We start from the raw sequence: 144,179 nt of genomic DNA on the forward strand, positions 1-144,179 counted from the left end.
CTGATGCAAAATTCAATGCACGCACGGAAGACCCGCCTCTATGGTACCATGGCCTTCACTCCTTGAATCCATAGCCCTTCTTGCTGTCGTGTTATTCACCGAAGTGGAGCTTCCAGTAGCTCCCGATCATACCTCCATATGATCTAGTCCCTCATGGGACTATGTCGTGTGTATCGCATTGCCACGAACTGTTCCACCACGATCCGCTGCACTATGTCGCCTCCTGGTGACATCTTCATTGCATTCTGATCCTTATGGAATAAACTCGAATTGTGAACCCTCCATGTGTGGCCTCTGCTAATACATCGCAGGGTCTCTTCCACCTTCGATTTTATTCGCTCCTTTGGCAATCGACCTTCATCCACCCACTCTTGGGTCACACCTAGATGAAGCACCACTCTAGAATAGTCCGTCGCCTAGTAGCTCCCGAAGTCCACCGACTTCACTGTAATTTGTGCACCATTGTCTGGATCCTGGGCCTCTGCCCCTACCAGCACAATCTCCGCTGTGCACCGCTTCCTTCATGACAACTTGAATGGCAACACTGTGGCATATTCTTCAAGAGTACCTGCCTCTACGTCCTCTTGCCCCGTGCTAAGGCCTTCTGAACCCAACTTCGCCTCTGCAAATTGAGTCGTCTTAGTTCCTCTATCAAATGCTCCTCCGAGATAAAGTGCATGTGCCCAAAAGCTCCCTTCATCTTTGGCACCATTCAAGATGAGTCTTCTTTGATAGAATGAATGACCCATGGAACAACATGATTCTACTCTTGCCTCTACAAGAGTTCATGTCCTTGATCTCTGTCTAAGGAAAGCACTGTGCCTCCGCTCTATGTTCCAACTTCTATACTGGCTCTCTTCATGCAGCTTGGGTACTTCGCCAAGTTACACCCAAGTTGCTCCGCTCCTCATTTTTGCATTGAGTCGATGGTGGCCCTCGTGCCCACTATTCCACGGGTCAGCCTTCCCTTGAGTCCGATCTCCATATCGACTCCAAATGTGCCTTCATTTAAGTTGCTTTGGGTCACTCCCCCACTTGATCTCGCAATGCATCCACCAATGCATTCTCTCAAGCGAGATCATGCGATGACTCCTCGTCGCTTGCTCAGTCCATTGAGCTTCGTGGAGTCATTGTTTGTTGAGGTACTCATCCTCAACATGTGAGGTTCGTCTCACATGATTCTCCCTCTGGAGAGCCGGGCCTTATCCCTCCTGGATAACTGTCCCATTGGAGCAACATCTCTCTTCGTTTCGGAGACCACCATCCCCTTGGACTACTCCGATCTGCTGAACAAACTGTACATTGTTCTGCCTCCTGCAAACGCACTTACTAGATTGCGACTCCATGTCAATATAGCCCCCACTACACCACTTAAGGCCTAGCAACATGCTAAACTCGTTACACACTCCAGCCTCCTATGGACGCATCCTTCACATGTCGAAGAGAAAGTTCCAATGCTCCATGGCGCCAAGTTTCGGTCGCCTTGGGATAGCCGCGAACATTCCATCGTCCGCATACAAGCCCATGCATGAGTACCGAATTCTTTGAGTTAGCAATTCCCCTCACCTTTGTGAGATTTGCACAACTCTTTCAATCACTGAGTAACTCATTCCACCTTGTATGGTCTCATTCTTTACCAAGTGCCTCGCTTGCCTTGAGCACCATCAAGTATAGTTGTCAACGTTGAGCCGTAGCTCAAACTCAGCCATCCCAACCTTTGTGCGCTCCACATTCTTCCAAGCTTGTTTGTTCTCGTGGTGCCTCTTATGCGAAGGGTTGGCCATTCCTCTGAATGCCAATGTCAGATGCTCGCTCCTCCGAGCAACTCTTTTTCCCTACATCTCCATGCCCATTTTCCCCCAAACGGTCACGCGTGTACTAACTGCCCTCAACGCAGCCCCGCTAGGTCCCCCACGTTTGCATGCTAAGTATTTTTATGAGTGCTTGTCCCGCTCTGATACCATCTGTCACGGACTTAGTTGGTTTTGCCTAAGTCGTGCGACACCCTTGCGTGTCCGTCCGCAAAGGTCAGCCTCCCCGAAGCCTCACATTGTCCCTTAGGACTAACAAAAGAGAGAATGGGTTAGAGAGAACACCTCAATCGGGATCCACAAGCAAACATCTCTGAAAAATACTTCATAGACAATGCAAATTACAAATAGACTTTACAAGCTCTGAACAATTGCACAACAAAGGGTAAAATGGTCCATTACAGACCGAGAATCTCTCGCACGTGTCCACATGACACAACGTTTATTTACAAGCCTAAAGAGGCCACCAACCCAACTAAAATGAGACTATTAAGCCTTTGGCCACCCCTCTACATACTGTACAAGGCATGAACATGCCAAAAGACACGGACATACATAAGCATTACATCAAACATCTTGTTTAGAAGTTTTTCCGTAACAGTGTGGTGTAGGAGTGTATATCATGCACGTATATATTATGATGATGTACAGTATAGGAGTGTACATTTACGTTATGATATGGGATGTAGAAGTTCATAAATGTACCATGTTTCCTAAACATGTATTTAAGTATTTTAATTTATTTCGATGTAAAATTTGTTAAATCTCGGATTTTGATGATAAAGTCACTTGTAATTTGTTTGATCTAATCTATATATTGAGAAAAGTGTGCAGGATTAACTACGATAGTAGTAAGACATAAAGCAGGTGTTGTGCCGGAGTCAATATCGAGATCTCATTGGGAGTTTGAGAGTTCGACGTGGACGTTCGTCGGAAGTTTTGCGGGAACCAATCGAGAAGTCCAAGAGCTTGCCAAAGAAGCTTGTCGGAACTCGCCAAGAAGATCGTTGTAAAGTCTAGGAACTTGTCGGGAGTCCGCTAGAATATTGTTGAGAGTTCGTTGGATGTTCATCGGAAGTACGCCGGAAGCTCACCGAAAGAGCAATTGACGTACCGGAACAAGAAGCATTGTAAATTGTCTTAATTATCATAGTTAGAGTATAAATTAAGTTAGGATTGAGAGATAATCCCACTAACTTAATTATAGGCCAATTGGGCCCTTAATAGGACTGAATTGGGCAGAATTGAGCGCCCAATTCAGCCCCTGAAAACATGGCCAATGGTGGCACCTCTTGGAAGGCAGTGCCCCTAGTTTTTTGGGCGGTGGTACCATCGGTAGCAATGCTACCAACAGTGGTACCACCCCTGTTCGGTGGTGGTACCGCCTAGTGACATATCAGCGGTGGTAGTATCGCCCAAAAACGACAGTGGTACCGCCAGTACCCCAGATTCCAGGGATATGACACTTTTTGGCTCTAAGTTTGAAGCCATTGGGGCCTATAAAAATTCTATCATTTTCTGCATAAAAAGACACAAAAGCATTGAGATAATCTTGAGTTGTTGGGGTGTAAAAGTGTTGTAAACAAGTGCTAGAGTCCCCCTCCTCCCTTTCTAAATTTTAAGATCATTCAAGAGAGGTATGAAACTTGTAAGGGTTCTCTCCTAAACCCGTGAAAAGGAGAAAGCACTGTAAAAGAGGTGGTTAGACTTCACTTATTGAAAGAAGGCCTTTAGTAGATGTCGGAGACCTCATCGGAGGAGGAATCCGAAAGTGGATGTAAGTCGCATTACATTACTGCAAATCTCCTTAATTCTCTCTTTCATTTTTATGAAAGCTTTCAAGTTCATAATTTCTCCAAAATGGATTGAATCGAAACCATTTTTATCCGAATCAATTTTAATCAAAACATAAATATTTTGAAATCATGAAAGTTTTCCGCTGCATTAATTCACCCCCACTCTTAGTGTCGTCCTTGATCATAATAATTGGTATCAGAGCAAGGTTCACTCTCATTTGGTTATAAACCCAAGAGAGATGACATTTTCCAACAACCTAGAGGGCCATTCAATTACACGTCCGCCCATGTTTAATAGGATAGATTACATATATTGGAAGACTAGAATGAGGATCTTCCTAATTTCAATGGATTTCGAATTATGGAATATTGTAGAAAATGACTTTCAAAAGTCTTCTCTTCCAATGAATGATTGGAATGATTTGGAGAAGAAAATTTTTACTTTAAACGCAAAGGCTATGAATGCCTTCTTTTATGCATTAGATAAAAATGAGTTTAATCGAGTATCAATTTGTGAAATGACTTTTGACATTTGACACACTCGAAGTGACTCATGAAGGAACTAGCAGAGTGAATGAGTCAAAAATTAATCTTTTAGTGCATTCTTATGAGTTGTTTCGAATGAAATCGAGTAAGACCATTGGAGACATATACATCCGATTTACGGATGTCGTTAATGGTCTAAAAGGACTTGGTAAGAGTTTCTCGGATTTTGAACTTGTTAATAAGATTTTAAGATCCCTTCCAAAAAGTTGGGGTCCTAAAGTAACAATCATTCAAGAGGCCAAAGATATAAATAATTTTCTTCTTGAAGAACTAATTGGGTCACTAATGACCTATAAAATGACCTATAAAGCTCATGAAGAGCTTGAGGACACCCTTCCAAAGAACAAGAAGGATATGACATTAAAAACTCAAGAAGATCACTTGAAAGAAAACTCAAGTGATGAGGACCTTGATGAAGGACTTAGCACTTTTAACAAGGAAATTCAAAAAATACATTAAAAGGAACAAATTTAAAAATGACACTAAAAATAAATTTGAACCCAAGAAAAATCAAGTAATTTGCTACGAATGCAAAAAGCCGAGACACTTCAAGAGTGAATGTCCTCAAGCAAAGAGGAGGCAACCAAAGAAGAAGGCTCTCAAAGCTACATGAGACGACTCAAGTACTTTCGAAGAAGAGGAGCCAACCGATACCGAGCAAGTTGCTCACTATGAACTAATGGCTATTGGAGATGAGGTAACAAGTTCATTAGAAGCAAATTTAGCTTTCGATGAGCTTTCAAGTACTTTTCATGAATTGTTTGATGAATGTAGAATCTTAAGTAAAAAGTACAACTCTTTGAAAAAAGAACATGCTTCTCATATTAGCAACTTTGATAGAGTAAAGATTGAGCATGAAAATAGCTTAGCATCCTATACAAAATGTGATGAACTAGAATTAATTAAAAAAGAAAACTTGCTACTTAAGAAAACCTTAGAAAAGTTTGAGGTTGGTAGTAAATCCTTGAACATGGTCCTTACCAACTAGGGTCACATTCGTAGAAAAGACGAAATTGGATTTGTGAGTAGCTCTCACCATAATCCAACCACCTTTGTTAAAGGCCCTACTTTGCATATTTCACCCCGAAAGAAATGTAACTTTTGTTGCAAATTTAGATATGTAGCTTATCATTATCTATTTAAAGAATGTAGTCCATATAAATTGATTTGGGTTCTTAAAAGAACCTCAAATGACTCAATGCAACATGATAAGCAATATAGATCGATTTTTGAGGCACCCAAGGTCAAATGGGTACCTAAAAATTATTCTTTTTTGTAGAAAAATATACCATCATAAACTAGAAACAAGAGATAGTACCTTGATAGTGGATGCTCAAGACATATGATCGAAGATTCATCTCAATTCTCTAAGCTCACTGGCATAGATGAAGGATATATCATCTTCAGAGACAACAACAAGAGTAAAATCATTGGCAAAGGAACCATTGGTAACAAATCTAACTTCTTTATTGAAGATATATTATTAGTTGATGGCTTAAAGCATAACCACTTAAGCATTAGTCAATTGTGTGATAAAGGATCTATTGTTAAATTTGAATCTAATGCTTGTATTATTGAGAAACCACATAAAAACACATCTACGATTGCGCTAAAATAAAATAATGTATACACCATTGACATTAATGATCTTTGCAATGAAATATGCTTTTCGATTTTGAATGACGATGCTTGGCTTTGGCATAGGAGATTAGGTCATACTAACATGAAACTAATCACCTAAATTTCATCTAAAGAACTTGTAAGAGGAATTTCTCATATCAAGTTCGTCAAAGATAATGTGTGTGATGCTTGTCAACTAGGAAAATAAATAAAAGGTAGCTTCAAACCTAAAAACCAAATAAGCACCTTTGCAATTGATCCATATGGACTTGTTCGGACCAATTGTTACATCATGGATGATTATAGTAGATACACATGGACTTATTTTTTGGCACACAAAAGTGAATGCTTTAGGTATTTCTCTAAGTTTTATAAACTTGTTCAAAATGAAAAGGGTTTTATGATTTCGTCAATTCGAAATGATCATAGTGGTAAATTTCAAAATCATGATTTTCAAGAATTTTATGAATCTAATGGATACAACCACAACTTCTCTACTCCAAGAAATCCTCAATAAATTGGAATAGTAAAAAGAAAGAATATAAACTTACAAGAAATGGTAAGAACCATGTTAAATGAACATAGCCTACCCAAATATTTTTGGGTTGAAACCATAAACACAGCATGCTATGTTATGAATAGAGTTCTAGTATGACCCTTACTCACCAAAACTCTTTATGAGTTGTAGAACAACAAAAAACCCAATGTTTTATATTTTAAAGTTTTTGGGTATAAGTGTTAGGATCGGAGCGACACTAAGAGGGATGGGGGGGGGGGGGTGAATTAGTGCAGCAGATTAAAACTCATAAGTTTGAAAACGATTTTGTAAATGTGTAGAGATTTCAATTCGACAATGAATGACTTGGTGAAAGTAGCTCGAGTAAAGTGAGAAGATAAACACCGAAAGCTTTTTGCTATGTAAATAATGGTTTAAGAAAGGTAAATACTCACACATTCAAGGAACACACCAATTTAAAGTGGTTCGGTCAAAATGACCTACATCCACTTGAGAAGCCTTCTTCAATGAGGCTCCCAACTTCCACTAGCAAATCACTTTGAAAGGGAAGGACAAATACCCCTCTTACAATCTTTTACAAGTGGTTCACACTCTTACAAATTTTCAATGAGAAAGATGGTGGTGAACACTCAAGCAATTTAAAACAAGACTTGCTAAAGACTTTGCTAAGGCTTTATCTCAATCTCTAACTTCTCAAAGGTTATATTCTCTACTGAGAATTGAGGGGTATTTATAGACCCCAAGAAGATTCAAATTTAAGCTCCAAATTTGAATTCTCTTGGGTTCCTAAAGCTGGCGGTGCCACCACCTGTCAATATCATATTGACTGTTAACTAGCGGTGGCACCGCCCAACCTTTCGGTTGCTGGGCGGTGCCACTGCCCAGTCCGACGGTACCACCGCCCGATTATCGAGCCCAGTTAGCCCCTATCCAGGATATAGGATTATCCTTTAATCCTAACCATAATTACATGCAAACTACGCAACTGAAAACATAGTCCTAAGCAAGTTTTTAACCGGCAAACGTTGAGTCTCCTTCCGGTGAGCTTTCCAGTGATCTTCCGATAGACTTCCGATACACCCTCGGATTTCTTCCGGTGGACTCCTAGTAGGCTCCCAATCTTGTGGTGAGTTCAATGAGTAGCTAAGCCTTCTCGGTGATCTCCGCGAACCTCCGATGATCTCTTCGGCGGACTTCCGAAAACTCCGACAAGTCCCCGATTTCTTCTCAATTGGTTCCGGCAGCATCTCCGACGAATCTTTGGACTCTCGAACACCCATCGAACTTGACTCCGGTAGACTTGCTTTATGTCTTCAAGCTATCGTAGTTTAATCCTGCATATGTAAAACAAAAGTTCGATATAGACAATTACTCCTAAGCAATTAATCAAGTTGTTCGACATGTCATTGGTCCCTCGACGCTTTGTCTGATTCTTCGGCGCATCATCCTCCTTTGCAGCTTATTGCCCAATCGGCTAGTTGACTTCGCAACTCCGATATCCTTGGCGCAATACTCGCTCTTATTAGCCCGATGCCTGAATCCATGGCCAGAAGCCTTTTGTCGATACGTCGACCGATCCACCGGCCTGACGTCTAATATTCTGACATGTTCCTCCGGCACAACATGATTTTCCTGCTTGAATTGTCTTATCCTGAATGAAGCATCCTACGTCACTCAAAACACAAATTAAATCATAAATACATATCAAGTGGTTTCATCATTAAAATATGAGATTCAACAATCTCCCCCTTTTTTATAATGACAACCACTTGATGACAGAGTTAACCTTAACTTCCGGAGTTTAAACAAACTCCCCCTATTAATATGCCATATTGATAGAACCTTGATTTCAAGCCAAATTCAAGTCATTGCAAATATTCATCATGAATATTTGTAATACGTCATCATGCATAATATGATCTACTTCTCCCCCTTTGTCATCAACAAAAAGGAGAAGTGTCACTATCTATGTGTTTGAGATATAAAGTTCAATATATTGCATGAAAAAATATAGTGTTAAATTTTATCATCATGTAATCGAGTAATTAAAGATGTGCAAGTTTAGCATGTTTGCTTTTCTTAAGATAGCAACTGTTTGCTTCTCTTTAGACTACAAGCTAGCAATTTTTATGATATGCAAGTTTTGCTACATGCAAGCTAGCAAAAAATTTCGAAAATAAATGCAAGATAGCTTTCTTGTGTAAGCTCAAGATTCTTGCTTCCTATTGCAATGTGCAAGTTGCAAGTTTTTGAAATATCCAAGTTCAACACATTGCATAATTAATATAATCTCTTAGTTTTATCAACATTCAATTTTGCTATTATCATCGATATGCAAGGTAGTATGATAGCAATTATTACAACATACAAGTTAGCAAATTTTATAACACTTTTAGAACATGCAAGCTAGTAGTTTTGAAATGTTCAAGAAAGCATCCCTTGCTTCTTGAAATATGCAAGTTTGCTAGATGTGCAAGTTAACATGTTTTGCTTTTTGAGATAGGCAAGATTCCACATTTGATATGCAAATTTATAGTATGCGAGTTATCAACTTTTACACATAAAAAGTTAGCAAAAAGATGTGCAAGATGGACTATTTTGCCTCTTTTCAAAATATGTAACTCGGCACATTTTGCTTCTTTGAGATTTGCAAGATATCACTTTTGCTTCAGATTACAGGATAGCATTTCTTGCTTTTGAGTTGAGCAAACTAATAAGTTTTGCCCCTTTTGCGATATGTACATTTGTAATGTTTGCTTCTTTTGTCTTGTGCAAGCTAGCTATCTCTCCCTTTGTCATTATCAAAAAGAAGGAAAGATCATTTACATCAATTTCTAAATTATGACAAAGGTAAGTATCAATCTTATTTGTGCATCATTATGTTTTCAAATTAAAATATACACAACTTCAAAACTTTACATTTGTATCATTACTTCATGTATTATACAAATAAATTAATCACTATGGGCATATCATACATGATACATCATTTTGGTAATAAACCATAGCATTTATCAATATTTTGATTATGATACCAAACATTCATCATTTAGAGCATTCATGATACATATTACATGCATATATCATCACAATAAAAAGCAATTGCATGCATAATTTTAAATCATAAATGTTTCAAATCATGATGGTATTAATTTATCAAATTGCATCCTACCATGCATGATCAAAACTTCTCCCCATTTGTATTTCATGCATAATTTCATTGCATCACATTAGGAGTATCAAGAGAAATTAATTGGGTGATGAGATAAATATTTTATGAATACATGGAATTGTATAAAAAATCATATCATAAATGTTTCATACATTCATATCATCACATGAAAGAATATAAACAAAAATTAGTGATGAGACATTATTTCATGAATGCAATAAAATTCTATAGCATATCATGGTTTATTAGAACTAGTTTTCTTTTTGGTGAATAGAAAATAATAGTAGGAGAGCAAGATCTCAATTCATGTATATCAAATATTCAATCATCAAAATCATGATTCATTTATAAAATGCTCCTCTTTAAATATTCAAAGAGAGATCTTAGGAGATCAAATAATAAGAGATTTTTAAATAAAATTTTAAGTCAAGAATTGAAAAAAAAGATATTCTCTTTAGTAAATCACAAAAGGAAATGTAAGAGAAAAAGATTTTAATTCATACATAAGAACTCTTATGATTCATATTAAAAATTTTCTCAAAATGTAAGAGAATAAAGAGTAAGGAATATTGATTCGTAAAGGATTTCATGTTATAAATTTCAAGAGATCAGGATCATAATTTCGATAAAAATTTATTCAAATTTAAATCATCAAAATCATTTTCAAAATCCAAGATATTAACAAAGATGATACAAATAGATTAATCAAAATGAATAAGATAGAGCAAAATAATTTTCAAGAAGAATGTTTTCCTCTTTTTGGTTGTTTCAAAACATATAATTTTATTTCATTTATGCCAAATAAAAACATGTATCATGTTTAAAACCGAAAGTGTAAGATTTATTACAACAAAGATCAATAAGATACTTTCATTATGGTAAAAATCAATAATCCGTAAATCGCAAGATTCATCATGCATAATTTCAAAATTTATTAAGCATGATCATTATGCATGACACTAAAACATGGTTTCAAAATATTTAATATTTTCATTACACAATTTCATCATTATGCATCATCATATTTTCAAATTCGAACATGCACAATTTCAAAACTATATCTTTCATTTTTCATGCATGATACAAATAACTAAATCAACATTATGAGCATATTATATATGATATTTAAGCATTCATGATACATTATTTTGGCAACATGATCATAGCTTTTCAAATGATGGTATCTAAATGTCAAAGTTCATTACATCCTATCATGCATGATCATTAACTTTTCATTTGTATTTCATACATTATTCAAAATATCAAGAGAATTTTGGTGATGAAATATACATTTCATGAATGTAAAAAATTTTACATAATAAAATTCAAGTCATAAATTATCAAGATGTCGAGTAGCATAGGTTAATTTGAATAAATCATTTTTAGTGAATACTAAGAAGAATCACATCATGAAAGAATTTTGATTCATGGAAAAATTTTATGTATCGAGAAATCAAGATGATAATTTATAAAAAATATTACAAGTTATATTCAAGAGAAAAATTATCATTCTTTTTCAACTCATTCAATTTGTCAAATCAATATCATAATTTTGATATAACTCATTTCAAATTCAAATCATCAAATCAAAATCATTTTCAAGAGATTCATATAAATCAATAAGATAGAGAAAAATAATTTTCAAGAACAATGCTTTTCTCTTTCTAGTTATTTAAATTCATGTCATTTATTTCATTTATGCTAGATAAATATGTGTATTAACATTTAGGATCAAAAAATGAATTTTGTCATAAAAACCATCAAGATCAATAAACCACAAAAATTATTATGTATAACTTTACAATCTCATGCATAAAATCATTAAATCATAGTATCAAAATTTCAATATTTTCATTCCATCATTTTGCATTGGTTTCATTGAACATAATTTTGAATGATTCTTATAGATAACTAAAACTTCTTTAGTTTTAATTTATGTGATTGACTTTATATTAGCATGCTCAAATTTTGTTCTTAAGTCAAGACCATACGTCATGTTTGACTACCAAAGACAAGGTTCAGAAAACAAGATCATCAAGCCTTCCATTCAAAAGCCATGCATCATTATTAAGCATGATATTAAACTTCTCAATATTTTCATTAAGACATCAAGCATGGTTTCTATCAAAATCGCAAATCATCAAAATACACATTCTTACTTCTCAAGCACATACATAAGATTTATATTTAACATTTTATTACTTTTTTATTTTTAAATATTAAATTATTAAACATACAATTTTCAAGAAAATTAATCCTAAACTAAATTAAAAATAACTCATGAAAAGTATTATGTAATTTCGAAATAAGTTAGGGGGATTTTGATTACCTCATTATGGAAAGCGGTTAAGGCATAGTTTGCCACCTCGCCTTTCTTGATTTTCTCATTGTCTTCGGAGGAGCTTGATTCATCCCATTTTGTATTCTTCTTCTTGCGTTCAAAGCAAGTAGTTCCGTTCTTTGTGCTTTTTAATTTTTGTTTCATTTAAAGTTTAAGTTCACCATCACTTGAGCTTATGCTCGAGTAGTCTTTATGTGTTCTATGTCTCAAATCCTTCATGTCCTTTGGAAGGTTGTTCTCAAGTTCTTTTTTTGTTACATTGTTAATTTCATAGGTCATTAAAGACCCAATAAGTTCTTCAAAAGGAAATGTTTTAAGATCTTTGGCCTCTTGAATGGCCGTAACTTTTGGATCCCAACCCTTTGGAAGGGATCTTAGAATTTTAGTTACTAATTCAAAGTTAGAAAAATCTTTACCAAGAGCTTTAAGTCGATTATTAACATCCGTGAAACGAGTGTATATATCTCCGATGGACTCACTTGGTTTCATCCGGAAAAGTTCGTAAGAATGAACAAGAATATTGATTTTGGACTCTTTCACTCAACTAGTGCCTTCATGAGTGACTTCAAGAGTTCTCCAAATATCAAAAGCCGAATCACAAATCAAAACACGATTAAATTTATTTTTATCAAGTGCACAATACAAGACATTCATAGCCTTTACATTTAAAGCAAAACCTTTCTTCTCCGATTCATCCCATTCGCTTATCGGAAGAGAAGATTTTTAAAATCCATTTTTGATAATATTCCAAAGCTCGAGATTCAACGAAAGTAAGAAAACTCTCAATCGAGTTTTATAATAAGTATAGTCCGTCCCATTGAAATAGAGAGGACAAATGAGAGAGTGACCCTCTTGAAAGCTGTAAAGAGCTATTTCTATTTGGGTGTTAAACCAACGTAGAAAACCATAGCTCTGATACCATTTGTTAGGATCGGAGCGGCACTAAGAGGGGGGGGGTGAATTAGTGCAACGGATTAAAACTCATAAGTTTGTAAATGATTTCATAAATGCATAGAGATTTCAATTTAACAATGAATGACTTGGTGAAAGTAGCTCGAGGAAAGTGAGAAGATAAAAACCGAAAGCTTTCTGCTATGTAAATAACAATTTAAGAAAGGTAAACACTCACACATTCAAGGAACACACCAATTTAAAGTGGTTCAGTCAAAATGACCTACATCCACTTGCGAAGCCTTCTTCGATGAGGCTCCCAACTTCCACTAGCAAATCACTTTGAAGGGGAAGGACAAATACCCCTCTTACAACCTTTTACAAGTGGTTCATGTTGAATCTCATGTTTTGATGATGAAACCACTTGATATGTGTTTATGTTTTAATCTGCGTTTTGAGTGACGCGGGATGCTTCGATTAGGATGAGACAATTAAAGCAGGAAAAATCATATTGTGCTAGAGGAACATGTCAGAAGATTGGACGTCGGGCCGATGGATCGGTCGACGTATCGACAGAAGGCTTCGGGCTGTGGACTTGGGCATCAGGCCAAGAAGAGCGGGTATTGCACCAAGGATATCGGAGTTGTGGAGTCAACTGGCTGATTGGGTAATAGGCCACAGGAGAGGATGATGCGTCGAAGAATCGGACGAAGCGTTGAGAGACCAATGACATGCCAGATAACTTAGTTAATTGCTTAGGATTAATTATCTCGATCGAAGTTTTATTTTAAGTGTGTAGGATTAACTACGATGAAAGAAAGACATGCAGCAGGAGTTGCGCTAGAGTCAAGACTATGATCACGTTGGGAGTTCGAGAGCTCGATGGAAGTCTGGACGGTCGTCAGAGGTTCTGCGGGAACAAATCCGAGAAGTCCAGGAGCTTGCCAAAAGAAGCTCGTCGGAACTCGCCTGGTGGATCATCGTAAGTCCAGGAGTTTGCCGGAAGTTCATCGGAGCATTGCTGGAAGTTCGTCAGATGTTCGCCGGAAGTTCGTCGGAAGCTCGCCGGAAGTTCGCCGGAAGCACGTCGGAAGAAGCGATTGATGCACTGGAGCAAGCTATAGTAAATGTCTTAAAAATTATCGTAGTTAGCATGTAAATTAAGTTAGGAATGGGAGGTGATCCCATTAACTTAATTTGGGGGCAATTGGGCCCTTGACAGACCCAAATTGGGCCGAATGGATCAACCCATTCAAACCAGAATTCCTACTAGGCAGTGACACCGCCCAGGAGAGGGTCTCCCAGGAAAGCTGGGCTGTGCAACCACCCCAGGCAGGCAGTGGCACCGCTTGGGCTCATTCTCCGAGCGAGACTAGGCGGTGCAACCGCCCTTGTCAAGTAGTGGCACCACTCAGAGGCTCAGTCTCCGAGCTTTGCCAAGCGGTGCAACCACCACTGACAAGTGGTGGCACCGCCCAAAGGCTCAATCTTCGAGCTCTACCAGGCGGTGCAACCGCCAGACCCCAGAATTTCGGGAGATGATAGTTTTGAGCTCGGAATTCAAACTGGTTTAGAGCCTATAAATACCCCTCCCATCCCTGGATAAAACATACAAGCACAGAGAGATTAAAAGAGAGAAAACGCTGCTGCAATCTCTAGAATTTCCCTCCTCTAGCTTAAGTATTAGAATTATGTTTAAGAGAGGAGAGTGAGTGCTTGTAAGGGTTGTCTCCTAAACTTGGTAAAAGGAGAAGAGGGGTGTAAGAAGGAGATTGATCTTCACCTAGTAAAGGAAGATCGTTAGTGGATGCCGATGGCCTCGATGGAAGAGGAATTAGAGGAGTGGATGTAGGTCACGATTGACCGAACCACTATAAACTCTCGTCTTCTCTGGTTTGTATTTACTTTGAGCATCTTATCTTTACTGCAAACCTCCTCAGTAGCTTACTGCCTTTTGCTCATTTACAAATGTGTTTCTTAGTTAAGTATTTTCTGAATCGGCGTTAAGACGAAAATCAGTTTTATCGTACGAACATCATATTTTAGTTTGCGCTTATATTCTAATTTCTATCTTAACTGCAAACTGCCTTCCTTACTTTACTTCAAATATGTTTCCGTAAGTTTTCAAAGTTATTATCTGCACAAAATGACTTTTATGTCGGAATTGAATTTCAACGTACGAACGCAGTTTTAATTGTCGAAAGTTTTCCGCTGCACTAATTCACAATCCCCCCCCCCCTCTTAGTGCTCTTGATCCTAACAATTGGTATCAGAGCCCAGTATTTCTCATTTTGGATTTACACCCGAGAGAAATGGCTCTTCATGGCTTTCAAGAGGGTTTTTCGGTTGTTCGTCCACCGTTATTTAACGGATTGAACTACACTTATTGGAAAACTTGAATGAGAGTTTTCTTGATTTCTATGAATTTGGATATATGGAATATTGTTGAAAACGGTTGTCAACTTCTCTCTAAACCAATGAACGAATGGTCGGATTTGGAGAAGAAGTATTTTTCTCTAAACGCAAAGGCTATGAATGCCTTATTTTGTGCTTTGGACAAAAATGAGTTCAATCGGATTTCTACATGCGAAACAACATTTGATATTTGACAAACACTTGAAATCACGCACGAGGGAACTAGTAGAGTCAAAGACTCAAAAGTTAACATTTTATTGCATGATTTTGAGCTTTTTCGAATGCAACCAAGCGAGACTATAGGCGACATGTACACCCATTTCACGGATGTCGTCAATAATCTAAGAGCTCTTGGCAAATATTTTTCAGATTTTAAACTCGTAAACAAGATTTTGCGTTCTCTTTCTAAGAAGTGGAATTCAAAAGTAACTGCAATATAAGAAGCTAAAAACCTAAACAACTTACCACTTGAAAAACTAATTGGTTCGTTGATGACATATGAAATGGTGCACAATGCACATGATAAACAAAACAACCTTTCAAAGAATAGGAAGGATTTGGAATCCCGGACAAATGAATACCACTTGAGCGATGACTCAAGTGATGAGGACAATGATGAACTTAAACTTCGAACACTAAATCTTAATAAGTTTATTAAACAAAAATCTAAAATAAACAATAAACTTGAACGAAGGAAGAGGCTTAAGAAGAGGAAGGCAACCAAGGATGAATTAAGAACTTCCAAAGGTGAAACGACGAATTGGGCTTTGACAGGCTTCGACTACAAGGTAAGTAACTCAACTTTCTTGAATTATTTTGAAATTACTTGAAGTCCTTCATGAGTGCTTAATTTAGATAGTAGGAATAGGAAATAAATAAATTATTTTTCAAAAATTATATCATGGTTTTCTTTTTAGCATCTTTGAAAAATTAAAATTTTGATCATGAAAAGTATATTACTAAGGTTTCATGCATGTTATGTTTGGAAATATTGAATGATGTATTTAACATTAGGGATGATAATATGATATGTGATAATGCTTAGGATTAATCCATGCATGTGTATCTTGATGATTTTATATCATGCATGAGTTTTTGAAGTAAATGTTGATTTGAAACTCTCATTTTAGATTAATATATTTTTGGTCTAATCATTTCTATGACGAATTAAGATGACATTCTCATGACATATTAAGATGACATAGTACATGTACATCTATGTAAGAATTTCTTGATAGTCTTTTGATGATAGATGTGATATCATGATGTGTTTGGTCTTGATGGCTTCATGACGAAACTTATGTTTCGATTTTAAATGATGATACATGTTTTCACAAAAGACTTGAATACCCTCACATGAAATCAATTGTATGAAATGTAAATAATTTTCTATCCTATTGAGATTAATGAATTTATTTTACCAATCTTGTGAATCTCATGAAAATAAACATGATGAATATTTTGAAAATAAATGAGTGTATCATGCATTTGGTCTTAATGATTTCTCTTTAAAATATTTTTTGAAATTATACTTGATGATGAATATCAAGATATTAATAGAATGTTATCATGGAATCATGCTTGATGATTTGATTTTTACCTTTCCGTCTTAAATGTTGACACTTGTTTTATTGAAGGTAAAGGCATGCTTATAAGAAGCAAATCACATGAATAGAAATTTATAAAAATGAAATGTGATCCTCTATCTTATCGTATTTTCAATAAATCTATGCTTGTCATATATGAATTTATTGAATGTGACTTTGAGGATGATTTCAGATTTTACAAATGCTTGATTCATACTTATGACATGAGACACATTTTAAATATGAATCATGTTCATTGCTTCAATCATGTTACATCTCCTTAATTCATTTTGTTCTCCTACATTTATTTACCAAAGAGGAGAATCTTTCGAATGAATGAAATGATAGAAATGAATCACTTATTGATATATCTTTTTGAAATATCTTTTTAATGTGATGTTGATATTTTGAGATGCCTATTGGAATTCATGACATGAGATAATTGAATCCTTGACTTACTCTTTATATGGCTTGAAAATGGATGTTTAAAATCTTGCTTAATGAGTTATTTTATAAGATTTTGCCTTTACGTCTTGAACTTTCATGCTTATCTTGATTTGGAATATAAAGACTAAGGCATGCTTAGATGAAAAAGAAACACTTAAAAAATACTTTTCCCATCTGATTGAGATTAATGATTTCATGATATTATGTGAATCTCGAAATTGATTTTGATGACTTGATTATGAGTTTCAAGTTAACGATGTGATTTGAATGAGTTTTATCTAAATCATAATCTTGATCTTGCAAAATTGGAATCACAAATAATATCTTTTGGTATTCATGACTTGAATTTGATTGAAACATTGCATGCTTAAATTAATCATTCTCCTATGTTTCAAAAATTCTTTAAATGCCTTATGTGATGACTGAGAATTAATTTGTTTTATGATGAATCACGAATCATGACTTGATCTATGATATTGATATATTTTAATCATGATCCTTGGTTGTACAATTCATTTGCTCTATTAAAAGGATTTGTCAAATGAATCATGTCCTTCTTGAATTTTCTTGATATCATGACATGATTTTGTAATATGGCCTGTATAATGATTAAAAATTTTTGGCCATTGATTTCTCCCTTCTTTTCGGTAATGACATAGGGGGAGAAAGATTGCTAGCTCAAGGCAAATGCTGGTTAGCTTGTACTCTTTCCTTCTTTTCGACAAAAACAAAGGGGAGAAAGCTTTTGCTAGTTAGAACTGTTAGTTTGGCAAGTCCCATAGTCCCATATCGGGAAAATCAAACTTGTTGTCTCATATTGGAACTATAAATAAGGGCTTGGGCTTTGAAGTCAGATGCACCACAGGCACCACAAGAAAAACCTAAGTATTTGCTTTGGTTTAAGTCCATACTCAGTTAAATAGTTTGGACTTATAGTTTGGTTTTTCTTGTTTAGTATTTTTAGGTGTTTTATAGCCTAGAAATATCTTCCTAAGGCATTTGTAATTGTCCCTCTTTTGTAGTAGTAATTTGTGTTGAATCTCGGATTTTGATGATGAAACTAATTGATTGTGTTTAGATGTTTAACTGCATTTTGAGTGATGCAGGTCTACTCGATCAGGATTAGACAGTTAACGCAAGAGGAATTGACGTTGCGCCGGAGGAGATCACGTTAGGATATTGGATGGCAGAAGGCTTCGGACGTCGGGCATCGGGCCAAGAGCGGAATTGCACCAAGGATATCGGGGTTGCGGAGGTCAACCACCGATTGGGCAACAAGCCGCAAGAGAGGACGATGCGTTGAAGAATCGGACGAAGCGCCAACCAATGACATGCCGGGCAACGTAATGTCGATTCGCGTTGTAATAACTGTCTAGATCGGAGTAGAGTTTTGACTTGCTGTGCAGGATTAACTACGATAACGATGAAGACATAAAGCAAAACAAAGTGCGGAGTCAAGCACGAAGGATTCGTTGGGAGTTCAAGAGTTCGACGGAAGTCCGAAGGTTCGTCGGGAATGCTGCCGGAACTAGCCGAGAATGAGTAGGGAGCTTGCCGAAGGGATTTTCGGAAGCTCGCCGGAAGGTTCGTTGGAAGTTCGCGGAGCTCGCCGAGAAAGATCGGAGCTTGCCGAAGAAGCTCGTTGGAACTCGCCAAGATCAAATCGTGAAGTCTAGGAGCTTGCCGGGAGTCCGCAGAATGGTTTCCGAGAGTTTATCGGAAGACCGTCGGAAGTTCGTCGGAAGCTCGCCGGAAGAAGTCTTGACTTACGAACTTTGTAATAGCTTAGAAAATGTCTTTAAATTCGTAGTTAGTATGTTAATTAGGGTTAGGATTAGGTATTAATCCTATAACCTAAGTAGGGGCCAATTGGGCCCGAGTTCGGATTAGTTTGGGCCAAGATTGAAGCCAAACTAAGTAGGCTGAAAACACTGTAGACGGGCTGAAAACACTATAGGCGGTGGCACCGCCTGGGCTGGGCGGTGGCACCGCCCAGTGCCCGAGAGCTGGGCGGTAGCACCACTTGGGCTGGGCGGTGGCACCGCCCAGCACTGTCAACGTTTGACAGTTGCAGGCGGTGGCACCGCCACTGACAGGCAGTGGCACCGCCAGCATCGGGAACATAAGAGAATTCAAATTTTTGGAGCCCAAATTTGAATCCTCTTAAGGCTTATAAATACCTCTCTATTCTCAGCTGAGAATACAACCTTTGGAGAAGTTAGAAGTTGAGAAAAGCTTTAGGAAAAGTCTTGTTTTCAATAGCTTGAGTGTTCACCTCCTTTCTTTTCTTTGAAATCTTTGTAAAAGGGTGAACCACTTGTAAGAGGTTGTAAGAGGGGTGTAAGAAGGAGGTTGATCTTCGCCTAGTAAAGGAAGATCATTAGTGGATGCCGGTGGCCTCGACGGAAGAGGAATCGGAGGAGTGGATGTAGGTCACGATTGACCGAACCACTATAAACTACCGTCTTCTCTGGTTTGCATTTATCTTATTGTCATTTATATTACTGCAAACCATCTTCACTTTGATGCTCTACTTCTTTGTCTCATTCGTACATATGCCTTCAAGTTAAAAACGCAATCGAAACGGTTTCAAACGAAACGTTGCTTTTATCGTACGAAGTTTCCGTAAGTGTTTAAATCGTCGAAAGTTTATCATACTTTACCATTGCACTAATTCACCCCCCCCCCCTCTTAGTGCCACTCCGGTCCTAACAATTGGTATCAGAGCCACGTTTTTCTACTTTGGTTTAACACCCAAATAGAAATGGCTCTTTATGGCTTTCAAGAGGGCTTATCGGTTGTTTGTCCACCGTTGTTTAACGGATCGGACTACACTTGTTGGAAAACTCGAATGAGAGTTTTCTTACTTTCTTTGGATTTAAATTTATGGCACATGGTCGAAAATGGATATGAAATGTCTTCTCTCCCAATGAACCATTGGAATGATTTGGAGAAGAAGATGTTTTCTTTAAACGCAAAGGCTATGAATGCCTTATTTTGCGCTTTAGACAAAAATGAGTTCAATCGGATTTCTACGTGCGAAACGGCTTTTGATATTTGGCGAACACTTGAAATCACACACGAGGGAACTAGTAGAGTCAAAGACTCGAAAGTTAACATTTTAATGCATGATTTCGAGCTTTTTCAAATGAAGCCGAGCGAAACCATTGGTGACATGTACACCCGTTTTACGGATGTCGTCAATGGTTTACAAACTCTTGGCAAATGTTTCTCGAATTTTGAACTTGTTAGTAAAGTTTTACGATCACTTTCTAAAGTTTGGGAATCAAAAGTTACGGCAATACAAGAAACAAAAGATTTAAATATTTTTCCACTTGAAGAACTTATCGGCTCATTGGTGACATATGAAATGGTGCGCAATGCACATGATGAACACGATGAACACTTGAACCACCTTCCAAAGAACAGGAAGGATTTGGAACTTCGGACAAATGAATACCACTTGAACGATGACTCAAGTGATGAGGACAATGATGAACTTGAACTTCGAACACTAACTCTTAATAAGTTCATTAAACAAAAATCTAAAATAAACAATGAACTTGAACGGAGGAAGAGGCCAAAGAAAAGGAAGGCACCCGTGGAGAAAATCAAGAAAGGCGAGGTGGCAAACTATGCCTCAACTACTCTCAACAAAGAGGTAATCGAAATCCCCCTAATTTATTTCGAAATTACATAATACTTTCATGAGTCATTTTTAATTTAGTTTAGGATTAATTTTCTTGAAAATTGCATGTGTTATGTTAATGCAAGAAAATGTTAGATATAAATCTAATGCTTATACACCTAGTAAGATTAATCTTATGTATGTGCTTGAGAAGTAAGAATGTATATTTTGACGATTTTCATATTGATTTTCAATGACGATGCATGGCTTTTGAATGAAAGGCTTGATGTTTTTTTTAACCTTATCTTTGGTTTTCAAACATGATGTATGATTTTGACATATGAACAAAATTTGTGCATGCTAAGATAAAGTCAATCGTATAAATTAAAACTAAAGAAGTTTTAGTTATCTATAAGAATCATTCAAAATTATGTTCAATAAAACCAATTCAAATGATGGAATGAAAATATTAAATGTTTTGATACCATTTTATGCATGAGATTTTAAAAGTTATACATAATGATCTTAATGGTTTTTATGAAGAAACTTATTTTTCGATCCTAAATGATTGATGATATATATATATATATATATTTTGGCATAAAAAGGACAAAGGCATGCTTATATGAAACAACTAAATAGATAAAAGTATTTTTCTTGAAAATTCTTGATTTGATGAATTGAATTTGAATGAGCTTTATCTTGATTTTTTTGAGATTTATAACTTGAGATTTACTCTATAAAAATCGAGATATTTTATCCTCAATATTTTTTTTTCCATCTACTATCCAAATGAATTATGATTTATATCATTCCTATATTTCTTCTTGTCGTGTACTAAAGAGAAAATTTTCCTAAATGAATCATGATTTTTCGGAACCATAATTCTTTTTATGATTCATAATGAATTGAGAAATTTTATATGCTTGAGATAATATCTTGTTCTCCTACAATATTGAATGAATTTTATCTATATCATGATCTCTTAAGATTTTCCTTTGATTATTTAAGAGGAGATTTTTCAAAAGAAAACATGTCTTTTGGTATTATCTTTTCATAATATGATTTTTATACAATTCCTTGTATTCATGAAATGTTTATCTAATCACCCAATTATTTTCTTCTTGATATTCCTTATGTGGTGATATGAAACTATGCATGAAATACTCTTGATATTATTTTGATGCATACAAATGAAAAGTTATGATCATGCATGGTAGGATGCAATTTGACAAATTAATACCATCATGAGTTGAAATATTTATGATTTGGAATGATATATGCAATACTTAAGCTTTTTGTTTTGATGATGTATGTGATGTATTGCATATGATGTGAATCATAAGATTTTATATGCATGAATTGAGATTTTGTTCTCCTATGATTCTTTTCGCTATTAACTAACAAGAAACTTGTTCTTGTAAACCATGATACGCTACTTGATATCTTGATAATTTATAACTTGAGTTTTCCTTTTGAATCAAGATTGTTTCATATCATGTTTTCTATTTACAATTGAAGAAATTTGTCAAAAATGATATATGTCTTTTGACAATCAATTTTATCTTTGTTATTTACCCTTGTCATGATTTGAAGATTATATAGTAAAGGGAAATGAATTACATGATTGTATTGTTTTTCCCTTCTTTTTGACAATGACAAAGGGGGAGATAGCTAGCTTGCACAAGTCAAGGAGATGCAAAACTTGATTGCTAGCTTGTCTATCTTAAGAAGCAAAGATTGCTAACTTGCCTATTTCAAGAAGAAAAAGTTGTCTTCTTGAATATTACTATCTTGCCTATCTCGAAAGAAGCAAAAAATGCAAAATTTAGAAAACTTGCAATATAATTGCTCTTGCTATACTTTGTATCAAAAATAGGTTGATATCCTTAAAAGCATCGCATTAAAGTTTTTTAGTATTGCAATGTATCACATGTATCGCAAATTGAAAATTTTGAGACTATTATCATATAATGTTGATGTCTTTCATGACATGAATTCTTTGCATTTTTGTCTTGTATGTAACATGTGATGATTGAAATATTGATTGATGTAAATTCATAATTTATGCAAAAGTCTAAATCATTGGTTCCTCTCCTTCTTTTCGGCAATGACATAGGGGGAGAAAGATTGCTAGCTCAAGGCAAATGTTGGCTAGCTTGTACTCTTCCCTTCTTTTCGACAAAAATAAAGGGGAGAAAGCTTTGCTAGTTAGAACATGTAAAGAAAAGCAAAGTACAATCTTGCACAAGAAGCAAGTGTTGAATTGTCATGATTAAACTTAAGAATCTTGTTATGCTTTTGTGCTTATATGTTGTGATGAAAATCTAGCTTCATGTTACAAAAACTTGCATATCTTTTAAAATAGCTAGAGCAACTTCTCCTTTTTGTTGATGACATAGGGGGAGAAGTATATTGATGACTTCATGCATTGAATTGAATATTTTATATATTTGCATGATGGTTTAAATATTTTTTCATAACATATGATGAATGTTACTTGGATTTGGGATAATCCAAGTGTTCTATCAATGGCATATTGATAGGGGGAGTTTGGTTAAACTCCGGAGAGTTAAGGTTAACTCCGTTAGTCATCAATTAGTTGTCATCATCAAAAAGGGGGAGATTGTTGAATCTCGGATTTTGATGATGAAACTAATTAATTGTGTTTAGATGTTTAACTGCATTTTGAGTAATGCAGGTCTACTCGATCAGGATTAGACAGTTAACGCAAGAGGAATTGACGTTGCGCCGGAGGAGATCACGTTAGGATATTGGATGGCAGAAGGCTTCGGACGTCGGGCATCGGGCCAAGAGCGGAATTGCACCAAGGATATCGGGGTTGCGGAGGTCAACCACCGATTGGGCAACAAGCCGCAAGAGAGGACGATGCGTTGAAGAATCGGACGAAGCGCCAACCAATGACATGCCGGGCAACGTAATGTCGATTCGCGTTGTAATAACTGTCTAGATCGGAGTAGAGTTTTGGCTTGCTGTGCAGGATTAACTACGATAACGATGAAGACATAAAGCAAAACAAAGTGCAGAGTCAAGCACGAAGGATTCGTTGGGAGTTCAAGAGTTCGACGGAAGTCCGAAGGTTCGTCGGGAATGCTGCCGGAACTAGCCGAGAATGAGTAGGGAGCTTGCCGAAGGGATTTTCGGAAGCTCGCCGGAAGGTTCGTTGGAAGTTCGCGGAGCTCGCCGAGAAAGATCGGAGCTTGCCGAAGAAGCTCGTTGGAACTCGCCAAGATCAAATCGTGAAGTCTAGGAGCTTGCCGGGAGTCCGCAGAATGGTTTCCGAGAGTTTATCGGAAGACCGTCGGAAGTTCGTCGGAAGCTCGCCGGAAGAAGTCTTGACTTACGAACTTTGTAATAGCTTAGAAAATGTCTTTAAATTCGTAGTTAGTATGTTAATTAGGGTTAGGATTAGGTATTAATCCTATAACCTAAGTAGGGGCCAATTGAGCCCAAGTTCGGATTAGTTTGGGCCAAGATTGAAGCCAAACTAAGTAGGCTGAAAACACTGTAGACGGGCTGAAAACACTATAGGCGGTGGCACCGCCTGGGCTGGGCGGTGGCACCGCCCAGTGCCCGAGAGCTGGGCGGTAGCACCGCTTGGGCTGGGCGGTGGCACCGCCCAGCACTGAACGTTTGACAGTTGCAGGCGGTGGCACCGCCACTGACAGGCGGTGGCACCGCCAGCATCGGGAACATAAGAGAATTCAAATTTTTGGAGCCCAAATTTGAATCCTCTTGAGGCTTATAAATACCTCTCTATTCTCAGCTGAGAATACAACCTTTGGAGAAGTTAGAAGTTGAGAAAAGCTTTAGGAAAAGTCTTGTTTTCAATAGCTTGAGTGTTCACCTCCTTTCTTTTCTTTGAAATCTTTGTAAAAGGGTGAACCACTTGTAAGAGGTTGTAAGAGGGGTGTAAGAAGGAGGTTGATCTTCGCCTAGTAAAGGAAGATCATTAGTGGATGCCGGTGGCCTCGACGGAAGAGGAATCGGAGGAGTGGATGTAGGTCACGATTGACCGAACCACTATAAACTACCGTCTTCTCTGGTTTGCATTTATCTTATTGTCATTTATATTACTGCAAACCATCTTCACTTTGATGCTCTACTTCTTTGTCTCATTCTTACATATGCCTTCAAGTTAAAAACGCAATCGAAACGGTTTCAAACGAAACGTTGCTTTTATCGTACGAAGTTTCCGTAAGTGTTTAAATCGTCGAAAGTTTATCATACTTTACCATTGCACTAATTCACCCCCCCCTCTTAGTGCCACTCCGGTCCTAACAACTTGCTCCTCTTTCGTCCGTGGATGTAGGTCAAAGTCAATTGACCGAACCACGTATATCTGGTGTTCTTGTCTCGCTTTTATTCTTTCCGTTTTATTGTCTTGTTGGGTTGCCAAAATTACCTTATGGTAAATTTTCTGGGGCTAGCTCTAACAAACTTGTATCAGAGCCTGGTTCTGGGATCTTTTGGCAATGATGACAATAACAAAGATTGTTGTCGAGAAATTCGACAGAAATGTCAACTTCGGCTTGTGGCAACTCAAATGGAGGCCATTCTGGTTCAAGACGGAGTTGATTTGGTACTACAAGGAGCCGAGAGCATTCCATATGATATGTCAAAAGAAGAGCTTGCGGGTATGGATAAGAAGGCCCGTTTAAGCATCATTCTAAATCTCTCTAACGAGGTTTTACGGGAGGTAGCTACGGAGACTACGGTTGAGAGCATGTGGGATAAGTTTAAAGCCTTGTACATGAAGAGGACAGTGGAGAATCGTCTCTACTAGAAGTAGAGTCTATATATGCTTCGGATGACTGAAGGTATATCTATACTCTCATATCTTGATAAGTTTGATTCTTTGGTTATGGATTTGGAGAATATAAATGCAAAAATTGATGATGAGGATAAGGCTTTATTATTCTTGTGTTCTCTTCCCAATCTTTTAAGCATTTCCATGATACTTTGATTTATGGAAAATAAATAGTTTTGTATCAAGAAATTAAATCTGCACTGAAATCTAAGAAGCAGATAGACAGGAATATCACTGGGGAAAGTAGAGAGAATCAGGTTAAGGGTCTGGTTGTTAGGGGGAGAATGGATAAAAGAGAATTTGACAGTAGTAGATCTAAATCTATATCTAAATCCAGATATAGAAATTTGGAATGCAGATATTGTCATAAAATGGGGCACATTAAATCTGATTGCTTTAAATTGAAAAATAAATTAAAGAAAAAGGAAAAATTTGTTGAGAAAACTATTGAATCCACTGAAGTTAGTGTAGCAACTGATGAGAATGTTGAAAATATTTTCTCTGCTATTGATGACAAGACGAGGTCTAAAAATGAATGGATTTTAGATTCAGGTTGTTCTTATCGCATGTGTCCCAATAGGGATTTGTTTTCCACATATGAATCTTGTAATGGTGGAATTATTTTGATAGACAATAATGCCGCATATGATGTTGTTGGTAGAGGTATAATCCGAATTAAAATGAATGATGGTATTGTGAGGACGCTCACTAATGTTAGACATGTTCCTGATTTAAAAAAGAATCTCATCTCTTTAGGCACCCTAGAGGCCCTTGGGTGTAAATACACAGCTGAAGGTGGAGTTATGAAAGTTTCTAGAAGTGCCCTTATTGTTATGAAAACTTGTAGGTCTGGTAGCTTATATATTCTGCAGGGAACTACTGTCATAGGTTCGGTTGCAGTTTCGTCATCATCATTGTCTGATTATGACATCACCAAATTATGACATATGCGTTTGGGTCATATGAGCGAAAAAGGTTTGAGCATATTGAGCAAAAGAGGTATACTTTGCGGACAGAGTACTGGGCCACTGGACTTTTGTGAACACTGCATTTTTGGAAAGCAGAAAAGAGTCAGCTTCACTTCTCCGAAAGTTCACAAAACGAAAGGTACTCATGACTATATTCATTCAGACCTTTGGGGTCCAGCTCATGTTCAGTCTAAGGGTGGTGCTAGGTATATGTTAACTTTCATTGACGATTATTCCAGGAAAGTTTGAGTTTATTTTCTGAAGCATAAAAATGATGTTTTTCTAACATTTAAACAATGGAAGGCTTTGATTGAGAAGCAAACAGGTAAACGGATTAAGCGGCTTCGAACAAATAATGGCATGGAATTTTGTGAAGGTGATTTTGAAGAATTCTACAAAAATGAAGGAATCGTTCGGCATCGCACTGTTAGGATGATGCCTCAGCAAAATGGTGTGGCCGAACGTATGAACAAAACACTTTTGGAGAGAGTGAGGTGTATGCTCTCAAATGCAGGGTTGACAAAGGACTTTTGGGCAGAGGCGATTAATATGGCCTGTTACATTGTCAACCGCGCTCCTTCTGCAGCACTTAACTTTAAAACTCCAGAGGAAGTTTGGTCAGGTACTCCTGCTGATTACTCTGATTTAAAAATTTTTGGGTGTCCAGCATACATGCATATAAATGAAGGAAAATTAGAGCCTCGAGCTAAAAAATGTATTTTCCTTGGGTATGCTTATGGGGTGAAAGGATACAGATTATGGTGTTATGATCCCAAATCCTCAAAATTTATAATCAGTAGAGATGTTATTTTTAATGAATTGTTTATGTTATCTTCCAAAGAGGATTCTACTAGTTGTACAAATGATAGTGCGCAGAAGCAGGTGGAGCTTGAGATTGGTAGTTCAGATTCTTTTAAGTCAAACTCTTCTACTCAAAGAATGCTAGTAGGTGGTCCCAAGTCTACTGACGCAGATGATCCAGAGGAAGAGCAATGTTCTATAGCTAAGGGTAGACCACGGAGAGATATTTGACCACCACAAAGATATGCAAATTTGGTTGCATATGCTTAGTCTGTTGCAGAAAAGACAAGTGAAGTTAGTGAGCCTACTTCCTACTCAAATACAGTTTCTTGTGATAATTCTGCTAAGTGGTTGATTACGATGAATGAAGAAATTGAGTCTCTCCATCGGAATAGAACTTAGGATCTTGTGAAACCGCCTTCGGGTAAGAAAATTGTTGGATGCAAATGAGATACTATTGCTGAGGGAAAGGTCCTTGTTCAGAAAATTCATACGAAGGACAATCCAGCTGATATGCTTACGAAGCCTCTTCTAGTTTACAAGTTCAAGCAGTGCTTGGACTTGGTTGGTGTTCATTGTTGGTGATTGCCCGTTGAGGCTTTTATAAAGAAGGTGGAGCAAGTTTTGTTGGAACATGCCAAGGTGGAGATTTGTTAGTTTGGCAAGTCCCATAGTCCCACATCGGGAAAATCAGACTTGTCTCGGAATTATAAATAAGGGCTTGGGTTTTGAAGTCAGATGCACCACAAGTGGCACCACAAGAAAAACCTAAGTGTTTGCTTTGGTTTAAGTCCATACTCAGTTAAATAGTTTGGACTTATAGTTTGGTTTTTCTTATTTAGTATTTTTGGGTGTTTTATGGCCTAGGAACATCTTCCTAAGGCATTTGTAATTATCCCTCTTTTGCAATAGTAATTTGCTCCTCTTTCGTCCGTGGATGTAGGTCAAAGTCAATTGACCGAATCACGTATATATGGTGTTCTGGTGTTCTTGTCTCACTTTTATTCTTTTCGTTTTATTGTCTTGTTGGGTTGCCAAAATTACCTTGTGGTAAATTTCCTGGGGCTAGCTCTAACAAGAACATGCAAAGAAAAGCAAAGTGCAATCTTGCACAAGAAGCAAGTGTTGAATTGCCATGATTGAACTTAAGAATCTTGCTATGCTTTTGTGCTTATATGTTGTGATGAAAATCTAGCTTCATGTTACAAAAACTTGCATATCTTTTAAAATAGTTAGAGCTACTTCTCCTTTTGTTGATGACAAAGGGGGAGAAATATATGAATTAATACTATGAGTGCCATATTTGAATGAGAAATATATGAATTAATGCTATAATTGTCATATTTGAATTTGAATTATGTTAAGATATCAAAAGAAGCTTGTATCGAAATATATGGTAAATTGATAATCGAAATGCTATGATTGCCATATGCCATGTTTGCATCATGTTAAGATATCAAGAACTTGCATCGTAATTTTACTTGATAATATCTTGTCATGTGATGAAATGCTACGATTTGTTGCTAAAATGATGCATGCAATACTCATGCTTTTTATGTGATGTATTGCATATGATATGAATCATGATTAAAATTGCCTTAATTTGAATTCAAGGTTTATCTCAATTATGGAATTTTGAAATAAGAATGATTACTCACCTTTGGCATGATTTAGAAATTGACATAAAGGGTCTTCCCTTCTTTAGAAAGGGTCTTCCCTTCTTTTTGACAACAACTAAGGGGGAGATAACTAGCATGCACAATTCAAGAAGAAAGCAAAAATTGCACTTCTCAAAAGAGAAATTGCTATCTTGAACATCACCAAGAATTGCTAGCTTAAACATCAAGAAAATGCAAAAATGTGCTATCGTGCCTATCTCAAGAAAAGCAAATATGCCAACTTGCATATCTTTGAATTTGCTAGCTTGTAAAACTTGCATATTTCAAGACGCAAGAGTTGCTTTCTTGAACATCTCTAAATTGATAGCTTACAAGTTCTAAAATGTTGTAAAATTGCTAGATTGCATGATGATAAAAATTTAATATTATGTTTTTCATGCAATGAGTTGAACTTATATTACAAACACAAAGAATAGTTGTACTTCTCCTTTTTGTTGATGACAAAGGGGGAGAAGTATGTTGATGACATGACATGTTAATGCATAAGTCTATGCATAAGTTCATGATAACGTGTTGCAAGTATTCATGATGAATATTGCAATGACTTGAATTCAGTTTGAATTCAAGGTTCTATCAATATGACATATTGATAGGGGGAGTTTTTTAAACTCCGGAAGTTAAGGTTAACTCCATCATCAAGTGGTTGTCATTATCAAAAAGGAGAAGATTGTTGAATCTCATATTTTGATGATGAAACCACTTGATATGTGTTTATGTTTTAATCTGTGTTTTGAGTGACGTAGGATGCTTCGATCAGGATGAGACAATTAAAGCAGGAAAAATCATGTTGTGCCGGAGGAACATGTCAGAAGATTGGATGTCGGGCTGATGGATCGGTCTACGTATCGACAGAAGGCTTCGGGCCGTGGACTTAGGCATCGGGCCAAGAAGAGTGGGTATTGCGCCAAGGATATCGGAGTTATGGAGTCAACTGGCTGATTGGGCAATAAGCCGCAGGAGAGGACGATGCGCCGAAGAATCGGATGAAGCGTCGAGGGACCAATGACATGCCGGACAACTTAGTTAATTGCTTAGGATTAATTGTCTCGATCAAAGTTTTATTTTAAGTGTGCAAGATTAACTATGATGAAAGAAAGACATGCAGCAGGAGTTGCGCCGGAGTCAAGACTATGATCACGTTGGGAGTTCGAGAGCTCGACGGAAGTCCAGACGGTCATTGGAGGTTCTAGGGGAACAAAGCTGAGAAGTCCAGGAGCTTGCCAAAAGAAGCTCGTCGGAACTCGCCAAGTGGATCGTCGTAAGTCTAGGAGTTTGCCGGAAGTCCGTCGGAGCATCGTTGGAGGTTCGTCGGATATTCGTCGGAAGTTTGCCAGAAGCTCGTCGGAGGAAGCGATTGACGCACCAGAGCAAGCTATAGTAAACATCTCAAGAATTGTCATAGTTAGCATGTAGATTAAGTTAGGAATGGGAGGTGATCCCATTAACTTAATCTGGGGGCAATTGGGCCCTTGACAGACCCAAATTGGGCCGAATGGATCAACCAATTCGGACCAAAATTCCTACTAGGCGGTGACACCGCTTAGGAGAGGGTCTCCTAGGAAAGCTGGGCTGTGCAACCGCCCCAGGCAGGCGGTGGCACTGCCTGGGCTTAGTCTCCGAGCTCTGCCAAGTAGTGCAACCGCCCCTGACAAGCAGTGGCACCGTCCAAAGGCTCAGTCTCCGAGCTCTGCCAAGCGGTGCAACCACCAGACCCCGGAATTCTGGGAGATGACAGTTTTGAGCTCGGAATTCAAACTAGTTTGGAGCCTATAAATACCCCTCCCATCCCTGGGTAAAACACACAAGCACAGAGAGATTAAAGTAGAGAAAATGCTGTTGTAATCTCTAGAATTTCCCTCCTCTAGCTTAAGTGTTAGAATTATGGTTAAGAGAGGAGAGTGAGTGCTTGTAAGGGTTGTCTCCTAAACCCGGTAAAAGGAGAAGAGGGGTGTAAGAAGGAGATTGATCTTCACCTAGTAAAGGAAGATCATTAGTAGATGCTAGTGGCATCGACGGAAGAGGAATCAGAGGAGTGGATGTAGGTCACGATTGACCGAACCACTATAAACTCTCGTCTTCTCTGGTTTGCATTTACTTTGAGCATCTTATCTTTACTGCAAACCTCCTCAGTAGCTTACTGCCTTCTGCTCATTTACAAATGTGTTTCTTAGTTAAGTATTTTTCGAATCGGCGTTAAGACGGAAATCAGTTTTATCTTACGAACATCATATTTCAGTTTGCGCTTATATTCTAATTTCTATCTTAACTATAAACTGTCTTCCTTACTTTACTTCAAATATATTTTCATAAGCTTTCAAAGTTATTACCTGCACGAAATGATTTTTACGTCGGAATCGGATTTCAATGTACAAACGCAGTTTTAATCGTCGAAAGTTTTCTGCTGCACTAATTCACCCCCCCCCCCCCCCCCCCCCTCTTAGTGCTCTTGATCCTAACAGTTCACACTCTTACAAATTTTCAATCTGAACACACAAGCAATTGAAAATAAGACTTGCTAAAGACTTTGCTAAGGCTTTATCTCAATCTTTAACTTCTCAAAGGTTGCATTCTCTGTTGAGAATTGAGGGGTATTTATAGACCCCAAGAGGATTCAAATTTGAGCTCCAAATTTGAATTCTCTTGGGTTCCTGAAGCTGGCGGTGCCACCACTTGTCGGTGGCGGTGCCACCACCTGTCAATATCATATTGACTGTTAATTGGCGATGCCACCACCTGTCGATGGCGGTGCCACCGCCCGACCTTTCGGGTGCTGGGCGGTGCCACTGCCCAGTTCGACGGTACCATTGCCCGATCCTTGGGTTCTGGGCAATGCCACTGCCCAGTTTGACGGTTCCACCACCCGGTCCTACGGGTCACTAGATGGGCTTCAAATCTGGCCCAAACTAGGTAATATCGGGCCCAATTGGCCCCTAACCAAGATATAGGATTATCCTTTAATCCTAACCCTAATTATATGCAAACTACACAATTAAAAACATAGTCCTAGGCAAGTTTTCAACCGGCAAACGTTGAGTCTCCTTCCGACGAGCTTTCCGGCGATCTTCCGGCGGACTGCCGATACACCCTCAGATTTCCTCCGGCAAACTCCCAGCAGGCTCCTGATCCTGTGGCAAGTTTAGCGAGTAGCCGAGCCTTCTCAGTGATCTCCGCGAACCTCCGACGATCTCTTCAGTGGACTTCTGAAAACTCCGACAAGTCCCCGATTTCTTCTCGATTGGTTCAGGTAGCATCTCCGACGAATCTTCGGACTCTCGAACACCCATCGAACTTGACTCTGGTAGACTTTCTTTATATCTTCAAGCTATCATAGTTTAATCTTGTACATGTAAAATAAAAGCTCAATCTAGACAATTACTCCTAAGCAATTAATCAAGTTGTCCGGCTTGTCATTGGTCCATCGACGCTTCGTCCGATTCTTCGGCGCATCATCCTCTCTTGCGGCCTATTGCCCAATCGGCCAGTTGACTCCACAACTCCGATATCCTAGGCACAATACCCACTCTACTTAGCCCGATGCTCGAATCCATCGCCCGAAGCCTTCTATCGATACGTCGACCGATCCACCGGCCCGATGTCTAATCTTTTGACATATTCCTTCAGCACAACATGATTTTCTTGCTTTAATTATCTCATCCTGAATGAAGCATCCTATGTCACTCAAAACATAGATTAAATCATAAACACATATCAAGTGGTTTCATCATCAAAATACGAGATTCAACAATAAGTGTTTTATCTTGAATGAAAAAGATGCTTTAGGAAAATTTGATGCTAAATCCGATAAAAGAATTTTTCTTGGCTATTCTTCTATTTCTAAAGCATTTCATATCTTTAATAAAAAAACTTTGATTATAGAAGAATCCATTCATGTTGTTTTTAATGAGGTTTCTAAAATTAAAAAAAATAATTTTGATGATGATGTTAATTTTGATACTTTGAATTTAAATGAAACCCTTTCTCCATCTAACAACTTGGATGCATCTACTTCAGAAACATCCTTACCCAAGGATTGGAAGTATGTAGATGCTCATCCTAAGGAGCTAATCATAGAAGACACATCTAAAGGGGTTCAAACTCGTTCTTCTCTTAAGAATTTTTGTGCCAACACCGCTTTTTTCTCCCAAATTGAACCAAAATGCATTGACTGTTGAATCTCGTATTTTGATGATGAAACTACTTGATATATGTTTATGATTTAATCTACATTTTGAGTGACGTAGGATGCTTCGATTAGGATGAGACAATTAAAGCAGGAAAATCATGTTGTGCTGGAGGAACATGTCAGAAGATTGGACGTCGAACTAGTGGATCGGTCGACGTATCGACAGAAGGCTTCGGGCCGTGGACTCGGGCATCGGGCCAAGAAGTGTAGGTATTATGCCAAGGATATCGGAGTTGCAGAGTCAACTGGCCGATTGGGCAATAGGCTGCAGGAAAGGACGATGCGCCGAAGAATCGGACGAAGCGTCGAGGGACCAATGATATGCCGGACAACTTGGTTCATTGCTTAGGATTAATTGTCTCGATCGAAGTTTTGTTTTAAGTGTGCTGGATTAACTACGATGAAAGTAAGACATGCAGCAGGAGTTGCGCCAGAGTCAAGACAATGATCACGTTGGGAGTTCGAGAGTTCGATGGAAGTTCGGACAATCGTCGGAGGTTCTGCGGGAACAAATCCGAGAAGTCCATGAGCTTGCCAAAGAAACTCATCGGAACTCGCCAAGTGGATCGTCGCAAGTCCAGGAGTTTGCCAAAAGTCCGCAGGAGCATCACCGAGGGTTCATCGGATGATCAACGGAAGTTCGCCGGAAGCTCGCCGGAAGAAGCGATTGACGCACCGGAGCAAGTTGCAGTAAATGTCTTAGGGAATATCATAGTTAGCACAATGATTAAGTTGGAAATGGGAGGTGATCCCATTTACTTAATCTTGGGGCAATTGGGCCCCTGAAAAACCCAAATTGGGCCGAATTGATCAACCCATTCGGACCCTGATTTCTGCTAGGCGATTGAACCGCCCAAGGCAGGAGGTTGCATCGCCTGGGCTCAGTCTCCGAGCGAGACTGGGAGGTGCAACTGCTCCAGCCAGGCGGTGGCACCACTTGGGCTCAGTCTCCGAGCGAGACTGGGCGGTGCAACCTCCCCTAATAGGAGGTGGCACTGCCTGGGCTCGGTCTCCGAGCATTGGCTGAGCGGTGCAACCGCCTCAATCAGGAGGTTGCACCACTTGAGCTCGGTCTTCGAGCTCTAGTAGGAGGTGCAACCACCCCTGACAAGAGGTGGCACCGCCCAGAGGCTCAATCTTCGGGCTCTACCAGGCGGTGCAACCGCTCCAGTCAGGAGGTGCAACCGCCTGATTCCGGAATTCCGAGAATTGACAGTTTTGAGCTCCAAATTTAAACTGGGTTGGGGCCTATAAATACCCCACCCATTCAGCACTGAAAGAACACAGAATACACACCGAAATCTTGATCTTGTTTTGTGATTTTTAGAGCTCAAAATTGTTGTAAAGGCCAAAAGTTCTTCTCCCTCTTTTCTTCGAAGTTCTGAGCTGTAAAGGGTGGAGAGAAAATTCTGTAAGGGTTGTCTCCTAAGCCCGTCAAAATGAGTAAAACTGTAAAAGGGTGGTTGGCCTTCACCTATTGAAGGAAGGCCTCTAGTTGACGTTAGTGACCTCGTCGGTGAAGGAAGCCAAAAGTGGAGTAGGTCAAGATTGATCGAACCACTCTAAATCTCGGTTTGCATTTACTTTGAGCATATTATCTTTACTGCAAACCTCCTCAAAAGCTTACTGCTTTCTGCGTATATACGATTGGGTTTCAAACTTTGCACTTTTCGAATCGGCGTTTAGACGTAAATCAGTTTTATCGTACGATCATCATATTTCAATTTGCGCTTACATTTTGATTTCTATCATAATTGCAAACTGTATTTATATCCTTGCTTTAACTGCATCTCACTTAATCAAAAGTTAAAGTGATTTACGAATCGGCTTTCTTACCGAAATCACGTTTATCGAATGAACGCGATTTTTATCGTAGAAGGTTTTCCGCTGCACTAATTCACCCCCCCCCCCCCCCCCCCCCTCTTAGTGCTCTTGATCCTAACATTGATGAGGCCTTGAAAGATGATTCATGGTCATTGCAATGCAAGATGAGTTAAATCAATTTGAGAGAAATGAGGTGTGAAAATTTGTTCCTAGGCCAAATGACCATTTAGTTATTGGTACTAAATGGTTCTTTAGAAATAAGCAAGATGAATTTTGTATCGTGGTTAGAAACAAGGCTAGATTAGTGGTCAAAGGTTTCAACTAAGAAGAATGGATTGATTATGAAGAGATATTTGCTCCCATGGCACGAATAGAAGCCATAAGGATGCTCCTTGCCTATGCTAATAGTAACAATTTTAAGTTATTTCAAATGGATGTTAAAAGTGCTTTTCTTAATGAATTTATTTTTGAAGAAGTTTATGTTAAACAACCTCCTGGATTTAAGAATGATAATCTCCTTAATCATGTATTTAAATTTACTAAAGCTCTCTATGGATTGAAACAAGCCCTAAGGGCTTGGTACGAGAGACTTAGCTCATTTCTTATCGAAAATAATTTTTCTAAAGGCAAGGTTGATACTACATTATTTATCAAAAATTTTAAAAATAATTTTCTTATTGTTCAAATTTATGTTGATAATATTATTTTCTGTTCTACGAATGAATCTCTATGTGAGTCATTTGTTAAAAATATGAGTCTTGAATTTGAAATAAGTTTGATGGGGGAATTAACTTTCTTTTTGGGTTGGTCATGACCGAGTCTAATAAGCCAACTGGCCAATAACTCAATTTTGGTCCTTCAACTACAGACCAAAATGCCTATGCGAGAGTTAACGTAGTACATTAATTAGACTCATATAAGCCAATCATACACATTACCCACTTTCGATGTGGGACTAATGAGATGTTACAATATCCCCAACTCAATTAGCTTGACGTCCTTGTCAAGGCCCAACATAACCCAGATCGAACCCTAGCATAGTGCATGTGAGATTTAACTCAGTGGTGGCTCTACGTTGTGATGAGTTCTCAACTCTATCCATGGGCAGCCTTTTCCTACTCGAGCTCTCTCACCCTGCCCAAATGCTAGGTCGGCTCTGATACCAAATGTCACGACCCGAGTCTGATGAGCTAACTGGCCAATAACTCTAATTTGGTCCTTCAACCACAAACCAAAATGCTTAAGCGGGAGTTGTCGTAGTGCACTCATCAGACCCATATTGAGTAGGATGTTACAACTTTATGCTAGGTTTCAATCTAATCCTAAGATATCTCATCTTAAAGCAGTTAAAAGAATACTTAGATATCTTAAATGAACCACAAATCTAGGATTATGGTATTCAAAATTCAAAAACTTTGAGCTAATTGCTTATGCTGATGCGGATTTTGCTGGATGTAGATTAAATAGAAAAAGCACATCATGAACATGCCAATTTTTAAGACACGCACTTGTTTCTTGGACTTCCAAGAAATAAATTTTGGTTGCACTATCTACAACTGAAGCTGAGTACATTGTAGCTAGTGCATGTTGTACACAAGTTATGTGGAAGAAAATCACTTTAGAAGATTATAAGATTCATATTAAAAATATTCCCATAAAATGTGATAACACAAGTGTAATATGTTTAACGAAAAATCTCATTCAACACTCTAGAACTAAACATATTGATATTATGCATCACTTTATATGAGATCGTTTTAATAATCATGATGTAATATTAGAATTTATTGATATGAAACATCAATTAGCTGATATTTTTACAAAGCCCTTAAGTGAAGAACAATTTGACTTTATTATAAGAGAATTAGGAATGTTAATTTGTCCGAATGCCTGAATTTGTTAAATTTCATTTTCAGACTTTCTTGATTCTTTGATCACTCACTTAAATTCTGTGCTGATAATTTTATGATTCTAATTTTACATGATGATAATGTTGTTTGCTTCAATAACATGTTTACTTTGATGTTGGAAATTTTATGCTTTGATGCTAAAAGTTTCTACGATGATGAGCATGTTATCATACAATGATGCAATATCATGTTTACTTTGATGATTATGATTTCTATTGAATATTGAGAAGTTTTAATCATACATCAGATTCTTAATCTTTGAGTACTACAAAGCACTAATGATATTATCTCATGCAAGTAGTGATGAAAAGCTATGATAAAATATTTTATAAATTTATGAAGTATTTATACATATCTTGATGTTTGATTCATGGAAGTCATTGACAAATGCATCTCTCGGATTTCACTCTTATGAATTTTTGATGAGAAATGGATTTGATGTAATGCTCTTCTCACTATGAAATTTTATTCGTGAATTTCTCCTTCATGTGATACTCCTCTCCCATGAATTCTTCTCATAAAAAATGAAGGAATTCCAATGGATATCTTAATCCTTGAAAGATGAATTCTCGTGTGTGATAATGAAAGCTTGTGTGTGATAATTTTCGTGGGGATTTGATTTCATATAGATATCTCGATCCTTTTCAAGAATCCCTTCTCTTTGTCAAAATGAAAGCATGTTTTAACATTTTTGACTTGATTTAAATAATTTCACAAACTTAGTTCTTAATAGATTTCCTCCTTGCCTTCTTTTCTCTTCTTCATGCAAAATTATGATGATAAGGGGGAGAAGTTGTTTGAATCTATCGTTTTAATGTTGATAACATCTAATGATGAGAACTTTTGAGTATGAAACTTGATTTTTTTTTACCACACTTACATTGTTGAATTATTCTCCTTTTTGTTGATGACAAAGGGGGAGAAATAATACCAAAATATGATAAATTAATGATAAATGTATGCAATGTATCTCGTCATATATACTTGAAATGGTTGCTTGATAAATTTCTTTCATTATGATAAGATATCTAGAGCTTAACTTGCTATTTTATAATTGATATCTTACCATAGAATGATGAATTATTATCTTTATCATCTTTTATATTTAAAATATCATACTTGAAATTGGATGTCATGCATTGACATCATTTTGATAAATACTTGGCATCGTATTTTGAGAATGATAGATCATGATAGGAATCATGATGTGCATGTTGATAAGTTTAATTAACTTATCTTATCGGTTTGTTTTTTGAATTCAAGAATATTTTTTCTCAAGTATAGCATATAGATAGGGGGAGTTGAGGTTAACTTCGTCATCAATTGATTGTCATAATAAAAAAGGGGGAGATTGTTGAATCTTAGATTTTGATGATGAAGTCAATTATAATTTGTTTGATCTAATCTATATGTTAAGAAAAGTATGTAGGATTAACTACGATAGCAGTAAGACATAAAGCAGGTGTTGTGCCAGAGTCAAGATCGAGATCTCATTGGGAGTTCGAGAGTTCGACGCGGACGTTCGTCGAAAGTTCTACGAGAACTAATCGAGAAGTTCAAGAGCTTGCCAAAAAAGCTCGTTGGAACTCGCTAAAAAGATCATTGTAAAGTCCAGGAGTGTGTCGCGAGTCTGCCGGAACATTGTCGAGAGTTCGTCGGATGTTCGCCAAACGTAGCTCGCCGGAAGAGCAATTAACGCACCAGAACAAGAAGCATTGTAAATTGTGTCTTAATTATCATAGTTAGAGCATAAATTAAGTTAGGATTGAGAGATAATCCCACTAACTTAATTATGATCCAATTGGGCCCTTAACAGGGCTGAATTGGGCCGAATTGAGCACCCAATTCAACCCCTGAAAACATGGCCGACAGTGGCACTTCCAGGGCCGATGATGGCACCGCCTGGAAGGCAGTGCCCCTAGTTTTCTAGGTGGTGGTACCACCAGCAATAGTGCTGCCAGCGGTGGTACTGCCCATATTCGGCGGTAGTATCGCCCAATGACATATCAGCGACGGTAGTACCGCCCAGAAATGATAGTGGTACCGCCAGTACCCTGGATTCCGGGGATGTGACACTTTTTCGCTTCAATTTTGAAGCCATTATGGCCTATAAAAACCTCACCATTTTCTGCATGAAAGACACGAAAGCATTGAGATAATCTTAAGTTGTTGGGGTGTAAAAGTGTTGTAAACAAGTGCTAGAGTCCTTCTCCTCCTTTTCTAAGTTTTGAGATCATTCAAGAGAGGTGTGAGACTTGTAAAGGTTCTCTCCTAAACCTGTAAAAAGGAGAAAGTGCTGTAAAAGAGGTGGTTGGTCTTCATCTATTGAAGAAAGTCTTTTAGTGGACGCCAGAGACCTCGTCGGAGGAGGAATCCGAAAGTGGATGTAGGTCACGTTAACCGAACCACTCTAAATCCTGGTTTACTTTTATTTAAGCAATTTATGTTACTACAAATCTCCTTAATTCACTCTTCCACTTTTACGAGAGCTTTCAAGTTCATAATTTCTCCAAAACGGATTGAATCGAAATCATTTTTGTCCGAATCAGTTTTAATCGAAATATAAGTCTTTTGAAATCGCAAAAGTTTTCTACTGCACTAATTCACCCCCCCTCTTAGTGCCGCTCTTGATCCTGATAAAATTTAATCTCTTTATTTTATATATGTTATATTGTAGAGTTATGCATGCTAAAGAAATTATAGAATAAGGTGTTTATCTTAAATGTTTTATGCCTATGATATTAAAATATTATATACATAACATAATGCATACTCACCTAAATAAAACTATAAAGGCTTATACTTAAACCCTATGTAAGAATGCTAATACCTCACATAAATAATTAGGCAAGAAAATGACCACAGGCAAGTCTATGCTAACATAGATATAGACATTTCCTCTGGATATTTTTATGTATATAAATTTTGAATATATTATATGTATATATTTCATTTGGTTAAAGGTTATAATTATATCCAAGTATTAAAATCACTAGATATAGAAGAAACCCTATCATTTTATTAGTAAATTAGTATGCTTATTACACTCCTAGTAAATCACCGAATAAGATTACCTATTTTTTATTACACTCATATTGATAGCAGTAATTAAACAAAAAGTGATATTCTACCTTAGGTTATATATATATATATATATATATATATATATATATATATATATATATATATATATATATATATATATATATATATATATATATATTATGTGTGTGTGTGTGTGAGAGAGAGAGAGAGAGAGAGAGAGAGAGAGATTAGGAGTAGGGTGTTAAGAGCAAATATAGGAGCCACGGTGTTAGTGAACAGATGCACCGTGGCTGGTGAGTCAGCACGGTTTGGTTTGCGGGTCAACGTCGGGAGTCTTCGGTCGGGTAGGTTGGTTGCCGAGGTTGGGAAGCTGGTAGATGGCTCTTGTTCGAGACGTTGGATGATGACACTCCGTCGGGATGCTGGTCAGCGCGTCGGGGGGAGGCGACCTCTCTTGATCGAGATGATCTTGCTTCGGGGATGATCGCTCTCCTACACAGAAGGCCCCGTCGGATGATCATTGACTATGGCCACTCGATCAGTAAGTCATTGTGGGGTTCTACCTTTTTCTCTCTCTCTTGGGCTGGATACCGACCAGGGTTTTTATACTACTATACGAGGGTCGGTCGTACGCGGTTTTATCATGAATGCTGATCCTCGAGAGGTGAGATGGTACCTTTGTGCTGCCACCATCCTAGGGAACGTGGAACAACGCCATATGGCGCGGGCTTACCGAGACGGGACATACCGAACAGTGTCTTAGTATGGTCTCTAGCTCAGCGCGTGGGGGTGCTCCTCTTGCTAACTAGGCTGTAGCATGGCGTGACATTGATCGTGACGTGGTCTGGACCCCAAAATATACCTTATCACTTCTCCCCACCCCCCACTCCCTCTCCCGCCCCCCCCCGCACATTGAGGCTTGCTGTGGGGTCCTTGAGAGGGCGGGAGGCATGCTTGGGTCTGAATGCCACAGTTGTGTTGATTGTTTGTGAGGCAGTTCGGGGTCGGTGTCCTATAGGCCGGATAGCTGATCGCGAGCTCAATTTTGGTGTAAATGAGTCGCAAGTCGAGAACCAATCTGGAGCGACTCGGGTAAGGATTGGACCTGCGGGTCGAGTGGCTGATCTCGGGCTCAGGTTTAGTGCCAGCGAGTCACAAGTTGGGAACCGATCTGGAGTGACCCGGGCAAGGATTGGACCTATGGGCTGAGTGGCTAATCTTGGGCTCAGGTTTGGTGCCGGTGAGTCACAAGTCGGGAACTGACCTGGAGCAACCCGGGCAAGGATTGGACCTGCGAGTTGAGTGGCAAATCTTATGCTCAGGTTTCGTGCCGATGAGTCGCAAGTCGGGAATCGATCTGGAGCGACTTGGGTAAGGATTGGACCTGTGGGCCGAGTGGTTAATCTCAGGCTCAGGTTTGGTGCTGGCGAGTCACAAGTCGAGAACCGATCTAGACCGACTCGGGTAAGGATTGGACTTGCGGGCCGAGTGGCTGATCTCGGGCTCTGGTTTGGTGCTAGCGAGTTGCAAGTTGGGAACCGATCTAGAGTGACCCGGGCTAGGATTGGACCTATGGGCCGAGTGGCTGATCTCGGGCTTAGGTTTGGTGCTAGTGAGTCAAAGTCGAGAACCAATCTGGATCGACCCGGGCAAGGATTAGACTTGTGGGCCGAGTGGCTGATCTTAAGCTCAAGTTTGGTGCCAACGAGTCATAAGTCGGGAACCGATCTGGAGCGACCAGGGCAAGGATTGGACCTATGGGCCGAGTGGCTGATCTCGGGCTCAGGTTTGGTGTCGGCGAGTCACATGTCGAGAACTGATCTGGAGCGACCAGGGCAAGGATTGGACCTGTGGGCCGAGAGGCTGATCTCGGTCTCAAGTTTGGTGCTGGCAAGTCACAAGTCAGGAACCGATTTGAAGTGACCTGGGCAAGGAATGGACCTATGGGTCGAGTGGCTGATCTCGGGCTCAAGTTTGGTGCCAACAAGTCACAAGTTGGGAACCGATCTGGAGCAACTCGAGTAAGGATTGGACCTGCGAGCTGAGTGGCTGATCTCGGGCTCAGGTTTGGTGTCGGTGAGTCACAAGTCAGGAACCGATCTGGAGTGACCCGGGCAAGGATTAGACCTATGGGCCGAGTGGCTAATCTCGGGCTTAGGTTTAGTACTGGCGAGTCGCAAGTCAGGAATTGATCTTGAGCGACCCGGGCAAGTATGGGACCTGTGGGCCGAGTGGCTGATCTTGGGCTCAAGTTTGGTGTCGGCAAGTCGTAAGTCGGGAATCGATCTGGAGTGACTCGGGTAAGGATTGGACCTGTGGGCCGAGTGGCTGATCTCAGGCTTAGGTTTGGTGCCAGCGAGTCTCAAGTCAGGAACCAATTTGGAGCGACCTGGGCAAGGATTGGACTTATGGGCTGAGTGGCTAATCTCGGGCTCAGGTTTGGTGCCGACGAGTCATAAGTCGGGAACCGATATGGAGTGACTCGGGCAAGGATTGTACCTATGCGACCAAGGTGAAGGCTGGGGGGCATCATTGGGCAGCGCACCAAATTTTACCCGGGCACCACCGTGCCACATGGCGAGCTAGGTGGAGCGGCATGCAGCCTGGCAAGTAACTTCTTATTTCAAATGGCCTCTAGTGGGAGATTTCGGGTGATGAGGCATCTCTGGTGGGAGCTCCGAGGTCGGCGAATCTGGCAAATCCAAGGGGTTATTATGGGTTTTAAATGTTGCGACCAGCTCTCTCTTAAGGAAGCCCAATTGTCGTTTCGTAGTGGAGTAGCCTGCCCTTTGTAAGCTTCTTCTAGTATAGTTGCCATCACTTTTGCTTAGTCCTTCATCCCACACCCCGACTTCTTCCTTCCAACCTTGAGGTCAGGATGTCTCCATCTTCATCTACGTCTTCTTCTTCTTCCTCATCTTCCTCTTCTTCATCTTCTTCCTCTAGGGGCCTGCGAGCTGAAGTCGTCAGTGTGTCCTCCAGTGGCACTACCTCGGAGGCCGCAGGGAGCTTTACCGCGCTTGAAATTCTCAAGTCGTGGCATGATGTGGACTCGGTGGTGACCAAGGACTTTTTGAGGGTACTTCGGGATCGTTATCGCATCCCAGAGTGATATGGCATTCACGCCCCTCGGCCTAGTCAGCGATCATACGATCAGTTTCCCGATGGGTTCGGGCTGACCATGGGGGCCCTCGAGGTGGGGCTGCTGTTCTCGTAGCATCCTATCATCGTGGAGTGCCTCTGTAAATGGGGCATATCACCATCCTAGATGACGCCAAACTCTTGGCACTATCTGGTGGCCTTTATTAGGGAGTGTCGAGGGGCTGGGATCGAGCCGACCAGGACCCTCTTCCTAGCCTACTTCCGTCTGTGTAAGGGGCGGGGCGGGTATTACCTGATCGCCCGTAGTGGTTTTAAGATAAGCAGCGCACCTTCCAACAATAAAGGTTGGAAGAGCCGCTTCTTTTTCATTAGTTGTAGTCAGGGGTGGGGTTTTAACACTGGATGGACTTCCCAAACCATCGACAATACCCATCCCGTTACTCTCTGTCGGAGAAACAGCGGACTTGAATCAGTCAAAAGGCATCTTGTCCTCTTCTCGGGCAATCAAGAAGATGATCGAGGAGTGGCTGGTCGAAGCAGAACTGAGCCCAGCCACTGGGGGTATGGTCATTCATATATTATGGATCGTCCGCTCATCCCGAGCTATCTGACCGACTAGGTTTTTCCTTATAGAGATGGTGGATCTTCAATCTGTGAAGAAGATGCCTCGCGCAAAGGCCGTCGCACCACCATCTCGAGATGGTGAGGGTTCCAGAGCTGGGGATGCCCCACAGAAGGGCACACCAAGGAGGGCGCCGGGATCCCCGGAGGCCAAGCGCCCTCATAAGAAGGTAAAGACTGTGGTCCGGAAGATGCTTGCGAGCTCGGCTACTCATGTGAGTGCCATCCCGAGATTGTCCGGGGCTGCTCCCCAAGGCGAGGGCTTAGGGAGTGCGAAAGGGAAGGGGGTGGTCGGGTCGTCTGGCAGTGACCCTTCTAAGAGGGCACCGGTGCGCCCAATGTTGATGTAGGACTTGTGTCGCGTCCGCTCTCGGGCTGAAAGCGAGCAGTATTAGGCCCTGAGCATGGCCGACCTTCCTGCTAGGGAGCCGAGAACCCCCTACACCTCTCGGTGGGCTAGCCTCAAGGTCGATAATCACATTTGGGCCGACGGGCCGATTGACCAGGAGTTCATCCGACCATGGCCGGGGAGCTTTACTGCTCCTCGGAGATGCTGGCAGATCGGGCGGCCAAGTCGTTGGTCTAGGTAAGTGGTGGCGCTCCTTCCTTCTTTGATTCTTCCTTCTTTGCATGGGTCCTAACATCGATTTTTGTGTAGAGCCAACACTACACCATGGCACTGATCGACCGGGTCCTCGACGCTAGGCGGGTGATCGAGCGTTAGTTGGACTTTTATGCTGCCCTTCGCCTAGAGAACCTGGAGCTGAGGAGCAGATTCGGTCCGGAGGCCATGGCTGCAGTCGAATAGTGCGCCTCGGCTCTAGGCAAAGAGGTGGATTGCTTGAAGGTCGAGATGGAGGAAAGCCGATCATGCATCCGGACGCTGGACGATGAGCTGCTGACCCTCTCTCACAACATCGAGTTCACTAGATCTTCGGCTTGGGCCATCGAATAGGTCATGAAGGAGGAGTGGCTGGCGCTGCCCGAGAAGATCAATGGGGCGTTCACTGAGTACAAGGCTTTGTCGAGTTCGAGCGCGGCTTGGTGAGGTCGGGGCGGGTGACATATGAGTTCGGGTATCGGGTGGCCTATGCTCGTTTTCGAGCAAGGTACTCGGACCTAGAACTGGAGTCAAACCCGTTCGCCAACCATCCAGAGGATCAGGACGTTGACATGCCAGCGAGCATTCCTTTTGACGATGGGCCTGAGACTCCTCCAAACTGAAGACTTGGATTCACCTTTTCTTTCGCTTTGGTCCAGTCGAATTTTGGAACTGTATCGCCCGACCACAACATGTACTCCTTTTTCATCAATAAAGAAACTCTTGTTTTGGAATTCTGACTTGTCTTTTCCGGTTGTGGATGTGCATGCTTCTTAATAACACATGTCTTCCCAACACATCGACTTAATTCTTTTACAAGTAGAACTTCTTTAAATTCGTTGCATTCCACATCCTTGGTAGATGGTTTCCCTCCATAGTTTCGAGTTAGTAGGTCACTTCTCAGACCACATCGTAGACTCGATAGGGGCCTTCCCAGTTAGGCGTGAGTTTTCCTCTCGCTCGGGTCGGGTCGCTTGTTGAATCTCGGATTTTGATGATGAAGTCAATTATCATTTGTTATCTAATCTATATGTTGAGATAAGTGTGCAGGATTAACTACGATGAAAGTAAGACATGCAGCAGGAGTTGTGCCAGAGTCAAGACAATGATCACGTTGGGAGTTCGAGAGTTCGACGGAAGTTCGGACAATCGTCGGAGGTTCTGCGGGAACAAATCCGAGAAGTCCATGAGCTTGCCAAAGAAGCTCATCAGAAATCGCCAAGTGGTTCTTCGCAAGTCCAGAAGTTTGCTGGAAGTCTACAGGAGCATCACCGAGGGTTCATCGGATGATCGACGGAAGTTCGTCGGAAGCTCGCCGGAAGAAGCGATTGACGCACCGGAGCAAGTTGCAGTAAATGTCTTAGGGAATATCGTAGTTAGCACAATGATTAAGTTGGAAATGGGAGGTAATCCCATTAACTTAATCTTGGGGCAATTGGGCCCCTGAAAAACCCAAATTGGGCCAAATGGATCAACCCATTCGGACCCTGATTTCTGCTAGGCGGTTGAACCGCCCAAGGCAGGAGGTTGCATCGCCTGGGCTCAGTCTCCGAGCGAGACTGGGAGGTGCAACCGCTCTAGCTAGGCGGTGGCACCGCCTGGGCTCAATCTCCGAGTGAGACTAGGCGGTGCAACCTCCCCTGACAGGAGGTGGCACCGCTTGGGCTCGGTCTCCGAGCACTAGCTGAGCGGTGCAACCGCCTCAGTCAGGAGGTTGCACTGCTTGAGCTCGGTCTTCGAGCTCTGGCAGGAGGTGCAACCGCCCCTGATAGGAGGTGGCACCGCCCAAACGCTCAGTCTTCGAGCTCTGCCAGACGGTGCAACCGCTCCAGTCAAGAGGTACAACCGCCTGATCCCGGAATTCCGGGAATTGACAGTTTTGAGCTCCAAATTTGAACTGGGTTAGGGTCTATAAATACCCCACCCATTCAGCACTAAAAAAACACATAATACACACCGGAATCTTGATCTTGTTCTGTGATTTTTAGAGCTCAAAATTGTTGTAAAGGCCAAAAGTTCTTCTCCCTCTTTTCTTCCAAGTTCTGAGCAGTAAAGAGAGGAGAAAAAATTCTGTAAGGGTTGTCTCCTAAGCCCGTTAAAAGGAGTGAAACTATAAAAGGGTGGTTGGCCTTTGCCTATTGAAGGAAGGCCTCTAGTTGACGTTGGTGACCTCGTCGATGGAGGAAGCCAAAAGTGGAGTAGGTCAAGATTGACCGAACCACTCTAAATCTTGGTTTGCATTTATCTTGAGCATATTATCTTTACTGCAAACCTCCTCTAAAGCTTATTTCTTTCTGCGCATATATAATCGGGTTTCAAGCTTTGCACTTTCCGAATCAGCGTTTAGACGTAAATCTATTTTTTCATACGATCATCATATTTCAATTTGCGTTTACATTTTGATTTCTATCTTAACTGCAAACTGCCTTTATATCCTTGCTTAAATTGTATCTTGCCTAATCAAGTGATTTACAAATCAGCATTTAGATGTAAATCAGTTTCTTCGTACGAACGTCATATTTCAGTTTGCGCTTATATTCTGGTTTTCATCATAACTGCAAACTACCTTCATAGATTGACTTTAACGTCATCTCGCTTGATCTTAAGTTAAAGTAATCTTAGAATCGTCTTTCACACTGAAATTGTTTTTTTCGTTCGAACGTTTTTTTATCGTCGAAAGATTTCCGCTGCACTAATTCACCCCCCCCCCCCCCCCCCCCCCTCTTAGTGCTCTTGATCCTAACAATTGGTATCAGAGCAGGGTTAACTCTCAAACAGATTAAATCCCAAGAGATGGCATACACCGAAAACTAAGAGGACCACTCTATTACATGTCCACCCATGTTCAATGGGACGGACTACACCTATTGGAAGACCCGAATGAGGATCTTTCTTATTTCTATGGATTTTGAACTTTGGAATCTTGTCGAAAATGGATTTTCAAAGTCTTCTCTTCCAATGATCGATTGGAATGAATTGGAGAAGAAGACTTTCGCTCTTAATGCAAAGGCTATGAATGCCTTATTTTGTGCACTTTTGATATTTGGCACATACTCGAAATGACTCACGAAGGCACAAGTAGAGTGAAAGAGTCAAAAATCAATCTTTTGTTACATTCTTTCGAACTTTTCCGGATGAAACCGAGTGAGACTATTGGCAACATGTTTACCCGTTTCACGGATGTCGTCAATGGTCTAAAAGGACTCAGAAAAAGTTTTTCGGATTTTGAGCTCGTAAATAAGATCCCTTCCTAAGAGTTGGGATCCTAAAGTCACTACTATTCAAGAGGCAAAAGATCTAAACAACTTCCCTCTTGAAGAACTAATCGGGTCATTAATGACCTACGAGATGACTTGCAAAGCTCATGAAGAGCAAGAATACATCCTTCCAAAGAACAGGAAGGATATGGCACTTAAAATTTCAGAAGACCACTTAAGAGAAAACTCAAGTGATGAGGAATGTGACGATGACTTGGCACTTCTAACAAGAAAATTTAAAAAATTTATTAAAAGAAACAAGTTTAAGAATGAAACAAAAAATAAATTTGAACCCAAGAAAGATCAAGTTATTTGCTATGAGTGCAAGAAGCCGGGACACTACAAGAGTGATTGTCCCCAAGTTCAGAAGAGAACATCAAAGAAGAAGGCGCTCAAAGTAACATAGGATGACTCGAGCGCGTCCGAAGAAGAGGAGTCTAACACTGAGCAAGTTGCTCATTACGCCTTAATGGCCATCGAAAAGGAGGTAACGAATTTAATAGATGCAGATTTATCATTTGATGAATTATTAAATACCTTCCATGACTTATTTGATGAATGCAAGATTATTAGTAAAAAATATAAATTGCTAAAAAAGGAGCATGATAGTCTTACTTGTAATTTCGATAAGTTTAAAACTGAATATCATGATAGTTTAAGTTCATGCATAAAGTGCCATGATCTAGAAACTCTCCCAAAGGAAAACTTGCTATTTAAGGACACCTTAAAGAAATTCGAGGTTGGTAGCAAGTCATTGAACATGATCATTGCAAACAAGGGTCACGTTCCCAAAAGAAGTGGAATCGGATTTGTAAGAAGTCCTCACCAAAATCCAACCACCTTCATAAAAAGGCCTTATCTTACATGTTCGACACCAAAGCAAATGCAACTTTTGTTGCAAACTTGGACACAAAATGCATTATTGTCCATTCAAGAAAATTAGTCCGAACAAATTAATTTGGGTTCCTAAAGGAACCATGATAAATTCTATGCAACATGATAAACAATGTAGATCTATTTTTTAGGCACCCAAAAGCAAATAGGTACCTAAAAATATCCTTTCTTGTAGAAACCTATACCATCGCAAGCTAGGAGCAAGAGATGGTACATTGATAGTGGATGCTCAAGGCATATGACCGGAGATCCATCTCAATTCTCTAAGCTCACTAGCATAGACGAAGGCTATGTTACCTTCGGAGACAACAACAAGGGTAAAATCATTGACAAAGGAACCATAGGTAACAAATCCAACTTCTTTATCGAAGATGTTTTGTTAGTTGATGGTTTAAAATATAACCTCTTGAGCATTAGTCAATTATGTGATAAAGGATATATTGTCAGATTCGAGTCTAATGCTTGCATTATTGAAAAACCACACAAAAACACGTCTATGATTACATTAAAACAAAATAACGTATACACTATTGACATCAATGATTTGTGTAATGAAATGTGTTTTTCGGTTTTGAATGAGGATGCTTGGCTATAGCATAGAAGATTAGGTCATGCTAGCATGAAACTAATCACTCAAATATCATCTAAAGAACTTGTAAGAGGTATTCCTCATATCAAGTTCATCAAAGATAATGTATGTGATGCTTGCCAATTAGGTAAACAAATTAAGGGTAGTTTCAAATCTAAGAATCAAATAAGCACCTCTAGGCCCTTACAATTGATCCATTTGGACTTGTTCGGACCAATCTCTACATCAAGCCTAGGATGTGTTGAATCTCGGATTTTGATGATTAAACTAGTTGATTATGTTTAGATGTTTAACTGCATTTTGAGTAATGCAGGTCTACTCGATCAGGATTAGACAATTAACGCAGGAGGAATTGACGTTGCGCCGGAGGAGATCACGTCAGGATATTGGACGACAGAAGGCTTCGGACGTCGGGCATCGGGCCAAGGAGAGTGGAATTACGCCAAGGATATTAGGGTTGCGGAGATCAACCGCCGATTGGGCAACAAGCCGCAAGAGAGGACGATGTGCTGAAGAATCGGACGAAGCGCCAACCAATGACGTGCTGGGCAACGGAATGTCGATTTACGTTGTAATAATTGTCTAGATCGGAGTAGAGTTTTAGTTTGTGTGTGCAGGAATAACTATGATAATGAGAAAGACATAAAGCAAAACAAAATGCGGAGTCAAGTGTGAAGGAATCATTGGGAGTTCGAGAGTTTGACGGAAGTCCGAAGGTTCGTCGGGAATGCTGCCGGAACTAGCCGAGAATGAGTAGGGAGCTTGCCGAAGGGTTTTTTGGAAGCTCACCGAAAGGTTCGTGGGAAGTTCGCGGAGCTCGCCGAGAAAGATTAGAGCTTGCCGAAGAAGCTTGTTGGAACTCGCCAAGATCAAATCGTGAAGTCTAGGAGCGTGCCGGGAGTCCGCAGAATGGTTTCCGAGAGTTTATCGGAAGACCGTCGGAAGTTCGTCGGAAGCTCGCCGGAAGAAGTCTTGACTTACGAACTTTGTAATAGCTTAGAAAATGTCTTTAAATTCGTAGTTAGTATATTAATTTGAGTTAGGATTAGGTGTTAATCCTATAACCCAAGTAGGGGCTAATTGGGCCCAAGTTCGGACTAGTTTGGGGCACGATTGAAGCCCAACTAGTGGGTTGAAAATACTGTAGGCGGTGGCACCGCCTAGGTGTTGGGAAATCATGGGGGGTGACATCATATGCGCAGCGGAAGAACAAGAAAACAAAAATCCCCGATTCCCAAAAAGATGTTTGTCGTCGTGTGAAGATTGGTGCGCAGAAATCCGCAAAACACAAAACTGCGTATAGAGATTGTGTTACCTAGGGAGATCGTATATCCCTGTTTCCTTGCAGATCCTTAGGAGAGGGTGAAGGAGGTCAAGCATCCTCCTCTCTAGCGGTGATCCACACAGCAGGGTTGCAACGACGCTCCTCAAAACTCCAGGCCTACTCTGAGGTGGAGAGGGAGAGGAGAATAGGAAGGGCAAGCAAAGACTCTAGTCTATGAGGTTGTGAATCCCTCCTATTTATAGAGATCCCATGTCAAACCCTAATGGGTCCTTCCCTAGTGGGTATTGGATCTGCATCCAATAAAACAAGGGCTCCGTCGGATATCTCATATCCGAACCTCTACTCATCGCAATGCCTACCATATGTATGTGACCCTCTAGGCCCAATATCAAGCAGGCCGTGAGTCATACCTGTCATAACTCCTTCTAACTCAGTGAATTATTATCTCTGTAATAATTCACTCGACTCATCGACTACGGACGTACTAGGCCACTACGCCGTAGTCCCCAAACGATACAGGGGAATCCAATCCATTTGACCTGTCTGTCCTCAGTTACCATGCACCTATAGTCCCTCATCCATCTAATATCCCAGAGACCGTATATCGAGCATGGTGCTGTCAGACCCATACGGTTTCTACTCAAGTCTCGCTCTAATCGGATTCTCCCGGAGAACTCTTTCTCTCTCAACCCGAATGACCTTGGCCAGGGATTTGTCTGAGCAAGAACACATGGGATATTCCTCTCATGACGCCGAGAGTGGATGATCCTCTATCGACACTCAATAGCCCTCGTAAGGTCGACTACCACTCCCAATGACCAGCTGTACTAGATCTGGGACAGCCAAACCTATAAGTCTGGTATCAAAGAGTGGAGCACTCATACAGGACATCCTTAGTATCTCAAGTCTAAGGACCAGATACACCACTAGGACTACGGAATCGCTGTCTGACAATAAGACATCATCAACCATCCAGCATTCCGTAAGCGGATCAATCAGTGAACTCATTCTCCAATGAGCACCTGTACTATATCCCTAGTGTCCCTACATGAGCAGCTATGAGACCAGCTGCATCCATCATATGGACGGGTATACAGCACACCAGTCTATCCGGTTATCACGATGTCCCTCTCGAGTAACCTATGACCGGGATTATTTAGGATATGTGTTTAAAGGTGAATCGATCTCATTATCGTGATCTCATCATGATCTGATTCCCATTGCACAAATCCAAGGACATCACAATATATATACGCACATATGCAATAGTTATAAAGTGATATACGCCAAAATATAATAAGCAAAAAGATTTTGTATCAAGTCACATGTACCATCACTCACGTGATTGGCTTGCTAGGCACCTATGACTAGCAATCTCCCACTTGACCTAAAGCCAATCACCTATGTGTCTGATCCCCATCAGACCCCTGTGACGCTCAAAGACAAAATGAGACAACGGCTTTGTCAGTGGATCTGCAATGTTATCTTCAGATGGAACTCTTTCCACTGCTACGTCTCCTCGGGTTACGATCTCTCTAATAAGCTGGAACCTCCTCAGAACACTTCTGATGAGACCCGGGTTCCCTTATTTGAGTAATCGCCCCATAGTTGTCGCAATATAAGGAAGTCGACTTCTCACTATTCAGAACGACTCCCAAATCTGTGATGAACATCTTCACCCAGACTCCCTCTTTTGCTGCATCTGATGCAGCAATGTACTCCGCCTCTATGGTCGAGTCAGCAGTGGTATCTTGCTTGGAACTCTTCCAGCACACTGCTCCTTCATTCAAGGTGTACACATACCCTAAATTTGACTTGCTATCATCGACATTAGACTGAAAACTTGAGTCAGTGTAGCCTTCAACCTTAAGGCTATTACCTCCATATACTAGTAAAAGATCCTTAGTCCTTCTCAAGTACTTAAGGATACACTTTACTGCTTTCTAGTGCTCCAAGCCTGGATCCGCGTGATACCTGCTCGTGACACTCAGAGCATGCGCTATATCAGGCCTAGTACATAGCATGGCATACATGATAGACCCTATTGCTGAGGCATAAGGTATCATATCCATGTTCGCCCTTTCTTCTGGAGTCTTTGGGGACATACTCGTAGAAAGCGATATCCCATGTCTCATCGGTATGAGACCTCTCTTGGAATTTTTCATGCCAAACCTTTTGACAATAGTTTCTATATACCTGGACTGGGACAAGCCAAGCATCCTCTTGGATCTATCTCTATAGATTCTAATCCCCAAGATATAAGATGCTTCCCCTAAGTCCTTTATGGAGAAGTGTCTAGATAACCAAGCCTTTACTGTGGATAGCATTCCTATGTCATTCCCAATGATGAGGATGTCATCCACATATAACACCAAAAAGGTGATAGCGCTCCCACTTACCTTTCTGTATACACAAGGCTCATCTTCGTTCTTAACGAAGTCATAAGATCTGATTGCCTCATCAAATCTTATGTTCCAACTTCGGGAAGCTTGTTTTAGTCCATAAATGGATCTAAGCAACCTACACACCTTATCTGGGCAGTTCTTGGACACGAATCCCTTAGGTTGCATCATATACACCTCCTCCTCGAGGTTCCCGTTGTGGAATGCGGTTTTCACATCCATCTGCCAGATCTCATAATCATAGTGTGCTGCAATAGCCAATAGAATTCTGATGGATTTTAGCATTGCTACGGGTGAGAAAGTTTCGTCGTAGTCAACACCTTGCCTTTGACGATACCCCTTACCCACTAGCCTTGCTTTATAGGCCTCTACCTTTCCATCTACTCCGATCTTTTTCTTAAAGATCCACTTGCAACCGATGGGTACAATACCTTCGGGCGCATCAACTAGGTTCCAAACCTTATTGGAGTACATAGAATCCATCTCAGAATTCATGGCTTCTTTCCACTTCCCGGAGTCTATACTCATAATAGCCTCCTCGTAGGTCCGAGGATCAATATCCTCTACATCCTCTACTCTAATATGTCCCACATATCTCTCAGGAGGATGGGATACTCTATCAGACCTGCGTAAAGTTGATACTTGTGTATTAGGTACCTGAACAGACTCGGGCTGTAGAGTGGTGCTTGAGCTTGGTTCTCCAACCTCGCTCAATTCTATCATTCTCCCACTATCTCCGTCAAGAATGTGTTCCTTCTCAAGGAACACTACTCTCTTAGCTACAAAGACCTTTTGGTCCTCGAGATGATAGAAATAATACCCACAAGTTTCCTTGGGGTATCCCACAAATTTGCATCGCCCTGTCCTTGATTCTAATTTATCGGGGTTGTGTCTTCTAACATGGGCAGGGCAGCCCCAAATCTTAACAACCTTAAGATCAGGCTTCTTCCCTTTCTATATCTCATATAGTGTAGACACTACCGACTTACTTGGAACTCTGTTCAGAAGGTAAGCTGCGGTTTCTAGGGCATATCCCCAGAATGAGATGGGTAGGTCAGCGAAACTCATCATGGACCGTACCATATCTAATAATGTACGATTTCTCCTTTCAGAGACACCATTGAGCTGAGGTGTATAAGGAGGTGTCCATTGGGATAATATCCCATGGTCCTTGAGGAACTGAGTAAACTCTGTACTTAAGTATTCACCTCCTCGATCTGATCGAAGAGTTTTGATACTCTTTCCAGTCTAGTTCTCCACCTCATTCTTATACTCTCTGAATTTCTCAAAGGCCTCGGATTTGTACTTCATTAAGTACACATATCCATACCTTGAGAAATCATTAGTAAATGTAATGAAGTAGGAGTAACTTCCAATGGCATGAGTTGACATGGGTCCACATACATCACTATGTATAAGTTCCAACAACTCATTGGCTCTCTCTCTAGTTCTACTAAATGGAGATTTGGTCAGTTTTCCACGAATGCAAGGCTCACAAGTTGCATATGACACATAGTCGAATGGATCTAGATATCCATCATTTAGCAACTTTTGAATCCTTCTTTCATGGATGTGACCTAGCCTACAATGCCACAGGTATGCATTGTTCAACTCATCTCGTTTCCTTTTGGACACATTTACATTCATGATATATGGAGTGGTGTCTAACATAAATAAACCATTATGCAATGTTCCTTTCGTGATGATTTTATCATCTAATAATATCGAACAACCATTGTTCTTAAAAATAAATTTATATCCACTAAGTGTTAAACATGAAATGGAGATAATGTTTTTGATAATAGAAGGAACAAAATAACATGCATCTAATGCAATAAAAGCTCCACTAGGCAGATGTAGGGCGACCTCGCCAACAGCTAATACAGCAACTTTTGCTCCATTACCCATCTTGAGGTCCATCTCGCCTCTCCCTAATCTCCTAGGCCTTGCCAGAACCTACAACGAATTGCATATATGATAAGCACTACCGGTATCCAATACCCATGTGTTATCATAAGAGTCTGACAAATGGAGACTGATCATGAATGTACCTGAAGCTTCATCAAGCTTTTGTTTCGCCCTTTCTGCAAGGTACTCTTTGCAGTTTCTCTTCCAATGCCCATCTTTACCACAGTGGAAGCACTGGCCTTTGTCCTTTGCTGGGTCTTTCTTAGCAACCTTTTCTTTACCTGGTCTGCCCTTGCCCTTTCCCTTCTTAAGGGACCTTTCTGCTTTCCTTTTCTTTTTGGTCTCACCAATATAGAGAACTGGCTTCTCTTTCTTAATAGTACTCTCTGCCTCCCTCAACATATTGAGGAGCTCTGGGAGAGTCACCTTAAGCTTGTTCATATTAAAATCCATTATGAACTATGAAAAGGAATCTGACAAGGACTGAAGTACAATGTCCACACACAAGTTATCCTCTAGGACCATTCCTAGACCTGTGAGTTTCTCTATCCACTCAACCATCTTTAGGACATGGTTCTGAACCGGTGTCCCCTCAGTCATCCTAACGCGGAAGAGGCTCTTGGATATCTCATATCGCTGAGTCCTTTCCTATTCCTCAAACAATTTGCGGACATGTAGGAGAATGGATCTGGCATCCATCTTTTCATGTTGTCTCTGTAACTCAGGAGTCATAGAGCCCAACATATAGCACTGAGCAAGAGTGAAGTCATTAATGTACTTCACGTAGCGAGTGATCTCATCCTCGCTTGCCCCTTCTTCGGGCGTAGGCATCACTGTATCAAGGACATACACGATTTTCTCCACTGTGAGAACAATTCTCAAGTTACGGAGCCAATTCATATAATTTGGACCAGTGAGGCGGTTGACATCAAGTATGCCACGTAAGGGATTTAAAAGCGACATTTTCTGAAAATAAAGATGCAGCAAAAATGAATAACATGCAGATTTTGCAAGAAATAAACTCTCAAGATATAGACTTCTATCTTAATATGCTCCCACTATTTTACTAATGAGTCACGCGACACCCTCAGCACGTGAAACGGAAGTCTCCGGCAGACTTCTAGTGGGGATCAAGATCCAATCAGCGTCTTAGTGTAACCTCGAGGGACTCGACCAATCACACTAAGCCTAAAAGGTAGGCAACTCTTGCCGATCACAACTCCTTGTGATTCCCGTCCTGTTCGGCCTCCGAATCACCATGGCCTCGAGGGACTCGACCAACCATGATGCTCGGTTAAGTCAACACCTTTGTTACAAAATGAGTATGATTTGATGATATACCCTCGAGGGACTCGACCAAGTATACAATGCCCTCAGGTCACCGGTGACATCTCTATGTCGTAAGCAAGATAGCGAATCGCGATATAGGTGAGTCTCGAGGGACTCGACCAACTCAACCTACACCGGGAATCGGTTCCTACTTATAACGATGGAAGGCCACGTGGGTCAATCTAATTGCCTCACGTTTACCGACTTAATATTATCGAGAGATGTTTCTAAGATTTGGTCTCCTAATATGACATGTCACACATATACATATTTAATATATATCTACATCGCATGCAAATATATATACTTATCTAGTATGTGTATAAGCAATCACACCATATGATCATGGACCACAACCTAATATGATTAGGCCCGAGCCAGTAGGCCTAATCACTCACATCAAGATCTATGTGTGTAACGGTGCATCTCCATGCCCTGTGATCGTCCATCTCGTCCTCGTCGATTCCGTCGACATCTTGATGCATCTCCATGCATCACGATCGTCCGTCTCGTGGGTCCCGTTATCGCATCCACGCTCCCGCTGCGCCTCATCATGTGATTACAACTTAATCATAGGCACGCAGGCCAGACAATAAACGAGAAATATAATGGAGGTTCGCAGACCTCAATAATAATAATCACAAGTACACACATCACACGGTCCATGATCATCCGTCCACACATCATACATCACATGTATAAATAATCATCATCATGTAAGACTACTAGATAATAATAAAAATAATAATCAACTAAACCTTTTAATTAATTAATATTTTTCTGAAATCAGGGACATGTAGGGAATTTCTCAATTCCTAAGGGTATTTTTGTAATTTGGACAAAAGATAGAAACTGGAATTTCTTAAATTTCGAGGGGTAAAATTGTCTTTTTCCTAGAAAACCCTAATGCCCTACTATCCTTTGCTGCCGCCGCCGCCGCCACCCTACTGGCGGCGGCCTGTGCGGCGGGGCGAGGGCACGCCTGCTGGCGGCGCTACCGCTGTAGGTGGGCTCCCCTGCTTGCGCTCCTGCCTCCGTAGGTGCCGCTTCCTTGCGGCGGTAAGCGCCGCGGCCCTGCGGCGCCTCTGCCCATGGGCTGCCAGCCCCGCCGGCAGCAAGGCTGCTGCAAGCAGGCCGCCGGCCGGCTACTGCAGACGCAGCCCCTATGCTGCCCGCCTTCGGCTGCGCTTCACGCACGTAGATCGAGGGCAGCAACTGTTGCTACCCTTTCTCGCTTTTGCGTCAACGATTTTGACGTCAAAATTCTTCCTAAACACAACACACGTAGTTCAAAACCAATCATTCGCACGAACAACCTGGCTCTGATACCACTGTTGGGAAATCATGGGGGGCGACATCATATGCGCAGCGGAAGAACAAGAAAACAAAATTCCCCGATTCCCATAAAGATGTTCGTCGTTGTGCGAAGATTGGTGCGTAGAAATCAGCAAAACACAAAACTGCGTATAGAGATTGTGTTACCTAGGGAGATCGTATATCCCTGTTTCCTTGCAGATCCTTAGGAGAGGGTGAAGGAGGTTAAGCGTCCTCCTCTCTAGCGGTGATCCACACAGCAGGGTTGCGACGACGCTCCTCAAAACTCCAGGCCTACTCTGAGGTGGAGAGGGAGAGGAGAATAGGAAGGGCAAGCAAAGACTCTAGCCTATAAGGCTGTGAATCCCTCCTATTTATAGAGATCCCGTGTCAAACCCTAATGGGTCCTTCCCTAGTGGGTATTGGATCTGCATCCAATAAGACAAGGGCTCCGTCGGATATCTCATATCCGAACCTCTACTCATCGCAATGCCTACCATATGTGTGTGCCCTCTAGGCCCAATATCGTGCTGGCCGTGAGTCATACCTGTCATAACTCCTTCTAACTCAGTGAATTATTATCTCTGTAATAATTCACTCGACTCATCGACTACGGACGTACTAGGCCACTACGCCGTAGTCCCCAGACGATACAGGGGAATCCAATCTATTGGACCTGTCTGTCCTTAGTTACCATGTACCTATAGTCCCTCATCCATCTAATATCCCAGAGACCGTATATCGAGCATGGTGCTGTCAGACCCATACGGTTTCTACTCAAGTCTCGCTATAATCGGATTCTCCCGGAGAACTCTTTCTCTCTCAACCCGAATGACCCTGGCTAGGGATTTGTCTGAGCAAGAACACATGGGATATTCCTCTCATGACGCCGAGAGTGGATGATCCTCTGTCGACACTCAATAGCCCTCGTAAGGTCGACTACCACTCCCAATGACCAGCTGTGCTAGATCTGGGACAACCAACTAGTGGGTTGAAAATACTGTAGGCGGTGGCACCGCCTAGGTGTTGGGAAATCATGGGGGGTGACATCATATGCGCAGCGGAAGAACAAGAAAACAAAAATCCCCGATTCCCAAAAAGATGTTTGTCGTCGTGTGAAGATTGGTGCGCAGAAATCCGCAAAACACAAAACTGCGTATAGAGATTGTGTTACCTAGGGAGATCGTATATCCCTGTTTCCTTGCAGATCCTTAGGAGAGGGTGAAGGAGGTCAAGCATCCTCCTCTCTAGCGGTGATCCACACAGCAGGGTTGCAACGACGCTCCTCAAAACTCCAGGCCTACTCTGAGGTGGAGAGGGAGAGGAGAATAGGAAGGGCAAGCAAAGACTCTAGTCTATGAGGTTGTGAATCCCTCCTATTTATAGAGATCCCATGTCAAACCCTAATGGGTCCTTCCCTAGTGGGTATTGGATCTGCATCCAATAAAACAAGGGCTCCGTCGGATATCTCATATCCGAACCTCTACTCATCGCAATGCCTACCATATGTATGTGACCCTCTAGGCCCAATATCAAGCAGGCCGTGAGTCATACCTGTCATAACTCCTTCTAACTCAGTGAATTATTATCTCTGTAATAATTCACTCGACTCATCGACTACGGACGTACTAGGCCACTACGCCGTAGTCCCCAGACGATACAGGGGAATCCAATCTATTGGACCTGTCTGTCCTTAGTTACCATGTACCTATAGTCCCTCATCCATCTAATATCCCAGAGACCGTATATCGAGCATGGTGCTGTCAGACCCATACGGTTTCTACTCAAGTCTCGCTATAATCGGATTCTCCCGGAGAACTCTTTCTCTCTCAACCCGAATGACCCTGGCTAGGGATTTGTCTGAGCAAGAACACATGGGATATTCCTCTCATGACGCCGAGAGTGGATGATCCTCTGTCGACACTCAATAGCCCTCGTAAGGTCGACTACCACTCCCAATGACCAGCTGTGCTAGATCTGGGACAACCAAACCTATAAGTCTGGTATCAAAGAGTGGAGCACTCATACAGGACATCCTTGGTGTCTCAAGTCTAAGGACCAGATACACCACTAGGACTACAGAATCGCTGTCTAACAATAAGGCATCATCAACCATTCAGCATTCCGTAAGCGGATCAATCAGTGAACTCATTCTCCAATGAGCACCTGTATTGTATCCCTAGTGTCCCTACACGAGCAGCTATGAGACCAGCTGCATCCATCATATGGACGGGTATATAGCACACTAGTCTATCCGGTTATCATGATGTCCCTCTCGAGTAACCTATGACCGGGATTATTTAGGATATGTGTTTAAAGGTGAATCGATCTCATTATCGTGATCTCATCACGATCCGATTCCCATTGCACAAATCTAAGGACATCACAATATATATATATGCACATATGCAATAGTTATAAAGTGATATACGCCAAAATATAATAAGCAAAAAGATTCTGTATCAAGTCACATGTACCATCACTCACGTGATTGGCTTGCTCGGCACCTATGACTAGCACTAGGCTGGGCGGTGGCACCGCCCAGTGCCCGAGAGCTGGGCGGTAGCACCGCCTGGGCTGGGCGGTGGCACCGCCCAGCACTGTCAACGTTTGACAGTGATAGGCGGTGGCACCGCCAGCATCGGGAACTCCATGAGAATTCAAATTTGGAGCCCAAATTTGAATCCTCTTGAGGCCTATAAATACCCCTCAAATCTCAACTGAGATAACAACTTTTTGAGCAGCAAGTGTTTGAGAGAAAGGCCTTTAAAAAGTCCTAGCTAATATTGTTTTCATTTTGCTAATGTTCACCTCCTTCTTTCTTGCTAAAAATTTGTAAGAGAGTGAACCGCTTATAAAGAGTTGTAAGAGGGGTATTTACCCTTCCCTTTCAAGAGATTTGCTAGTGGAAGGTGGGAGCCTCATCGAAGAGGGGCCTCGCAAGTGGATGTAAGTCATTTGACCGAACCACTTTAAAATCGACGTAATCTCTGGTTTGCGTTTATGTTTATGCATTTATCTTTCTGCAAACCTTTACTTTGCTAAGTTCATTGCCCTCATCTTATTACGTATGCTTTCAACACAATTAAAACGGTTTCAAACGAAACATTATTTTTATCATACGAAAGATTTTTCCAAAACCGAAGTTTTAATCCGCTGCACTAATTCACCCCCCCTCTTAGTGCCGCTCCGATCCAAGCAAGATGTAGCAAATACGCCTTCATCATTGTGGATGACTATAGCAGATACACATGGACTTATTTCTTAAAACAAAAAAATGAATGCTTTAGATATTTTACCAAATTTTGTAAACTTGTTCAGAATGAGAAGGGTTCTATGATTTCGTCAATTAGAAGTGATCATGGTGGTGAATTTCAAAACCATGATTTCCAAGAATTTTGTGAACTCAATGGATACAACCATAATTTCTTTACTCCTAGAAATCCTCAACAAAATGGAGTATTAGAAAGAAAAAATCGAAATTTACATGAAATGGTAAGAACCATGTTAAATGAACATAGCTTACCCAAATATTATTGGGCCGAACTCGTAAATACTGCATGCTATATTGTGAATAGAGTTCTAGTAAAACCCTTACTCACCAAAACTCCCTATGAGTTATGGAACAACAAAAAACCCAATGTTTCATATTTTAAAGTCTTTGGGTGTAAGTGTTTTATCTTGAATGAAAAAGATAACTTAGGAAAATTTGATGCTAAATCCGATGAAGGAATCTTTCTTGGTTATTCTTCGGTTTCTAAAGCTTTTCGTATCTTCAATAAAAGAACTTTAATTATTGAAGAATCCATTCATGTTGTCTTAAATGAGATTTTTGAAATTAGGAAAAACGATTTTGATGATGATGTTAATTATGATTCCTTGAATTTAAATGAAACCCCATCTCCAACTAGCAACTTGGATGCATCCACTTCTGAAACATCCTTATCCAAGGATTGGAAGTATGTAGATGCTTATACTAAGGAGCTAATCTTAGGAGACACATCAAAGGGGGTTCAAACACGTTCTTCTCTTAAAAATTTTGTTCCAACGCCACTTTTCTCTCCCAAATTGAACCCAAATGTGTTGATGAAGCCATGAAAGATGATTCATGGATTATCGCAATGCAAGATGAATTAAATCAATTTAAGAGAAATGAGGTGTGGAAGCTTGTTCCTAAGCCAAATGACCATTTAGTTATTAGTACTAAATGGGTTTTTAGAAACAAGCAAGATGAATATGGTATCGTAGTTAGAAACAAGGCTAGATTAGTGGCCAAAGGTTTCAACCAAGAAAAAGATATCGATTACGAAGAAATCTTTGCTCCTGTGGCTCGATTAGAAGCCATAAGGATGCTCCTTGCCTATGCTAGTAGTAATAATTTTAAGTTGTTTCAAATGGATGTTAAAAGCACTTTTCTTAATGGCTTTATTTTCAAAGAAGTCTATGTTGAACAACCTCCTGGATTTGAAAATAATAGCCTCCCTAATCATGTGTTTAGATTAACTAAAGCTCTCTGTGGTTTAAAACATGCTCCGAGGGCTTGGTATGAGAGAGTTAGTTCTTTTCTTATTGAAAATAATTTCAAAAAAGGCAAGGTTGATACTACATTGTTCATCAAGAGTTTTGAAAATGATTTTCTCATTGTTCAGATTTATGTTGATGATATTATCTTCGGTTCTACGAATGAATCTCTTTGTGAATCTTTTGCTAAAACTATGAGTCTTGAATTCGAAATGAGTTTAATGGGAGAATTAACATTCTTCATAGGCTTACAAATCAAACAACTTTGCAATGGCATCTTTATTAGTCAAACTAAATATGCTATGAATTTGCTAAAAAAGTTTAATATAAATAACTCAAAAGCTATTAACACTCCTATGAGCACCTCCACTAAGTTAGAAATCGATGAAAGTGGAGAAAGCTTCGATCAAAAAACTTATAGGGGTATGATAAGAAGTTTACTTTACCTCACTACAACTAGATCAGATATCATGTTCAGTGTAAGACTATGTGCCAGATTTCAATCAAACCCTAAGATATCTCATCTCAAAGCACTTAAAAGAATACTTAGATATCTTAATGGTACCACAAATCTAGGATTATGGTACCCAAAATTAGAGAATCTTGAGTTAATCACTTATGCTGATGCGGACTTTGCTGGCTGTAGACTAGATAGAAAAAGCACATCAGGAACATGTCAATTTTTACGACATGCCCTTGTTTCCTGGTCATCTAAGAAACAAAACTCGGTTGCACTATCAACAACCGAAGCTGAATATATTGTAGCAAGTGCATGCTGTGCACAAGTTGTATGGTTGAAAAACACCTTAGAAGATTATGAAGTTCATCTTAAAAATATTCCCATTAAATGTGATAACACAAGTGCAATATGCCTAACAAAGAATCCTATACAACACTCAAGAACAAAACATATTGATATTAGACATCACTTTATACGAAATCATGGTACTAATCATGATGTAATCATAGAGTTCATTGATACTAAACATCAATTAGCTGATATTTTTACAAAACCTCTAAGTGAAGAACAATTTAATTTCATAAGAATAGAATTAGGAATGTTGATGTGTCCGAATACATAAACTAGTTAAAATTATTTTTCGGACTTAATTGAATGATCAAATCACTTGATTGCCATTACATGCCAAAATAACATATTGGAAATTATGTGCTGAATACAAAAATTTCCGTAACAGTAAGCATGTTTTGTCTTCATGATTGTATTTGAAAATCTGTAGCATAGTCTTGTCCGAATGCATGAAAGTGTTCATTTCATGTTTGGATTTGCTTAACAATTGGTATCCTAAAAATCGGATTTTCTCATACACTTATATGTGAAAAATATTTTTCTAAAATGGATTTGATGAAATGATTCCTGCTTATGAATTCCATCTTGAAATATGGATGATAGTGTTTTTACTTGCAAAGAGTTGTTTCACACACATATCTTGATACCTGAAGCATGATTTAATCTCTCATCGGTTTTAACTTCACTTAAAGTAAACTCACAAATAGCTGGCATCACAAATGGCCTTCCTCCTTCATGCAAAAAGATTATAACAAATAAAAAGGAAGAAGTATTCAAAGTGATCTACATATCATGCTTGTACAATTGATTTCCTATCACTTACTATTGGAAAATAACTTGAACCTAGTAAAGGCATGAATGACTATCACACTTATGCTCAAAATTTACTTATATTGTTCTCCTGGTATCACAATTACTATGCTTTTTGTTGATGACAAAAGGGGAGAAATATATGAGTATTAATGTCATGCTTGCATCACCAAGAGATGCTATGATTGCTATAATTTGCATTATGCCTTGTTAGTATCATGTCAAGATATCAAACAAAAAAACTTGCATCGTAATTTTACGTATTGATATCTTACCAAGTGATGAAATGCAATAATTGCTAAAACATTTGAAATGTGTGCATCATGTAATGATATCAAAATCTTACTTCGCAGATTTACATGTTGATATCTTACAATATGATGAATTGCTACTATTACCATCATTCAAGCATGTAATATAAAATTTGAAAATGAATGTCAAGCCTTGACATCATCTTCAGAGAGATACATCATGATGGGAATCATGATGGGAGTATTGATAAGTTTAAATGATTTTAACTTATCAATATGTCTCTTGAATTCAAAGGTTTTGAATTCTAAAATGACTTATCTCAAGTATGGCATATAGACAGGGGGAGTTAAGGTTAACTCCATTATCAATTGATTGTCATCATCAAAAAGGGGGAGATTGTTGAATCTCGGATTTTGATGATAAAGTCAATTGTCATTTGTTATCTAATCTATATGTTGAGATAAGTATGCAGGATTAACTACGATGAAAATAAGACATGCAGCAAGAGTTGCGCCGGAGTCAAGACAATGATCACGTTGGGAGTTCGAGAGTTCGAAGGAAGTTCGAATAGTCGTCGGAGGTTCTGCGGGAACAAATCCGAGAAGTCCATGAGCTTGCCAAAGAAGCTCATCGGAACTCACCAAGTGGTTCTTCACAAGTCCAGGAGTTTTCCGGAAGTCCGTAGGAGCATCACCGAGGGTTCATTGGATGATCGGTGGAAGTTCGCTAGAAGCTCGCCGAAAGAAGCGATTGACGCACCGGAGCAAGTTGCAATAAATGTCTTAGGGAATATCGTAGTTAGCACAATGATTAAGTTGGAAATGGGAGGTGATCCCATTAACTTAATCTTGGGGCAATTGGGCCCTTGAAAAACCCAAATTGGGCCGAATGGATCAACCCATTCGGACCTTGATTTCTGCCAGGCAGTTGAACTGCCCAAGGCAGGAGGTTGCACCGCTTGGGCTCAGTCTCCGAGCGAGACTAGGAGATGCAACCGCTCCAGCTAGGCGGTGGCACCGCCTGGGCTCAGTCTCCTAGCGAGACTGGACGGTGCAACCTCCCTTGACAAGAGGTGGCACCGCTTGGGCTCGGTCTCCGAGCACTGGCTGAGCGGTGCAACCGCCTCAGTCAGGAGGTTGCACCGCCTGAGCTCAGTCTTCGAGCTCTGGCAGGAGGTGCAACCGCCCCTGACAGGAGGTGGCACCGCCCAGAGGCTCAGTCTTCGAGCTCTGCCAAGCGGTGTAACCGCTCCAGTCAGGAGGTGCAACCGCCTGATCCCGAAATTTCGGGAATTGACAATTTTGAGCTCCAAATTTGAACTGGGTTTGGGCCTATAAATACCCCACCCATTCAGCATTGAAAAAACACAGAATACACACCGAAATCTTGATCTTGTTCTGTGATTTTTAGAGCTCAAAATTGTTGTAAAGGCCAAAAGTTCTTCTCCCTCTTTTCTTCCAAGTTCTGAGCTGTAAAGAGAGGAGAAAAAATTCTGTAAGGGTTGTCTCCTAAGCTCGTCAAAAGGAATAAAACTGTAAAAGGGTGATTGGCCTTCGCCTATTGAAGGAAGGCCTCTAGTTGACGTCGGTGATCTCATCGGTGGAGGAAGCCAAAAGTGGAGTAGGTCAAGATTGACCGAACCACTCTAAATCTTGGTTTGCATTTACCTTGAGCATATTATCTTTACTACAAACCTCCTCTAAAGCTTACTGCTTTCTGCGCATATACGATCGTGTTTCAAGCTTTGCACTTTCCGAATCAGCGTTTAGACGTAAATCTGTTTTTTCATATAATCATCATATTTTAGTTTGCGTTTACGTTTTGATTTCTATCTTAACTACAAACTGCCTTTATATCCTTGCTTAAACTGCATCTCGCCTAATCAAGTGATTTACGAATCAGCATTTAGATTTAAATTAGTTTCTTCGTACGAACGTCATATTTCAGTTTGCGCTTATATTCTGGTTTTCATCATAACTGCAAACTGCCTTCATAGATTGACTTTAACGTCATCTCTCTTGATCTTAAGTTAAAGTAATCTTAGAATCGGCTTTCACACCGAAATCATTTTTATCGTTCGAACGTTTTTTTATAGTCGAAAGATTTTCGCTGCACTAATTCACCCCCCCCCCCCCCTCTTAGTGCTCTTGATCCTAACATCCGCTCACCTTTACCTTTCGAAGGATGAGGTCCCTAATCTTGATCGATCGCGGACGAACTTTACGGTTGTATATCCGAGCCGTAGCCTTCTTGTATGCTAAGGTATGTAGGTGTGCCTTGGCTCTTTTTTCTTCGAGGAGATCTAGGTTTGCACGTAGGCCCTCCTCGGAGTCTTCTTTTTTGTAGTTGGAGGTGCGTAGGGTCAAAAACACCATCTCGGGTGGGAGGACCACTTCGGTCCCAAACGCTAGGCTAAATGGAGACTCTCCCGATGCAGTTTTGGGAGTCATTCACATTGCCCATAGGACTCTAGGGAGCTTGTCCACCCAGGCTCCATGCGCGCCCGAGACCCTCTTCTTGAGGCCCTCCAGAATCGTCTGATTCATTACTTCGGTCTGGTCGTTAGTTTGGGGGTGTGCAACCGAACTGAACTTCAACTGTATCCCATATGACTGGCAATAGGCCTTGAACTTAGCATTGTTGAATTGAGCTACGTTGTCAGTGATGATAGCCCTCGAGATCCCGAATTGGGTGATAATGTTCTTCCATGTGAAGCTTTGAACTTGTTTCTCGATGATGGAGGCCAAGGGTTCGGCTTCAACCCACTTCGTGAAGTAGTTGACCCCCACTATAAGGAAGCGTTGTTATCTCAAAGCTGGAGGAAAAGGCCCGAGGAGATCAAGTCCCCATTGGGCGAAAGGCCAGGCCACCTCCAGTGGGGTAAGAGGGACCGCTAGCTAGTGTTGCAATCGGGTGTGCCTTTGACACTGTTGGCACCACTGCACATATGACATGGTGTCCTAGCGCATGGTCAGCCAGTAATACCCCTGTTTGAGAGTCTTGAAGTCTAAGGTTCGTCCCCCGATGTGCTCCCCACAAATCCCCTCATGGAGTTCAGCTAGGACCATCTTGGCTTCTGATGGCGTGAGACAGTGCAAGAGAGGTTGAGAGAAATCCCTACAGTATAGCTTTTTGCCGACGATGCAGTACTAGGCTTCGGTTCGTCTTAGTCGTCTTCCAACCACCGGGACATCGGGCTTCGTCCCATCCTTCTTGAAACGGAGGATCTCTTCCATCCAGTTTAGCGGCACCTCCGTTTCGGTGACCTCATGAGTTGGTATTGATGGTGCCGTTATGGATTCAGTTGTCGGGGTCGCTGCTAGGCTACGAGCGGAGGCTGATCTGGCTAACGCATCAACCCGCATGTTCTGTGCCCGAGGTATTCTAGCGACCGAGAGGCGGTTGAAGCGATGGGCGAGTCGCTTCACCTCTGTCAGGTATAATGCCATTGTTGGGTCCTGGGCTTCGTAGCTCCGGTTGACATGTCACGTCACTAGCTGGGAATCGCTAAAGACTTTGAGGTTACTCACATGCATCTCCAAAGTGAGGCGCAGGCCATGAAGTAGCACCTCATACTCGGTCTCATTATTGGTGGCTTAGAATTGTAATCAGAGCGATCTCTCGTAGGTTTCTCCAAAGGGGCCTTTGAGGATAAGTCTGACCCTAACTACTTCGATAGTGGATGAGCCATCTATATGCAGGGTCCATGTGCTCTCATTGTTCTCCTGTCTAATAGCATGGTGTTCAGGAGTTAGCTCGGAGATGAAGTCAGCCAGTACCTGAGCTTTGATGGCGGTTATGGGGGAGTACTGAATGTCGAATTCGTTGAGCTCGACCGACCACCGCAGCATTCTACCCGACGTGTCAAATCTGGAAAGGATTTGCCACAACAGTTGGTCAGTAATCACTTTGATTATGTGAGCTTGGAAATATGGTCGCGGCTTTCGGGTCGTCTTCATCAGTGTGAGGGTCAGCTTCTCGATTGGGGAATACCGCACCTCGGGCCCGATGAGGATGTGGCTGACATAATAGATAGGTTATTGTGTTAGTGGTGTTTCCTGAACTAACACTGAGCTGATCGCCCACACCAACACCGCCAGGTAGAGACCGAGAGTTTCGCCTAGCTCGGGCGAGGTGAGTCGGGGTAAGCGAGCGAGGCACGCCTTCAACTTTTCGAAGGCTTCTTCACATTCTAGGGTCCACGTGAAGTTGTTGGCTTGCCACAGAGCCTAGAAGAATTGGAGGCATTTGTCGCCTGATAGTGACACGAAACTGCTGAGTGCTGCTAACCTCCTGGCGAGGCGCTGTACCTCCTTGATCAAGTGGGGGGGATGCATCTTGGTTATGGCCTAAACCTTCTCCGGGTTGGCATCTATCCCTCTCTGGTGGATGATGAAATCGAGGAACTTCCCCGAGCTGACCCCGAAGGCACACTTTGTGGGGTTTAGGCATATGTTGAACCGCCTAAGCATTTGGAACGTCTCTGCTAGGTCAGCCAAGTGCATGCTTGCACTCTTGCTCTTTACGATCATGTCATCCACATATACTTCCATCTTTTTCTCGAGTTGGTGCTTAAGCATCTTGTCGACAATTCTTTGATAAGTCGCCTCAACGTTCTTTAGACCAAAGGGCATCACTTTATAACAATACACTCCTCTGTTGGTGATGAAGGCGGTGTTCTCTTGATCTTGAGGTGCCATCTGGATTTGGTTGTAGCTCGAGAATACGTCCATAAACATAAGAAGTTCATAGCCTGTAGTGGCGTTGACTAATTGGTCTATCCTAGAAAGTGGATAGCAGTCTTTGGGGCATGCCCGGTTGAGATCGGTGTAATCAACGCACATCCTCCAGCTTCCATTGGGTTTCTTAACGAGGACTACATTCGATAGGCATCGAGGGTATTTCACCTCGGTAATAAATCCTACCCTTTTAAGGCAGTTGACCTCATTGCGGATCACCTTCTGCTAGTCGGGAGTGAACTTCCTTGGCCTTTGCTTCACCAGCCTAGCCTCGGAGTCGATGTTGAGCTGGTGTTGGGTCACCCCCAAGTCAATCCCGAGCATCTCCTCAGGGGACCATGTGAACACATCTGCATTTTTCCTCAGGAAATCGATAAGCTGGAGCTGATCTGCTTCGGGGAGTGTCATCCCGACTTTCACGGTCAGATCGGGCTGGTTCCTTTTTAGGGGTACTTCGGTGAGTTACTCGGGGGGCTCCAACTGCATTGGTGCCACGGGTCCCTCATTGGGATCGGGGACTTGACGAGGGCGTGACCTCTCTAGGAGAGTAACCGCCATAAGATAGCATCGCCTTGACTCTCCCGGATCGCTTCGGAATTCCCCGATCCCTACCGAAGTTGAAAACTTGATGGCCCGATGGTAGGTGGATACCACCTCTTTCAACTTGTTGAGCATCGGTCAGCCAAGGATGACGTTGTAGGTCAAGGGTAGATCGACTACCATGAAGGTAGTCATTATCGTCTTCGCTCTCGGCTCTTCCCCGATGGTGATAGGGAGGGTGGTGGTCCTGAGTGGGGAGATGGAATCCCCCATGAACCTAGTGAGTGTTGATGCCATGGGGGTGAGGTCCTTCTTGGTCAAGCCGAGCTTCTTAAAGGCATCGAGGCATAGCATGTCGGTAGAGCTCCTAGTGTCAACCATTACTCTTTTGACCCGAGCATTGGCAATCCGAATAGAGATCACCAAAGCATCATCGTGATGGGAGCACTCGACCTCTTTGGCTCTGAAAGTGATTTCAGGCTCGAGCCCAAGTCGGGGACGTTTCTCGACTGAGCTTCAGGCGTAGGCCTTCCTCTCCATTGAGCTGTTGCTGCCAGCTATCGGTCCTCCAAAGATGACGTTGATCTGCCTTTCGACGGGTACCCTGTGATGTGGAGTTGCTTCCTGGAGTTCCTTGAGATAGCGCCCGAGGTGACCTTTTTGGATCAGGTCCTCGATTGGATTCTAGAGGTCATGACAGTCTTCCGTGTCATGGTCATAGTCCTAATGGAACCTACAATATTTGGACTGGTCTTTGTGAGTAGCTTTCATGGGGGTGGGCTATCGTAAGAGGCCCTTCTCCCTAATTTGGAGGAAGATCTCAGTACGAGATGCGTTCAGAGGGAGAGGTGGGGGCCTCGGGAGCAGTAGCTCTTATCGGTCGGGTCTCCGGTGGGGCTACACCGGGGCTGCTGAGGTCGTACTTCGGGATTGTTTCGCCCTTGGCCTCTTCCCGTCCATGCACCTTCCTGCCACTAGAGCTTTAGCGATAATGTATTGGTTGGCGCACTGGAGCATCTCGAGGATGGTTAATGGTAGCTTCTCGATCAACGACCAAAAGAACCTTGAAGACTTCAAACCCATCAGAAACGTATGCATGATTAAAGAAGGATGAGCATCCGGGAATCCCCAGATTTCAATGGTGAAACATGCCACAAACTGACAGAGCGACTCATCTTCGCACTAGGATAACACGAGCAAGGTGGCCATGGAAGGCCTGGGTCGTACGCTAGCGAGGAAATTCTGCTCGAACTCCCTGGTGAGCTTATCGAAAGACAAGATCGAGGACGGGCATAGCCGGCTGAACCATGCTCATGCCGATCCCCTGAAGGTGGTCGAGAATGCCCAACACATTAGTGCATCGGAGGTGCCATAGAAGGCCATCTGAGCCCGAAATGCAGTGACGTGCTTTGCGGGATCGGAACCGCCGTCATACGTCTCCAATGCCGACAGCCTAAAGTAGAGAGGTATAGGCTTGTCCTATACTTCTTGAGTAAAAAGGGATCCACCCAAGCTGCCTTCGCCCGACTCACCCCGCGACTTCTGGAACTCGTCCAAGCGCCGGTTGACCCGGGACAACTGGATCCTGAACGAGTCATCCATTGAGTCGAACGATATGGTGTCAGGTTTGAAGTGGGGCAGAGTGATTCGGTAGGGTGCGGGTACATGCTCGGGTGGACATCTTGGATCTGTCATCTGCTCTCGGGCTTCTCCCATCCCGACCTGCTCCCTACTCGGCCTTTGTCATGTCGGGTCAATCGGGAGAGTCGCTAGCCGCACGATCTAGGGAATGAGTGGGATGATCATCTGCATCATCCCCGCCATTGCCTATACTTGCTTGGTCAGGCCGTGGAATGCCTCGGGCGACATGGCCGAGGGTCCGGTGGTAAGTCCGGGGGGCGACAACCCTGTGTCGTTGAATAGGCGCCAATAGAGATCTAGCATCAAGGTCGGAATTACCCCATCTCGGAGGACAGGGAGGGGCTGGTCTTCGGGTCTGACGGAAGGGTGGTCAGCTGGTGGTTCTCCCTTGGGGAGAGCTCCTGCGAAATGCTCCTACGACATGGCCCTTCTTTTAGTGCTAAATATGTTAGTGAACAGATGCACCGTGACTGGTGAGTCAGCACGGTTTGGTTCACGGGTCGATGTCGGGCATCTTCGGCCATGCAGGTTGGTTGCCGAGGTCAGGAAGCTGGTAGGTGGCTCTTGTTCAAGACGTTGGATGACGACTCTCCACCGGGATGATGGTCGGTGCGTCAGGGGGAGGCGACCTCTCTTGATCGAGATGATCTTGCTTCGAGGATGATCGCTCTCCTGCACAGAAGGCCTCGTCGGATGATCACCGACTATGGCCCCTCGATCAGTAAGTTAGTGTGGGGTTCTGCCTTTTTCTCTCTCTCCTGGGTTGGATGCCAACTATGGGTTTTTATACTACTGTACAAGGGTCGATCGTACGCAGTTTTGCCGTGGCGACTGATCCTCGAGAGTTGAGATAGTACCTTTATACGGTCGTCGTTCCGAGGTGCACGGAACGATGCCATACGGCATCGTCCCTGGCTTACCGGGATGGGACATACCGAGCAGCATCTTGGTATGGTCTCTAGCTCAGCGCATGGGGGTACTCCTCTTGCTGACTTGACTGTAGCATGACGTGACATCGATCGTGATGTATCCTGAACCTAAAATATATCTTATCACATGAAATGATCAAGAGATTCAGACTTTAGAGTCCGTGTCGATTTAAGCCATGTGAGTTGGTTTTGTTGAGCAACCTTGAGGCATGGAATGTTATGGCATAACATTCGTCCTTTAGGGCACTAGATAGGTGGTGATTTTTATAGCTTGTAATAATTTTGCTATCCCATTGATTCATAACGAGAAACCCAATACCAACAAGAGAAGAAAAAGAATCAAAAGAGCCATTACAGAATAGGGTGTAGGTGTGTTGCGAGGGTGGGTTGCTGGTGAAGACCCAAAGGGTTGGATGTGGAGAAAAGGGAGAGTGGGATGGGCAGGAAAATCTCTTCAAGGATGGTCTTGGATTCTAGAGTAAGACCAATCGCCTTGCACCATATGGATCCGATTTGACATTGAGGATTACGAAAATAGCAATCCTTTCAGTGTTTCCAAATGAGCCAAAGACTATTGGCATTGAAAGCTTTTAAGAAGACAACAAAAGAGTGATTTAATTCATCTTGTTCGTCAAGCCAGATGTCATGCAACCATGATTCAAAGATAAGTATAGTTATACAAAATAGAAGTAGTGAACCGAGTGATGAGGAGTCTTTTCTATAGAATTTTTCAAAGAAAATGTTTAACAAGTAACCAAAAGAATTGATATGCTTGTTATCTACATATTGTCTTGATTCTTTTTATTTTGTCCACTGTTTATTCAAGCCATCTTAAAATCCATGAATAGCTGATTTTGATGAAAAATCATATAAATTATTTTTTCTAGTTTCCAATAAGTAGTGTTTATTATGATTAAAGATATTTGCTAAAACTTTGTTGTCATTCTTTGTCTTCTAATTCTATGTTTCTATGTCCAAATGAAATAAAAAAAGTTGTTTGGTTATATGAGAAACTTCAACTACCGAGGTATTGTTATGAACCAGGAAATGTATTCATGGAGGCCTAATATAATTTTGAATTATACCAATGGTACATGTAAGACATAGTCTAGTGACAACTCTATGTCATTACGTACTATTTAGTTTCGCCTATGAATAGTCGTTTCTTATTCGAGTTTCTTACCATATCTAATACTAAGTCAAGACACATTGTCCATTCGTGCCAGTGAAGACACATTTAGACATGTGCAGTAGTACACCAAACATGACCATCTCATCATGAGTGAGAAGATTTCCGTGAATAACAAGCCCGAAAATAATATCATGTGTTAAGAGTAATGCCATCTAACAGGCTGCATTTTGATTCTGATTGCATTCCAATCCTGGCTTATGCTGAAACCATTGTCTCCCCAACAGGCAACCAAGTGTGTTGTTCTAATTTTGATACATTTGTTGAGTAGTAGATTGCTGTCTAAGAACTCCTCCTCTGTCATCAGTTTGCTTATTTTAATCTGCTCGTTCTTGAGCAAAATGGAACCTGGAGCATGGCAGATTTGCTTCTGAAAACCAGCTAACTAAGATCTCAGATCCATAATCATTTCCTTGCGTCTGCCATTCTTTCTTTTAGCAACTCTTTCAAATTATTGTTCAAAATTTCCAGCTTTGAGTGAATCGGAACATCCTGCTCCTGTAACGGTTATTATTAACATAACCGTTTTCATTAAGATTCATAATTTATTATCATGAATTTCTTCATTTATTATGGTTTAAATGATTTCAGTTTCTTATTCTTAATGCATGAAATCGTTATTATTAAATTAAATATTTAATATCATTAAGTTCTTCGTTATGGTCCAAACGTTACAAATTTGAATTAATTCTTGATCGTTATGAGTTGGTGATGATAAATGTTCTTGATGGGAGAACATCTATATATACATGAGGATTTTGGTCTCTTGGCTCAATCATCTCTTTGAAGCGAAGGGCTTTCCTACACCATCTAAAGCGAGAGTTCTGAGCCGAGAAGAACCAAAGTTCAAGAAGAAACCTCTGCATAAATTCTTGGCGACAATGGCTGGAGGTACGTTATTTCGTTTCTGCATTAGTTTTATTATATTTCTATTACAATGATTTAGAAACACAAGTTGGCTTCATTAAAATTTCTTACATTTGGTATCAGAGCCCGAATGACCTCTGCCTTGATATGAAAAAGTTTTCATTTTTATGTCATGAAAATGATTTGATTTTGATTTCTTCTTGGAAACTTCTTGATATATTTTATTGAAAATCATGAGGAAATATCATTTTCAACATTTTTAGTCGATAAAATGCTCATATTATGTATGCATATTTAGTTATATTAAATTATGCTTATGAGCAAATTTTTTATGTATAAAATGTCTAGTGATCTATATAATCTTAATTAATTAAGAATTAGCCACAGCATTCTTAATTAATTAAAATTATATATAAAGTTAAAATAAGGATCACATAAGTAATTAGACATCATATTGTGATTGATTATATTTCGTATAATAATTGTTATCCCACAGGATCTTTTATTATATTTAATATAATTAATTAGGATAAAATATTAGATTATTTTCATAATTTACCCACAGGGATTATGAATTGGAATATAATTTGATAGTTTTATCATAAAGACCATATGAATCTATTTGAATTAAGAATTTAGCCCACAGGCAATTTTTATGTCATGAGATTCATATTTTTGGCATGTTTCACATTGGTAAAACATATAATTTAGTCTATTAAGCTTCAAATTTTGACATAAGCATGTTTGATTTTATGCAGTTTCTCAAACTGTTAATTTCTTTGATATTCGATGTGATATTCTCGAACTTAATGGTGATAACTATAAAATATGGAAGGAGAGGGTTCTCCTCCATTTATGGTGGATGGATATTGATTATGCTATTAGAAAAAGACGAACCACCTATAGTCACTGATACCAGCACTCTGACTGAGATCACGTTATATGAGCGATGGGAGCGATCCAATCGGCTCAGCGTGATATTTATCAAAACTAAGATAACTGCTGGCATACGTGGTTCTGTTGACCAGCATGAAAATGTCCGAGACTTGCTAAAAGCTATCGATGAACAATTCATCACTTCAGATAAGGCACTAGCAAGCACCCTTATAATGAAATTTTCATCCCTTAGACTCACCAACATAAAGGGTGTGCGTGAGCACATAATGCAAATCCGAGATATTGCAGCTCAACTTAAGAAACTTGAGGTTAATATGTCAGAATCCTTCTTGGTGTACTATATTCTGAACACCCTTCCACCTCAATATAGCCCTTTTAAAATTTCATACAATACACATAAGGACAAATGGTCAATTAATGAATTAATGATCATATGTGTTCAAGAAGAAGAGAGGCTAGTAATGGAATTGGATGAGAGTGCATTGATGGTAACCACTCGCGGGAAGAACAAAACTGAGAAACATCAAGCCAATCAAAAAGCTTATCAGCAGGGAAAAGGTAAAATACCACCCCAAGCTGATATCAAGAAAGAAGCAAGGTGTTTCTTTTGTAAAAGAAAGGGACACATGAAGAAGGAATGTACGAAATTCCAACAATGGCTTGAAAATAAAGATAAACCAACCTCATATGTATGTTATGAATCTAATATAGTCAATGTTAATATTAACACTTGGTGGATTGACTCTAGATCAACAATCCATATTGCAAACTCTTTGCAGGGTATGCAAAATCTAAGGAAGCCAGTGGGAAGTGAGCAAAGCATCTTATCAGGAAATAAGATGGACTCACATGTGGAAGCAATTGGAACATGCATTTTAACTTTAAGTAGTGGTTTTTTTTTTTAATTGGAAAGAACCTTTTATGTACCAAGTTTCTCACGAAACTTAATTTCTGTTTCCAGACTCGTACCATTTGGATATTCCTTTTATTTTAAAGACACATCATTTCGTTTATTATATAAATATGATTGTGTTGGGAATGATATTTTATCTGACGATCTTTACCGTATTTTATTACAAAATGATAATACTCAAGGTTCAATGCATGTTCACCCTGGCATTAAGAGGTGTAATATTAATGAGGACTCCTCTATATTATGGTATCAGAGATTAGGACATATCTCCATAGAGAGAATTAAAAGATTAGTTAAAGATGGGATACTTAGTACTCTTGATTTTACTAATTTTAAGACTTGTGTGGATTGTATTAAAGGAAAACAGACCAATAAGTCCAAAAGGGGTGCTAATAGGAGTTCAAACTTATTAGAAATAATTCATACTGATATATGTTGTCCAGACATGGACATACATGGTCAGAAATACTTCATCTCCTTTATAGATGATTACTCACGATATATGTATATATATTTGCTTCATAATAAAAATGAAGCATTGGATGCCTTCAAAGTCTTTAAGGCTGAAGTTGAGAACCAATGTGGTAAGCAAATTAAAATTGTGAGATCAGATAGGGGTGGAGAATATTATAGTAGATATATTGAAAATGGACAAGCACCTGGTCCTTTTGCTAAGTTTCTTCAAGAACATAGGATTATTGCCCAATACACTATGCCTGGTTCTCCAGACCAGAATGGTGTTGCAGAAAGAAGAAACCGAACATTATTGGACATGAAGCACTAAAGACGGCTGTGTATCTATTAAACCGAGTTCCAACCAAGGCTGTCCAAAAGACACCATTTGAACTATGGAAAGGTTGGAAACCGAGTTTGCGACATATGCGCATTTGGGGATGTCCGTCTGAAGTCAGGATATATAATCCACAAGAGAAGAAACTGGACCCGAGGACTGTTAGTGAGTATTTCATTGGATATGCCGAAAAGTCCAAAGGTTACAGGTTCTATTGTCCATCTCACACAACTAGGATTGTGGAATCAAGAAACGCTAAATTTCTTGAGGATGATGTGATTAGTGGGAGCGATCATTTCAGGAACATAGTTTCCGTACATGATCATATAGAATCTCAACCTTCCATATCAAATGATAGATTGGTTATAGTTTATAGTACTCCTCAAGTACAAACTAGTTGTTGATAGTATTCTAATAGATCAAGCAGTTCAGGAATTACAACAAGCTCCTGAACAACTAGTTGAATCACAAGTTCCTCAAGGAACCATTAGTACAACATTAAGAAGATCTACTAGAAATAAAATATCAGTAATTCCTAGTGATTATGTTGTATATCTACAAGAATCTGACTATAATATTGGAGCCAAAAATGATCCTGAAACATTTTCACAAGCCATGAGTTGCAAAAAGTCAAATTTCTGGCATGATGCTATGAAAGAAGAGATGAATTCCATGATGAGCAATGGAGTCTAGGATCTTGTAGAGTTGCCTAATGAAGCAAAGGCCATTGGTTGCAAATGAGTCTTTAAAACTAAGAAAGATTCGTTAGGCAACATTGAGAGATACAAGGCAAGACTTGTTGCAAAGGGATTTACTCAAAAAGAGGGAATCGATTATACGGAGACATTTTCTCCTGTATCTAAGAAAGATTCTCTGCGTATTAATTTAGCATTAGTTGCTCATTTTGACCTTGAGTTGCAACAAATGGATGTGAAAACAGCATTTCTTAATGGAGATCTAAAGGAAGAGGTTTATATGAAACAACCTGAAGGTGTCTCCTCTAGTGTTGGTGAACACTTGGTTTGTAAGCTTAAGAAGTCTATATACGACTTAAAACAAGCCTCCTGTCAATGGTATTTTAAATTTCATGAAGTGATTTCTTCATTCGGATTTGTTGAAAATCTCATGGATCAATGCATATACCAGAAGGTTAGTGGGAGTAAAATATGTTTCCTTGTTTTATATGTAGATGATATTTTGCTTGCAACTAATGATAAGGATTTGCTGCATGAGGTGAAATAATTTCTTTCTAAAAATTTTGACATGAAGGATATGGGTGAAGCATCTTATGTCATTGGCATTAAGATCTATAGAGATAGACCTCGAGGCATTTTAGGTCTATCACAAGAAACCTATATTGATAAACTTTTAGAAAGATTTCGGATAAAGGATTGTTCACCAAGTGTTGCTCCCATTGTGAAAGGTGATAGGTTCAATTTGAACCAATGCCCAAAGAACAATTTTGAAAGGGAATCAATGAAAAACATCCCATATGCTTCTGTCGTAGGAAGCCTTATGTATGCTCAGGTCTGTACTAGACCTGATATTGCATTTATTGTGGGGATGCTAGGTCGATATTAGAGTAATCCAAGTATGGACCACTGGAGAGCTGCAAAGAAAGTGATGAGGTATCTACAAGGAACCAAAGATTACATGCTTATGTATAGACATACAGACAATCTGGATGTGATTGGTTACTCAGATTCAGACTTCGTCGGTTGTGTTGATTCTCGTAAATCAACATCAGGATATATTTTTATGATGACCGGTGGAGCTATTTCTTGGAGAAGCGCTAAGCAGACCTTGATTGCTACTTCTACCATGGAAACTGAGTTTGTCTCCTGCTTTGAGGCTACTTCACATGGTGTATGGCTTAAGAGTTTCATTTCTGGGCTTAGAATTATGGATTCTATTTCTAAGCCATTAAGAATTTTCTGTGATAATTCAACTGTTGTCTATATGGCTAAAAACAATAAAAGTGGAAATCGAAGTAAACACTTCGACATTAAGTATTTAGCCATAAGAGAACGTGTAAAAGAAAAGAAAGTGGTCATTGAGCACATTTAGCACTGAATTGATGATTGCTAATCCTTTGACTAAAGGCATGCCACCTCTAAAATTCAAGGATCATGTAAAGAAAATGGGACTTAGTTCCACTTTGTAATGATATTGAAACTCTTATATATTATGAAATTTTCTCATTTATGTGCACATTATTTTGAGAAAATATATTGTTGTTGGACTAAGAATAAACATAAGGTTTATTCATAAAGTAATATTACCACATTAAGATTAATAAACTAAATACATCGTGATACATGGATGATAATACTCGCTCTTAGAGGACTTATCGCTATGATTCATGTATTTATTTCTTAAGAAAGTTGTTTAAGAAAGATTAATTCAAATTATTAAGATAAACGTATGGACCAAGTGGGAGAATGTAACGGTTATTATTGTTAGGATCGAGAGCACTAAGAGGGGGGGGGGGGTGAATTAGCGTAGCGGAAATCTTTCAGCGATTAAAAACGAAAGCTGCGTTCGTTCGATAAAAACTATTTTGATGCAAAAGCCGATTCTGAGATTACTTATGATTAAGTATAGTTTACGTCTAAACACAGTTTGCATCTAAGCGCAGTTTACGCAGTTTGCGTCTAAATGCAGTTTGTGTCTTAATGCAGTTTGCGTCTAAATGCATATTGTGACTAAGCACAGTTTGCCTCTAAGTGCAGTTTGCGTCTTAGGCTCAGATTGCGTCTAAGCGCAGTTTGCGCAGTTTGTGTCTAAGCGCAGATTGCGTCAAAGCTCAGATTACGTCTAAGCGCAGTTTGTGTTTAAGCGCAGTTTGCGTCTTAAGCGCAGATTGTGTCTAAACACAGTTTTACGTCAAAACGTAGATTCGGAAAGATTTGAACTTAGACACTCGTTCGTAAAAGCATAGAAGTCAGTTTGCAGTTATAAATGGAATGTAAACGTAAACTGCAGAGAAACTCGTTTGTAAAAGCGCAGAAATCAGTTTGCAGATATAAACAGAATCAAGACCTAAACGTAAACTGCAGAGAAACTCATTCGTAAAAGCGCAGAAATCAGTTTGTAGTTATAAACAGAATCAAGACGTAAACGTAAACTGCAATGTAGAGATCGTACGAAAACACCGATTTATGTCTGAATGCAGATTCAGAAAGAACAGAACTTAGAGACTCGTTCGTAAAAGCGCAGAGGGCAGTAGCTATGTAGGAGGTTTGCAGTAATGATAAAGTGCTCAAAGTAAAAGCAAACCAGAGATTTAGAGTGGTTCGGTCAGTCTTGACCTACTCCACTTTTGGCTTCCTCCACCGACGAGGTCACCGACGTCAACTAGAGGCCTTCCTTCAATAGGCGAAGGCCAACTGCCCTTTTACAGTTTCACTCCTTTTGACGGGCTCAGGAGACAACTCTTACAGAACATTTCTCTCCTCTCTTTACAACTCAAGACTTGAAGAACAGAAAGAGGAGAACTTTTGAACTTTTACACAAATTTGAGCTCTTAGAATCACAGAAAAGATCAAGAATTCGGTGTAGGTCTGTGTCTCTTCAGTGCTGAATGGGTGGGGTATTTATAGGCCCCAACCCAGTTCAAATTTGGAGCTCAAATCGATCAAATCCCGGAATTCCGGGATCAGGCGATTGCACCTCCTGACTGGGGCTGTTGCACCTCCTGATTGGGGCTGTTGCACCTCTCTGCCAGAGCTCGAAGACCGAGCTCAGGCGGTTGCACCGCCTGACTGGAGAGGTTGCACCGCCTGGCAGAGCTCGAAACTTTAGCTCTAGCGGTGCTACCTATCAAGAGGTTGCACCGCCTAGTCTCGCTCGGAGACTGAGCCCTGGGCGGTGCTACCTCCCTGCTTGGGCGGTTGCACCTCCCACATCAACCTGGGTCCGAATGGGCTGAACCATTCGACCCAATTTGAGTTCTTCAGGGGCCCAATTGCCCCAGGTTTAAGCTAATGGGATCACCTCCCATTTCTAACTTAATCAAAGTGCTAACTATGATTATTTCCTAAGACATATTCTGCAGCTTGCTTCGGTGCGTCACTCGCTTCTTCCGGCGAGTTTCCGACGAACTTCCGTCGATCACCCGATGAACCCTCGGTGATGCTCCTGCGGACTTCCGGCAAACTCCTAGACTGCGACGATCCACTTGGCAAGTTCCGACGAGCTCCTTTGGCAAGCTTCTGGACTTCTTGGATTTGTTCCGGCAGAACCTCCGACGACTATCCGAACTTCCGTCGAGCTCTCGAACTCCCAACGTGATCATTGTCATGACTCCGGCGCAACTCCTGCTGCATGTCTTACTTTCATCGTAGTTAATCCTGCACACTTATCTCAACACATACATTAGACAACAAATGACAATTGACTTCATCATCAAAATCCGAGATTCAACAATCTCCCCCTTTTTGATGATGTCAATCAATTGATAATGGAGTTAACCTTAACTCCCCCTGTCTATATGCCATACTTCTCGAATTTAAAAACTTTATAAATTCAAGAGACATATTCCCATTATGATTCCTATCATAATGTATCTCTTTGAAGATGATGTCTTGACATACATTTTCAAATTTAACAAATTTGAATGATGGTTATTGTAGCAATTCATCATATTGTAAGATATCGACATGTAAAGCTGTGAAGCAAGATTTTGATATCATATGATATACACATTTCGAATATTTTAGCAAGTGTAGCATTGCATCACATGGTAAGATATCAGTTCGTACGATGCAAATTTTTGTTTGATATCTTGATACAGGGCATATGGCAATCATATATTTCTTGGCGATGCAAGTATGGCCTAATCATAGTATCAGTGATAGTAACCATATCAACATCAGTAATAGCAACCATATCATTATCAATGATAGCAGGTATGGCCTAATCATAACATTAGTAATAGCAACCATATCAATTCATATTTTTCTCCCCCTTTGTCATCAACAAAAAGCAAGGTAGCATTATCAAAAAGCATGGTAGATGTGATTCTAGCAAGTTATCAAGCACATAAAAGAAGGCATGACACATATAATACTTTGAATATCTCTTCTCCTTGTGATGTTATAGTTCGTTGCTTGAAGGAGCAAACTCGTTTTTCAAAAAGTTTTCATAAGAGTGTACAGGAAAATCCTATTTTTAGCATTCAAACCGAAAATAAGATGAACTTCTTACATGCATTCGGATATGAGTAAGCTACTGATTTTCAAAAACATTTGTCACATAATTTCCAACATGTTATTTGATCAAGTGATACCAAGGAATGTAATAGTAATCAATAACGTCCGAAAAATAATTTTAACTAGTTTAAGTATTCGGACACATCAACATTCCTAATTCTCTTCTTATGAAATTAAATTATTCTTCACTTAGAGGTTTTGTAAAGATATCAGCTAGTTGATGTTTCATATCAATGAATTCTATAATTACATCATGATTCGTAACATGATCTCGTATAAAGTGATGTCTGATGTCAATATGTTTTGTTCTTGAGTGTTGTATAGGGTTTTTTGTTAGGCATATTGCACTTGTGTTATCACATTTAATGGGAATATTTTTAAGATGAACTTTATAATCTTCTAAGGTATTTTTCATCCAAACAACTTGTGCACAGCATGCACTTGCTGCAATATATTCAGCTTCGGTTGTTGATAGTGCAACCGAGTTTTGTTTCTTAGATGACCAGGAAACAAGGACATGTCCTAAGAATTGACATGTTCCTGATGTGCTTTTTCTATCTAATCTACAACCAGCGAAGTCCGCATCAGCATAAGTAATTAACTCAAGCTTCTCTGATTTTGGGTACCATAATCCTAGATTTATGGTACCATTAAGATATCTGAGTATTCTTTTAACTGCTTTGAGATGAGATATCTTAGGGTTTGATTGAAATCTAGCACAAAATCCTACACTGAACATTATGTCTAGTCTAGTTGCAGTGAGATAAAGTAAACTTCCTATCATACCCCTATAGGTTTTTTGATCGAAGCTTTCTCCACTTTCATCAATTTCTAACTTAGTGGAGGTGCTCATAGGAGTGTTAATAGCTTTTGAGTTATTCATATTAAACTTCTTTAGTAAACTCATAGCATATTTAGTTTGACTAATAAAGATGTCATTGCTTAGTTGTTTGATTTGTAGACTTAAGAAGAATGTTAACTCTCCCATTAGACTCATTTCGAATTCAAGACTCATAGTTTTAGCAAAGGATTCACAAAGAGATTCATTCGTAGAACCAAAGATAATATCATCAACATAAATTTGAACAATGAGAAAATTATTTTCAAAGTTCTTGATGAATAATGTAGTATCAACCTTGCCTTTTATGAAATTATTTTCAATAAGAAAAGAACTAAGTCTCTCGTACCAAGCCCTTGGAGCTTGTTTTAAACCATAGAGAGCTTTAGTTAATCTAAACACATGATTAGGGAGACTATTATTTTCAAATCCAGGAGGTTGTTCAACATAGACTTCTTCGGAAATAAAGCCATTAAGAAAAGCGCTTTTAACGTCCATTTAAAATAATTTAAAATTAATACTGCTAGCGTAGGCAAGGAGCATTCTTATGGCTTCTAATCGAGCCACAGGAGCGAAGGTTTCTTCATAGTCGATACCTTCTTCTTGGTTGAAACCTTTGGCCACTAATCTAGCCTTGTTTCTAACCACGATACCATTTTCATCTTGCTTGTTTCTAAAGACCCATTTAGTACCAATAACTAAATGGTCATTTGGCCTAGGAACAAGCGTTCACACCTTATTTCTCTCAAATTGATTCAATTCATCTTGCATTGCGATAATCCATGAATCATCTTTCATGGCTTCATCAACACATTTGGGTTCAATTTGGGAGAGAAAGGCGGCGTTGGCACAAAATTTTTTAAAAGAAGATCGTGTTTGAACCCCCTTTGATGTGTCTCCTAAGATTAGCTTCTTAGGATGAGCATATACATACTTCCAATCCTTTGGTAAGGAAATCTGAGAAGTGGATGCATCCAAGTTGCTAGTTGGAGACGGGTTTCATTTAAATTCAAAGAATCAAAATTAACATCATCGTCAAGATCATTTTTCCTAATTTCGAAAATCTCATTGAAAATAACATGGATGGATTCTTCAATAATTAAAGTTCTTTTATTGAAAATACGAAAAGCTTTAGAAACCGAAGAATAACCAAGAAAGATTCCTTCATCAGATTTAGCATCAAATTTTCCTAAGTTATCCTTTTCATTCAAGATAAAACATTTACACCCAAAGACTTTAAAATATGAGACATTGGGTTTTTTTTGTTATTCCATAACTCATAAGGAGTTTTGGTGAGTAAGGGTCTTACTAGAACTCTATTCAAAATATAGCATGTAGTGTTTACGGCTTCGGCCCAAAAATATTTGGGTAGGCTATGTTCATTCAACATGGTTCTTGCCATTTCTTGTAGATTTCGATTTTTTCTTTCTACTACCCCATTTTGTTGAGGATTTCTTGGAGTAGAGAAGTTATGGTTGTATCCATAGAGTTCACAGAATTCTTGGAAGTCATGGTTTTGAAATTCTTCACCATGATCACTTCTAATTGACGAAATCATAGAACCCTTCTGATTTTGAACAAGTTTACAAAACTTGGTAAAATATTTAAAGCATTCATTTTTTTGTTTTAAGAAGTAGGTCCATGTATATCTGCTATAGTCATCAACAATGACAAAGGCGTACTTGCTACCTCCAAGACTCGATGTAGAGATTGGTCCGAATAAGTCCATATGGATCAATTGTAAGGGCCTAGAGGTGCTTATTTGATTCTTAGCTTTGAAACTACCCTTAATTTGTTTACCTAATTGGCAAGCATCACATACATTATCTTTGATGAACTTGATATGAGGAATTCCTCTTACAAGTTCTCTAGATGATATTTGAGTGATTTGTTTCATGCTAGCATGACCTAATCTTCTATGCCATAGCCAAGCATCCTCATTCATAACCGCAAAACACATTTCATCACATAAATCATTGATGTCAATAGTGTATACGTTATTTTGTTTTAATGCAATCATAGACATGTTCTTATGTGGTTTTTCAATGATGCAAGTATTAGATTTGAATTTGACACCGTATCCTTTATCACATAATTGACTAATGCTCAAGAGGTTATGTTTTAAACCATCAACTAACAAAACATCTTCAATAAAGAAGTTGGATTTGTTACCTATGGTTCCTTTGCCAATGATTTTACCCTTGTTGTTGTCTCCGAAGGTGACATAGCCTTCGTCTATGCTAGTGAGCTTAGAGAATTGAGATGGATCTCCGGTCATATGCCTTGAGCATCCACTATCAAGGTACCATCTCTTGCTCCTAGCTTGCGATGGTGTGGGTTTCTACAAGAAAGGATGATTTTTAGGTACTCATTTGCTTTTGGGTGCCTAAAAGATAGATTTACATTGTTTATCATTTTGCATAGAGTTTATCATGGTTCCTTTAGGAACCCAAATCAATTTGTTTGGACTAATTTTCTTAAATGGACAATAATGCGTCTTGTGTCCAATTTTGTAACAAAAGTTACATTTTGCTTGGTGTTGAACATGTAAGATAGGGCCTTTTATAAAGGTGGTTGGATTTAGGTGAGGAGTTCTCACAAATCCAATTCCACTTCTTTTTGGAACGTGACCCTTGTTTGCAAGGATCATGTTCAATGACTTGCTACCAACCTCGAATTTCTTCAAGGTGTCCTTAAGTAGCGAGTTTTCTTTTTGGAGAGTTTCTAGATCATGACATTTGATACATGAATTTAAACTATCATGATATTCAATTTTTAACTTATCAAAATCACAAGTAAGACTATCATGCTCCTTTTTCAGCAATTTGTATTTTCTATTGATAATCTTGCATTCATCAAATAAGTCATGGAAGGCATTTAATAATTCATCGAAAGATAAATCAGCATCTAATAAATTCATTACCTCCTCTCCGATGGCTATTAAGGCGTAATGAGCAACTTGCTCGGTGTTAGACTCCTCTTCTTCAGACGCGCTCGAATCATCCCATGTTGCTTTGAGCGCCTTCTTTTTTGTTGTTCTCTTTTTGGCTTGGGGACAATCACTCTTGTAGTGTCCCGGCTTTTTGCACTCATAGCAAATAACTTGGTCTTTCTTGGGTTCAAGTTTACTTTTAGTGTCATTCTTAAACTTGTTTCTTTTAATGAATTTTTTAAATTTTCTTGTTAGAAGTGCCAAGTCATCGTCACAGTCCTCATCACTTGAGTTTTCTTTCAAGTGATCTTCCAAAGTTCTAAGTGTCATATCCTTCCTGTTCTTTGGAAGGATGTCTTCTTGCTCTTCATGAGCTTTGCAAGTCATCTCGTAGGTCATTAATGACCCAATTAGTTCTTCAAGAGGGAAGTTGTTTAGATCTTTTGCCTCTTGAATAGCAGTGACTTTAGGATCCCAACTCTTAGGAAGGGATCTTAGAATCTTATTTACAAGCTCAAAATCCGAAAAACTTTTTCCGAGTCCTTTTAGACCGTTGACAACATCCGTGAAACGGGTAAACATGTCGCCAATAGTCTCACTCGGTTTCATCCGAAAAAGTTCGAAAGAGTGTAACAAAAGATTGATTTTTGACTCTTTCACTCTACTTGTGCCTTCATGAGTCACTTCGAGTGTGTGCCAAATATCAAATGCAGTTTCACAAATCGAAACATGATTAAACTCGTTTTTATCAAGTGCACAAAATAAGGCATTCATAGCCTTTGCATTAAGAGCGAAAGCTTTCTTCTCTGAATCGTTCCAATCGATCATTGGAAGAGAGGACTTTGAAAAACCATTCTCGACAAGATTCCAGAGTTCAACGTCCATAGAAATAAGAAAGATCCTCATTCGGGTCTTCCAATAGGTGTAGTCCGTCCCATTAAACATGGGTGGACGTGTAATGGAATGGCCCTCTTGGTTTCCGGCGTAAGCCATCTCTCTTGGGTTTTAATCTGTTTGAGAGTTAACCGGGCTCTGATACCAATTGTTAGGATCGAGAGCACTAAGAGGGGGGGGGGGGGGTGAATTAGTGCAGCGGAAATCTTTCAGCGATTAAAAACGAAAGCTGCGTTCGTTCGATAAAAAATATTTTGATACAAAACCCGATTCTAAGATTACTTATGATTAAGTACAGTTTATGTCTAAACATAGTTTGCGTCTAAGCATGGTTTACGCAGTTTGTGTCTTAATGTAGTTTGCGTCTAAATGCAGATTGTGACTAAGCATAGTTTGCATCTAAGTGCAGTTTGCGTCTTAGGCTCAGATTGCGTCTAAGAGCAGTTTGCGCAGTTTGCATCTAAGCACAGATTGCGTCGAAGCTCAGATTGCGTCTAAGCGCGGTTTGCGTTTAAGCGCAGTTTGCATCTTAAGCGCAGATTGCGTCTAAGCGCAGTTTGCGTCTAAACACAGTTTTACGTCAAAACGTAGATTCGGAAAGATTTGAACTTAGACACTCGTTCGTAAAAGCGCAGAAGTCAGTTTGCAGTTATAAATGGAATGTAAACGTAAACTGCAGAGAAACTTGTTTGTAAAAGCGCAGAAATCAGTTTGCAGTTATAAACAGAATCAAGACGTAAACGTAAAATGTAGAGAAACTCGTTCGTAAAAGCGCAGAAATCAGTTTGCAGTTATAAACAGAATCAAGACGTAAACGTAAACTACAATGTAGAGATCGTACGAAAATACCGATTTACGTCTGAATGTAGATTCGGAAAGAACAGAACTTAGAGACTCGTTCGTAAAAGCGCAGAGGGCAGTAGCTATGTAGGAGGTTTGCAGTAATGATAAAGTGCTCAAAGTAAAAGCAAACCAGAGATTTAGAGTGGTTCGGTCAGTCTTGACCTACTCCACTTTTGGCTTCCTCCACCGACGAGGTCACCGACGTCAACTAGAGGCCTTCCTTCAATAGGCGAAGGCCAACTGCCCTTTTACAGTTTCACTCCTTTTGACGGGCTCAGGAGACAACCCTTACAGAACCTTTCTCTCCTCTCTTTACAACTCAAGACTTGAAGAACAGAAAGAGGAGAACTTTTGAACTTTTACACAAATTTGAGCTCTTAGAATCACAGAAAAGATCAAGAATTCGGTGTAGGTCTGTGTCTCTTCAGTGCTGAATGGGTGGGGTATTTATAGGCCCCAACCCAGTTCAAATTTGGAGCTCAAAACGATCAAATCCCGGAATTCCGGGATTAGGCGGTTGCACCTCCTGACTGGGGCGGTTGCACCGCCTGGCAGAGCTCGAAGACTGAGCCTCTGGGCGGTGCCACCTCTGTCAGGGGCGGTTGCACCTCTCTGCCAGAGCTCGAAGACCGAGCTCAGGCGGTTGCACCGCCTGACTGGAGAGGTTGCACCGCCTGGCAGAGCTCGAAACTTGAGCTCTGGCGGTGCTACCTCTTGATAGAAGAGGTTGCACCGCTCAGTCTCGCTCGGAGACTGAGCCCTCGGCGGTTGCACCGCCCAATCTCGCTGGGAGACATAGCCTGGGCGGTGCTACCTCCCTGCCTGGGCGGTTGCACCTCCCACAGCAACCTAGGTCCGAATGGGCTGAACCATTCGACCCAATTTGAGTTCTTCAGGGGCCCAATTGCCCCAGGATTAAGCTAATGGGATCACCTCCCATTTCTAACTTAATCAAAGTGCTAACTACGATTATTTCCTAAGACATATTCTGCAGCTTGCTTCGGTGCGTCACTCGCTTCTTCCGGCGAGTTTCCGGCGAACTTCCGTCGATCATCCGATGAACCCTCGGTGATGCTCCTGCGGACTTTCGGCAAACTCCTAGACTGCAACGATCCACTTGGCAAGTTCCGACAAGCTCCTTTGGCAAGCTTCTGGACTTCTTGGATTTGTTCCGGCAGAGCCTCCGACGACTGTCCGAACTTCCATCGAGCTCTCGAACTCCCAACGTGATCATTGTCATGACTCCGGCGCAACTCCTACTGCATGTCTTACTTTCATCGTAATTAATCCTGCACACTTATCTCAACACATACATAAGACAACAAATGACAATTGACTTCATCATCAAAATCCGAGATTCAATAATTATTAAATATTTTATTTAATAATAACGTAACCGTTTTCATTAAGATTCATAATTCATTATCATGAATTTCTTCATTTATTATGGTTTAAATGATTTCAGTTTCTTATTCTTAATGCATGAAACTGTTATTATTAAATTAAATATTTAATATCATTAAGTTCTTCGTTATGGTCCAAACGTTATAAATTTGAATTAATTCTTGAACGTTATGAGTTGGTGATGATAAATGTTCTTGATGGGAGAACATCTATATATACATAAGGATTTTGGTCCCTTGGCTCAATCATCTCTTTGAAGCGAAAGGCTTTCCTACACCATCTAAAGCGAGAGTTCTGAGCCGAGAAGAACCAAAGTTCAAGAAGAAACCTCCGTAGAAATTCTTGGCGACAATGGCTAGAGATATGTTATTTCGTTTCCGCATTAGTTTTATTGTGTTTCTATTACAATGATTTAGAAACACAAGTTGGCTTCGTTAAAATTTCTTACAGCTCACAGAAAGTATCGAAGAAATTAGGGTCTTTCACCAACACATTAATGAATTCAAAGGAAAACTCTTTCCGATCTAAATTATAGATCCTTGATGATCAGATATACCAGGAAAGGTCATGGTTCTGAGCTTTCGTTCATGACAAAGGAAATTTTTGGTGACTAAAAGACTTGCCTATTGAATCCGGATGGAACAACTGTTTCTATCTAATACAGGGGTTAACATCACGTAAATATGGTGGAAGAAACCATTATTTCATGAAATAACTCAGATGTGATATGGGCTCTGTTGCCGTCGTCCTCATCGGTGCTGCTGCCGGCTCTATTTTCGTGTGAAGGACAATCTTATTTGACTTTATTGAGGATCCAAAATGGAATTGGGATTAACAATGGCGGAAGAAGCCATTATTTTGTGAACCAACTTCAATGTGAATTGGGTTCTCTGGTTGTTGCCGTCGTCGTCTCTTCTGCTGCTAGTTCTATTTATCGTCGTCGTCTCTCGGGGAAATAAGACTGGTTGTTGTTACGGTCGTCGTCGTTACCCCAATTCATCCAATCTACTAGCATCAAATGAATGGTGGAGTTCGTTACCCATGTGCTACAAATATTTGGTGCTGGAAACAAAAGATTAAATATATTAATCAAGATAATTATATATATATATATATATATATATAAATTAATGATTATGAAAATTTTAGTTATCAACTTAACAACTATTAATCATGTTTATCAATAATTAATTTAATTTATAAAAATATAAATATTTAAAATATTAGTTTGGTGGTAATGTATCACTTACCAAAGTTCGAAAGTTTCATGATTTCGTTTAACTAATGTTTACTACAACGTTGATCGAGTGAGTTTGAAACTTTTATTTATTTATTTTTTTTAAGACAATAATTAGTTGATACCAAAATCTTAATATTATTACGGGATGGGGGGATGATGGATCACTCAACCCGCATGCAAAACATGTGGTCTTTAACGTTCGCGAGTTGCCTCCATGCACCAAAAAAGATGAAGGGGAGCGTGAAGCGCACAACACGAGGTGGGTGATGCGACTCATGTCGCGTCCTCCCACTCCCCCGTCAAATCGGAGATCCTTTAGAGAAGTCGCTGTTGTTGAGGTGGTGGAGATATGACTCTTTGCCTTCGACTTTGTAAGCACCGTGTTGAAGATGTGACTGTCGAGAGTGAAAGAGAGAGAGAGAGAGAGATTTGCACCTGTTTTCACAATAGTACACACCAAAACTGGGGTGTCTTCCATTTTACGAGTTTGTTCGTGTGCTTGAACACATCTGACAAGGTTGAGATTTTGTCTGTCCTCTCTCACGAGATAGGAGAAGCTATCTTCTTTTTTCCATTCTTCATTTCAAACCACCTTTATACTTTTATGTTTCTCTTATCATAATAAATCAGCATTACATTCATGGTCTCGAAATCACATCATATTATGAATAGATCCACTCGTCGAGATTAAAAACTTGCAAAACCTCACCTTAAATGATCTCATCTGATAAAATTTTTAGTACCTAAATATTGTTGATCCCATAATATATCAATATCACTTAATAAGGATTAAAAGTTTGAGATAACTTTTATGAAAATGTCAAACTTAGCTAATAAAGATGGCTGCGTTCCAATCTCGTCTTTTTCATCAAAACAATCAATGGACTGGTCAACTTGAAATGACAATGGGCAAGGCTAACAGCTTGCAATGTAAAGAAAGATTCACACTTGAATGCCATCACCAAATGGTCAGACCCATCTAAATATTTAAATGCATACGAGGCCACACCTAAAAGAGAGGAGAGGGTGCATATATTAAGACAGGCACCCAATACCAAATAGGGCAAAGTCGCTGCACGAAACCCATGAAGCATGACTTTGGTCGGTGGTTGGCCTCCTCCATGCAAATTCCAATAATACATCTCAATCTATCACATGCACGACGACATCACCCAATTCAATCCAATCCCCCACCCTTCAAATCGTCGGTCACTTGCTATTTTTCTTGTTCTTGACTTGTATATATAGTAGAATCTCAAATTTCATTATATATATATATATATTTGTGTAAAACCATAATTCTAGCCCCATATCGAACATGGGAGGAGATCTAAGTTGGTCGATCGTTAACATATGTTTAAGTATCTTGTTGAGTCGCGTAGTTCCGAGTCCTCAAATTAACATGTCAATTGTTCCTATCGGTCAGGTGATGACAATATACCAAAGAAGTCACATCATTTATGAATAAAAAAAGAAAAAAGTTAAAGAGACAATTTAGTCTACGACACGTGTGAATCAAGTGCTATATATATATATATATATATCCTTGTGTGATCGCATCAAACCTTTAGTTTTGGATGATTTCGAAGAGAAAGTTTGGCATAGAAAACGACCCATCTTTTCTAAGAAAGTTTCATACAATGTGAAGAAAATAAACTATAAAAAAAACACATGAATGGAAAGTATGATTATCTAAAGACAAGCTCAAGGATGGTGGATTAATTCATAGATTGATTATGAGTTATTTAGGCTTACAGAGAAGCATTATAAAATTGGAGCTTTCTCTAACTAAGAACATATTATTACACCTTGAGGTTTGAAGTTGAAAATTGTCATAATCCTACGAGTAGGGGTACAATTAGAATCGTAATCGAATTGTCTAGAAATAAAATGAAATCGAATCGAATCAATGTTTCGATAGTTCTGAATCGGACTGAAACCCAAGGTTCTGAGGTCGTACGATTCGATTTCAGTATTTAGAAATTGGAATCGAAAGCTGAGGATTCCAAAACGGATAAATAAAAAAAAAAAGAGTAAAATATTAATAAGTTTCATGGTGCAATGATTGGTATCTTAATTTAAAGCCTATTGATGTAATTTATTATTATTATTATTATTGTTTTTTATCAGTTTAAAACGATGGATATAATCAAAATTAAAACTAAACTGCAGTAATCAGAATCAAGAGGTTCTCGAATCGGAACCATATGGAAGCAGTTTGATTTCGATTTCCAATTTTACATAACTGAAATCAGTGGTTTCGAAACAACAGTGAGAATAAATCATTAGGTTTTTCTGTTTCTCTCTACATTTATTGAGTGTATTTTTTTTTTCTGTATGAAAAATCTGATTAAAGAACACTTCAAATTTGCTTAAAAATGATGTGATAAGCCGGAAAACTAGAAAAAAGACACTCAGATCCGTCGGTCATCCCTATTTCACGACAAGATTGAGGACGAAATTTACTACCCAAAGCCGAACTCAAAAGCAGCAAAGTGTGGAAACTGATACATCTCTGTTCTAACTTGTTCCTCACGAAAACTCGACCACCTTCCATCTCCTCTGTCAACACAGCACAGCTCCGCACGAAAACTCGACCACCTTCCATCTCCTCTGTCAACACAGCACAGCTCCGCACGAAAACTCGACCACCTTCCACCTCCTCTGTCAACACAGCACAGCTCCGCACGAAAACTCGACCACCTTCCATCTCGTCTGTCAACACAGCACAGCTCGTGTTCCACGTTCAGCTGTTCTGTTGCAGCAGGAAAACCACACCTCACTTTCACACCCACTGTCTCAGTCCTCTCAACCCCGCCCCCCCCATCAAACCGTCCTCAGCAGGAGTGGATAAAAGTTGGACGAGACGCTACGCAAAACCTCATGCTTTCCACGTTTATATGCCGGCCCACACCTGGTGTACAAAAGTGGTGAGACCGGTGAGGTTACACCCCCACTCTTTCAGACCTCACTGTGGCGCAGCACATTCACACAAGATTCGCCCAATAGTGTGCTACATGGGTTCAACGTACCGGGTGCTGATGCCAGCCCAACCACGCTCTTATAAGACCGACCTCAGTCTGCATGTCTTGTCACCGAGGATCGTCGAGCTTCTTCTTCGCCGAGCTCACAACAGATCACCATGAACGTAGTACAGGAGTGGCCCGAGCCAGTCGTCCGTGTCCAGACCTTGGCCGATGCCCAGGTGATCCCCGAGAGGTACGTCAAGCTACCATCCGAGAGACCACACCCTTCTTCGGCGGCAGGCGGCGCAGGAAGCCTTCCCATGGTCGACCTCGGCGGCCTCAAGCGTGGCGCAGCGGAGAGGCAGGCGACCTTGCTCGCCGTGTCGGATGCATGCAGAGACTGGGGGTTCTTCCAGGTGGTGAACCACGGGGTGAGCTTGGAGCTGATGGCCAGGATGAGGGAGGTGTGGAAGGGGTTCTTCGATCTCCCCATGGAGGAGAAGCAAGCTTACGCCAATTCCCCCGTCACCTTCGAGGGCTACGGCAGCCGCCTGGGCGTCAAGAAGGGCGCCATTCTGGACTGGGGCGACTACTACTTCCTTCCGCTGTTCCCTCACTCGATCAAGAACTACGACAAGTGGCCTTCCCTTCCTGCTTCCTTGAGGTATATATCCACGTAGATTCACAGAGATCCATGCATGCATGTTCCTCTACACTTTTCTGGTCTTCATCATCATCTGATGAGCAGGGAAACGACTGAAGAATATGGTGAGGAACTGGTGAAGCTGTGCGGGGTGATACAGAATGTGCTCTCGTTAACCCTAGGATTGGACGAAGGGTTCCTTCACAGGGAATTCGGAGAAGCTGGAGCAGGACTGAGGGTTAACTACTATCCCAAGTGTCCGCAGCCGGACCTCACCCTCGGCCTCTCCCCCCACTCCGACCCAGGAGGTTTGACCATTCTCCTCACCGATGACCAGGTGAAAGGTTTGCAGGTGCGCAAGGGCGGCTCATGGATCACGGTGGAGCCGATTCCCGATGCTTTCGTCGTCAATGTCGGCGACCAAATCCAGGTTTGCTTCCTCCTATATGGTTCATGTTTTTGCCTTGATCCTTTCTCATCTGCATGCACGTCGATGTGTGTGTGATATATGAGGAAGTGTTCTTAGAGATTCGATCGAAACAGTGCTCTTTCGCGTTGTAGTGTCCATCCACTGCATGCAGAAGCTGTGCATGCATGGACATGATAGAATTCATGCTCTAAGCTGTGCTTCCAAAATATGCCAAAACTGAGACAACAAAAAAGGTTGTGCAAAATACTCGAAATTTCGATACTAAATGCAATAATTTTTCTCTTCTAATTAATACACTAAATGTAATCATAATATAATGCCATATATTAATACACAAAAAAAACCACGAAGAACTCTGAAATATCTAAGATAGTCAAATGTTTCATATGCGCGGGAGAAGCTTAATTATAATACCAGTGTATAAGTGTTTGGTCACTTCATCCAAATAATATTAGCATGCATGTCAAAAATCTTCTAAAAGAATCATCAACTAAGAACAGGGGGTAGATAGATAAGATTTGGATGATAACTAAACATCAGGAAAGAAACTTGTGATTTGCATCGATAAGGCTATCTTCTACCTTTTGTAAGGTAAGTGTCCAGAGCATGCAGCCACGTGCTCATCTCTCCTTCTTCACGCCCTTCTTTCCATCTCTAGCATGTTCTTCCTTGGTGATTTGACTGTTAACCTAAAGTCCTGTCAACGCTTTATAGATTTGTGCCATCATCTCTCTCTCTCTCTCTCTCTCTCCCTCTCCTTATCTTTCCAATCACAGAAACGAAACTATATGCTTTTTAATGCACCTCAAAAGTTGCTCTCATTGAGTTCATGTGTTCTAGCTGTGTGTGAGATGGAGACGAAGAGAGAGAGGCTTTGATTACTTGGGAATTGCATGTTCTTCTTGGCCACGCAGGTGCTGACCAATGGGAGGTACAAGAGCGTGGAGCACCGGGTGGCGGTGAATGCAGCAAAGGAGAGGCTCTCCATGGCTTTCTTCTACAACCCCCAAGATGACTTGCTCATCCACCCTGCCAAAGAGCTTGTGGCAGATGGCACATCCCCCATGTACAAGCCGAAGACCTTCAAGGAGTACAAGCTGTGCATGAGGATGTTGGGCCCTTGTGGGAAGATGCTGGCCGACGCCATGGAAGCTACTTAATTAATAAGCATCAGAATTGAGGGATACCAAACAATGCGTTCAGCTTCAAGGATATGCCGTACTCATTGCTATTATTTGGTGATAGAAGTAAATGATTTTGTTGTTGTTGGCATTTAAGGTTTTGTTATTATTGTCGTCGTTAAATAATCTATCGTCGGTGATGTTATGATTGAATTATTAGTAGACGCTAGTTTTGCTTGTGCAAAGCTAGGTATATGAGGAAGCTCAATAGTTGAATGTGTTTCGCTCTAGTGGCATATGCATACGTTCTCTCTCTCCATGTATATATTTTGAAAGATTGGAAACAATGTTGAAGCTGTATCTACTGCATAATGTTAGAAAAATAAACTTGATTTATTATGTTCACTAAAATGTATGAAGATATTTAGATAACTATAAGGTCTCTTAGATAATGATACATATATATGTATATAAATATGTACATATATATATATATATATATATATATATATATATATATATGTATATATATATATATATATGTATATATATATATATATGTATATATATATATATGTATGTATGTATATATGTATATATATATATATATGTATGTATGTATATATGTATGTATATACATACATATATACATGCATACATATATATATATATATATATATATGTATATATGTATATATACATATATACATATATATATGTGTGTATGTATATATGTATATACATATATATATTTATTGAAACCTGATTTTAGTGGATCGGATAAACCCAATCTAGAGGAAAAGAAAAAAAGACTCTATTGTCCTTGCATGAGAGTTCATTTATATTATATAAATTAATTAAATCTTAAGTTATGATGCTTGATGATAAGCACGTTTAGTCTTATATCGATTGAGTAGTAGGAAATCAAAATTTAGAGTCAAACAATTACCTCTACTCTATAGACACATTCTGGATCCACCTTAAGAAGTCAAAACTGTGCAGGGATCATTATAGAGCAGATAATTTCTCATGAGCTGACATGATAAAATCGAATGAGAACCATCCCAAAATGAATAATTCCTTACGCGTGTGCTTGTATGATATATCTATCATGAACCAAAAAAAGTTTTCCCTTAATTATCAACATATTTTGTGTCCATTGAGTTCAACAAAGAGACAAAATCTAGTTTAACGTAAACCCACAAGAGTCCTACAATCTTCAATTTATGTTCGAAGACTAGTGAAGATAAGATGAATTCCTGAAGTTTATAGCTCTGTAGTCACAATCATAATCCATAGCAAAAGCTACAGAAGCAATTCAAGGTGAGATGGCACCAAAATATCATCATCTTTAGATTCACAACGGAAGCTTGATGGGGACGGAAAGAAACTGATATGGAGAGCATGAATTGGAAGAGAATGGATATCAAAAGCACGAGGAGGAGTGTGATGGGGGCAGCAGCAGTGGTGATTGCTCCCTACGTCCCTCCTGCGTTGCTTCTCCTTGTGGTCTTCTGTGCATGTGAGTTGGAGAAGATAGAAGACGACAGTCAAGTTTGAGGCATAGTGGTCTAATAGCTTAAAAGCCGTTCTTGGGAAGGATAGTGAGACGACGACAGTCCAGTTTGTATTTGGAGGCATCGCAAGCAAATGAGAAGAGTTGCTAATGTCGTTGCGAGGCCCAGTTGAGTAGCTTATAGGCCTGAGATCTTAGTTAGGCTTTACGCTTTAAACCGTGGAAGGGATACACAAGGCATTCTAAGTTTCATCAAGTTGAAGATATTAGCTAGCCTAGTTAGTAAAATATTTTTACAGTTTCTCGTAAAGTTTTAGGCTCAAATTCCGTTTTCATCATTTATTATTTGTAAAAGCGGGTTCAACCTGTTTTGGCTGTACAAAGAATCATGTTTTTGTATTGTCAGAAATTTTTTTATAAGAATTAGTCTATGTTATGAATCGTTCAATCTTTAAATTAGTGTATGATATTAATCTTGAACATAGAAGATGTAATTCTCCAATAGAAGAGTTCAAAGATGCTGCATATCTCAAGGGTTCTGGGAAAGTAGATCTAATTGTCAGGGAATTGGTTGGTTAAACAATTCCCAAAGTGAACCATTTCCATTGGATCGATCATGGCATTGTGGGTTGATAGTGAGATTGTTAATGTGATCCTAACTTGGATGTTAACCTAAACACCGACATATCAACTCAACTCATGTATATCATTTACACCTTAGCCTATACTCAACAGTGTGATTGATATTTGAGGTTCGCTTATCCATCGTCCACCTACTATTGAACTCATTCTAATAGATTGTATTTGGTCATTTGCTTAATAGAAAATGAATCTTTTTGGGACATGTTCTATCCATCCATATAGCAATTAGCGGAATCCATCTAGCCCTATTTCTATTTCAAAGAATTTTATTGATCCAATAAAGATTTTTCTTGTCCAAGCATGTTTAAAACTAAGAAAGTTTTAAATAGAAGACTGAAGTGAACTATTGAACTATTGAAGTGAAAGCATAATATAATAATGCTTTGAGTGTTTTTGGTAATATCAAACTATTGATATCATTTCTATTTCATCTTTGGGTGAAATATTAATAAATCTAGTATTCACACAAGATTATTTATAGAAAATTGATACAATTCTTATGGAATAGTATTGCTATCTTTGGGTACATAATCCTAAACTTCAAGGATATTTAAAATAGTATCATCCTACTCATCATATAATTATTCAAAATAGTTTAGATCATTTAAATTTTCTAATTATGTGTCCCATTGTGAATGTTATCTTTCTTAGCGTCATTTGGGATTAATTCCTTAATATAATTTTATAAGTTATTAGTCTATGTCATTTTGACAGCTATAAGACTAATACAATAATATAAAATATAATTTAAAATATTTTATAAATAATTAAATATTTATTATAAATTACACTTCATAAGTCTATCATCCTAGACTACTTTGATAGCTGTCGATCATATAAAACTTAGACATATAAGCTACAAGTAATATTCACTAAATGTTTTAATCTAATTTATATTGAAACAATTCAATAATAAAATAATAACTATAATAATTGTTGAATATTAATCAGCATAAAGAAAAACTCATATGATACATAAATCATGCATTTATGTAAAAAATAAATATTATTTTATAATTTCAAACATATACATATGAATAATCAAATAAATATCCAAGAATAATTATTAATTTTTTTATTTATCATATGTAAAATGTAATCAATATGTCATATGCGAAACCTATCAAAGAAAATTATAATTTATATTTTTTTAAATTTCGTATGGAACCCTTATACCAATCAACCTTATTTAATTTGGTAAACATCAATCTAATTAAGTTAGTCAAAAATTAAAATTAATTAAAATTTAATTTTTTTTTAAATTTGATCAAGACTTACTTTATTGAATCTAAATTTGTCAAGTAATAAAAATACAATCATGATCAAGTTTAATTAAAGTATTTGATTAAAATAGATCAAATTAGTTAATTTTATAATTGAGGGAATAAATAATTTTTTTAATTTCTGAAAAGTAAAACTATAATTTTGACTTATAATATAAAAAAAAATTTTATATTCTTAATGGTATAATTGAAAAGTTAACTTAGGGACACCTAAGGACACCAAGCCACGGCCAGCAAATACTGTCATATTGGGATCCATCAACCAATTACAACACTCTTTGGCCTGATAGAGTTATCTTTTACCTAAAAGAGAATTTAATCCATCTCCATCTCTAATAAGCTTTTGGCACAGATTGATGGGAATAAGATTACATCCACCCAACTTTGCTCTATTAATCTATCAAATTTCACAATGATAAGGGTGTTTATGACATGGACAATCCAATGTCATGTTCTATTAAGCACGCTGTCGATCAACCAAACATATTGGCTAGTTGATGCATCCGTTAGAATCGAAATTGATACTAAGAGGGGGTAAATTAATACTTTTGGAAAACTTTTATCGATTTAAAGAACTCACTTGATAAAGCAGAAAGATGTTTAGCTTGAAAATGTTCTCAAGAGTAATGAACATTTAAATCAATAAGCAATAAGAGTAAATAGTAAAGAAGAGAACATACTAGATTTATAGTGGTTCGATCATCGTAACTTATATCTACTCCTAATTCCTCTGTCGTCGAGGCTATCGGCTTCCAATATCGATCTTCTTTCACCGGACGAATATCAACTATTCTCTTATAACCCTTTTCTCATTTTCACAAGTTTAGAAGATAACCTTTACAAGTCACTCATCCCTTAAATTGAAATCAAACTTAGATAAGAGGTAGGGAATTCTCACAAAATTATAACAACGTTTTCTCAAGTTTTTGTTTTCAGTTTTTATATAAACTGAGCAAGAATAAGTGAGGTATTTATAAGCCCTAAATGGATTCAAATTTAGAGCCAAAACGATTTTATCCTAGGTTTTCAAGATACTAGTGGTACCACTGTCAGTATTGGGCAATACTATCGCTTGTTAGACTGACAACTAGTGGTACCACCGCATGTCAGTTTAACACTAGGTGATATCATTACCTGTCAGACTAACACTAAGCAGTACCATCGTTTAGTCTAGGTGGTACCATCGCTTGACATAATCTGAGAGACAATGTCTGGGCGGTACTACTAGTCATATGTGTCTTGCAAACCAATTACGTGAGTGATGCCACGTGTGACATGATGTACATTCTTTAGGCTTATTATATTTTAACATTTTATCATTTTATATTGCTTGTTGCATATATGCATATATATTGTGATGTCCATTGTTCTGTGCAATGAAAATCGAATCGTGATGTGATCATAATAATGAGACCGATTCATCTTTAAACATAAATCATAAATAATTCTGGTCATAGGTTACTCGAAAGGGATATCGAGATAACAAGATAGACTAGTGTGCTATATACCCATCCATATGATGGAGGCAGTTGGACTCAAAGTTGCTTATGTGGGGGTACTAGGGCTACAATACAGGTGCTCATCGGAGAATGAGTTCACCGATTGATCTGCTCACGAAATGCTGGATGGTTAATGATACCTCATTGTCAAACAACGATTTCATTGTCCCAGTGGTGTACCTAGTCCTTATACTTGAGATACTAAGGATGTTATATATGAGTACTCCACTCTTTAATATCGGACTTATAGGCCTGGAAGTTCCAGATCTAGCACAGTCAATCATCGGGTGTTGTAGCCAACTTTACGAGGACTATTGAGTGTCAATAAAAGATCATCCACTCTCGAGGTCATGAGAGAAATATCCCACGTATTCTTGCTCAAACAAATCCCTAGCTAGGGTCATTCGGATTGAGAGAGAAAGAGTTCTCCAAGAGAATCCAATTAAAGTGAGACTTGAGTATAAACCATATGGGTCTGATAGCACCATACTCGGTATACGGTCTTTGGATATTAGATGGATGAGGGACTATAGGTACACAAAAGTGAGAATAGAGAGGTCCAAAAGATTGGATTCTCCTATATCGTTTGGGGACTATGGCGTAGTGGTCTAGTACGTCCGTAATCGATGAGTCGAGTAAGTTATTATAAAGATAATAACTTATTGAGCCAGAAGGAGTTTTGATACGTATGACTCATGGCTAGCCGATATTGGGCCTAGAGGGTCATGCATATATAGTAGGTATTACAACGAGTAAAGGTTCGGATATAAGATATTTGTCAGATCCCCTGTCTGATTAGATATCCAATAAGCCCCTAAATTATTGGATCCTATAAATGAGATCCAATAAGAGCCAATGAGAGATTATTGGATAGAGATCCACTAATTTAAGAGGCTTGGGTAGTTGGATAGAGATCTAATACCCAATAGGGCAGGATCCATTAGGGTTAAGTTGATAGGGGGCCTCTATAAATAGGAGGGAACCAAACACCTATAGGCCAAAGGTTTCTTGGTTGTCACCTCCTATTTGCCTCTCTCATTCTCTTCCTCAGATAGTAAGTGTAGAGATTTAGACAACGATTTGAGGAGCTATTCGCCTCTCCCTTTCTCCTTCTCAGATTGTAGGTATGGAGATTTAGGTAGCGATTTGAGGAGCATCATCGCAGCCCTATTATATAGATCACCATTAGAGAGGAGGGCATTTGACCTCCTTCATCCTCTCCTATAGATCTGTAGGGATTCATGGATATACGATCTCCCTAGGTAACACAATAATCTTACGTATTATTTTAAGTTTCATGGGTTTTGCATACTAATCTTCACACGATGATGAACACATTTTTTATGAAATTTGGGATTTTTATTTTTCTGTTCTTCCACTGTGAATGTGATATCGCCCCTAGATTTTCCTATAGTGGTATCAAAGCCAGGTTGTTCGTGCAAAAGGTTGGTTTTGAATTACGTGTATTGTGTTTTAGAAAAACTTTTGACCTTAAGAGTTTTGACATAAAAGATGAGAGAGGGCAGCAACGGTTGCTGCCCTCAAGCAACAACTATTGCTACCCTCAAGCAACCAATGGCTGAGGCTTGGCCACCTACAATCGGCCGCTTATAGGTCATAGGCAAGCAGTATGGGCGGTGCCTACGGATGCTGTGCTCGCGGGCATAGGCGCCTATGAGGCCAGTGCCGCCTGTGGGCATTGTGCCCGCGGGCAGAACTGCCCATAGGGGCACCCGCCCGTGGGGTTAGCACCTCTTATGGGTGGTTGTAGCGCCGCCTATGGGCACTACGCCCGCGGAGGCAGCATCGCCTATAGGCATTGCACTCATAGGCCGACTCACCCGTGGGCAAAGGAACATACGGGAGCAACGCCACTTATAAGCAGAGGTGATGCCCTCACCCCCTGTAGTGGTCGTCGCCAGCAAGGTGGTGGTGGTGGTAACATAGTAGGGAGAAAGAAGGGGATTAGGGTTTTTCTAAGCAAAAAATAGTTTTGCCCCTTAGAATTTCAAAAATTTTGAATTCTATCCTTTCTATCCATATTACCAAAATACCCTTCATAATTTAAAAAATTCCATGCATTTCTCAATTTCAAAAAATATTAATTAATTAAAAATATTAATTAATTAAAAATATTAATTAATTAATATTATTATCTAGTAGTCCTATATGATGATGATGTGTATATATGATGTATGATGTGGAAAGATGATTATGGACCGTGTGATGTGTGTACATGTGTTATGATTATTATCATTATTGAGGCCTACGAGTCTTTATTTTTCTCGTTTATTGTCAGGCTTGCATGTTTATGATTAAGTTGAAATCATATGAGGAGGCATAGCGGAAGCATGAAAGTGATAGTGGGACACACGAGACGGATGATCGTTATGTATGGAGATGTGTCGAGATGCCGATAGTACCAACAAGGATGAGATGGAAGATCACAGGTGTAACATCCCATTAGTCCCAAATCGTAAGTGGGCAATGTGTATGATTAGCTTATAAGGGCCTGATGAGTGTACTACGTTAACTCCCGCTTAAGCATTTTGGTCTGCGGTTGAAGGACCAAAATGGAGTTATTGGCCAGTTGGTTCATCAGACTCGAGTCGTGATATTTGGTATCAGAGCCGACCTAGCATTAGGGCAGGGTAAGAGGGCTCGAGTAGGAAAGGGCTACCCGTGGATGGAGTCAGAGAACTCATCACGGCGTGGAGCCACGACTGAGTTAATCCTCACATGCACTATGCTAGGGTTCGATCTGGGATATGAGTTAATCCTCACATGCACTATGCTAGGGTTCGATCTGGGATATGTTGGGCCTTGACGAGGACGTCAAGCTAATTGAGTTGGGGATAATGTAACATCCCATTAGTCCCACATCGTAAAATGCTTAAGCATTTTGGTCCGTGGTTGAAGGACCAAAATGGAGTTATTGGCCAGTTGGCTCATCAGACTTGGGTTGGATTTATTAGCCAGTTGGCTTATCAGACTTGGGTCGTGACATTTGGTATCAGAGCCGACCTAGCATTAGGGCAAGGTGAGAGGGCTCGAGTAGGAAAGGGCTACCCGTGGATGGAGTCAGAGAACTCATCACGGCGTGGAGCCACCACTGAGTTAATCCTCACATGCACTATGCTAGGGTTCGATCTGGGATATGTTGGGCCTTGACGAGGACGTCAAGCTAATTGAGTTGGGGATAATGTAACATCCCATTAGTCCCACATCGTAAAATGCTTAAGCATTTTGGTCCGTGGTTGAAGGACCAAAATGGAGTTATTGGCCAGTTGGCTCATCAGACTTGGGTTGGATTTATTAGCCAGTTGGCTTATCAGACTTGGGTCGTGACATTTGGTATCAGAGCCGACCTAGCATTAGGGCAAGGTGAGAGGGCTCGAGTAGGAAAGGGCTACCCGTGGATGGAGTCAGAGAACTCATCACGGCGTGGAGCCACCACTGAGTTAATCCTCACATGCACTATGCTAGGGTTCGATCTGGGATATGTTGGACCTTGACGAGGAGGTCAAGCTAATTGAGAAAAATGTAACATCCCATTAGTCCCACATTGGAAGTGGGCAATATGTATGATTAGCTTATAAGGGCCTGATGAGTGTACTATGTTAACTCTTGTTTAAGCATTTTGGTCCGTTGATAACGTAACATCCCATTAGTCCCACATTAGAAGTGGGCAATGTATATGATTAGCTTATAAGGGCCTGATGAGTGTACTACGAAAACTCCCGCTTAAGCATTTTGGTCCGCGGTTGAAGGATCAAAATGGAGTGGCCAGTTGGCTCATCTCATCAGATTCAGATCGTGACATTTGGTATTAGAGTCGACCTAGCATTAGGGCCGGGTGAGAGGGCCCGAGTAAGAAAGGGCTACCTGTGGATGGAGTCAGAGAACTCATCACGGTGTGGAGCCACCATAATTGAGTTGGGAGTTGGGGATAATGTAACATCCCATTAGTCCCACATTGGAAGTGGGCAATGTGTATGTTGGAGATAATGTAACATCCCATTAGTCCCACATTGGAACTGGGCAATGTGTATGATTAGCTTATAAGGGCCTGATGAGTGTACTACGAAAACTCTCGCTTAAGCATTTTGGTCCATGGTTGAAGGACCAAAATGGAGTTATTGGCCAGTTAGCTCATCAGACTCGGGTCGTGACAACAGTGTATAGAGATGCACTACTACATACATAGATCTTGATGTAAGTGATTAGGCCCACTGGCTCGGGCCTGATCATATTAAGTTGTGGTCCATGATCATTTGGTGTGAATGCTGATGTGATGTGTTATATATTGATGTGTTATATATTAAATATGTATGTGTGTGATATGTCATATTAGAAGACCAAATCAAAATCCCCTCTCCCGGTAAACGATAGTGTCATATGTTATTTATTTATTTTCTTATAAAATATGCATGTTATTTATTTCTACTGCATCTTTATTTTTAGAAAATGTCACTTTTAAATCCCTTACATATCATACTTGATGTCAACTGCCTCACTGGTTCGAATTATATGGATTGGCTCCACAACTTAAAAATTATTCTCACGATAAAGAAAATCACGTACATCCTTGATAAAGTGATGCCTACGCCCGAGGATGGGGCGAGCGAGGATAAGATCGCTTGCTATATGAAGTATATAGATGACTCCACTCTTGTTCAGTGTTATTTGTTGGGCTCCATGACTCCTGAGTTATAGAGACAACATGAAAAGATGGATGCCAGATTCATTTTCCTACATGTCTGCAAACTGTTTGAGGAATAGGGAAGAACTTAGCGATATGAGATATCCAAGAGCCTCTTCTGCGAAAGGATGACTGAGGAGACACCAGTTCAAAACTATCTCCTAAAGATGATTGAATGGATAAAGAAACTCACATATCTAGGAATTTTCCTAGAGGATAACCTGTGTGTGGATCTTGTGCTTCAATCCCTACTAGATTCCTTTTCATAGTTCGTAAATTTTAATATGAACAAGCTTGAGGTAACTCTCTCTGAGTCCTCAATATGTTGAGGAAGGTAGAAAGTACTATCAAGAAAGAGAAGCCAGTTCTCTATACTGGTGAGATTAGAAAGAAAAGGAAGGCAGAAAAGTCTTTTAAGAAGGGCAAGGGCAAGGGTAGACTGTTGAATCTCGTATTTTGATGATGAAACTACTTGATATATGTTTATGATTTAATCTGCGTTTTGAGTGACGCAGGATGCTTCGATCAGGATGAGACAATTAAAGCAGGAAAATCATGTTGTGCCGAAGGAACATGTCAGAAGATTGGACGTCGGGCCGGTGGATCGGTCGGCGTATCGACAGAAGGCTTCGGGCCGTGGACTCGGGCATCGGGCCAAGAAGAGCGGGTATTGTGCCAAGGATATCGGAGTTGCAGAGTCAACTGGCCGATTGGGCAATAGGCTGCACGAGAGGACGATGCGCCGAAGAATCGGACGAAGCGTCGAGGGACCAATGACATGTCGGACAACTTGGTTAATTGCTTAGGATTAATTGTCTCGATTGAAGTTTTGTTTTGTTGTGCAGGATTAACTATGATAACGATGAAGACATAAAGCGAAACAAAGTGTTGGAGTCAAGCGCGAAGGATTTGTTGCGAGTTCGAGAGTTCGACGGAAGTCCGAAGATTCGTTGGGAGTTCGCGGAGCTCGCCGAGAAAGATCGGAGCTTGCCGAAGAAGCTCGTTGGAACTCGCTAAGAACAAATCGTGAAGTCTAGGAGCTTGCCGGGAGTCCGCAGAATGGTTTCCGAGAGTTCATCGGAAGACCGCCGGAAGTTTGCCGGAAACTCGCTAGAAGAAGTCTTGACTTGCGGACTTTGTAATAGCTTAGAAAATGTCTTTAAATTCATAGTTAGCACGTTAATTAGGGTTAGGATTAGGTGTTAATCCTATAACCCAAGTAGGGGCCAATTAGGCCCAAGTTCGGACTGGTTTGGACCAAGTTTGGAGCCAAACCAAGTGAGCTGGAATAGTGAAGAGGTGCCACCGCCAGGGTTGGAGGTAGCACCGCCCAGGCTATGTCTTCCTGCGAGGTTGGGAGGTGCAACCGCCCCAGCCAGGAGGTGCAACCGCCAGGGCTGCGAGGCTGGAAGGTGCAACCGCCCCAGCCGAGAGGTGCAACCGCCCAGAGCTCAGTCTTCGAGCTAGACTGGGCGGTGCAACCTCCTCTGCCAAGAGGTAGCACCGCCAGAGCTCAAGTTTCGAGCTCTGCCAGGCGATGCAACCATCGAGCTCAGTCTTCGAGCTCTGGCAGAGAGGTGCATCAGCCTGAGCTCAGTCTCGAGCTCTGGCAGAGAGGTGCTTCAGCCTGAGCTCAGTTTCGAGCTCTGCCAGGTGATGCAACCACCGAGCTCAGTTTCGAGCTCTGCCAGGTGATGCAACCACCAAGCTCAGTCTTCGAGCTCTGCCAAGTGATGGAACCATCGAGCTCAGTCTTCGAGCTCTGGCAGAGAGAAGCAATTGCCTGAGCTCAGTCTTCGAGCTCTGCCAGGCGGTGCCACCTCTCCAGTCAAGAGGTGCAACCGCCTGATCCCAGAATTCTGGGATTTGATCGATTTGATCGTTTTGAGCTCGAATTTTGAATTGGGTTGGGGCCTATAAATACCCCACCCATTCAGCACTGAAAAGAGACAGACCTACACCGAAATCTTGATCTTTTCTGTGATTCTAAGAGCTCAAAAGTGTTGTAAAGCCTTTAAGTCTCCTCCTTCTGTTCTTCAAGTTTTCAGTTGTAAAGTGAGGAGAGAAAGGTCTGTAAAGGTTGTCTCCTGAGCCTGTCAAAAGGAGAGAAATTGTAAAAGGGCAGTTTGGCCTTCGCCCATTGAAGGAAGGCACCTAGTTGACGTCGGCAACCTCGTCGGTGGAGGAAGCCAAAAGTGGAGTAGGTCAAGGCTGACCGAACCACTCTAAATCTCTGGTTTGCGTTTATTTTCGAGCACTTTATCATTACTGCAAACCTCCTTCATTACTACTGCTCTCTGCGCTTTCACGAACAAGTTCTAAGTGCTGTTCTTCCGAATCTGCATTCAGACGTAAATTCGTATTTTCATACATTACTGTTTACGTTTACGTTTGATTTTGCAGAACTGTCTTCCGTGCTTTTACGAACGAGCTTCTTTGCAGTTTACACTTACATTTTGATCCTATTGATAACTGCAAACTTTCCTCTACGATTTTACGAACGAGTTTCAGCATTTAGACGTAAAACTACATTCAGACGTAAATCGGCTTTCCTCGCTCAATCATCAGATCTCAGTTCACGTTTACGTCTTGATTTCAACTGCATACTGCCTTCTGCGAGTATACAAACAAGTTTCAAAGTTTAGACGTAAATCTGCGTCTAGACGTAAAACTGCGTTTAGACGTAAATCTGCGTTTAGACGTAAATCTGCGTTTAGACGTAAATCTGCGTTTAGACGTAAAACAGCGTTTAGACGTAAATCTGAGTTTAGACGTAAACTGCGCTTAGACGCAAAACTGCGCTTAGACGCAATCTGCGCTTAGACGCAAACTGCACTTAGATACAAACTGAGAATTTGCTTTTGCATCATAATAGTTTTTGAACGAACGCAGCTTTTGGTTTTTAATCGCTGTAAGATTTCCGCTGCACTAATTCACCCCCCCCCCTCTTAGTGCTCTCGATCCTAACAATTGGAATCAGAGCGGGGTTTTTCTCATTTCGGATTTACACCCGAGAGAAATGACTTTTCAAGAGGGCTGTTCGGTCTTTCGTCCACCGTTCTTTAACGGATTGGACTACACTTATTGGAAAACTCGAATGAGAGTTTTCTTAATTTCTCTAAATCTGGATTTATGGAATATCATTGAAAACGGTTTTCAACTTCCCTCCAAACCGATGAACGAATGGTCGGTTTTGGAGAAGAAGAATTTTTCTTTAAACGCAAAGGCTATGAATGCCTTATTTTGCGCATTGGACAAAAATGAGTTCAATCGGATTTCTACGTGTGAAACGGCTTTCGATATTTGGCGCACTCTTGAAATCACGCACGAGGGAACTAGTAGAGTCAAAGACTCGAAAGTTAATATTTTACTACTTGATTTCGAGCTTTTTCATATGAAACCAAGCGAAACCGTTGTTGACATGTACACCCATTTTACGGATGTCGTCAATGGTTTAAAATCACTTGGTAAAAGCTTTTCGGATTTTGAACTCGTTAACAAAGTTTTGCGCTCACTTTCTAAAACTTGGGATTCAAAAGTAACTGCTATTCAAGAATCGAAAAACTTGAACCATTTTCCACTTGAAGAACTAATTGGTTCATTGATCACATATGAAATGACGTGCAATGCACGTGAAGAACTTGAGAACCACCTTCCAAAGAACAGGAAGGATTTGGGACATAGAACATTTGAAGACCACTCGAGCATAAGCTCAAGTGATGGTGAACTTAAACTACAAATGAAACGAAAATTAAAAAGCAAAAAGAATGGAACTACTTGCTTTAAACGCAAGAAGAAGAACAAAAATTGGGATGAATCGAGCTCATCTGAAGACGAGAAAGTCAACAAAAGCGAGGCGGCAAACTACGCCTTACTAGCTTACGACATTGAGGTAATTAAAATGCCTTTGGTTTATTTTGAAATTACTTGATGCTTTCATGATATATTTTCTTTTTTAGTTTAGAACTAATTTTCTTGAAAATTACATGTTTAAAAATAAAAATACAAAAATTATGATCATGCTGATAATTTCGAAAATAATATTGCATATTTTATGATAAACAAACAAAATGATTTTGATCATGGTAATAATGTGTATCATGTTTGATTAACATTGTTGAATGAAATCACGTTTGATTTAAAGTAATGCATAAAGATGTAATATGAAATGGTTATTAACAATTTTATGCATGTGATTTTAAGTTATCCATGATCATGAGCTTGTTTGATCTTCTTGACTTAATTTCAAGATCTATAGCAAAAATCATGTTTGAATATATGAAAGTGTTAATTTCATTTTCGGATTCAGTTAACAATTGGTATCCTAACAATCGGATTTTCTCATACACTTATGAAAAATATTTTTCTAAAATGGATTTGATGAAATGATTCATGCTTATAAACTCCATCTTGAAATATGAATGATAGTGTTTTTGCTTGCAAAGATTTGTTTCACATTCATATCTCCTATGATTCGTGTGCAAAAAAATTTTTTAAATCATAACACAATGTGATTTCTTATGCAAAAATAAAGTGCTTTTGTGATTCTTTGCTAAAGAGAATAATTATTAAAATCATGATCTTGATAACATGAAGCTCTTTATAAATCAAGATCGTTCATTATGCTCCCTACATTTATCAAAAAGGAGTTCTTCAAATGAAATGCAATTCAATGAAGTGTCATATTGATATCTTGAAACTTGGAATATTTTAAAATGTGATCTTTGATAAGAATGTTTCAAGTTGCTCCTTGTACTATATCTTTTCGAATGAATCATGAGCCTTGATATCATATATTTCATAATACAAGATTTCCTTGCCTTATGTCTTGAACTTTAATGCTTATCTTAATTTGGCATATAAAGACTAAGGCATGCTTAGATGAAAAAGAATCTCTTAAAAAATGCTTTTCCCATTTAATCGAGATTAATGATTTCATGATATTTTATGAATCTCGAAATTAATTTTAATGACTTGATTATGAACTTCAAGTTAATGATTTAATTTGAATAAGTTTTATCTAAATCATAATCTTGATCTTGCAAAATTGAAGTCACAAATAATATCTTGTGGTAGTCATGAATTGATACTCACAATATGAAAACATTGATATTCATGACTTAAAATGGATTGAAACATTGTATGCTTAATTTAATCATTCTCCTATGTTTCAAAAATTCCTTAAATGCCTTATGTGATGATTGAAAACTAATCTGCTTTATGATGAATTACGAATCATGACTTGATCTATGATATAAATGCCTTGAAATGATTGAAATATTTAACACTTTTATGCTCTTCCCCCTACTTTCTTCTTGTTTTCAATGATAAAATGGGGAGAAGTTTTGATCATGCATGGTAGGATATAATTTGACAAAATTGATACCATCATGATATGAAACATTTATAATGTACAATTATGCATGCAATACTTGTGCTTTCTAATTATGATGTGATGTATTGCATATGATGTAAATCATGATTTAAAATGCTATGAGTGCCAAGTTACACATTTTGAGAAGAAATTGTTATATTGAAATATTAATGTAATTATGAATGGTGATATGATATCATGCATGTAATACTTCAATTTATGATAATGATGCATGCTATGATAAAATATTCATGATGAAAAATTATCTTGACATTCATAACTTGATTATTCATCATTTGTCATGATTTTGAAATCGTTGTAAAAGGAAAAGAGAACTACAAAACTGTATTCTCTCTTTCTTTTTTACAATGACAAAGGGGGAGATAGCTAGCTTGTACAAGTCAAGAAGATGCAAAAACTTGATTTGCTAGCTTACCTATTTTAAGAAGCAAAGATTGCTAACTTGCTTATTTCAAGAAGAAAAATTGTCTTCTTGAACATCACTATCTTGAATATCTCAAGAAGCAAAACTTGCAATTTGCACATTGCAATAGGAAGCAAGAATCATGAGCTTACACAAGAAATTTATCTTGCATTTGCTTTCGAAATTTTTGCTAGCTTATATATTGTGAAACTTGTATATTGTAAAAATTGCTAGCTTGTTGGTCTAAAGAGAAGCAAAAAGTTGCTATCTCAAAAGAAGCAAATGTGCTATCTTGCCTATCTCAAGAGGCAAAAATGCTAACTTGCGCATCTAGCAAAGTGAGCAAAATTTTCAAGAAGCAAGAGTTGCCTTCTTGAACATCTCTAATTTGCTAGCTTGCATGATGTAGAACTTGCTATCTTGAACATTACCAAAAGTGCTATCTTATATGCTATAAAACTTGCATATCTAAAACTTGATAGCATGAATGTTCTAAGCATGATGTAACACTTGCTAAATCTTCTAGCTCCAAGATTGCATGATGATAAAACTTGATACTATGTTTTTCATGCAATGAGTTGAACCAATATCACACACACTTGATTGTGATACTTCTCCTTTTTGTTGATGACAAAGGGGGAGAAGTATGTTGATGAAAGTATGTTGATGACATGACATCTGATGCATAAGTTTATGCATATGTTCATGTTGATGTATTGCAAGTATTCATGATGAATATTGCAATGACTTGAATTCAGTTTGAATTCAAGGTTCTATCAATATGGCATATTGATAGGGGGAGTTTGTTTAAACTCCGGGAGTTAAGTTTAACTCCGTCATCAAGTGGTTGTCATCATCAAAAAGGGGGAGATTGTTGAATCTCGTATTTTGATGATGAAACTACTTGATATATGTTTATGATTTAATCTGCGTTTTGAGTGACGCAGGATGCTTCGATTAGGATGAGACAATTAAAGCAGGAAAATCATGTTGTGCCGAAGGAACATGTCAGAAGATTGGACGTCGGGCCGGTGGATCGGTCGGCGTATCGACAGAAGGCTTCGGGCCGTGGACTCGGGCATCGGGCCAAGAAGAGCGGGTATTGTGCCAAGGATATCGGAGTTGCAGAGTCAACTGGCCGATTGGGCAATAGGCTGCACGAGAGGACGATGCGCCGAAGAATCGGACGAAGCGTCGAGGGACCAATGACATGTCGGACAACTTGGTTAATTGCTTAGGATTAATTGTCTCGATTGAAGTTTTGTTTTGTTGTGCAGGATTAACTATGATAACGATGAAGACATAAAGCGAAACAAAGTGTTGGAGTCAAGCGCGAAGGATTTGTTGCGAGTTCGAGAGTTCGACGGAAGTCCGAAGATTCGTTGGGAGTTCGCGGAGCTCGCCGAGAAAGATCGGAGCTTGCCGAAGAAGCTCGTTGGAACTCGCTAAGAACAAATCGTGAAGTCTAGGAGCTTGCCGGGAGTCCGCAGAATGGTTTCCGAGAGTTCATCGGAAGACCGCCGGAAGTTTGCCGGAAGCTCGCTAGAAGAAGTCTTGACTTGCGGACTTTGTAATAGCTTAGAAAATGTCTTTAAATTCATAGTTAGCACGTTAATTAGGGTTAGGATTAGGTGTTAATCCTATAACCCAAGTAGGGGCCAATTAGGCCCAAGTTCGGACTGGTTTGGACCAAGTTTGGAGCCAAACCAAGTGAGCTGGAATAGTGAAGAGGTGCCACCGCCAGGGTTGGAGGTAGCACCGCCCAGGCTATGTCTTCCTGCGAGGTTGGGAGGTGCAACCGCCCCAGCCAGGAGGTGCAACCGCCAGGGCTGCGAGGCTGGGAGGTGCAACCGCCCCAGCCGAGAGGTGCAACCGCCCAGAGCTCAGTCTTCGAGCTAGACTGGGCGGTGCAACCTCCTCTGCCAAGAGGTAGCACCGCCAGAGCTCAAGTTTCGAGCTCTGCCAGGCGATGCAACCATCGAGCTCAGTCTTCGAGCTCTGGCAGAGAGGTGCATCAGCCTGAGCTCAGTCTCGAGCTCTGCCAGGTGATGCAATCACCAAGCTCAGTCTTCGAGCTCTGGCAGAGAGGTGCATCAGCCTGAGCTCAGTTTCGAGCTCTGCCAGGTGATGCAACCACCGAGCTCAGTTTCGAGCTCTGCCAGGTGATGCAACCACCAAGCTCAGTCTTCGAGCTCTGCCAGGTGATGGAACCATCGAGCTCAGTCTTCGAGCTCTGGCAGAGAGAAGCAATTGCCTGAGCTCAGTCTTCGAGCTCTGCCAGGCGGTGCCACCTCTCCAGTCAAGAGGTGCAACCGCCTGATCCCAGAATTCTGGGATTTGATCGATTTGATCGTTTTGAGCTCGAATTTTGAATTGGATTGGGGCCTATAAATACCCCACCCATTCAGCACTGAAAAGAGACAGACCTACACCGAAATCTTGATCTTTTCTGTGATTCTAAGAGCTCAAAAGTGTTGTAAAGCCTTTAAGTCTCCTTCTTCTGTTCTTCAAGTTTTCAGTTGTAAAGTGAGGAGAGAAAGGTCTGTAAAGGTTGTCTCCTGAGCCTGTCAAAAGGAGAGAAATTGTAAAAGGGCAGTTTGGCCTTCGCCCATTGAAGGAAGGCACCTAGTTGACGTCGGCAACCTCGTCGGTGGAGGAAGCCAAAAGTGGAGTAGGTCAAGGCTGACCGAACCACTCTAAATCTCTGGTTTGCGTTTATTTTCGAGCACTTTATCATTACTGCAAACCTCCTTCATTACTACTGCTCTCTGCGCTTTCACGAACAAGTTCTAAGTGCTGTTCTTCCGAATCTGCATTCAGACGTAAATTCGTATTTTCATACATTACTGTTTACGTTTACGTTTGATTTTGCAGAACTGTCTTCCGTGCTTTTACGAACGAGCTTCTTTATAGTTTACACTTACATTTTGATCCTATTGATAACTGCAAACTTTCCTCTACGATTTTACGAACGAGTTTCAGCATTTAGACGTAAAACTACATTCAGACGTAAATCGGCTTTCCTCGCTCAATCATCAGATCTCAGTTCACGTTTACGTCTTGATTTCAACTACATACTGCCTTCTGCGAGTATACAAACAAGTTTCAAAGTTTAGACGTAAATCTGCGTCTAGACGTAAAACTGCGTTTAGACGTAAATCTGCGTTTAGACGTAAATCTGCGTTTAGACGTAAAACAACGTTTAGACGTAAATCTGAGTTTAGACGTAAACTGCGCTTAGACGCAAAACTGCGCTTAGACGCAATCTGCGCTTAGACGCAAACTGCACTTAGATACAAACTGAGAATTTGCTTTTGCATCATAATAGTTTTTGAACGAACGCAGCTTTTGGTTTTTAATCGCTGTAAGATTTCCGCTGCACTAATTCACCCCCCCCCTCTTAGTGCTCTCGATCCTAACATAGACCGGGTAAAGTAAAGGTTGCTAAAAATGACTCAGTAAAGGAAAAAGGCCAGTGATTCCACTATGGCAAAGATGGGCACTGGAAGAGGAATTGCAAAGACTATCTTGCAGAGATGGCAAAATAGAAGCTTGGAAAAGCTTCAGGTACATTCATAATCAGTCTCCATTTATCAAAATCTTATGATAACACATGGGTATTTGATGCCAGTAGTGCTTTTCATATTTGTAATTCATTGCAAGTTCTAGCAAGACCTAGGAGATTGGCGAAAGACGGGATGGACCTCAAGATGGGCAATGGAGCAAAAGTTGCTACAATAGTTGTTGGCAAGATCACCCTACATCTTCATAATGGAGTATTATTACATTGAATGTATGCTATTTTGTTCCTTCTATTATCAAAAATATTATTTCCATTTCATATTTGATAGTTAATGGATATAAATTAGTTTTTGAGAACAATGATTGTTTAATATTATTAGATGATGAGATCATCATGAGAAGAATATTTTATCATGGTTTATTTATGCTAGACACTATTCCACATATCATGAATGTAAATGTGTCTAAGAGGAAAAGAGATGAGGTGAATAGTACATATCTATGGCATTGTAGACTAGGTCACATCCATAAAGGAAGGATTCAAAAGTTGCTAAAGGATGAATATCTATATCCATTCGACTATGAGGCATATGTAATTTGCAAGCCTTGCCTTCGTAGAAAACTGACCAACTCTCCTTTCAGTAGAACTGGAGAGAGAGTCACTTAGCTGTTGAAACTAATACATAGCGATATATGCAATCCATGTCAACTGATGCCATAGGTGGTTACTCTTACTTTATTACTTTTACTAATGATTTCTTAAGTTATGGATATGTGTACTTGATGAAGTATAAGTTCGAGGCCTTTGAGAAATTAAGAGAGTATATAAGAATGAAGTAGAGAACCATACTAAAAAGAGTATCAAGACTCTTCGATCAGATCGAGGAGGTGAGTACTTGAGTACAAAGTTCACCCAGTTCCTCAAGGACCATAGGATTCTATCCCAATGGACACCTCCTTATACACTTCAGCTCAATGGTGTATCTAAAATGAGGAATCATACACTGTTAGATATGGTGCGGTCCATAATGAGCTTCGCCGACCTACCCATCTTATTCTAGGGATACGCCCTAGAGATCGTAGCTTACGCTTTGAACAGAGTTCCAACTAAGTTGGTGGTGTCTATAACATATGAGATATGGAAAGGAAAAAAGTCTCATCTTAAGGTTGTTATGATTTGGGACTGTCTTACCCATGTTAAAAGACACATCCCCGATAAGTTAGAATTGAGGACGGAGCATTATAAGTTTTTGGGATACCCCAAGGAAACTTATGAGTATTATTTCTATCATCTCGAGGACCAAAATGTCTTTGTAGCTAAGAGAGCGGTGTTCCTTGAGAAGGAACATAATTCTTAGTGAAGATAGAAATAAGAAGGTTCGATAGAGTTTCTTATCCTCCTAAGAGATATATGAGACATATTATAGGAGAGGATATTGAGGATATTGATCTTCAGACCTATGAGGAGGTTATAACGAGTATAGATTATGAGAAAGTAATAAGAAGTCATGAATTTTGAGATGGATTCCATGTACTTTAACAAGGTTTAGAACCTAGTTAATGCACCCGAAGGTATTGTACCTATCGATTGCAAGTAGATCTTCAAGAAGAAGATTGAAGTAGATGAAAAGGTAGAGACCTATAAAGCAAGACTAGTGACTAAGGGGTATCGTTAAAGGTAAGGTGTTGACTATGACAAAACCTTCTCACCGGTAACTATGCTAAAATCCATTTATATTCTATTAGCTATTATAGCATACTATGATTATAAGATCTAACAAATGGATGTGAAAATCAAGTTCCTCAATGACAACCTTGATGAGGAGTTGTATATAATACAACCTGAGGAATTCGTGTCCAAGGACTGTGCAGATAGGGTGTGTAGGTTGCTTAGGTCTATTTATGAACTGAAGCAAGTTTCTGGAAGTTGGAACATAAGATTTTATAAGGCAATCAGATCTTATGACTTTGTTAAGAACGAAGATGAGCCTTGTATGTACAGGAAGGTAAGTGGGAACGCTATCACCTTCTTGGTGTTATATGTGGATGACATCCTGATCATTGGGAATGATGTAGGAATGTTATCCACAGTAAAAACTTGATTATCTAGATACTTCCCCATAAAGGATTTAGGGGAAGCATCCTATATCTTGGAAATTCATATCTATAGAGATAGATATAAGAGGATACTTGGCTTATCCCAATCTAGGTACATAAACACCATTATCAAAAGGTTTAGCATAGTTTGATACCAATGAGATATGGGATATTGTTTTCTAGGAGTATGTCCCCAAATACTCCTGAAGAAAGGGCGAACATGGATAGGATAACATATGCCTTAGCGATAGGGTCTATCATATATGTCATACTATGTACCAGGCCTGATATAGTGTATGCTTTAAGTGTCACGAGCTGGTAACAAGTGGATCCAAGCTTGGAGCACTAGAAAGCAGTAAAGTATATCCTTAAGTACTAAAGAAGAACTAAGGATTTTTTTACTGGTATATGGAGATAGTAGCCTCAAGGTTGAAGGCTACACGAACTCGAGTTTTCGGTCTAATGTCGATGATAAAAAGTCTAATTCAGGGTATATTTTTACCTTGAATGGAGGAGCAATATGGTGGAAGAGTTCCAAGCAAGATACTACAACTGACTCGACCACAAAGGCAGAGTACGTTTCTGCAATAGAGGTAGCAAAGGAGGAAGTTTGGATAAAAAAGTTCATCAGAGATCTAGGAGTTGTGCCGGGCAATGCGGAGCCAATTCCCTTATATTACAACAACAATGGGGTGATTTCTCAAGCGAAGGAACTCAGGTCTCATCAGAAGTCTAAGCACGTTCTGAGGATGTTCCACCTAATAAGAGAGATTGTGATCCGAGGAGATGTAGTAGTGGAAAGAGTTTCATCTGAAGATAACATTGTAGATCCATTAACAAAGTCATTGTCTCAAATTGTCTTTGAATATCATAGGGGTCTGATGTGGATTATACACATAGGTGATTGGCTATAGGTCAAGTGGGAGAAAGCTAGTTATAGATGTCCTACAAGCCAATCACGTAACCGATGGCACCTATGGCATGATATGTATTTTTTTTATATTATATGTTTAGCATTTTATCACTTTATATTGCTTGTTGCATATATGCATATATATATATTGTGATGTCCATGGATTTGTGTAATGAGAATTGGATCATGATTATATTACGATAATGAGACTGATTCACTTTTAAGCATAGACCCTAAATAATCCTGGTCATAGGTTACTAGAAAGGGACATCGAGATAATTGGACATATTAGTATGTTGTATACTCATCTATATGATGGAAGTAGCTGGTCTCATAGCTGCTCATGTGGGGACACTAGGGCTATAGTACAGGTACTTATTGGAGAATGAGTTCACTGATTAATCTGCTCACGAAATGCTGAATGATTAACGATACCTCATTGTCAAACAACGATTCCATTATCCCAATGGTATACTTGGTCCTTAGACTTGAGATACAAAGAATGTCCTATATGAGTACTCCACTCTTTAATACTGGATTTATAGACCTGAAAGTTTCAGTTCTAGCATAGTCGGTCATCGAAAGTGGCAACCAACTTTATGAGGACTATTGAGTATCGATAGAGGATCATCCACTCTCGGTATAATGAGAGAAATATCATATGTGTTCTTGTTCAAACAAATCCCTAACTAGGGTCATTCGGATTGAGAGAGAAAGAGTTCTTCGGGAGAATCCGATTAGAGCAAGACTCGAGTAGAAACCGTGTGGGTCTGACAGCACCATGCACGATATATGGTCTCTGGGATATTAGATGGATGAGGGACTATAGATACACAGTAACTGATGATAGATAGGTCCAAAGGATTAGATTCCCTTGTATCATCTGAGGACTACAGCATAGTGGCCTAGTACGTCCACAGTTAATGAGTCGAGTGAATTATTATGGAGATAATAATTCATTGAGCCATAAATAATTTTGACAAGTATGACTCACGGCTAGCTTGATATTGGTCCTAGAGGGTCACACACATATGATAGATATTGCGATGAGTTAAGATTCGGAAATGAGATATCCGTTGGAGCCCCTATCTTATTGTATATCCAATAAGCCCCTGAATTATTGGATCATATATATATGATCCAATAAGAGCCAATGAGAGATTATTTGATAAAGATCTACTAATCTAAGAGGCTTAGGTAGTTGGATAGAGATTCAATACCCAATATGGTAGGATCCATTATGGTCAAGTTGATAGGGGGCATTTATAAATAGAAGGGAACCAAACACCCATAGGCCAGAGGTTTCTTGGTTGCCACCTCCTATTCTCTTCTCCCTTTCTCCTCAAATACTAGGTGTGGAGATTTAGGTAGCGATTTGAGAAGCATCGTCGCAGCCTTGCTGTGTGGATCACCGCTAGAGAGGAGGACGCTTAACCTCCTTCAGCCTCTCCTAAAGATCTATAGAGATTTAGATATATATGATCTCCCTAGGTAATATAACAATCTTACACATGGTTTTAAGTTTTGCGGGTTTTGCACACCAATCTTCGCATGACGATGAATACCTTTTGGAAAATTTGAGATTTTTGTGTTCTTCCACTACGCATGTGATGGCATCCCTAGATTTCCCTATAAGTACCATTGCTTGACACTAGCGGTACCACCGCTCGGATTTCTTATAGACATATATTGTCTCACAAGTGATTCCAGCACTTGGGCCAACTATGGGTCACTAAATGAGCCTTCCAATTGGCCTAAAATAGCCCTAACTCAGGCCTAATGGTTCCCTAATTAGTTAGTATGGTTACACCCGAAATTAACTCAATTAGAACTAAACTACTTCAATCTAGACATAATCGATTACAAACACAAATCCTATATTATTTAGCATATCATTAGTTCATCTAGCACTTCGTCCGAACCTTCGGCGCATCATCCTCTTCTTCGGCGTATTGCCCGATCCTTCGACATATTGACTCTTACTATATCCGATTTTGACACAATGTCTTTTTCATCTGACTTGATGCCTAAACTTATGGCATAAAGTCCTTCTGCTAGCACGTCGACCGATCCTCCAGTCTAACGTCAAATCTTCTAGCATGTTCTACTTCGGCCAAACATTTGATTCTTCATGCTTCAATCAATTTATCTTTCCATGATTGAAGTTAGTTCTGCGTCACTCAAATGCACATTAGGTCTTAACTTCATTAATTGATTTCATCATCAAAATCTAAGATTCAATAATCTTCCCCTTTTTTTTTATGATGACAACAAATTGTCGATGAAGTTTCACTAAACTCCCCCTATCAATATGCTATATTGAAAGAAAATTTGAATTCATTAGTATTTGATCACTGCATCAAGTCCATGAAGACTTGAACTCTAATAATAAATAAATATTAAATAAACCTCTACTTGACTCTAACTGAACCAAACCGACTCAATAAATAACTGGACTAAACACACTCAATAAACATTATTCAAAAGCTCAGAAAAAAGGTCCTAACACTAACTTACACATTTCAAAGAGAAGAAAAACTTGATAGCTTACGCATCTCAAAAGAGAAACAAAGTTTGCTAGCTTACATATTCAAACAAAAACAAAAAATTGCTAACTTGCATTTCTTTAAAAAGTTACTAGCTTGCATATTTCAAAACTTGCTAGTTGCACTTTTTTCCTTTTTGTTGATGACAAAAGGAGAGAAGTTATGATGATGAATTGATATATGCATGGGATGATGTACTTTGGTATTTTGATTATGCATGATGCATGCAATGATGTGGAACTCTATAAATAGGGATGTAATCTATAAAAAATACTATTCTATCTTTTGACAAACCCTAGGAGGCCGATCCCCTTAAAGCGATCAAGGAGGGCCGATCCCCTCGAAGTGATCATTATCATCCCCTTTCTCTTCTTCTTCCTACGATAAGACTTTAGGGTCTTATCAATTGGTATCAGAGCGACGATAAGACTTTAGGGTCTTATCATTTGGTATCAGAGCCTATGATAAGACTTTAGGGTCTTATCATTTGGTATCAGAGCGATGATCTTTGGCGTTCTTACTGCAGTGTTGTCGTAGCTATCAAAAAAAAAAAAAAAAATTATGTGAGGAAGGGTGAAGCCGACAGCCACGAACACCGATCCTCTCAACCGAGAAGGAACATCTGCGTCTTGGTCAGCGACAACCTTTGCCTGTTCTCCACCACCATCGCCGTTGCCCCGCCGGTTATCTTCGTCGCAGTGGTGGCTGCAGTTATCTTCGTCTTCATTAAAAAAAAAAATGAAAAGAAAAGAAAAGAAAGAAAAAGAAAGAAGAAGAAGAAGCTGCAGCCACCACTGCTTCCCTGCCGGACCCCTACTTCCGGCCAGCCCAGCCGCCGCCGCTGCTTCCCGGCCGAGGGATCACCACTGCCGCCGCTGTCGCCCAGCCAGCAGCCACCGCCACCGCCGCTGCCCCCACCCGGCCATCGACCTCTCCTCCTCGCTTCCATATCTCACTCGAGCGAGAAGGACTGCCGGCGCCGATCCCAGCCAGCGGACCACCCCATCGCCGCTTCTACCGTCGGCGATGCTGCCCTAGTCTGCCATCGTGCCGCCCCCCCCCCCCCCCCTTGGGTCGCAGCCATAGCCACCGGTTGTCGCAGCCCCTCCTTGCAGCGGTTGCAGAAACAGAGTTCCTCTGTTGCCGCAGCCCCTCGTCGATCGCAGCCGCGCCTCCACCAGCCGTGCCTCGTCCAGCACTCCTCTTCCCCTCGAGCGTCGTCGTCGCCCAGCTGACCCACCACCGCTGCCAGCCATCGTGCGACGATCGTCGCACGCCTCCCAACAGCCGATCCTCCTTGCTCTGCATCTGTAGTGCCAGAAACAGGGCAACTCACCAGTTGCCCTTGTTCCCTACCGTGACACCGCCGACTCCTCCTTCTCCGCCGCTGCCGCTGCTTCTTGGCCGCACGATCGCATCCGCAGCCGCCGGTTGCTGCAGCCCTAGTTGCAACGGTTGTAGAAACAGAGTTTCCTCTGTTGCTTCAGCCCCCGTCGATCCGGCCGCGACCCTCGTTGCCTCCTTCTCCACCGCCAACGCTGCGCTCCGGCCAGAGACCACCGCTGCTGCCGGCCACCGCAGCCTTCTCCTCTACTGCTTGTGATCCTTCCGGCCAACTCCTTCGGTGGTGCGACAAAAACAGAGTACGCAGCAACAAAAATAGTGGCACCCTCCGCTGTCGCAGCCGCCGATTGTAACCATCGTCGTCACTCCCGGGCAACGATCAACCCCTCATTCTGCAGCAGCCGCCCTCCAACAGCGAACGCAGCAACCGCAGCAAGTACGCTGCCTTGCCTCAGCCCCAGCAGCGCACGCAACACCGATTCCTCTTCTCAACCTCAGCCGCATCAACGCTGCCTCGTGCTTAGCATATTCTGCCATAACCACGGGTTGCCATCACCGCAGCCTCAACCCCATTGCTTGGCGATCGCCCCTTGGGTCGCAGCAGCTACAGCCACATCAACGCAATTGCCTTCCAACCTCAGCGCTCTCACCTCACGCAGCGATAGAAACAGGGTAGTTACTCTTCCTCCAACGCAGTGACCGCAGCACTGCCCTTGGCATCCACCTCCTCGGCAACTTCACATCGACAGTGTTGATGCCCTTGACCGACACCAAAAATAGGAGTTGAGATTACAGATTTGCAGTCTTACACAATAGCCACTGATAACTCGGTGAAAGCACAAATGGAAGCATTGGAAATCAGAATTGAGAACCGACTGCAAGAAACACTTAATGATTTCAAAAAGAGCCTACTGGAGAGCCTAAGCAAATTTCAACAAAATGAGGGCTCAAGTTCTACGTTGCACAGATCTGAAAATATAGGAAAAGGGCCCCAAGATTGTGACACAAATTACTCACACATGAAGATGGAATTTTCGAGATGGAAAGTTGGAGATCCGACCAATTGGATCTCTAGGGCAGAAAATTTTTTCCGTTTTCACAGAACCCCAGAAGAATCCAAGGTAGAAGTGGCCTTAATCCAGCTTGAGGGAGATGCACTCCAGTGGTACGATTGGTATGAAACTTTCCACAGAGTTCCTTCGTGGGAGCAGTTTAAAAGAGGGCTTTTTGTTCGCTTTGGCCCATCCGAATATGAGAATGTTGATTGCCAGCTTGCCAAAATTCGTCAGACATCTACAGTGTTAGAATATCAGAATAGGTTTGAAAGATTGTCAAATCAAGCTAGAGATTGGTCGGACCGACAACTTCTGGATATATTTATTGAAGGATTTATTCCAGAGATCCGATGTGAAGTTAAGGCTCATCAACCTCGCATTATGATAGCTGCGATCTCATTTGCAAATCTATATGAGAAAAAAATTAGCAAGGAAAGATCAGCAAGGGGTTTGTACTATGATGAAAAATAGAGTATGGAGCACCAATGTAAACAATGGTAACTTTTGATGATTGAACCAATTGGAGATGAGCCAAAAGCTAAGAATATGGACTCCGATCATGAAAGTATAAATTCTAATGAAGACGTTGAACCTACCATACATACAATGCATATATTAGCCGACTACTCTAACCCGCAAACTATGGAAGTTGTCGGAACTCTAGATCATCAGCCTATTATAGTTTTGATTGATACTGATAGTACTAACAATTTTATGGATAGTGAGACTGTTGACCGATTGGCCCACCACATTGAAGACTATGACAGATTCGAAGTAAAGATCATTGATGGATGGATTTTCACTTGTGATAGCAAAGGTTCAAAGATAAAATTGATTATACAGGATCAGAAGTTTTATGCAACGATTATTATACTAAAAGACCAACCTGTTGCTTATACTATCAAAAAGTGGAGACCATATTTACTTGATCAACGGGTTGTGATGCGTTGCAGATAGTTTATGGCTAAACTGCTAAAAGAGAAGCTCCCCGAGATTGATGCCGCTCAGCCTTGAGGACAAGGCTAATTTGAAGAGGGACAAACTGTTAGGACCCTTTTTCTGAGCTTTTGAATAATGTTTATTGAGTCTGTTTAGTCCAGTTGTTTATTGAGTTCGTTTGGTTTAGTTAGAGTCAAGTAGAGGTTTATTTAATATTTATTTATTATTAGAGTTCAAGTCATGATGGACTCTGGGTGGAACTCTATAAATAGGGATATAAATATTTCTTTTCAGTAATCTATGAAAAATACTATTCTGGATTTTGACAAACCCTAGGAGGCCGATCCCCTCGAAGCGATCAAGGAGGGTCGATCCCCTCGAAGTGATCATTATTATCCCCTTTCTCTTCTTCTTCCTACGATAAGACTTTAGGGTCTTATCAATTAGTATTAGAGCGATGATAAGACTTTAGGGTCTTATCATTTGGTATCAAAGCCTACGATAAGACTTTAGGGTCTTATCAGCTAGTAATCTTTACTTCTCTTTAGAGATGTGTAAGCTAGCAAGTTTTTCTCTTCTTAAAGTGTGCAAGCTAGTAATTTTACTTTTCTTTACTATATGCAAGCTAACAAGTTTGCTTTTCTTTACGATATGCGAGCAAGACTTTCTCCCCCTTTGTCATTGTCAAAAGGAAGGGAATAATACAATGTTGTAAATATTTTTTCTTTACATCAATTTTCAAACATGACATAAGGCATAAAACCAAAAATACAAAAAAATTATACATATGAAAATCATGACATGAAAGATATTAATATCAAAGATCATGAAGGATCAAGTCATGATTTATTTTGATAAATATCTTCTTTTATAAATAGCAAAAAGAAATCTTAGGAGATCGAATAATAGGAAAGAAAATCTTAAGTCATAAATTTTGAGAAAAAAAAAAATCATGATTCATAAATATTCTCTTTAGCAAGAAGAAGCATAGGAGATAAAAGATCTTAATTCATATAGAATAAATCTTAAATTATAATTTCAAAAATCAAAAGAGAAATCATGATTTGGATAAAACTCATTCAAATTCAAATAATCAAAATCAGTTTCATAGTTCAAGAGATTCAAAATAACATACATAGATTCATCACTCACTAAGGATCTCTTGTTGAAAAAAATATCAAAAAGCTTTAGAGAAAATTTCAACAAAAATGCATTCCCCCTTTTTTTTGTTTATTTCAATTTATATGATTGATTTCTTACAAGCATGCCCTTGCAATTGGAAACAAAAAATAAGTTTCATCACAATCATCAAGATCAATAATATAACACATTAAAACAACTTTAATCAAAATTTTGATTTGTTAATAATCATTTTAATTCTAATAATCTTTATTATTGTTTATTGTAATAATATATTTTTCTTCTACTCATTTTTATTTTTTTAATTTTTAAAATCACTAAAAAGAGAAGCATGATCCTTTTTTTTATTTTATATTTATTACTAATTAATTTAAAAATAACTAATGAAATGCATTAAGTAATTGCATAGTAAAGTAAAGGAGTTTTAGTCGAGTAACTTACCTCATTATCAAGACTCATCAAAGCATAGTTCGCCACCACATTTTTGTTGGTTTGCTCCTTATCTTCAGATGTACTAGATTCATCTCATATCGCCTTGAATGTTTTCTTCTTTTTTGGTAACTTCTTCTTAATCAGTTACGGACATTTGCTTTTGAAGTGCTCCGATCGATTGTATTTATAGTAAGTTATTTTATCCTTTTTAAGTTCATTTTTATTCTTAGATTCTTGTTTTATAAATTTTTTCAATTTTCTTATGAGGGGTTTAAGGTTATCATTATCATCACTTAGTCATACCTGTCAGAACCATATATAACTGATCACCATATGTGTATGACCAATAAGATAGGGGCTTCGGTGGATATCTCATATCCGAACCTCTACTCGTCATAATGCCTACCATATGTGTGTGACCCTCTAGGCCCAATATCGAGATGACCGTGAATTATACCTATCAGAATTCCTTCAAGCTCAATGAATTATTATCTCCATAATAATTCATTCGACTCATCGACTATGGACGTACTAGGTCACTACACCGCAGTCCCTAGATGATACAAGGGAACCTAATCCATTGGACCTATCTGTCTTCGGTTACTATGTATCTATAGTCCCTCATCTGTCTAATACCCTAGGGACCATGTACCATGCATAGTATTGTCAGGTCCATGCGATTCTCCTCGAGTCTCACTCTAATCGGATTCACTTAGAGAACTCTCTCTCTCTAAATCTGAATGACCTTGGCCAGGGATTTGTTTGAGTAAGAACATATGAGATATTCCTCTCATGACACCGAGAACAGATGATCATCTATTGACATTCAATAACCCTCGTAAGGTTAGCTACCACTCTCGATAACCAGTTGTGCTAGATCTGAAACTTCCAGACCTATAAGTCTGGTATCAAAGAGTAGAGTACTCATATAGGATATCCTTGATATCTCAAGTCTAAGGACTAAATATACCATTGGGACAATGGAATTATTGTTTGACAATGAGGTATCATTAACCATCCAGCATTCCATGAATGGATCAATCAGTCAACTCATTCTCCAATGAGCACCTGCATTGTAGCCCTAATATCTCCACAAGAGCAGCTATGAGACTAGTTGCCTCCATCATATGTACAAGTATATGATACACCAGTCTATCTAGTTATCTCGATATCCCTCTCGAGCAACCTATGACCGGGATTGTTTAGGATGTGTTTAAAGGCGAATCGGTCTTATTATTATGATCTCATCACGATCTGATTCCATTGCACAGATCCATACATATCACAACATCACTATATATATATATATATATGTGTGTGTGTGTGTGTGTGTGCGCGCGCGTGCGCGCGTGCGCAACAAGTAATATAAAGTGAGAAAATATCAAATAATATAATGAGCAAAAAGAATATGTATCATATCACACGTGCCATCACTTATGTGATTGGCTTGTAGGTCATCTATGACTAGCAGATATGTTCAAAGGATTGGATTCCCTTATATCATTTGGAGGCTTCGGCTTAGTTGCCTTGTACATCCGCAATCGATGAGTCGAGTGAATTATTATGAAGATAATAATTCACTGAGTCAGAAGGAGTTCTGACATATAAGACTCACGACTAGATTGATATTGGGCCTAAAGGGTCACACACATATGGTATGCATTATGACAAGTAGAGGTTCGAATATAAGATATCCATTGGAGCCCCTATTTTATTGGATATCTAATAAGCTTCTGAATTATTGGATCCTATGGGTGAGATCCAATAAAAGTTAATGAGAGATTATTGGATAGAGATCCACTAATCTAATAGGATTGGGTAGTTTGATGAAGATCTAATACCTAATAGGGCAGGATCTATTAGGGTTAATTTGATACCTAGAGGTTTCTCGGTTGCCACCTCATATTCTCCTCTCTCCTTCTCCTCCTTAGATAACAAGCGTGGAGATTTGGTCAACAATTCAAGGAGCATTGTTGCAGCCCTGCTCTGTGGATCATCGCTAGAGATGACACTTGACCTCCTTCATCCTATCCTATAGTTTTGTAGGGATTTAGGGATATGTGATCTTCCTCATTAATACAACTATCTCAAGTGTGGTTTTCAGTTTCGTGGATTTTGCGCACCAATCTTCGCACGACGACGAACACATTTTTGAAAAATTTGGAGATTTTTGCTTTCTGTTCTTCCGCTGCACATGTGATGTCGCCCCTAGATTTCCCTATAGTAGTACCAAAGCCAAGTTGTTCGTGCGAAAGATTGGTTTTGAATTACGTGTGTTGTGTTTTAGGAAGACTTTTGATATCAAAATCATTGATGCAAAAGGCGAGAAAGGGAAGCAACTGTTACTGCACTCGCAGAAGTGACGAAACACTACTTGTAGCGTTGGTCATCTACGTACAGGCGATTGGCTGCTGACGGCCTACTGCAAGTAGGCCGCTTGTAGTGGTGCCTGAAAGGGCAAGCAGCGCCTATGGGAGACTTGCCCGTAAGGATGGGCAGCACCTGCCGACAGCTTGCCCGCAAGGGTGGGCAGTGCCTATGGGCTACCAGCTTGCATGTTTGGGCGATGCCTTCGGGTGACCTGCCCGTAAGGGCGGACGGCTCCTATGGGTGACTTGCCCGAAAGTATGGGCGACGCCTGCAGCTGGCCTACCCATAAGGGCAAGCGATGCTTGTGGTCGGCCTGCCTGCAAGGGCAAGCGACACCCGCCCCAAAAAGGGGTGCCGCTCGCGGGCAAGCCACCTGTTGGGGGTAGCACTTGCCCACGAGCGACTTGCCCATAGGAGCAGCCCCACCCACGGGCGAGCCATCCATGGGCACGGGCTGCACCCCCTCCCCGTGCAATGGCGGCGGCCACAACGCAACAGTAGGGAAGGGGATAGTTTTGCCCCTCGAAATTTCAGAAATTTTAAATTCTATCATATTATCCAAATTATGAAAATACCCCTCATAATTCAAAAAATTCTCTACATGTCTCTAATTTCAGAAAAATATTAGTTAATCAAAAGGTTTAATTAATAATTATTATTATCTAGTTGTCCTATATGATGATGATATTTATATATGATGTATGATGTGAACGGATGATCATGGACCGTGTGATATGTGTATACTTGTGATTATTATTATTATTGGGGCTTGCGAGCCACTACTTTATTTTTCATTTATTATTGGGCATGCGTATCTATAATTAAGTTGTAATCACACGATGAGGCGCAACGGGAGCGTGGAAGCAATAGTGGGATCCACGAGGTCGAGATGGACGATCGTGACGTACGGAGATGCGTTGAGATGTCGACAGAATCGATGAGGACAAGATAGATGATCACATGGCATGGAGATGTACTTCTACACACAGATATTAATGTGAGTGATTAGGCCCACTGGCTTGGCCCTAATCACATTAGGTTGTAGTCCATAATCATCTAGTGTAATTGCTCATGTGATGTATGATTACTTGTACGCCTACTAGATATGTATATATATTTACATGCAATGTAGATATATATTGAATATGTATGTGTGTGACATGTCATATTACGAGACCAAATCAAAAATTTTCTCTCTTGATAATATTAAGTTGGTAAATGTGAGATAATTAAATTGACCCACATGGTCTTCTATCATTATAGGTAGGGATCGATTCTCGACGTAGGTTTAGTTGGTCGAGTCCCTCGAAGCTCACCTATATCGTGATTCGCTATTTTGCATATAACATATGATGTCACTAGTGACCTGAGGACATGATATGCTTGGTCGAGTCCCTTGAGGGTATATCATCGAATCAGACTCATCTTGTAACGATAGTGTTAACTTAACCGAACATCTGTTGAATCTCGAATTTTGATGATGAAATCAATTGGTAAATTATTTGACCTAATCTATGCGTTGAGATAAGTGTGCAGGATTAACTATGATAGTGATAAGGCATAAAGCAAATGATGGACCAAAGTCGAAGATTCGGACAATATACCGGGAGCTCACCGAGAGCTCATCTGAAGATCGTTGAGAGCTTATCGGAAGATCATCGAGAGTTTGTCACTAAAAGATCATCGGGAGATCGCCGAGAATTCGTCGGAAGATCATCAAAAGTTCATCGGGAGTTCGCCGAAAGTGTTGAATCTTAGATTTTGATGATGAAGTCAATTGTCATTTGTTGATCTAATCTATATGTTGAGAAAAGTGTGCAGGATTAAATACGATGGCAGTAAGACATGCAACAGGTGTTATGCCGGAGTCAAGATCAAGATCACGATGGGAGTTTGAGAGTTCGTCGGAAGTTCTACGGGAACCAGCCGAGAAGTCCAAGGGCTTGCCATAGAAGCTCGTCGAAACTCACCAAAAAGATTATCGCAAAGTCCAGGAGCTTGCCGGGAGTCCGTCGGAGCATCACCGAGAGTTTGTCGGATGTTCATCGGAAGTTCGCCGGAAGCTCACCGAAAGAAGCGATTGACACATCGGAACATGAATTGCAATAATGATATCTTAATTGTCGTTGTTAGAGTATAGAGTATGTTAGGATTAGGAGGTGAACCACTAACTTAATCATGAGCTAATTGGGCCCTTAACAGACCCAAATTGGGCCGAATGGAACAGCCCATTCGAACCTTGAAATCCTAGCCGGTAGTGGCATCGCCCAAGAGACTCGGTCTTCCAGGATTTCTGGACGGTGGTACTGCCCCTGTTAGATAGTAGTACCACCGGCAGTTATTACTGCTAGCGGTGGCACTGCCCCTGTCAAGCGGTGGTATCGCCTGAGCTCGGTCTTCGAGCGCTGTCAGGTGCTAGTACCGCCCAGTGCCCGATGACAAGCAGTAGTACCCGCCCGGTAATGATGATGGTACCTCCAGGACCCCAAAAATCTAGGAATGGATACTTTTAGGCTCCATTTTTTAACTCATTGGGGTCTATAAATGCCCCACCCTTTCCTGCATGAAAGGGCAATGAAAAACTTACTTTAATCTTGAGTCTTTGAGGCCTTAAATTATTGTAAAAGCTAGAGTTCTCCTCCTTTCTTGTAAGTGTTGAGATCATTCAAGAGAGGAGTGAAACTTGTAAGGGTTATCTCCTAAGCCCGTCAAAAGGAGAAAAGCTATAAAATGGTGGTTGGCCTTCGCCTATTGAAGGAAGGCCTCTAGTGGACATTGGTGACCTTGTTGGAAGAGGAAGTCGATAGTGGATGTAGGTCACGTTGATCGAACCACTCTAAAATCTCGGTTTGCATTTACTTTGAGCATATTTCCTTTATAGCAAATTACCTCTCCTCCTTATTGTGCTTTAAATACGTCTACATTTGCTTTGACGTAAAACATCTTCCGAGATTGGCTTTCTACGAAGACTTTATGAAATCTATGTTTTTGTGATTTACACTACTGCAAATCACCTTAGTCTTCTCTTACATTTTCACTTTAGACTTCAAGCTCAAATTCCTTCTGAAACGAATTGAGTTGAATCGGCTTTAATCGAAACAAGGTTTTTGAAATCGTGAAAGTTTTCCACTACACTAATTCACCCCCCTCCATCTTAGTGTGTTTTTTATCCTAACAATTAGTATCAGAGCAAGATTCACTCTTAGTTGGCTTAAAACCCAAGAGAGATGGCATTTGCTAGGAACCAAAAGGGTCACTCAATTATACATCTGCTTATGTTCAATGGGATGGATTACACCTATTGGAAGACTCAAATGAGGATCTTCCTAATTTCTATGGATTTTGAGTTTTGGAATATTATAGAAAATAGATTTCAAAATTGGAGAAGAAGACTTTCGCTTTAAATACCAAGGCTATGAATGCCTTGCTTTGTGCTTTAGATAAAAACGAGTTCAATCGTACTTCGATTTGTGAAATGACTTTTGATATTTGGTACACACTCGAAGTGACTCATGAAGGCACAAGGAGAGTGAAAGAGTCAAAAATCAATCTTTTAGTACATTCTTATGAATTATTTTGAATGAAACCGAGTGAGACCATTAGATACATGTACACCTATTTTATGGATGTCGTCAATGGTCTAAAATGACTTGGTAAAGGTTTTTCGGATTTCGAGCTCGTTAATAAAGTTTTAAGATCCATTCTAAAGAGTTGGGACCCTAAAGCCACGGCCATTCAAGAATCCAAAGATTTAAATTAACTTTCCTCTTGAAGAATTAATTGGGTCACTAATGACCTATGAAATAACTTGCAAAGCTCATGAAGAGCTTGAGGACACCCTTACAAAGAATAGGAAGGATATGACACTTAGAACACAAGAAAACCACTAGAGAGAAAACTCAAGAAAATTTAAAAAATTCATTAAAAGAAACATATTTAAAAATGACACTAAAAATAAATTTGAACCCAAGAAAAATCAAATAATTTGTTACGAATGCAAGAAGACGGGACACTACAAAAGTGAATGTCCCCAAGTCAAGAAGAGGACACCAAAGAAGAATACGCTCAAAGCAACATGGGATGACTCAAGCACATCCGAAGAAGAGGAGTCTAACACCGAGCAAGTTGCTCACTATGCACTAATGGCCTTTGGATAAGAGGTAATAAGTTCAATTGATGCAAATTTATCATTTGATGAATTATTAAATACTTTTTATGATTTATTTGATGAATACAAAATAATTAGTAAAAAATATAAATTATTCAAAAAGAAGCATCATTCTCTTGTTAGTAATTTTGATAAATTAAAAATTGAGCATAATAATAGTTTAGCTCCATGTACAAAATGCCATGATTTAGAAATAATTCAAAAGGAGAACTTACTACTCAAGGATACCTTGAAGAAATTTGAGGTTGGTAACAAGTCATTGAACATGATCTTTACCAATAAGGGTCACGTTCATAAAAGAAGTGTAATCGGATTTGTGAGAAGCTCTCACCAAAATCCAACCATCTTCATTAAAGGCCCTATCTTGCATATTTCGTACCAAAACAAATGTAACTTTTTTTCCAAACATGGACATAGAGCTTATCATTGTCAATTTAAGAAGGTTAGTCCAAACAAATTGATTTGAGTTCCTAAAGGAACTATAAAGAACTCCATGCAATATGATAAGCAATTTAGATCGATTTTTGAAGTACCCAAGATCAAATGGGTACTTAAAAATCATCCTCTTTTGTAGAAACATATACCATCACAAGCTAGGAGCAAGATATGGTACCTTGATAGTGGATGCTCAAGCCATATGACCGGAGATCCATCTCAATTCTCTAAGCTCACTAGCATAGACGAAGGATATGTCACCTTCGGAGACAACAACAAGGGTAAAATTATTGACAAAGGAACCATAGGTAACAAATCCAACCTTTTTATTGAAGATGTGTTGTTGGTTGATGTCTTAAAACATAACCTTTTGAGCATTAGTCAATTATGTGATAAAGGATATATTATTAGATTTGCATCGAATGCATGTATTATAGAAAAACCACACAAAATCACATCTATGATTGCCCTAAAACAAAATAATGCATACACTATCAACATTGATTATCTTTGCAATGAAATGTGCCTTTCGATTTTAAATAATGATGCTTAGCTTTGGCATAGGAGATTAGGTCATGCTAGCATGAAACTAATCTATCAAATTTCATCTAAAGAACTTGTAAGAGAAATTTCTCACATTAAGTTCATCAAAGATAATGTGTATGATACATGTCAACTAGGAAAAGAAATAAAAGATAGCTTCAAACCAAAGAACCAAATAAGCACCTCTAGACCATTATAATTGATCCATATGGACTTGTTTGAACCAATTGCTACATCAAGCCTAGGAGGTAGCAAATACGCATTTGTCATCATGGATAATTATAGTAGATACACATGAACTTATTTTTTGGCACACAAAAGTGATTGCTTTAGGCATTTTTCTAAGTTTTGTAAACTTGTTCAAAATGAAAAAGGCTTTATGATTTCATCAATTCGAAGTGATCACGGTAGTGAATTTCAAAACCGTGATTTCTAAGAATTTTGTATATCTAATGGATACAACTACAATTTCGCTACTTCAAGAAATTCGTAATAAAATAAAGTAGTAGAAAGAAAATTAAAAACTTACAAGAAATTGCTAGAACCATGTTAAACGAACATAGACTTCCCAAATATTTTTGGGCCGATCCTATAAATATGACATACTATGTCATTAATAGGGTTCTAGTACGACCATTACTCTCCAAAACTCTTTATGAGTTATGGAATAACAAGAAACCTAATGTTTTATATTTTAAAAATTTTAGGTGTAAATGTTTTATCTTGAATAAAAAATATGTCTTAGGAAAGTTTGATGCAAAATCTGATGAAGGAATTTTTCTTGGCTATTCTTCTATTTCTAAAGTATTTTATATTTTTAACAAAAGAACTTTGGTTATAGAAGAATCTATTCATGTTGTTTTTAATGAAGTTTCTAGAGTTAAGAAAAATAAATTTGATGATGATCTTCATTTCGATGCTTTGAATTTAAATGAAACCCTTTCTCCATCTAGTAACTTAGATGCATCTTCTTTCGAAACATCTTTACCCAAAGAATGAAAGTATATAGATGCTCATTCTAAGGAGCTAATGATAGGAGACACATCAAAAGGGGTTCAAACTCATTCTTTCTCTTATGAATTTTTGTACAAACACTTATTTTCTCTCCCAAATTGAACCTAAATACATTGACAAGGCCTTGAAAGATGATTCATGGCTTATCGCAATGCAAGAAGAGTTAAATTAATTTGAGAGAAATGAGGTGTGAAAGCTTGTTCCGATGCCAAATGACCATTTAGTTATTTGTACTAAATGGGTCTTTAGAAACAAGCAAGATGAATTTGGTATCGTAGTTAGAAGTCATAAGGGCACAATTATGAAGAAGTCATAAGGGCACGATTAGTATAAATGAGTCTTTAGTACTAAATGAGGTTTCAACCAAGAAGAAGGTATCGATTATGAAGAAACCTTCGCTCTTGTGGCACGATTAGAAGTCATAAGGATGCTCCTGGATTTGAGAATGATAAATTCCCTAATCATGTATTTAAATTGACTTAAGCTCTCTATGGATTGAAATAAGCCCTAAGGGCTTCGTATGAGAGACTTAGCTCATTTCTTATTCAAAATAATTTCTTTAAGGGCAAGGTCAATACCGCATTATTTATTAAAAATTTTAAAAATAATTTTCTTATTATTAAAATTTATGTTAATGATATTATTTTTGGGTCTACTAATGAATCTTTATGCGAATCATTTGTAAAGAGTATGAGTCTAGAATTTGAAATGAGTTTGATTGAGGAATTAACCTTCTTTTTAAGTTTACAAATCGAACAACTTAATGATGGTATTTTTCTTAGTCAAATAAAGTATGCATTAGACTTATTAAAATGGTTTAAAATGGATAGTTCAAAGGCTATCAATACTCCTATGAGTACCTCCATTAAATTAGACATTGAAGAAAGTGGAGAAAGCTTTGATTAAAAATCTTATAGGGGCATGATAAGTAGTTTACTATACCTCACCACAACTAGACCGGACATCATGTTTAGCGTAGGACTTTGTACTAGGTTTCAATCTAATCCTAAGATATCTTATCTTAAAGCAGTTAAAATAATTCGTAGATATCTTAAAAGAACCACTAATCTAGAATTATGATATCCAAAATCTGAAAACTTTGAATTGATTGCTTATGCTGATGCGGATTTTTCTGGATGTAGATTAGATAGAAAAAGCACATCCGAAACATGTTAATTCTTAAGTCATGCACTTGTCTCTTGGTCTTCCAAAAACCAAAACTTGGTTGTACTATCTACAACCAAACCTAAATACATAGCTGCGAGTATATGTTGTGCATAAGTTATATGGATGAAAAACACTTTAGAGGATTATAAGATTCACCTCAAGAATATTCTCATAAAATGTGATAACACAAGTGCAATATGTTTAACAAAAAATCTCATTCAATACTCTAGAACTAAACATATTGATATTAGGCATCATTTTATACGAGATCATGTTAATAATCATGATGTAATTTTAGAATTCATTGATACAAGACATCAATTGGCCGATATCTTTACAAAACCTTTAAACGAAGAACAATTTGATTTTATAAGAAAAGAGTTAGGTATGTTAAGTTGTCCAAATGCATGAATTTGATGTATATCTTTTTCGAACCTTCTCGATTCTTTAAAACTCTCATGAAACTATTTCATAAATAAGGCTTTCATGAAATCCGAAATATGAATCTACTAAGTATCAATTTTTTAATGAGAAATGGATTTGATTTATGAAAGTTTATTCATGAAAATTCTCTTTCATATAATGCTTCTTTTGTTAGGATCAAGAGCAGCACTAAGAGAGGGGGGGTTGAATTAGTGAAGTAGTAAAATCACGGATTCAAAACGTTTCATTTTGATTAAAATTGATTTCGACGAAAACTGTTTCGTAAAGATCTTAACTTGAAACACATTCGTAAATGTATTAGAAGCAGTAAGCAAGTAAAGTGGTTTGCAGTTAAAGTAAATTGCTCAAGACAAAATCCAAACCAGATTTTATAGTGGTTCAGTCATCGTGACGTGCATCCACTCCGTCGATTCCTTTTTCGTCGAGGCCGCCGACATCTACTATCAGTCTTCCTTCAATAGGCGAAGATCAACCACCTTTTACAACTTAATTCTCCTTTTACCGAGTTTAGGAAATAACCCTTACACCCCCACTTACTCCTCTCTCAAATTATTCTAACACTTAGAATTTTGAGAGGAGTTTCACATAAGATTACTACAGTGTTTCTTTCCTTTTTACTCTCAATACTTATGTTTTTTAATCAGGGATGAGAGGGGTATTTATAGGCTTCAAGTTTATTTAAACTTGGAGCCTAAAAATATCTCATCCCGGGTTTCCCAAGTACGGGCGATACCACAGCTTGTGTTGGGCGGTACCACCGCCTGACAAAGCTTGGAGATCGAGCTCTAATGGTACCACCGCTTGAAAGGGGCGGTACCACCACTAGCAGCATTTACTATCGGTGGTACCACCACCCAGACTATCTGGGGACTGAGTCTCCCAAGTGGTGCCACTGCCGGCCAAGTTTTCAATATCCTGGTTGGGCCTTGAATCTGGCCCAAACCAACCCAACTTTGGGCCCAATTGGCCCCTACTAGAGATGATGAGATTACCTCCTAATTCCAACTCCAATTATATGCTAACTACAATTCCCAAGACATATTCTAAGCAAAATAAGTTTAGTTTCTTCCAGCGATCTTCTGACGAGCTTCCGACGATCTCTCGGTAATGTCCTGGCAGACTCCCGGCAAGCTCCTGGACTTCATGATGATCTTCTTGGCGAGTTTTGATGAGCTTCTTTGGTAAGCTCCAGGACTTCTCGGTCAATTCTGGCAAAACTTCTGACAAACGTCTGGACTTCCGACGAACTCTTGAACTCCCAACGAAATCGCATTCACTCTGGGACTTCATTTTGCTTTATGCCTTGCTATCGTAGTTAATCATGCACATATAAAAACATACTTTGATCTAGATAATTATTTCTAAGCATGAATCATATCATCCGGGATGTTATTAGTCCATCGACGCTTCGTCCGATTCTTCAACGCATCGTCCTCTCTTGTGGCCTATTGCTCAATCGACCAGTTGACCTCCACAACTCTGATATCCTTGGCGCAATATCCTCTATTATTGGCCCAATGCCCGAAACCATGGCCCGAAGCCTTCTGTCGATACGTCAACCGATCTTTCGGCACGACATTCAATCTTTTGACATGTTTCTCTAGCCTAACATGATTCTTCCTACTTTAAATGTCTCTCCCTGATCGAAGCATCTCGCATCACTCAAAACGTAGATCAAATCATAAACACTATCAATTGGTTTCATCATCAAAATCCGAGATTCAACATCTTTCACATAAATTCTTCCTTATTCTTCTCATGAAAGAATAAGTTTTATGAATTTTTAAGTACGAGATGATCACTTGCAAGAATAAGGATTTGATTTCACATGAATATTTTGATCCTTTTTCATGAATCCCTTCTTTATGTCAAAATTGAAGCATAATTTAATGAAACTTATTTTTGACTTAGTTCAAATCATTTCACAAATTTAGTTCTTAATGTATTTCCTCCTTACTTTCCTTCCTCTCATTCATGCAAATGTTTTGATGATAAAGGGGTAGAAGTTGATGGAATCTATCGCTTTAATGTTGATAACTTTTGATGTTTTTAAATGTTATCATGCAACGATGCAATATCAATTGAATAAGTTAGTGTGAACCATGCTTGAATTTTACCACACTTTCATTGTTGAATTGTTCTCCTTTTTGTTGATGACAAAGGGGGAGAAATGATATGTTAAATTGATGACAAAATTAGCATTGTAAATGTATGCAATGTATCCTATCATAAATGCTTATCAAAAATACTTGTATGTGTTGTGTATGCTTGAAATATTATTGAAATCGTCATATACATTGCAACACATCGCAAATGCTTGAAACGTATCAAAATGTACTTTATATGTATTGTAGATAAATGTCTTTCATTATGATAAGATATCTTGAGCAAGCTATCTTTGTCATATTGCTATGTTTTATATTTGAAATTCATATTATACTTGAAAGTGATGTTTGTCTATTATTAGACTTGAAAATAGATGTCATGCTTTGACATCATTTTCTGATAAATACGTGGCATCGTATTTTGAGAATGTTAAATCAAGATAGGAATCATGATATGCATATTAACAAGTTTAAATAAACTTAATTTATCGGTTTAATACTTGAATTCAAAGGTCTTGAATTCAAGAATGTCTTTTCTTAAAGAAGGGCATATAGATAGGGGGAGTTAAGGATAACTCCGTCGATTGTCATCATAAAAAAGGAGACTGTTGAATCTCGGATTTTGATGATAAAATTAATTATAAATTGTTTGATCTAATCTATATGTTAAAAAAAGTGTGCAGGATTAACTATGATAGTAGCAAGATATAAAGTGGGTGTTGTGCCGGAGTCAAGATCGAGATCTCATTAGGAGTTCAAGAGTTCGTTGGAAGTCTAAACATTCGTCGGAAGTTTTACCAAAACCAACCGAGAAGTCCAGGAGCTTGCCAAAGAAGCTCACCAGAACTCACCAAGAAGATCGACGAAAAGTTCAGGAGCTTGCCGGGAGTCCATTGGAACATTGTCGATAGTTTGTCGAAAGTTCGTTGGAAGATCGCCGGAAGAACAATTGACGTTCCAGAATAAGAGTGCTTTGATTATGTCCTAGTTATTATTGTTAGACCATTAATTAAGTTAGGATTGGGAGGTAATATCACTAACTTGGTTAGAGGCCAATTGGGCCCTTAACAGGGATAAATTGGGCCGGATTGAACAACTCATTCAGCCCCTGAAATCATGGCCGGTGGTGGCACCACCTGGGAGACCTAGTCTCCCAGGTGATCTAGGAGGTGGTACCACCCAGACTGGGTTCTAGTATTGTTGGCAGTTAATGCTACAAGCGGTGGTATCACCTAGTATCAAGTGTCAGGCGATGGTACCGACAAGTAATGGCGGTGGTACCGCTACTACCATGGAAATTCGAGATGAGACACTTTTTGGCTCCATTTTTGAAGCCATTGGGGTCTATAAATATTTCACCCTTTTTAACATAAAAGGGTAACAAAGTGCTATTATATGCATGAAAATTTCTAAGTGTTTGGGGTGTGAAAAGTGTTACAAAAGTGAGAAGAGTTCTCCTCCTCCTTCTCTTAGCCTTGTAACCATCTAAGAAAGAGGAGTGAGTCTTGTAAGGGTTGTCTCCTAAACCTGGCAAAAGGAGAAAGATCTACAAAAGGTGGTTGGTATTTGCCTATTAAAGGAAGGCCCTTAGTGGACGTCGGTGACCTCGATAGAGGAGGAATCTGAAGTGGATGTAAATCTCATTAACTGAACCACTCTAAATTCTGGTTTGCTTTTCCTTTTATGTAATTTACTTTACTGTAAATCTCTTTGAGCTTCTCCTTACATTCTTACGAAAGTTTTAAGTTCAACATCTTTCCGAAACGATTTGAATCAAGATGAACTTTATACGAAATTAAAAATTTTCCGCTGCACTTCTCGGTTGGTTCCGGTAGAACTTTCGATAAACGTCCGGACTTCCAATGAACTCTCGAACTCCCAACGAAACCGCGTTCTTGACTCCGAGACTTTATTTTGCTTTACGCCTTTCTATCGTAATTAATCCTACACACATAAAAATACACTTCAATCTAGATAATTATTACCAAGCATGAATTATGTCGCCCGGCATGTCATTGGTCCATCGACACTTCGTCCAATTCTTCGGTGCATCGTCCTTTCTTGCGGCCTATTGCCCAATCGGCCAATTGACCTCTGCAACTCCAATATCCTTAGCGTAATATATGCTCTTCTTGGCCCAATGTTCGAACTCATGGCCCGAAGCCTTTGGTCGATACGTCAACCGATCCTTCGGTGCGATATCCAATCTTCTGACATGTTTCTCCGGCCTAATATGATTCTTCCTATTTTAAATGTCTCTCCCTGATCAATGCATCCTACATCACTCAAAATGCATATCAAATCATAAACACTTATCAATTGGTTTCATCATCAAAATCCGAGATTCAACAATCTTCCCCTTTTTTATGATGATAATCAATTGATGACGGAGTTAACCTTAACTCCCCCTATCAATATATCATATTGATAGAATCTTGAATTCAAGTTGAATTCAAATCATTGCAAATTTCATCGTGAATATTTGCAATACGTCATCATGCATAACATGATCATACTTCTCCCCCTTTGTCATCAACAAAAAGGAGAAGTGTAACTTTCAAGTGTTTGGAAATATAAGTTTAAATTATTACATAATAAACATAATATCAAGTTCTATCATAATTGCAATTATTACATCATATTGGAACATGCAAGCTAGTAGCTTTTATATCATTAAAGAGTGTGCAAGCTAGCAAGTTTTCAAAAACAAATGGAAGATAACATTCTTGTTGAAGTGTGCAAGCTAGCGATTTAGCAAGTGTTACTTCTCTTTAAAGTACGAAGACCGACAAGTTTTTTAAAAAAATAATGCAAGATAACAAGCTAGTAAGATACAATGTTTTACATGAAGCAAGCTAACAAGTTTTGCATCTTTTTGTGATATGTACATTTGTAATTTTTGCTTCTCTTTAGATATGCTAGCAAGCAAGCAAGTTTTTCTCCTTACAATTTGTGAGTTAGCAAATTTTACACATATGAAAGTTGGTAAGATTTTTTGCATCTTTTTGAGATGAGCAAGCTTTTGCTTCTTCTTGAAGTATGCAAGCTAGCTAGCAAAATTTGCTCCCCCTTTATCATTGTCAAAAACAAGGGAAGAATACAATATTGTAGTTATTTTTCCTTTACAAGAATTTTCAAAGCATGACAAAGATAAAGTATCAATCTTATTTCAATGTGTTTGTGCATCATTATGGTTTCAATTTACAACATGCACAATTTCAAAACTTTACATATAGTATCCTTACTTCATGCATGACATAAATAAATCAATCACCATGGGCATATCATACATGATATTCACGCATTCATGATATATCATTTTGGCAACAAATCATATCATTTCAACTCAAGATAGTATCTAAATATCAAATTATATTACATCATATCATGCATGATCGTAACTTCTCATTTGTTTGCATCAACATAAATTCATGAGTATTTCATGCATAATTTCATATCATCACATGAAAAATATCAAAAGAATTTTGGTGATAAGATATACAAATCATGAAGATAAATTGTGAATATCAAGAGACATATTATGATTCTTTTTTAATAACTCAAATAGTGAAAAGAAAGAATCATAGTAGACAATCTTGATTTATAAAAAGAATTTTCAAGTTATAATTCCGAGAAATCAAGAGAAACCATGATTCATTTTAACAAATCTCCTCTTAAATAAATAATGAAAAGAATTCTTAGAAAAGCATGATATAGATAAAATTCATTTAATCTTGTAGGAAAATAAGATATTAATTTGTGCATATAAAATCTTATGATTCACATAGAAAATCTCTTCTTTAGTAAAATACCAAGAAAAATTGTAGGAGTACAAAGAAGGGATCTTGATTCATAATAAATCTTAATTTGTAAATATCAAGGAATCAAGATCATGATTTTGATAAAACTCATTCAAATTCAAATTGTCAAAATCATCAAAATCTCAACATTTCTTTCAAGAGATTCAAAATGGCATAAATAATTTTATTGATCTCTTAGTAAAAAATCGATAAAGTATGGATTGAGAAGTTTTCAAGAAAAAATGCTTTCCTATTTTTGTTTCAACTTATTGATTGATTTTATACATGTATGTTCTTTTCTTTTATGCCAAATCCATGCATCATTCATTAACACCAAAAAAGAACTTTCAAAAGATCCCAAAAACTATCATGCATAAGTTCGAAATATAAAATCATCATTTCTTCAAATCATCATACTTAATTAAATATAAAATCGTCATGATACTTATATTATTTCATATAAGCATGCCTTTGTCATTTATGTCAAATCAAGACATGTATCCTTTTTTAAAACGAAAAAGCTATTTTCATTATGGTAAAAATCGATAATCCATAAATCGCAAGAATCATCATGCATAATTTCAAAAGATAAACTAATTAAGCATGATCTCAAATCATCATTACTTTGGGCATCACATCAAAATATGGTTTCATTGACCATAAAACATTTTTAATCAAAATTATTTTGTTTATTTATCATAAAACATGCAATTTTCATGATTACTAGAAAGGTAAGCATGATCCAATTTTATTTTTATATTTTCATTAAATATATAATTTAATATATATATATAATTTTTTTAAACTAATTTAAGAACAACTCATGAAAAGCATTATGTAATTTTGAAATAAATTAAAGGAGTTCCGTTTGAGTTGTTTACCTTATTATCGAGAGTCACCAAAGCGAAGTTTGTCGTTTCTTCTTCATCGGTTTCCACCTCATATTCAGAGGAGCTGGATTCATCCCAAAGTGCTTCCCTCTTCTTGTGTTCATAGCAAGTAGTTACATTAATTTTGTTCTTTAATTTTTATTTCATGAAATTTTTAAATTTCATAGTGAGGAGTTCAAGTTCACCATCACTTGAATTTATGCTCAAGTGGTCTTCAATTGTTCTAAGTCTAAAATCTTTTTTGTTCTTTGGAAGGTGGTTCTAAAGTTTTTTACGTGCATTGCACATCATTTCATATGTTATCAAAAACCCTATAAGTTTTTCAATTGGAAAATGGTTCAAATTCTTTAATTCTTATATTGTCATTAATTTCAAATCCTAATTTTTAGAAAACGATCATAAAATCTTGTTAACGAGTTTAAAATCCGAAAAACTTCCACCAAGTGCTTTTAAACCATTGATGACATCTGTAAAATGAGTATACATGTCTCCAATAGTTTTGCTTGGTTTCATATGAAAAAGTTCAAAATCATGCATTAAAAGATTTATCTTCGAATCTTTTACTCTATTTGTGCCTTCGTGTGTGATTTCGAGAGTGTGCTAAATTTCGAAAGTCATTTCGCAAATAGAAACCCGATTAAACTCAGTTTTATCCAAAGAGTAAAATAGAGCATTCATAGCTCTAGCATTTAAGAAAAAGTCTTCTTCTCTAAATCATTCCAATGGTTCATTGAAAGAGAAGATATTCAAAAACCGCTTTCGACAATATTCCATAAGTTCAAATCCAACGAAAGCAAGAAAACTCTCATTCGAGTTTTCTAATATGTGTAGTTCGTCCCATTGAATAAGGGAGGACGAATAAGAGAGTGACCCTCTTGAAAGTCGAAAAGAGTCATTTCTATTTGGGTGTTAAACCAAATATGAAAAACGAGGCTCTGATACCAACTATTAGGAATGAGTCAACACTAAGAGGGGGGGGTGAATTAGTGCAACGGATAAAAATGTTGGTTTCTTAAAACTCTTTTGTACGTTCAAAACCGATCCCAGAAATATACTTAACTTGAAAGCGTTCGTAAATGTATTGAAAGTAGTAAGCAAGTAAAGTGGTTTGCAGTTAAAGTAAATTGCTCAAGACAAAACGTAAACCAGATTTTTATAGTGGTTCGGTCGTCATGACCTACATCCACTCTACTAATTCCTCTTCCGTCGAGGCCACCGGCATCCACTATTGGTCTTACTTCAATAGACGAAGACCAACCACCTTTTACAACTTGATTGTCCTTTTACCGGGTTTAGGAGATAACCCCTACACCCTCATTTACTCCTCTCTCAAACTATTCTAACACTTAGAACTTTTGAGAGAAGTTCACACAAGATTGCAGTAGCATTTCTTTCTATTTTTACTCTCAAGTCTTGTGTTTCTTAACCAGGGATTAGAGAGGTATTTATAGGCTTCAAGTTGATTCAAACTTGAAGCCTAAAAAATCTCATCCCAGGTTTCATGGGTGCGGGCGGTACCACCGCCAATGTCAGTCTGACAATGGGCGGTACCACCACCTAGTTTGGGTGGTACCACTGCCTGATAGAGCTCGGAGACCAAGCTTTGGCAGTACCACCGCCTGACAGGGGCGGTACCACCGCTGGCAGCATTTGCTGCTGATGGTACCACTACCTAGACCACCTAGGAGATTGAGTCTCCCAAGTGGTGCCATCGCTGGCCAGGCTTTCAACATCCTGGATGGGCCTTGAATCCAGTCCAAACCAGCCTAACTTCGGGCCCAATTGGCCCCTAACAGAGTTGATGGAATTACCTCTCAATCCCAACTCCAATTATGTGCTAACTATGATTCCTAAGACATATTCTAAGCATTCTAGTTCTGGTACGTCAATTGCTCTTCCGACGATCTTCCGACGAACTCCCGGCAATGTTCCAGCGGACTCCCGGCAAGCTCCTAGACTTCACGATGATCTTCTTAGCAAGTTCTGATGAGCTTCTTTAGTAAGCTCCTGGACTTCTCGGTTGGTTTCGGTAGAATTTTTGACGAACGTCCGAACTTCCGACGAACTCTCAAACTCCCAACGAAATCACGCTCTCGACTTTGGGACTTCATTTTGCTTTATCTCTTGCTATCGTAATTAATCCTGCACACATAAAAACACACTTCGATCTAGACAATTATTACCAAGCATGAATCATGTCGTCCAGCATGTCATTGGTCCATCGACGCTTCGTCCGATTCTTCGGCGCATCGTCCTTTCTTGTAGCCTATTGCCCAATTGGCCAGTTGACCTCTGTAACTCTGATATCCTTAGAGCAATATATGCTCTTCTTGGCCTGATGCCCGAACTCATGGCCCGAAGCCTTCTATCGATACGTCGACCGATCTTTCGGCACGATGCCCAATCTTTTGACATGTTTCTCCGACCTAACATGATTCTTCCTGCTTTAAATATCTCTCCCTGATTGAAGCATCCTACATCACTCAAAAGGCATATCAAATCATAAACACTTATCAATTGGTTTCATCATCAAAACCCGAGATTCAATAGGACTGAGGATCTTTTACTTGTATACGGAGGTAGTAGCCTTAGGGTTAAAGGCTATATTAACTCGAGTTTCTAGTCTGATGTTAATGATAGTAAGTCTAATTTGGGGTATGTGTTCACCCTGAATGGAGGAGTAGTATGTTGGAAGAGTTTCAAGTAAGATACTACTGCTGACTCGACCACAGAAGTAGAGTACGTTACTGCTACAAAGGCAGCAAAGGAGGAAGTCTGGATGAAGAAGTTTATCACATATCTGGGAGTTGTGGTAGGTGGCAAGGAGTTGATTCCCTTATATTATGACAACAATGGGGCAATTGCTCAAGCGAAGGAACTTAGGTCTCATCAAAAGTCTAAACACGTTCTAAGGAGGTTCTACTTAATCAGAGAGATCGTGATATAAAGAGATATAGTAGTGGAAAGAGTTCCATCTGAAGATAATATCATAGATCAACTAACAAAGCTATTATCTCAAATTGTCTTTGAGTATCACAAGAGTCTGATGGGGATCAGACACATAGGTGATTAGCTTTAAGTC

General features: G+C 39.6%; 1 protein-coding gene across 1 annotated transcript; it reads left to right on the top strand.

Moving 5' to 3' along the window:
- Positions 1–92,649: 92,649 nt before the first annotated feature.
- On the top strand, positions 92,650–95,093 carry LOC103999605 (jasmonate-induced oxygenase 2). Its single transcript, XM_009421396.3, has 3 exons — positions 92,650–93,203; positions 93,288–93,612; positions 94,527–95,093. The coding sequence occupies exons 1-3, from the start codon at positions 92,716–92,718 to the stop codon at positions 94,770–94,772; spliced, it is 1,059 nt and encodes a 352-aa protein (XP_009419671.2). The 5' UTR covers positions 92,650–92,715; the 3' UTR covers positions 94,773–95,093.
- Positions 95,094–144,179: the final 49,086 nt, after the last annotated feature.

The sequence above is a fragment of the Musa acuminata genome, chromosome BXJ2-10, assembly GCF_036884655.1.
Source record: "Musa acuminata AAA Group cultivar baxijiao chromosome BXJ2-10, Cavendish_Baxijiao_AAA, whole genome shotgun sequence".
Taxonomy (NCBI): Eukaryota; Viridiplantae; Streptophyta; class Magnoliopsida; order Zingiberales; family Musaceae; genus Musa; species Musa acuminata.

Excerpts from the sequence above, each read along its gene's own strand:
- LOC103999605 (XM_009421396.3), top strand. The coding sequence starts at position 92,716 with ATGAACGTAGTACAGGAGTGGCCCGAGCCAGTCGTCCGTGTCCAGACC. Across the intron at positions 93,204-93,287 it reads TCCCTTCCTGCTTCCTTGAG|GGAAACGACTGAAGAATATG; the intron begins GTATATATCCAC and ends TCTGATGAGCAG. Across the intron at positions 93,613-94,526 it reads ATGTCGGCGACCAAATCCAG|GTGCTGACCAATGGGAGGTA; the intron begins GTTTGCTTCCTC and ends TTGGCCACGCAG.